The following is a 144,179-nucleotide window of genomic DNA, read 5'->3' as shown; positions in this document are numbered from 1 at the left end:
TACTTTGCCGCCTAATTAAAGCCATAAGGCAATAATTCGAGGCTTAACTATTTAGCAGAAGCAAAGATCAATAAAGCCAACAAAGGGCATAATGCTTAACCACCATAGGTCAGAATCCACGTAATTCTTAACCATCTATGACAGAAGCAGCATGCTTAACCATCCAAGACACACACAACATGCTTAACCATCATAGACAGAAGCTCACCACAAAACCAATAAGGCTAATAAAACCTGCATCAAACAGGGTAACAAATAACAAAAAAATCAACAGCCCAATGGAGGAGCATATCCATTTAAATGTGTCCTCAAACCATAAGATAAACATATGTATCAGATATGTGAAATCTTATTTAACTACCTCAAAATTCAATTCAAATGCAAATTCAGAATTCATGCATATGATAAAATACAATCCCTAATCCACAACTACACAATTTCTGGATAATTCAATTCCATTTCAGAATTCATTAATTACATAAATACAAATCTAATCCACAATCACATAGAATTGGAAAATATACATATTGGATCGATATGAACCTGTCAAAGGAGGCTACAACATGGAATCATTGTGCTTTGTACCATAGATGATCTGCTGAAAAAAGAACCAGATCTGAATTACACGCAAATTTACTCTGAAAGCTCAACATCAAACATGAACACGGTTAAAAAATGGGTGGGAGTGTCCCATCCTTCACCTTGAGCAGCTTCATCTTTCGTCCATATTTATCGATCTCATTGTCTTCACCAACCTTGAGAATATGATTTCGTTGGCGCCGAAGAGGTCGAAGTCATGTTCATCTGTTCGCAGGTTCGCAGAGAGAGTAAACAAAAATCGAAAGTGGAAGAAGATAGAAGAACATATGATTTGAAGAATTACGGAGTATGTCCAATTTGGGAGAAGGTTGCAGAAGAAGAACATATGGATGGAATTTAGGGATTTAGGGTTTTGAAGGAAAGTTGGGAGAAGGGTGAAGGATGAAGAAGAAGAACGATAATATGAGTTTAAAAAAAATTGTAATCTAATAAAAGTTAATTTTAATTTGTAAGATATTATTAAATGAATGGGGACTTATATGCAATAATCAAAAGTTTTTTTTAAAAATGGGTCCCACAGTAAAGTTATTTTTACCATAGAGCTGATGTGGCTTAAATTAACTTAGAATTAATTAGGGTTGATTAGGGCTTTAATTCTATTGGTCAATTGCAGTGACTTCACCACTGAAGTCAAATGGGCGAATGCACCGTAGAATCTCACGTCAATAAAATATATAAAAGGATTGAACTCACTGATAATGAGGTGATGAGGTGTTCTTGACTTTATGATTTTTACAACAAGTAATTTGTTGGACAAAAATAAAAGAAATCATTGTTGACTTGTTACCGAGTTAAGTTAAAGTAAAGAATTACATTAAAGAAATGCAAATTAAGTTGAGGCAAAACGTATAAATTAACTTAATGAAAATATCTACTCGAATGTATTATAGGATACTTAATTATCATATAGCATTATGGTTTATGGGCTATTTGGTCTAGAGTTTTTCAACACTGTTGTTATATGATTTACAGGATTAGGAGTGTGTTCAAAACAGAATTGGTCCAATAAAAATTATAAATTAAATTAAATTAAAAATCGTAAAAACTGCATTTGATTCAAGTATATCCGGATCATTTTCTAACAAAACTGCATATTTTGGTTCGGTTTATAATTTATGTTTTGTCAACCAAACCAAACTATTATAAATCTTTCAAACCATTATATATACTTTTTATTCTTTTAAGAAATCAATAAGCATTATATTATCACATTCTATAATATTTATATTAATTTAAGTATTAATAAAAAACAAAATATTATGTAATTATATATATTTATTTTTTTCCCTTTTTAATTTATTAACATTGATAAGAAATCAATATATATATATACATTCACTTGATGACTACCACATCAGTGAACTTGATGACATAGATCGATATAGATGAGTGGCAAAGAGATTTCATGTAATGTGATCTTTGAGTCATGTCTATTTTTAACTGGTCCAACTGAAGTCTTTATTGAGATCAAACTAAAGTTTGCAAATTCAATATTTGCGTAAATGATACGGAATTGGTTATAACAATAATAACCTCGTAAAATTTATTTCTCAAGTAATCTTAACATAATTTCTGTATCGATATAAAAAAATGTGACTCCCACTAATATAAAAACTCCTTAGTGAGAACAATCATATGAAAGGCCTTATATATCAAGTGTTTAATTAGTGAGCCTTTTGACATAAATTTCATATGTATATATTTTAGTTTCAACAAAAATAACTTATAAGTCAATGGATATTTTAAAATATATTGTTGAAACATTATATAAATGTCTTACAGCACAATATAACATGAGTGGTCTTTCAAAATCTTATATTGAATTGTAATTGAGTAACATAAATACTTAACTTCATTTTTCCGTATTAAGATGCATATTCAAAATCTAAAATATCAGAGTCGAACATACTAATGATCTCCGATTTGTGAGCACAAACTCCTTGTTCTTTATAACAAACCTAATGGTTGCCCTTTTTTCTTAACAATTCAATTTTTAATTGTTTGACTGTCTACTTAATGATTTTATGTATGCCTTTTCATATAAGTATAAATAAAATCATATATAAGATCCCCACATCCAAAGCATATGAAAATACTTAATTTTTCAATTGTCCAGATTTTTTTTGTGGTAATTATAATTGAGACCTAATAGTCTTTTTAGTAATTGAAATATCTAAAAGTTTCTTGTATGTCGAATTTACTTTCAACCTTATTGATAAAACTCTTTTGTGATATTTGAAGAGTACCTTGAGAATAATCTCTAAATATCAAAATAAATTAATACAAAAGAGATTTTTCAAAGATCTCTTATAACTAATTCAATAAAATTGGCAGGTTATATAAGAAATATAAACTTACATCTACTGACTGTGTAATACCCACAATTTCCCTTGGATTCATCTCTGTTAAACGACGAGACTTTATCTATAGGGGGTGAATAGACCCCCTAACTTAAAAATACAAGTTTTAAAGTTTTAAAGAGTTTAAACTTTTGTCGACGGAAGTTTCACGTTTAAATCGAAAGTCGTCTAAACCGAACAAGTTATTGGAACTTGGATATGCACTATCATAGATGGTATGGCAATGAGACATCAAAGTTAACAATTGAATTCTATAATTAACAGTTCATGTATCCAGAAGATAATCAATTTCTAATCAATTTAAAACACAAAACAATCAAGTGTCAAATTATCGACCACTTGGTGTGCGATTGATTTTTAAGAAATTTCTTTCAAGTTTGTTGATACTCAGATCCTCTTACAATCAAAGTGATTGCAAGAATATCAAGAACTCAAAGATTATCAAAACAATTTCCAAAACTTTACTACGAATCAATCGCTCAATCAATATGTTTAACAATTTGATAATGGAAATTTAAATGCAAGAGAAATAAAGAGATAGAGAGATAGGACACAAGGAGTTTTTTAAGCAGTTCACTGATCGTCCTCGCTACGACTACGTCTGTCCCCAATTTCAATTTGGAATTAAGATATCAATCTTACTATGCAAAGAATTATTTATAAGAGATGTCAAGCAATCCAACCCTACAAACTATGTGTTTGATGTTGATCCTTGCACATTTATTCCCTTAATATTACTTTCATCAAGTCACCTAACAAACACCAATTAATTCAATGTCTTACACTACTCCTTTGCAAAAAAAAACCATCATTCTTAAAAGCCTCCACTCGGTCGAATCCAAATTGCGAGTTGTTGTTGTCCCAAGATCACTAATTGATTCACCGTCTCACGCTACTCCTTTGCAAGAACCACCCATTCTTCAAAGCTCTTCACTCGATCGAATCCAATTACGTCAATCTTGTCAAAATCCCCCAAATCTTCTCTTTGATCTTGGAGTAAAAACCTTCACAATTTTTCCAATGAAACCCCCTATGATTCTCAATCCAATCTTAGCTTACAAACAACCTAAATTGAACGTTATCAACCAAGTATAAATGGCACCCAAAGAATGAATGATTATGTATACTTTGTTTGTGTGTCTGCTTAAAGGTTGAAGATGATGAGCAATCTTTGTACGTGTTTATAGTTTCATCAAATTTAAAAAGATGCATGTATGGGATATGTATAGGTGTGAGACTTGGAGGCAAAGGAAAGACCTCGAAACTCAATAGAAAAATTGATTTTTGGAATTTTCTTCAATATGTGTCGACACTATCAAGTTATGTGTCGACACATTATGGTAAACATTGATGCATGTGTCGACCTGGAGCATGTCATCAGTCGACACCAATAAACAGAAAGTTATTTGCGTTAAGATGATGGCACATGAGTCAACCTAAAACACGTATCTGTCGACACATAGCTTGATTTATGCAGCATGTGTCAACACATGAAGTAGGATGAGTTGACACAGGAAAACATAAACTTTTTGTTTTAAAACATCAGTACATGTGCTGACATGAAACACATATTGGTCGACACATGTAGGTAATTTTTGTGCAAAGAGTGATTTTTCATGCATTGTACCAAATGTCACGCATTCCAAACTCATTCTTGATGCTTTCTAATATTCCTAATGACATCTAATTCAAGGGTGCACCCATATACTCAGAGACACCATTCAATATACAGAAAAGATAAATTAATCCTAGTTTTGACATCATTCAAAACATCTAAAAAGGCAAATTTATTCACAATATCAAAACTGAATGAGACAACTAACTTTAGAATATTCATCTTAAAACTAAATAAGGCAATTAACATCACAATATTCATCTCCAAAGCAAATGAACAATTAACATCATAATGTTTATCTCAAAACCAAATAAGATAATTAACTTATGGGACTATTTAATATCGTTAAAATGATATATTTATTAACTCATAAATAGATTTTTGTTAATTTGCCAATCATCTTCTTTATACTTATTGACACAGATTTTCTCATGGTTGTACCATATTATTTCTTTAATATTTCCATTAAGAAATACTAATATTAACATTCATCTCATGTAGGTCCAAAATTTTATAATGAGTAAAGAGAGTCATGACAATCTAAATAGAGAATTTCAAATTAAGAAAATCAAATTGACTCCTCTTTATAGTCATCCTTTTTTACACAGGGTGTCCTAGTTAGAGGGAGCAAAACGGGCCGCCCGCCCCGGCTTAAGCTCGTCAAAAAAAGAGTGGGGGTGGCAAGCCTGCCCAGCCAAGGTGGCGGGATGATGGGCGGCGGGCTTGCCCGTCTATTTTTTTATTGATTTATTTTCATATGTTTAATAGATTAATATGTATTTTTACCTTTCATTCACATATTTTTTTTAAAAAACATTATAAAACACCTTCTTAACAAATTTTAATTGAAAAAAATGTTGCATATATTCACAAATAAATGAATAAAATAAAACCATCAAAAATTGAAATTACTAGAATTAACTAAAAAATGGGCTTAAGGTGGGACGAGCTGAACGAATAGGCAAAGCAGGCTTTGACGGGCGATGGGTTTTGGCAAGGCGAACATTGGAGGACGGCGTACCCAAAATCCAAACCCAACTAGCCATTTTATGGGGGTGCGCGGATCGGTCCGGCGGATCACAACCTGTTTTGCCACCCTTAGTCCTAGTTCTTAAGGGTGTTGAGTTTGATCTTAACAAATCAATTTATCAACTTGTTTGAGAGAAAGAACCATAATGTTGTCGTGAAGATCAAAATTTATTATATTAATAGTAAATTTATGAATTGGTTTAGAATCAATTCTTCCTCATTCAATTTTGTTTTTTAACCATATCTCTCCCCCAAATTTAATATCCTCAAAGAACTTTGAAGATTCCCCTTCGAATACTCTTTAACATATGAAATCAAAATATTATATTTCTCAAACATTTCAACAATTATATATTTTCACAAGTCCTAACTGAAAGACTATAGTAATATTTGAATTTAAAAGTTAAATCGAATCATTATTTTAAAATAATATAAAAATTGTATTGTTTAAGAATAAAAAATATGGTTAATAGTCATTTATCCCCCTGCCATATAGGCGATTTTCGATTTACCCCCCTTTAAAAAAAAGTTTTGGATTACCCCACTATAATTTTAAAATTCTAAGTCTTTTGCCCCCTAAGAAAAAAAATTACCCTCTTGTAAAATATATATTTTTTATTTACCCCCCTGGTTTTTACACGCTTAGGGGTGTGCCCAAAAATTATAGGGGGATAATCCAAAACTTTTTTTTTAAAGGGAGGTAAATCAAAACTCGCCTAAATGACAGGGAGTAAACGGCTATTAACCTTAAAAAATAATAACAAAAATTGATCATGATTCACCAAATTATCTTTCAAATAAAAATATATAAGCAAGTGGCAAAAAATTATCAAATATTTAAAATATATAAATATTTATTAAGTTTGTTCACTCCATATTAATGTGTATTTCAACATCATTGAACATTTATCAGTTCATATAATAATTTCATAATTTCTTTTAATTTTCTAAAATATTATTTTATTTTCTTGTGCTTTAACCTTATTTATGACTTTAATATAAATGTGCAAAAAGAATAATAAATCTTAAATTTTGAACTTGATTAGGGGTGGCAAAATGGATGGATTGGATGGATTTGGATTGGATTGTTAATGGATGGATCAAAACGATCCATTAATCCATTAACAATCCACTAAACTTTCTTTTGAAAAATCCAATCCAATCCATCCACCAAGGGATATAATCCATCCAATCCATCTATTAAGTATTTCTAATGGATGGATATCCATCCATCCGTAAAATTAACATAGATATTTTTTTAAAAAAATTTCAATTAATTTTACAAAAAACAATTTTTTTATGAAACTTATTTTAAAATTTTAAAATTATAAATATTTATATCTGTATCTAATTCTAATCAACCAACGTCTTAATTAACTTTACTTTTTAATTAACTTTCTAATTTTAACCAACTAACTTCTCCATAAACTATTCTATTGAAAAGAAAATTAAAATTCAATGCATATACCAGTTTGTTACTTCTCCATAAACTATTCTATTGAAAAGAAAATTAAAATTCAATGCATATACCAGTTAAACAAATTTAACGTGAATGTTTAATTAAATAAATTCAATGCGTAACAGTTAAGCAATTTTAATGTTAATACTAATATAGACAAAGTCATTTAAGTATATCAGCATCATTAATTTTGTTTAGGAGAAAACAAACCACCCTATGCATATTAAATTAAATCTACATGGTACCGTAGTATACTATAGTATGTAAATAAAAAAAAACAAATTGTTGAATATTTATGTCCTGATCCGTTCATTTTTTTAACATTATCATGCAGGAAAGAAAAAAAAATGGCTGTGAATATTGTGAGAAACAAAAATGTTAAGGAATTGTTTAATTTTAGATTTTTCATGTTTTTTTAGTAAAAAGTTAATTTAATAAATAATAAACTAAAATCCAATGGATTTATAAAATGAGATGGATGGATTGAATCCATCCATGTAGTTTTATGGATGGATTGGACTAATCCATTAAATTTGCTTTTTGTTTAATGGATGGATTGGATGGATAAATTATTGGATGGATTGGATGGATATTCTCTTAATGGATTTTATTGCCACCCCTAAACTTGATAGTACAAAAAATTATAACATTTTAGAAAGAGTAAAATTTAAAAAAAAAATAATAAAAATAATCTCTTTGCTTATTAAATCTTAATGAGATCCTAGCTCTTCAATTAAAGTTTATCTGTCTCTCTATTGCCTTAAAAGCAATTTAGATTAAAATAAGAAAATATGACAAAATTTGTGTCATGTTAAATAATAAATGTCATACCTTATGATATCATGAGACCTTTTTAATTGAAGAATCCTCACTTACTATAATTCATTCCATCTCCTTTATATCACCTCAGACCAAACGATGTATCACTTCTAACTATTTATTTCTTAATAATTTATTTTTAATATTCACTTTTAGTAAACTAACAATTTTTTTCAACAGTTTATTTGGATAGTGTATCAGGGCCTATAAGATCATCATGCAAGAAATAAAGACGATGCAGCCGCCTGGACTACAACAACACCAATTTTCATGTTCACTACTGTGGAGATGAACCATTATAATTGTGTGAAACTATAGTTTGACATGCATTAAGACATCCCAAGTCTCCCAGGTGCTTCAAAAAATACCACAGTAGTAAAATCTCGACCAATGGAACTACCCCAGTTGGAAAGACTACGCCAAAGTAGAGTATCATCAATGGAGGCAACGTCGTAACTTTATCCTAGTAGCCTCTATAATGCCATCCAGATTTAAACTAAGTTCTCAATAAATGTTTTGATATAGATTGGTTACAATTGAGTTTCTATCTGAACTTAGATATTTAGTCGACCAACATCAACAAACATCATTATTAAACACCCAACAAAACCAACAACAAACAAACATTCATCTCCCAGTACGACAAAATTACCAGACCACAAAAACCAAACTCAAAACCAATAATGTCTTGCACACAATCACCAAACCAAGAGCATATATCATACTACCAAGAACAACCACAAAATTTTTACCAATCTCTCCACCAATAAACACCATTCAGAAACTCATCATACACATATCAAAACACGCAACAAACACCTCAAACAAACATAAGATTTCAAACACCACAACAACAATTCATTTTTACTCCAATGAAACATTCTCACCAAAGTCATCACTCAACCGACCTTGCTATATCACCTAACCATAAACACATTAACCCAAACAACATAGTCACACCACGAGAATATTAGCATCGTACTAAATTACAACAACGCCGACATTGACGCTCAAAGCTTTCACGATTTAGGAGAATGATTTATAAATGATCTAAATACGGGAACTTCTTATCAAACGCCTAAGGACAATCAAACGAGACTTATAGAACATTTAAAAGTTTGATCGCGCGAAACCATTGATCTCTTCAATCAATTGTGTCGTAATAATAAATAATAAAGTAAAAAAAACATTCTCATAATCTATCTTTAACTATATTACATTAGTATTTTATTTTTTATTTTTGTTAATTAATAATTTGTTAAATATATTAAATTAATTTAATATTAAAAACCCTTTATAAATAATTAAATAAGAAACATAATATATACAGGCATTATTAGTATTGGGATGCTCAAACATGTCCTTCTCATAAGTTTCTATACAAAACTATTATTAAATTTGTCTTATTTACTTTCTTCTGCTCTGTCATTTTCTGCACTAAAAATAAAGCATCAATAGTTGCACTCAATCAATGTGCAACGAAAACCTGCTCCAAAAATTTCAGTGAATCTTCACCGTGGATTATTAGTTATTTTCATCAATATTCAGAACTAGTGATTCCAATTTTTGATTCCCTTGATTTACAATCATTTTTTCTTCTTATTTTTGGCCTTTTCCTATCAATACATTATTCACATGAGTCTAGATGCAAAGATATATTTATTGACAAGTTGCATTGCATAATGATTATTTTGAATAGTTAAATAGCAATACTGAAACCTGACTGGGATTTGAGACATATGAATAATATATAGTGAGAAAAAATAATTGTCCTGTGCTCCTATAGAAGGAAATAAACAACATTTTTATATAATGAATGCAATTAAATAAAGTTTTCTGTATTGGACAAGCTAGCTAGAGATACCTAAAAGAACATTCAATTCCTGGATTCACCTAATGAAAAGTGGTAGAAAAATAGTATTTGTAACAATTGTACAAGAATAAAATGGTCTCGGACCACAAAGTGACCGGTTATTAGTCCTTCAAATTGAAGTATAGTACCCTATTTTATGTACAAAATAAACCAGAAGTATACATAAGAACATAGAGAAAAATGGAAATTTTTGATGCACATTATAGATCAAACATAGCTAGCTAACAATGTTTGGCTTAAGGGCCATGGGGACCAGCATTGTCTTGTGATCAATAGGGTGGCAAAGTTTTATTCCACACCTTTTAATATATGCTATGGTCCGTTCCGTTCTGTTTCTTATGGATTTTTACAAAATATTAACAAGAATTTTTGTAATTTTGTCTTTAAAGTTCAAACTCGCATCCTCATTTTGCCCTCATTTGTTCGCAGGTAGACCAAAATTTTAGTCTATATTTTCAATTATGTTTGTCCCGTTCTATTTTATTTGAGTTTTTTCTTTAAATTTTTGTAAAGATTTAAACAGAGTACGTATGAATGTTTTCCATAATGATCGGTGATCACCTACATCACTCTCCATACTAAACTTAATGAAAAAAAAAAAACATATTAATGATTAATTATTAATCACAGTAACACTGGATATGAGTAAGATACATAAAACTCTATCAACATGTGTTTAATTAAACACATTAATTTATGACTATATGGTTAAGAATTTATAAGTACTACTAATAATTAATCAAATTAAGTGAGACATTGGTTATCTGTCACACGTTACATTATCAAGTTACACATGCACATGCATCTTCTTATTACTTAAAAATTATATCTAAATTGAAAATTTTACAATTAACTAACAACCACCGCCACGGCCACGACCATTGTTGGGAATCTGCGACGGCGGCGGTGGATATGAACAAGAAGAATTTGAAGAAGAGAATGACATGAGAGTAACGATGAGATCAGAGAAAGCACCGAGAATGAATTTGTGTGTGCTCTTGGGGTTAAGCGCAAGATAGCTGAGAAGAAGCTCGTGTAATGTATCCCAATTTGATTTCACGTCGTTCATCAACTCCGGTCGCGCTTCAACCATCTCTTGCATTGACCGTCGGAAATCGTGGTAAGGATCCGGCGAGTATGTTGGCACGGCGACGCTTCCGGTAAAAATTGGTTTCTTTTTGTCGGACGGAGCGGTGGTGATTAATGAAGAGGAGGAGGAGGAGGAGCATGAGGAGGTGGATTCGACGATGGAGTTGGAGCGGCCGGGGGAGGAGAAGAAGAAGCGGTTGGAGGCGAAGGCGGTGGCGAAGTCGGCGGGTTGAGGTTCTGGTTCGGAGTTAGGTTCGGGGGAGGTGGTGTAGTGGTGGTTGTGGTAGAGAGTGTTGAAGTTTTTAATCATGATTGATGACGTGGCGGTGGAGGTGGAGGTATCTGTGGAGAGTGATGGACGGTTAGGATCAGTTTGGTGTTGTTTTTGTTGGAGAAGAGATTTTGTAGGAGGAGATTGAGGTTGTATGAAAGTTGAGAAACATAGGTAATTGAGGCGTTTGAGGTTGTTTCTTCTACTTGTTCTTAGTGTTGTTGGCATGGTTTTTGGAGGTTAGAGGGTGTGAAAATGAATTAGGAGGGTGATGAATTGGAAAGAAGGGGAGGAAGAGTTTGGTTTATGGTTATATATAGGAGTTGTTGTGATTTGGCACCATCGATGTGGGAAAGTGGATTGATGTTATATCTAAAAGTTGTGGCATGGATAAGCACTTTTTTTAATTGATAAGTGAATAATTGGAAATAGAAGAAAATTGATTAGGTGGCTTTTGGGTTTGTAAGAAGGGTCGATGATGTATGGTGCTAGTGTTATTTATAGGTGACGTGCGGGTAAATGTTAGGAATTAAGGTTTCATTTGAATGGTAGTATTTATAAATTTTATAAAATTATTTGTTAAAAGAACTTTAAAAAAAATACAATTTAAGCTATTATGGATAAGTTTTTCAAAATAGTTAAATTTTATTTTAGTATTAAAGTTGATATTCTATTGAGTATTAATTACATAAAATATCATATTTTATAATATCAATATATTAAATATGTGAAAAAATTATAAAAAAAGTTATTATTTTTATAATATAAATTAAAATATTAAATATAAAAACAACGGTAATAAAAAATATTATTTATATTTATTTATATGGATTGGTCTAATAAATTTAGAGGTTTTTATGATATGTGGCCTAATGTTTTCTCATTAAATAGCTTTATTAAAATTTTAATCTTTAAAACTTAAAAAATATTCTAACTCCTAATATAATATAAAGACTAAATGTGCTACTAATAAATATGGAAATCTAGATCTTCTACCTAAAACTTTTTTTTTTGTCCAACACAATTTCAGGGAAAACATTCTCTAGTTATTTCATACTAAGTCATAATTTTGCATAACACCTCAAAATCTCTACAAGCATGTTCCATGGTCGTTGCTAATAGACGAGTTAGATGAAAAGTTAATCATGACTTAACGTACGAAATCACATTTTAGTTATCATGTTAATTTCACTTTGGAGTAGCCCAACAAACAACCTACTAACAAGAAATCTTCATCAAGTCTATATGAAAAGGCTATTATAGTCAAACCCTTTTGGTTGCAAGAATATTTTAATTGAGATGAAAGCAAGAAGCACATGGGGATAAACAGTTACAACAAGCATCAAAGAACAAACATTGCAATCAACCTTCAACTGTCTACTATGAATCTGAATCATGAAAACAAAACTTGAAAAAATATAAAGGATTCCAAATAGTACATATGACAGTTTTTTTTGGATGAAATGGCACACTCAAAGTTGGTCCACTTCATTGTGAAATCATAGCACAAGAAAGTGATGTATCATTTCATTATTCATGCAAGATATCACAATGAGGACATGTCCTAAAACAGGTCCCCCTCTCTTCTAATACTAGTTCCATTTTCCTCTACAAGCCAGATAAAAACTCACAACAAGTACATTATATATATATATATATATATATATATATATATATATATATATATATATATATATATATATATATATATATATATATATATATATATATATATATATATATATATATATATATATATATATAAATAAGTCCAAGAACTTGTTGTATATTTTAAGATCATAGGCTCGACATTAAAAAAAAATCAACTAAATGAACAAAATTGGAGGCTAATAAATAACCACAAGTCACAACTATGTCTTTGTAAGGTTTTAAATTGTGGTTATGAATATGGTCTCCCTTGTCAAGGTGCAGACATCTAAAGAAATTTATAATTATTATTATGATATATAAAAAATATTATTGAGTAAATATTTTTATTTTATTTTTATTCTTATAATTTTAATCTTTTTAAAATTGATTTATATTGAAATTGATTATTTAATTTGTAAAATATTTATTTTTACACCTATGTGAAATTTGGTTCTTATCAAGGTTTCTAGCATAAACATTATCAACCAAGAGCGTTACAGTGTCACCATCATCTCTTCTCAGCTCCTTGAATAGATTCATCAACCAAACAGCTTGATATGAACACGACAAAGCAACAATGTACTCGACATCACAAGACGAGAGTGCTACTACCAATTCCTTCTTCGAACACCATGAGATTGGTGTTCCACTAAACTTAAAGATGTATCCAGTTGTAGACTTTCAATCATATTTATCTCGGCACCAATTGGAATTGGTAAAACTCCACAAATTGCATTTTTTGCCCGTGTTTGCTGCAGGAAAGAGAATTCTGCAGGCAATAGATCCTTTGATGTATATTAGAATCCTCTTGACTTCTGCCAAGTGAGACAACTTTGGCATCTCCATGAATCCACTCACAATATTGACATTAAACACCAAATTTGGCCACGTATTGCAAAAGTAACGTAAGGATCCAATTAGCCTCCTATACTGAGTTGGGTTCACCGATTTCTCATCCTCATTCTTCAACAACAATAGTCTTGGTTCACCTGGAGTAATGGCAGAATTACAATGCTCCATTTCAAACTTCTTCAAAATCTCAAGCGCGTACCTTTTTTGGAGCATGAGTAGTCCCTTCTTGGACTTGTGGAACTCAATAACAAGGAAGTATGTCATTAGGCCAAGGTTGGTCATCTCAAACTCTTTCATAAGCTCACTCTTGAACTTAGAAATGCTTGTTTCGTTGCTTCCTGTGATCAACAAATCTCCTATGTATAGACAACGGATTATCACACATTCATTTGTATCCTTTTTCACATGCACACTATGTTAAGATACACACTTCTTGAAGCCAATCTCCTTTAAGAAACTAACCATCCTATTGTTCTAAGCTCTTATAGATTATTTTAAACTACACACTTTCTTCAACTTGTAGAACTTCGACTCTTGGTTTTTTACAATAAAACCAAGGGGTTACTTTACATATACCTCATCTTTAAGCGGTCCGTTCAAAAATGCATATTTGATATATACTTGATAGATGGACCAATTGTCGTTATTTGCAATACCAACGAGTCTAATGTTTTCATTTCTAAAAACCAGTGCATATACCTCTTCAAAGTATAAGCATTCTCTTTGCAAAAATCCATTTTCAACCAAATAAGGCTTATGCTTGATTATTTCACCCTTGGTATTTGCGTTAACTTTGAACACCCATATTACCCCAATTAGCTTCTTTTCTTTCGGTAAATCAATTAACTCCCAAGTATTGTTCTTCTCAACCGATTCTAGCTCCTCCTTCAAGCACAGATCCATTTAAGATCACTCAAGGCCTCTTCAGTCTTAACGGGTTCGATCCATAAGTGCAAAATAGACAAAATCACCATCATCGTTGTCTTTGTTGTCTTAGAATAGCTCACAATCTTGGAGTCTTGGAGGCGAACATCTTTGGATTGTTGGTCTTCTCGCATTCTCTTCAATTTGGGCTTCGACGGGGGTTGGTTCTACGCTCTTAAACTTTGCAGAAACTGAATTTTCAATGTTGTAATCGGTTACAACTTTCATGTAACAAGCTACACGCTGCTTTTGCTCCTTGATGTCATCAACAATGATAACTCGACTGATCATAATCCTCATGTTTTCTCCATCATACAACTTGTAACCTACGATGGATTGATACCTTACAAGTATCACCAATTCTCCCTTATCATCGACTTTCTCACCATGTTCATAATAAATCAATTAATTCTTTCAAAAACACAGTTTTGTTATGGTGTGTAGGGTGGTGCTACCTCTTGTACAATACCCTTTTGATCACTAAACTTCCCAAAGTCATTTGAGACATATTCTCCTTCGCCATCCATTTTGATAACTTTGACCTCTTGATCGCTTTGCCTCTCAACCATGGACTTGAACTTCTTAAACACTTCAAATACATCATCCTTTCTCTTGATTAGGTACGTCTATAGATTTCTACTATAATCATCAATGAATGTGGAAAAATATCTATGTTCACCATTCAAGTCAACTTGCATCGGTCCACACACAACATAATACACCACCTCAAGGTGATGTATGCTTCTACAATCTGCATCCTTGCTGGATTTACCCTTGTGTTACTTTTCTTGCACACACTCTTCATAAATTTCAGTCGGCATGTTGATTAATGGCAGCGCCGTTACCATTTCGTTCTTTTGCAATGTATTAAGATCTCTAAAATTGAGATGCTCAAGACGATAGTGCCATATCCACTCTTCTCGACTAGACGTTGTAGAAGACACCTATGCTCCATAACCTTTAACTCAACCTTTAAAGTTATATTGGCAATCATAGGTGCTTTAAGGATCAAAACTCTGTTTACATCCATAACATGTAACGTCTTGATCTTAATACGAATCTTGTAACCCTTCTCAAGTAATTGGTCAATACTTAGAAGGTTTTAATTGATTTCAGGAATATATAAAACATTATTTATCAAAGAATGTATATCATCCCTTCTCTCTATTGATACATCATCAATCCCTTCTGCTGCTAGAGTGGTGTCATCTAAGAACTTCACTTTGTTCGTCATGGCACGATTGATTTTGACAAACCAATCCTTCCTCCCTATCATAATAGTAGAACATCTAGAATCCAAGTATCATTCCTCATTGCACTGGACTCCCTCTTTTGTACTCATCGTAATATTTTCTTCCGACTATAACCGGTTACAACTTTTATGTAACTGGATAGAACATGTTTTTGCAGCGTTTCCAAAATTTTTGTTGTTGTTGTTGCTATTTTGCTTCCTATTGTTGTTGCATTCCTCCTCTTTGATCATGACCAAGAATGTGTTATCGTCATCAAACTCATATTTTGCAACCTTGGCTTCATCCCTTTGAGGTTCTTTCTTGTTCGCGTTGCACTCTCTTGCAAAATGGTCGAACTTTTGACAAGCAAAGCATTGTGTCTTGCTCTTATCAATCATTTTCCTTTCACCTCTAGAGTTACCTTGACCATCATTTTGGTTGCCCCTGCTCTCACCCTTTTGACAAGCCGGATTTTTAGAATTTTAGGATTCTCTTCCACCAAATTTATAAAAATTTCATTTAATCTTCATGAGCCATTTTCCTTTCGACTTCTTGTCTTTCTCATTGAAACGATCTTGCAAAGCGATCACTGTCTTTTCCTTTTCACTGTTTATATTCTCCATCCTTAGCTCATTAGTCTCAAGAGAGCTTTGTAGCTCCTCTTCACGACAACATACTGCTACATAAATAGTTTCTCCACATGCTTTTACTTGGTTCACAAACTGAATAATTCTCATTGCTTAATTGTTAATTGTCTCCTTTTTCTCCATTTGAATTAATTCAAGTTGACATTTGTGAGTTTGTAACCTCATCACCTTCAACTTTTCATCCCCTGCATATGTCCTTTCCAAGATTTTTCACGCTTGCTTTGACGATTCATAATCACTAACTTTCTTAAAGTTGTCACCATCCCCACATTCATGGATCAAAAATAGCATCTTGAAATCTATCTTCTTCTCTTCCTTATGTGTTACTCGTTATGCATCTGTTGCACCATCGAGAAGAGGATTTACCCCGTTCTTGATCACTTCAGGAACACGTCGGTAGGCAAACAACATTTTCATTTCCTTGCACCATTTGTCGTAATTCTTCGAATCAATGATGAGTCGGTTTGTATGAATTCTTTCATTGGAGACATAATTTATGTTGCACACCATGTGTTTAGTGGATCGAACTAGGCTCTTGATGCCAAATGTTAGAACTTGGAACCATTTGGTTAGTGAAATTGAGGCTTTGAATATGTAGAGTGAGAGAGAGAGAGAGAGAGAGAGAGAGAGAGAGAGAGAGATATATATAGTGAATTAGATAGGGTAATTGAGGGTGAGAATTATTATTATTTTTATTCGTAATACCTCAAAGGTATATACACAATTTTAAGTGGATTGAAACATAATTAACAACATTAAATAACTAGAAAACTAAAATTTACGTACCTGTAACCAGTTAAACTAAACCTCTAACCGGTTACATCTGCTAAAAACTAGAAAAATATTAATAGTGGTAACACGTTACTCCAAATGCATAACTGGTGGCACCAACAACAAAATCACTCATTTTTCAGCTTATTTGACTATTTCACATACTTGTAGCCGATTACACCCTCGTTGTAACTGGTTACAGCAATTGAATTATCAATTTTCACTTAACAACAGTAGTATCATGAGCTTGGTTCGAGTGAAGGGACCGACTCACTTGTATCCAAATTCTCTATCCATAGGGTGGTGGTATAAGGTGAAGCTTTGAAAAAAGTATCAATGGTGGTACACGTATATGTGGATGAAAGAGCTTCCAATTGAGTGAGGCATCGCGGATAGACTCACACTTGAGGGAGGGGGATGGGTGTTGAGAATAACAAGTGTGCGTTGTGTGGGAAAGTCCCACATTGATTAGAAAAGTGAAAACTTGAACATTTATAAGTGGGAGAACTCACACACCTATCACCTTAAAATTCTAGGTAAATATGTAGTATATCTCTCACAATATGTGTTGTTCATAAAAAAGATTTCAATATATAAATATTCTCTCGTGTTGACCACTGAATTGACTTGAAGAGAAAATGAACCCCTTTAAATTAGAGAATATCTTACCTCACTCCACGGGGTTCTCACACACCATGTGTGTTGCCAAATTTACCCTTCTGCTTCCTGAGGTGTATCTCCATAAGCACTTTTTTTTATTTTATGTTGATTTGTTCCGTAGATGCATCTACGAAACCTTTTCTTAACTGAATTATTTGAGAGTTTTCCTAAATGTTTCCCAATTTAAAATACTTCCGTAGATGCATCTCTAGAAAAACCAAAATTTTAGGAAAAAAATGTGATTCTGAAGGTGTACTACGAAAACATTGGCTATAAATAAAATTGTGTCGAGTGCCCAAGAATATTATGAGGTGGATTGAGATATTCTTTTAAATTAAAGGTGACTTACTAGTTGGTGCAGTTATGATTGTTGTGATAGGGTAGTCATTCTTTTTGTTTAGTTAGAAATGAGATTTTAGTTTTTTTAATTGAAACTCGTTGGAATTATGTGTTTTAAATTTTTAATTTTTCTTTAACAAATTTTGAACAATTCAAATCGAAATGTTCTAATATCATTATTGATGTCATTTCGAAAACTCTTACAAATGATTAAAAAATCACACTACAATTATAATTATAATGTGAATCGTACCAGCTACTCTTACAATACTAACATTGGAGTCACATTTGCATATAGGACTACAAGTTGAATCCATGCCATCAAATAGACCATTCCATTTGAATTGAGGATAGACACAAATGCATTACCATCTTGTGATGCTTGTCCAAGAAATTCCTATTACTATCATAACGACCCCTACTCCAAAACTCCCATATATATAATGTCCCTATACTAAACACCCAACAAATGTATGTACCTATGCTATGCTCTCTGAATTCTAAACAGTGAGAATTTTAAACTACGTGTTGTAATTGTATTGTGATGATAATGATGACTGCATCCATCAATTATATTTTTCTGTAACATCAAGAATTAATTTGGAAGGTTGTAACTGTCACTAAAATATAAAACTTTGAAAACATCAATAACCCACCGAAAGAAGACAGGTTGCTTAATCAGACGGAAGGAAAATGCCACGAGCTAACTCTAGTTTTGTTTGTTTTGAGTGTGGATCCATAGTTTTGTCATGAATAAATTTCAACTTCAGTATACCGACATGCTCTTATATAGAAGAGAGTGAGGATCCAAAAGTAATAATTGATCATTGTATTGATATATGGTTGGCAATGGTTAAAAAGATTATAGGAATGTGATTTCTAGTTTCTAATTTTTATTTTAAAATCTCATAAAAGGCACCTAATTAACATTTTATATGTGTAAGCGTGTTTATTTGGTTACATAACTGTGAACTTTGAAGAAAATAAAAATTTTCTTTTTAAAAATTAAATAAATTGGATCATAAAATTCATAAGGGTAAGACGGAGAGATATATCTAAAATATGTGGTCAGTGGAGAGAATGTCTTCTTTCGATTGAGTCTGATTTGAAATGTAAATCTTTGCTATTCTTCTCTCGTCTAGAGTTTTTGGGCCTGTGTTCAGAGTGGGGACATTTCCACTCTATTTGTTTTGCTATTAATATGTATTTCAAATGTTCTCTATCTGATAAGAGTTATGTGGGATGACTTGATCTCAAAAAAATTAGTTTTAGAGGTGATGTTTGGTGTGTTCTGGATGATTTCAACTTTATTTTCCCTTTTGTTGAGAGGGCTGGTGTGGGAGTCTCATCTAATGAATCAGGTATATTGGATTGCTTGAATTTTTCAAATTTCATCTCTTAGATGGAAATTTTAGATTTGCATCTCCTCGGGAGAAAATTCACTTGGTTTTAGCCCAATGAAGGGTTGCGGGCAGGATTGATTGTATCCTAATTTCTAACGAGTGGTGGGACCATTAGGGTGACGTATCCCAATGGACCATTATGAGGGATGTCTCTGATCATTGTCCTATTATTAAGTATGCAAATCAATTGTCCCCCCTCCTCAAGCCTTTAAGATTTAATAATCGTTGGCTTTCTCATAGTAACCTTCTTAAGTTAGTGACATCTTTCTCGAGTGGTACTAAGATTCATGGTTGGAAAGCTTTGTCATGATAAAGAAGTTAAAAATTCTCAAAGTGGTCCTTAAATCTTGGAATAAAAAGGTATTTGAAAATCTAGACTCCTAGATAGATAGATTCAAAGAAGAGGTGAGCGCGGCGGATTCTTTGGCTGACCTTAGACCCTTATATGTCAATGAGATCAAGTCTAGATCAAGATCGATTATGGACTTGTGGTCCTTTCTTAGGATTAAAGACTCCCAATTGTTCTAAAGATCTATACCTAAATGGCTTAAGGAGTGTGATTCTAAATTCTGACTACTTTCATGCTTCTGTTAAGAGTAGAAGGAATGCAATCTTAGCTCTCAAGGTTTTAAAGAACCGAATATTACAGACCTCATCTTAATTGTGGAGTTTTGCGATTCCTTTCAGATAGGGGTGTACACGAGTTGGGTTGGGTTAGCCTAACTCGTTATCCAACCCGTTCAAATTTTAATAGGTTGGATTCATCCTAAACCTGCAATTTTACAATCAAAATTGACCCGAACTGACCTGGCCATTTACGAGTTGGCTTGAGTTTGCGGGTTGTTTGAAAAATTAAATTTTAATAGTATTAAAATTTCATAAATTTATTGGTCTAGTAGAAGTATTGGTGGTGAGTGCAAAATTAGGACAAAAATTAGCATAGTCAGATACTTATTTTATTTTATTTTATTTAGAATAATAATATAAAATATTAATAAATCACTAATTTCACATAAACGGGTTGGGTAAACGTACTGATTGAGAAACTCAAACCCAATACATGAACCAAAGTTGTATGGGTTGGGTTGGGTATACCCATACATGAGCGGGTTTAGGTAATTAGTGTGTTGGTTTGGTCTAGATAGGTGGTTTTGCGGGTCGAACTGCACCCATGAACACCCCTACTTTTGGATGATAAAAACCTATCTTTATCGGCCCCCTTTAGTCTCCAGGAACTAGACTATGTGGTGTCCTAGTGTGATGGTAACAAAAGTTCCTAGTTTTAATGGATTTAATTTATCTTTCCTAAAAAGATTCTAGGGTATATTTAGAGGCGACATGGGGTTCATGTTTGACCAATTTCATTATTTTATATCTCTACCTCGGAATTTTGCATCATAATTTGTGACCTTGATACCTAAAGTTAGCTCCCTCTCTCTTTTGAGAGGTTTCAAGCATATTTCATTGGTGAGATCCTTGTATAAACTGTTTGGTAAAGTATTAGTTACTAGATTAGGGCCGGTGATGGACAAACTTATATCCCATAATCAACCGACTTTTCTTAAAGGCGAAATTTTGATTGATGGAGTGGTGGGAGTTAATGATAAGGTCGATTTGGCCACGAGAACTAAAAGATCTGGCCTCGTTTTTAAGGTGGATTTTGAAGAAGCGTGTGATTCCGTTAGTTGGAACTTCCTGGAGAACTTCTGGAGCACTGTGGTTATCCTTAAAGGTTTTGAGATGAAATTAGGTCTTCGAGTGAATTTCTTTAAAAGTAGTCTTATATAGATTAATGTAGATTATGTATTTCTTTCCTCTGCATGAGATTTCATCCATTGCAAGATTGGGTATCTCCCTTTTAAGTATCTAGGTTTGTCAGTGAGGGCAAATCCTCAGCTTGAAACTAATTGAGATCCTTTAGGTAACTTGCTATAAAAGAGGATCAATTCTTGGAAGCACATATATATATATATATATATATATATATATATATATATATATATATATATATATATATATATATATATATATATATATATATGTCACATTGAGTGATTTTACTTAATTATGTGTTTAATGCAACCCCTATCTTCTTTGTGTCATTTTTGAATATGCCGATTTTGGTTTGGAAGAAGCTTGTTAAGCTTCAAAGAAGGTTTCTCTAGGGTTGAAAGAAGCATATAAGATATACTAATTTACGTGGGAAGATGTTTGTAAGCTTGAGAACAAATAGAAGTTAGGTGTGAGGGACCTCCAGGTAATTAGTCTTACCCTTTTGGGGAGTGGAGATGTAGACATCTTACATGGGATACTGGTCTTTGGAGGGATATACTTATAGCCATATATGGTGTTACAATTGTTTCTTCTCTTGATGGTGGAGAACTGAGTGTCTCTAATCTTCTTCTTCCTGGTAAAAAAAGGGTTCTCTTCTTGGAACTAAAGAAGAGGATAACTCATATTAGTTTGCCAAATGTGTCATTAGGAAAGAAGGGTCTGGAACCATACTTCTTTTTGGAAAGATCCTTGGTTAAGGATCATCCCCTTAAAGACAAATTCCTTGGTTTGTTCTCCAACTTTCTTCAGTCTGATGAATTTTGGAAGGGATTGGCTTGGTAGTTAATGAGGTCTTGACTCAGAATTTTAAGTGGCGGAGACCCTTCTTTCTTAGAGAACTACCCATTTTGACGAGATTCACTCTCTCTTAGAGATGTCACTCTGTCTCATGAAAGAGATAAGCGAATTTGGAAGCATGATAGATAAGGTATTTTTTATAGCATCTGCCCATATCATCTAGAGGGTTAGTACGATCTCTTCTTCAGCCCCTATTTTGGCATAGAGCCAAATTAAGTCTCCCCCTTATTTGGATTTGTTGGACTTCTTCTAAGATCCTAGTTTCTCTTGCTAACTTAATTTTACAAGATTGACTCCGGAGTAGTGTTAATTTATTAAAGATAGGGGTCATCCTTGATCCTTGTAGGATTTCTTATCCCTTGTGTGGGTTGTTGGTTTAGACGGGTACTCATCTCTTTGTTACTTTTGAGTTAGTCTTTCTTGTGTAGTACATTATCTTTAAGTGGTTATGGTAGAATACAGTTATTTCTAATGACCATATGACACTTTTTTAGTCTTTTCTTTCTTTATAATGCAAAAATAAGTATCGGGTCGGTTGTCTTTTGATTTGATATGATGTAGTCTGGTCCATTTAAAAAGTCCACAATGATGATATCATTCAGCAAGTCACAAAATCTGCGAAAGAGGTGGATGAAAAGAGTATTTTCTTGAGTTGAAAATGATTACTGGATAGATTAGACCTTGCACATTCACTGAATAATTTTAGAACACTATCATTTACCTCCACCTATAACGGATCAAATTTATACTAACTCTCATTTAGGTTTCGGTATTTGTTTTATTGGTGTCCTATATTTGATTTAAGCTTTAACCGGCTACTAGTAATGTGGATTTTAGTTATTCAAATTTTTATCAGTAAGGACTCATGCGCCTGTTTAGTTGGTTGGGTTGTCTTTATTGTATGTTGTGCTTCTGTTGTTCATTTGATCTTAGTTGTATTATAACACGTCTTGTGCAGGCCCGGCCCTAGGGGTAGGCAAACTAGGCTACCGCCTAGGGCCTCACTTTTTGAAAACATACTAGTAATACTGAGTACTACTTTTGTTTGCATATTGCATATAAGATCAACTGTTGGTAATATCATATCTACACGGCTGTTTTGCAATATAAAGGTTCTACAATTTGGCTTCTTATGTGTTTAAATCATTAGATTAATCAATACTATAATATAAAAAAATAAAACAAAGGCCTATTACAAACAAATAATGAGAAAGATTTGACAGTAAAGTGAAAACAAGTGAGTACAAAATTTCTTTTATCTATAAATTATAATTGAGCACAACAAATAATAAAAAAATAAAAAATGTTTTTTACTATAAGTTAATAGATTTATACAATTATAAAAATTTAATAAATAATTTTACATATAAAAATATGAATAAATTGTGGACTTTTAATATTCTTAGTTTTTATATAATATCTCATCTTCTTTTTATTATTATAAAGAAAAATTTATCTTCAAATAAATGAGATCTATCTAATTTAGACTATTTTTAATAAATTCATATTAGATAAATCTAAAAAATAATTTTATCAAACTAATGTTAATTTTTATTTAATTTGTCTTGGGCCTCCAAATATGTTGGGCCGGCTCTGGTCTTGTGTATTGATCTTAGTTATATTTTTGTGATTCTTCACCTCGTCTTTTTTTATGTATAATATTATTTTAAAAAATAAATAAATAAACTACTCTCTCTCTCTGCTTATTATTATAAGAACAAGTTTATATTTTAAATGTATTAAACAATTAATATATCTAGGATTGATCATGGAACTGCTGGACGTACGTGTGGAGAGGCAGAAGATAATATATAGATTGGCCCAACTACTCTTATAACTTATCAGAAGCTTCACAGCAAACACGTGCACTGCATTTATGGACGAAATATCTTTTGCGTCTAAAGATCTAACTTCATTCATTCTGGTAACAATCAATTCATAACATTTAGTAAAAAACAATTTAGTTTTGAGTTTAATTAACCACAGAGGAAACTCTTATAATTATACACCATATAATACCTTCTTAACTTGTAATCATATTTATCTCATTTCGTGTAGATATCAAGTTTCATTTCTCTTATCAAACTTATTTATATTTTTATACAATGATTTGGCTGGCTGTTGGCATACTTGTTTTCAAGAAATTAAGAGTGGAGAACAGACATAACAGTGTCTTTGGTTGGATTGGGTAGAAAACAAAGGTTAATATTACTCATATATGACTCAAAATCAATGAATTTAGTGATTATAGTCTCAATGTAATTTTAAGAAAAATGATATTTCTATACCAGATTTTACACTACACCGTAGGCACAGTTCACAAGTGTTTTCATTTTATTTTAATTTTTAATATATTTTTTTAAAAAAATTATTTTGATTAATGAAATGTTAAAAGTTGGTAAATACAGTTCAAAGTTTTGTTAATACTATATGAGATTTTAGGTTAATATAGAGATTTTTTAATAAAATAGAGAGAGATAGATAAAATTAATTAAAAATTAAGAGATTTAGTGAAAATAAATAAATAGAATAAAAAAGGGTTATATATATATATATATATATATATATATATATATATATATATATATATATATATATATATATATATATATATATATATATATATATATATATAAAGTATAGAGGGATTTAAACAACAGTGAGTTTTGGGGAAAAGTAGAACAATAGAAGGTAAACCCTAGTATAGAGAATTGCAAGAGTAGGATATGGAATCATAAAGAACTCAAGTTTTTCAGCTTAATCGAGGTAAGGCAGGAGATTATTTCATGATGGGTGTGTTAAACTTAAGGGGTGGTGGGGATCAATTGGCCTCTTTTCTCTTTTATGATATTATTGATTGAATTACGAGAGGTTTGTGCAAAACCTCCATGATCCATTATCGAATAAGTTGAATAATTCACAATATGTCAAAATAAGTCAAATAAATTGCAGAAAACACAGGAGAGTATTGGTCGTCTTGTTTTACACTTAACTTGAGTTTCGTAAGTTCATTTGAGGTGCGGTCAGTTGCGTTGGAAAGATCTTTCATGGGGTTTAAATGTATATACAAGGTCGTGATATGGCAATGCCTCATGATGTTTATGCGTGTGAATAATGTTGTGAATAAGGTATATTCTTATGATGTTTATATGAATAACATTGTGGAAAGTAGTAATTGTGTACATGACGTGAGTTAAATGTTAAAATTGAACATATGTGTACTTAATTTGAGAAATTAGATGTCGAGCCAATGGTATAGGATAATTAGCCATGATAATATATGTTTAAGTACTATTGTTACGATACGCCGATTAATTTCTACAACTTGCGGTTAGTATACTCTGTTAGTCATTTGCTTATAACTTTAGTTACATAGAGCTTTTAAGAATGAAATTGAGACTGTTAGAAACTAGACAAGATTTAGTACGAGATAGACTTCGATCTAGATCAATTATGTTGTGGCAAAAGCTAGACAACTAAATTGCAAGTTCAAATAATATTTTGAAAACACTCTTGTATAACTATTTGACATGTTGTTGGTAATTTGGACACATCTAACTATACGCAAGTCCTTTAAGATTAAACCTTATATCATATGAAAATAATCAAAATTTTCTACAATTAAAATTAATAATAATCTTACTACACTAAGTTCAGTAGGAGGAATACTAGTTATAAGTTCGATGAAACACTCTGCTTGGTGCCTGTACCAGTTCTTATTGGCATTAGCGTGGAAAACAAGATACAAAGACTCAAACCCTAGCACAAAGTTACTAAACCTTGTGCACAAAATCCATGTCTGAACCTTGAGACTAAGCATTATTTTATAGCAATTCCTTCTGGGCTTTTCTCATTTGTGTATTTAATTTAATTTAGTCCAGAAAATAGTTGATTCAGTTGGATATGATCTTCTCCATAATTGTCTCCAACAAAAAGATATGATTTGTTATATTTCAAACTCAAATATAAATCTCTTTTAAATCTGATTTGAATGTCTCCAACTCTCAAGCAAATCAACCAAACATTGCTAAAATGATTGCAACAAATCTGATGAAATCCCAATTAGAAATTGCGCACCAAGCAACATCCATATGGCATGCTGTCAAGACCAGATGTTGCACTACACACATGTTAAAGCATCATGTTCAACATGTTGCATCAGTACATCTAAATTAACTCTTCGTCTTGAATCTATAGATCTTGTTTGTAGAGTGAATTTTGGATATAATAACTTAGAACCTTAACTGTAATAACATCTGTCTGTTATAAGAGACCAAATGTTGCAGCAAGCAGCTTGGGACATCGGATTCTATATGTGTCCCTTCTGCACCAGAGCTAGCTTGAACAAACTCCATGTTGTTTTGCATAATAAAATCGATCCAAAAGGAACTTCACATTCCAAAGAGATGATTCAAAATCTCTATATAAGGAGAGGAACGCAGGAGGAAAATGAGACTCACAATTTCACTTAAAGAATTAACTATGACTCTTACTAGCTCTACGCTGGTGGTCTTATCAATAATGTACTCTACATGTACACCGATACTCCCATATATGGTGCACATGGGAGTCTATTTGAGATTGGAGATATATATATATATATATATATATATATATATATATATATATATATATATATATATATATGCCTCCAATTTCCTATCTTCCTTTCTCTATGTTGGGAGAGTTGTCATTGTGATTAGTAACCAGATTGTCTTGGAGTCTCTGGCTTTGGATGTGAAGACATTTTGATATTTATCCCTCTTAAAATTGTTCATTCTAGAGTTTCACAACTACCTATTGCCTGTTTATTTCCAAAAGTAAATTCCTCAAGTGCATGTTTGTTTTTTATCAACTAATTGTCCTTTTAGGAGTTGTTTATGAACCATGTTGTTGCCTCCCCTAGGGGATCCACCTGGGAAACCTCGAGGAGGGGGGCAAACCTCTTCTTCTCTCGTAGGGATTTTATTAGCACTCGTTCTTTAGTTTCCTCCAAACTATTTATACTTCCGAGTGGAAAGATATAATGTGTCATGTCATCTGATGAGTCTTATTCCCCACCTTTTCTCAAATCATGTGCTTTCTTTAAGGAAGTCTCTTATATGCTCTTATGGTCTTAGAGTCTTTTATTTGTTGAGTGGTATTTTTGTCTATTGACGTCATTATTTTGAAATAACTTTGGCCACAAACATCTTCACCTTAGGCCTTTATGACTTTGTGGATCATTTCTCCATCAGGTCATTAATTAGGGAAGAGACCAAATAAAATTATTCTCTAACGGGCTAACTACAAGGATCAGACTGGGTAGGAACAACTTTAAAAGAATTATACATATAAACAAATCCTATTTGGCACTTGTCTCTTTAACATTACTATTTTTACTAATACCATGGAATGTCATATCTCACTCCTTATCTGGCCAATCTAGTGAACCTAAAGAGAAATCATCTTCCTCCCTAGCCTAAAAAAATCCATCAAAGAGGTTACCTTCACTCTTAGGCCATTGAAAGACGAAATTCACTAAAGAAGAAGGTTGCACCATCATAAGTTCCTTGAGGAGTCAAATGAATAAGAAATCATTGTTAGAACAAGATTGAGAATCTATGTTCAGAATCTAGTTTTGATGATAACAAGCATATATTTTGTGAGTAACAATTTTATTACTAATGGTTTCATTTAGTGAGCAGATACTATGGTATACAGGATTCATTAGAAAAAGAATACAACAATTACATCCAAAAGATTGACAAAGCTAAACATCATTCATCAAATGTTCTGACTAAGAACTCGTCAATGTCAAACCTGAAGAAAAGAAGCGATAATGGGGAACAAGACCATTCAGAAGAACAAGCAATATCAAGGCCTACATACAACAGTCTCAATCAGAAAGTACATCAGAAGTTGCAAGGAAATAAACAAGCAAGATGGAAAACAAGCTTATTCAAAAAGATAACGCAAGAAGAAAGATCAGAAGTTCTAAAGTTAGAAGTTCTGAAGACACAAGGCAGCGGCACTCAAAATGTAAACAACAAAAGAAGTCACTTGTGAACCAATGAAGAATCTACAGCTCAGCATACATTTTGAGTCAAACACAAATAGCTTAGAAGCTAAGGGAGAGCCGTTAGAAATATCATCACATGCAAAACAGTTGCAACATTTAAAAGGAACAACTTCCAAGGTGAAAAGAAGAAGCAACCCACATGCAGCGAATTGGAAAGACACGCTTAACCAAAAGAAACACGCCATCCACTATAATCATCAAGTTAAAGATAAGGTTCTGTCGAGAACAACACTTTTCACAAAAGGCTCAATCTAGACGAAGCATTAAAAGCAATATCCAAACAAATCTCAACGGCTAGATTCCAACGGTAACATACCAAGCTCTATAAATAGATCAAATCTCAAAATGCGAAAGTATGCATTCGGGTATGCATATGAGGTATGCATCAAGAATAAGCATCAAAATATGTATCCATAATACATTTACTGAGTGAAGATCGGGTAATATTTCATAAGAAAATCTGTAGTCAGAAACTGATCATGAAAATATGAAAGAAGAAACATTGAAGACATGTATCAGAAGTTACACAAGAGGCAACATACATGAAGTGTATGATGGAACAAGAACTTTATTAACATCAACCTCCCAGAAGAGCTCAAGAGAAGACAGACTATTGCTGCTATATGAGCAGTATGCCTCATAGGAAAGTTGGGTAGTACTCTTGCTGAAGATGCATCAAAAGTTGATGATGAAGACAAAATCAAATGTTATAAGAGTTGCTGCTCCTTATGTGATTCTGGGAAAAGAAGATGAGGATATTTCTGAAGAAGCGATCATTTCTCCGAGCTGTTACTCAACGTATGCTTAATCAAAATTAAAGGAGACGGTGTTACAAGAAGGAGTGATTACTCCAAAACTTCAACCTCCATATTCAAGAATCAAATCAGAAGAAATCAACAAAAGAGTTGTTGCTCTAAATCAGCTTAAGAAGATTTGAAGAAGAAGATCAAGATAGAAGCATCCAACATAAGAGCTGCTGCTCTTCATCTGCTTTCAAAAGAAGAAGATCCCACACAAAAGTTGAAGACAAGAAAACTACAAGACATTTTATTCTTGTATTTAAATGCAGAACACATAGATTTGTTGTTAGCAATGTGTTATATCTTAGAAACTTCTGAAAGATTGTTTAGGCACCAGAAGTGACTGCTAGTCAGAGGGTGGAAAACATACGTATTGAGACTAGGAGATTATCTGCTTATATAAGAAGCACTTTTGTAATCTCCAGAAGATAAATGAGCGTTATATCCTGATGGGATCCCTGAACGATTCATTATCAGAAGTTAGTCACAGTGGTTTGTTGTGCAGGGTTAGTCACAGTGGATAGACTGTGCAGGGTGTCTGAGTCAATGGACGTTATATCTCGCGGAGATCACTGAACGGGTCATTGTCCAGATGGTTAGTCACAGCAGTTGGTTGTGCAGGTTGTTAGTCACGACGGAGGATCGTACAGTTGTAATCATGATTTTGTTATAATGGATTAAGACCTCTGTTGAGAGGCAAATCACCTGAAGAAGGTGGATTGGAGGTAGCCTTAGTTAAAAGGTGAACCAGGATAAAAATGAATGTGTCTTTTACTTTTTGCGTGTATCATTTTAACATAGAACTTCCAAGCCTTAATCTACAGAACTGTACTGAACAGATCAGAAGTTCTGATATCCTTTAGAAGTTAAAATGAATATCTTATTGGTTATGTATTCTTCATGCTTCCACAACATTAAAGCATAATCTAATAGATGATTAAGCGAAAGAAAAGATGTTAAAGAAAAGGAAAGGGAATTTTAATTGATAAAGAACACAATTCAACCCCCACTCTTTCTTGTGTTTTTCTCCACCTTCAATCATCTCCTCAAAAACTTTATTCGCTTTTATAAACTGATCCAACCCATACATTTTGACTTTAATCCTTCCAAAATTCAATTTCAGAACATTTATGGTTTCTTTATCTACCTCCAAAATACTCCCTACCAAGTGTCTTTTGCTAAGAAAGATATCACTACTCAACAAATGAATCGAAACCCCATATCATTTTAATCAGATCGATTTTTAATTGGCTACTTAAGACTTATACCAATGTGTCACTTGCAAAAAGATGGATTACCACCATTCTATAACAACATCCAAAAATTATTATAACAGGCCGGCTACTAAAGGGCTACGTAAAACTAGATCAACTACCACAGTTAGAAGTTTTATTTTGGGAGGATAGCTAAAAATAGTGATATTGTATTGGACCTTAGCAAAGCATACATCTTTTACAAGAACACCTACAAAATAAGTATGTGTATCTATGTACTTACATGTATGGAACTAATGATCTTGATGTTGTTAACTATCTTGGTGTTTTGATGATGACAACGATGTTGCATGTTAAAGTCGGAGGTGATAACATTCCAAATCTCACATGAAGGTGATTAACTTGAAGATATCTCAAGCCTCCTCGAGTAAAAGATTCAAGGTTTCAGTAATGTGCTTATATGATCAATGTACTTGGCAAAGGAACTTGAAAACTTCAAAGTTGTGAAACAGATAACATGTGAAAACTCGACTAGTCATATTGATATGAGTGATTAGAGTCTTGTGAAAGTATGAGAGTAACTCCTAAGATACTAAGACAACTCTCTATCACATACACACGCCTAAAATGATTTTAAAGCCTCTATTTGTTTAATAAAATCACCTAAAAACTTTTTAAGGTCTAACTATCTTGATTAGGTGAGGGTCTGGTTGATTAGAATGTTTTTCCAACTAAATAATTGATTGTACCTTGTCACCTAATCGATTATTTTCTCTTAGTTGAGTGTAAAATTTATTGGGAAAGTCTCTTAATGATTTATAACGACTAAATATAAAAACCTTCAATTTTGTGGTTTGAACAATCAATTATTGGGGGTCAATAATCGATTGTACTAATTGGTTATTCAATTAATTCGGCCCATAGATTATTTTATTTTTTAGCCACATATTTATCCTATATAAATGAGGATTCTCGTCTTTCAAAATCTCACAGAAATTCAGTTTTTTATTTCTTCCTGTGTTATTACTCTCCTCCTTTCTCTTTGATATTTTTTCTACACCAAAGTTGCCCTAGTGACTTGATATTTAAAACCAATTGTGATAAAAGTATTGTGCTGGTGGTGTGCCATTATTTATTTCAAGAATGCGATTCTCTTGAAGGTTTGTTGTTAGTTCTTGAGATAAACCAGTGAAAATCTCCATTTGGTTCTAGAACTCGGTTGATAAAAGTTTTGTTTGATTATTAAGATCAACTGGTAAAATATCTACTTGATTTGTAAGCTCAACCTATGTAAGAGCTCGTGTTTGGTTGTGGGAGTAAGCCAAATTTAAAATCTCTCAATTCATTTATAACGAAGGTCTATGGGCATAACTTGAAAAAGCTCAAAATTATTATTTAAAAACTCTTAAGAAGATCTCTGAGGGAGAAGATTATACCAACATTCCACTAACCTTTATAAATTTCAGTGTCATCTCTCTAACCATATTTCTTTAATCTATTGTTTTATTTTCCGCTGCTTTTCTCTCCGCTTCTTCACTTCTAACACAATTTTTTGTTTTAAGTAATAAAATTGTCCAACAAAGCTGAGATGGACAAGACTTCATATGGATTTGTGTTCGCTGCAAACTACATGCTAACTAACTCTAACAAATATATGAGTAATTCCTACTAGAATTCATATTTTATTACTGTAACAAAAGTTTGTTTTATTAAAAAACGTTAATGGATGATTTTGCTAACAAAAGTAATTTACTTTTAGAACTAAATGGACACAAAAATATCCAAAATGAATAGAAAGTTGGATTAACAAATTGATTAGAATTTTTTTCTATAAGGATAAAGAGAATTGACATCACAATATATAAACCATTTATGCGAAAATGCTAGAAAAAATAGAAGAAAAAAAAACTAACTCGTAACTTAAATAATAACATATTAAAGTAATTCTTATCTTAACTAATACACAATACTCTCCTTAATAAACATTTTATACTTCGAATAAAGCTTCACTACTATTCCTCTTTCTAACAATCTTATGAGCTTTAGTCCCAACATGTAACTTCGTTAGAACTTTTCTTTTACTTTCAATAAAATTCAGATTTTTAGCAGAAAGATCATGTTTTGCTTATCTTTTTCTGCACTGGTCCACATAATTTCACCATATTTTTGCTCTTTATTATATTTTTTGTGGTCATGTAAGTGGCTCAAATCCAAAACAAGAAGTCCAAGTGTGTAATACTTCTTGGGTGGATGGAATGATTAACATCTCAATGTTTAAGTATATTAGTATCTGAGTCAAAAACAAAAAGTTATTTTCTAATATATACTTACCTGCTGGTAATATAATATGGAAAAAATTAAAAATTGAAACTGAATAAAATAAACAAAATATTCCACTAGACAGAAATATAAACAAATAAATCAAATATATTTTGTATAAATTTGAAACAAATACATTGACTTTTTATTTATATTTAAGATGTGATAAACACATGCATATGTGAAGAAAATAATAACTTTAATTTAACTAAGAATTCAGTGATTCGATGGCATTCATGAGTCGACGACACATTCCTCTTTTTCTATACCTAAAGCGTGTTCCAATAAATGGCATATCTGCATATTGATTTTCATGTATCCTATTTCACCAAATAATAAATTTCATAATCAGCACAAATATTTCACTTTCTTCCATTATTTTTTTAAATTTTTCTATAAGTTACATGAGTATTTATAAAAAAATTATTATTTTTTTACCTGATAGTAGCAACACTAATCGCCTAGCCACCTTTCTCCAAAATTATAGTAAAAAATCCAGCATAATTAATTGCATGAGAATTTAACCTAACCAATATAGTAAGAATATTAATATCGAACAAATATCTATAATATGATAATTAGATTTTTATTTTCACTAACAAAGAAATAGGTTTTGGTTCTTACAACCCTAACTTTTCGATGGATTTTACTTTCTCATTCATAGCTTTCACCCACTTCAAATTCTTTAATGCCTCAGCTGTATTGACTGGTTCGACATCTGCGTAGAAAGCGTAATTTACTAGCTCGCCTTCATCATTGACCACATTATCTGATGTAATCACACATTCTTGCAACCTTGCATGCATGTGTCTTGTTCTATGAGGTCTGCTTGTACTTGGTTGATCTCTAACCTCCTCTTGTTGAACTTCTCTTTCGACTTGAGTTTCTGGTTCTTCGAGTAGGATTCCCACTGAATATTTCTTGACATTTTCAGTCCAATCCCATTCTTTAAGCTCATATATGATCACGTCCCTGTTGATCACTACTTGCTTATTCACTGGATCAAACAACTTATAACCTCCAGTCGAATGATATCCTATTAGGATCATCTGACTCGACTTGTCATCAAGTTTTCTTCTCAACTGATCTGACACATGTCTATGGGCTACAGATCCAAATACTTTCAAATGACTCAAGTTAGGCTTCACACCAGACCAATATTCTTCTAGAGTAATTCCTTCTAGCTTCTTTGTTGGACATCTGTTCAGAATATATGTTGCGGTCGACACAACTTCACCCCAAAACTCTTTAGGTAAATTCTTGCCTTTCAACATACTTCTCGCCATATTCATGATGGTTTGAATGTTTCTTTCTGCAGTTCCATTCTATTGTGGAGTGTAGGGTGGCACCACCTCATGCACAATCCCTTCTTTCTCACATAATATGTCGAAGTCTTTCGACACATATTCTCCACCACCATCAGTTCTCAGAACCTTGAGCTTTCATCCACTTTGTCTTTCGACCAACAATTTAAACTTGACAAATACCTCGATCACTTCACTTTTCTTCTTGATCAGGTAAGTCCATAATTTTTCGACTAAAATCATCTATGAATGTAACAAAGTATTTGTTACCTCCATTCGAATCCACCTAGATAGGACCATATACATTGGAGTATATGATTTTGAGAATGGCCTTCGACTTACTTCCTGCATCCTTGTTGAAGCTATTCTTGTGCTGCTTCGCCTGCACACATTCCTCACATACCTCGTTTAGAATGTCGATTTGCGGCCGTCCTGAAACCATATTCTTTCTTTTCAAGTCTCTGATATCTTTGAAGTTGAGATGACCTAGTCGATAGTGCCACATCCATTCATCTCTGCTAGCTGCAGTCGAAAGGCACTTGTGCTCCATCACATCGAGTTCGATCTTGAAGGTTCTATTTTCAGACATAGGAGCCTTCAAGATTAACCTTCCACCTACGTCGATGACTTTCATCGTATTGTCTTTGATTGATACTTTGTAGTTCTTTTCGACCAACTGCCTTATAATGAGCAATTTTCTCTTAATGCCTGGTATGTACAACACATTGGAAATTACTGACCTTTTTCCATCTTTCCTCATAACTAGAACGTCTCCAATACCTTTAGTTGCTAGAGTATTGTCACTTGTGAATTTCACCATGTTCTTCATTAAGGGCTTTATATATTGACAAACCAATCTTTCCTTCCAGACATGTGTGATGAGCATCCTGAATCCTAGTACCATTGGTCCTTGAATTTATCTTCATCTTTTGTTATGACCATCAACATCATCTCTTCTTCTTCTTCTTCTTCTTCTTGTTGTTGTTTTGCAAACTTTGCATCACTTTTTTTATCCTTATTCTTTTCTGGACACTTTGTAGAATAGTGACCATACTTCTGACAATTGAAACATTGAATGTGACTCTTGTCAGGCTTTCGACCACCACCTCTTCCTCTACCTGCAACACCACCTCTTTGATTGCTTTGGTATGAGGGTTTTCTCTGATTCGACCAGCTTCCTTCTTGCTGATTTTGACCAGTCGAATTTTTGTAGCCAGCTCTAACTTTATTTCCATTCCAAATTCCTTTTCCTTTCTTTTCGTTTGCTGACTGAGCCTATAAAGACACATTACTCTTCGACTTGTCTGCAGCTCTTTCAGCCATTCGTTGTTCATGAGATTCAAGCATCCCTTGAAGCTCTTCTTTTGTCAACTTCGACAAATCCTTCGACTCTTCTATGGCTACCACCACGTGGTCGAACTTAGGGGTCAAAGACCTTAAGATCTTCGAAACAACAGCTCTTGTTGTTAGCGCTTCTCCACATATCTTGATTTGATTCACTAGTTTCGTAACCCTGGTGAAGAAATCAGTTATGTTTTCTCTATCTTCCATCTGAAGCAATTCATTCATTCTTTTGTGAGTTTGCAACCTCACCTCTTTCACCTTTTCTGCACCTCCAAAAGACTTTTCAAGAATCTCCCAAGCTTCTTTTGCAGATTCGGAATCACTAATTATAAAGAGTGCTTTATAACTCTTCTTCTCTGATTTTTCATGTTCTTTCTTCTCTTCTTCTGAAGCGCCTTCTTCAAGCTTTTCTACTCCATCCTTTACAATATCTCATTCCCAAAGACGTTAACACCTTAATAGAACCTTCATATGTTTGCACCAATTCTCATAGTTATCTACTTTCAGAATTGATAGACTTGTTGGATAATCTCCATTCCCATAATTCACCACCATCGTGATTTTCTTCTTCTTCCCTTGACCGATAAACCAGAGCTCTTGATACCAGATATTAGAAATCCACCAAAACCTATGATGAATTTCTACCAATCTTGATGAACAAGATTGTTATCACCACACAATAACAATGAAAAGAGAAAAGAAATTTAAAGAAGAAAAGAGATTAGGGTTTCTGCATAGTAACTCTCTGCCAACAAACTATGGAAAACTTTACTATTCACTTGCAACTGCAAATTCTGTGAATACAACCTTTTGACTTGATTACAAAATAATGAGGGTTACTCCCTATTTATAGATTTAGGTTAGTTTGCTCCCTAAGCCAAAGCCCGAAACTATAAAAACCCAAAATAATTATTTTGAAACTAAATCAAATTTAATCTATTTTAAATCTAAATTAAATCTATCCAGATCTAAAACAAATCTGTGTGTAACAAACTGTTTCCACACTTCTAAACAAAACAAATCTTTTCTACACAAAGAATTACAATTTAACACGGCTATCCAACAGAAGTCCAGTTTTAATTTTTTGTGTGTGATGAAAGAAAAATAAAAAAATCAAAATCATTGCAAAGAGATGAGAGTGATATAAATGATGAGAGAGATAGACACATGAAAGAGCGTGAGAAAGAGTTGTGGAGGTTAGTGCAGCAGAGAATTTGTATCCCTTACTTTTATATCTAAACAACTTTGATGAAAAATTGAAAGACAACTAACTATCACAACAAATTAAATCTCCTTCATCTCTACAAAGAGCGCATGTTTCATCATTTTGATATTTATAGCTCTCTACAATACAAATAATGGATTTTTAAATAGAGAAAATGAAAAAACAATGACATAAGTATAACAACTGATGGAAAAGAAAAAGACTTACACAAGTCACAAAGATGTACTTTATTTTATGTAGAATAGTTGAAATTTTGATTTTGTTTTTAATTATATCTAAGTTTTGCATAAAATTATTGCGGGAGAGAGATAATGAAATGGGTTAAATTATATTACATTAATCTCACTTGTTGTTTATAAGCTGATATCCCTTGATTTTTCACTTTATTTTATTTATCTATTCTATCATCTCAAAATAACAAAAACAAAGAATATTTAAATACAAGGACAAAATTCAAAATAAAATATAATAAAAAATAAAGACAATAATCTTTACTATTTTCAATTTATTTTAATAATTAAAATCCGATAATAGAATGTATGAATAAATGTTGACTAGGATTTATTCAATCTTAATACAAAGAATAAAAACAATTAAAATAATATTTTTTGTTATAGATTTTTTATATTACACTCTTGAGTCTTGACTACTTATTTTTATTTTTAAACTTTTTTAATTTATTCTTTTGGTTTCATTAAAAATATAATTTTATAAATTTATTCATAATCTTTATTTTCTATCTAAAATTAATTATATAATTAAATACATGTAAAAGTGTCAAAAATATAATATAATAAAAATAAACACAATAATTTTTATTGTTTTCAATTTTTTTAGTCTATAAAATCCAATAATTTAAATACATGTAAAAGTGTTAAAATAAAATATATAAAAAGACAATAATATTTACCATTTTCAAAATTTGTGATCATTAAATTCAATAATTTGTGTGAATAAATGTTGACCAGAATTTATTCAATCTTAATAAAAATAAACAAAGTATAAAAACAAAGAATGTAATATTTTTTATTGTAGTTTTTTTTATCAAAGAGTGTAATATTTTTTATTATTTTTATTGACTATTTATTTTCTCTTTAATTTTTTTAATTTATAAAATCATTCATAAGCTTTATTTTTTTATATAAGATTAGTTATATATTTAAATACATGTAAAAGTGTCAAAATAAAGTATAATAAAAATAAAGACAATAATCTTTACCATTTTTAATTTTTTAATAATTAAAATCCAATAACTTCTTTTGATTCAAAACAAAAAATCCAATAACTTAAATACTTGTAAAAGTGACAAAATAAAATGTAATAATATAAAGAAAATAATCTTTCCTATTTCAGTTTTTTTAATCATTAAAATTCAATAATGGCTTGTTGAAAAAATGTTGACCAAAGATGTGTAAAAGATTCTTGGCTTAAATGCACTTTTGGTCCCTGTAAGTTAGCGAGTTTTTGATTTTCGTCCCTGTAAGTTATTTTCTTTGGTTTGAGTCTCTATATCTTACTTTTTGCTTGAGGTTTAGTCCCTAAAGCCAAAATCTGCAGGTTTCCTGCGGATTTTTCTGCGAAATTTCCTGCAGATTTTAATTTTAGGGACTAAAGCGAACGCGAAAGTGAAATATAAGGACTCAAACCAAGAAAAATAAATTACAGGGACAAAAATCAAAAACTCGTTAACTTACAGGGACCAAAAGTGCATTTAAACCAAGATTCTTTTAGACATCGAGAAGAGGATAAAAGACTAATTAATTCGAAAGTATCAAATCTGAGTGTTATTCGAGCACTAATCTATCTTGTTAATTATACAGACCACGATATATCAATTTCTATTACTTTATTAGCAAAATATAGTTCTTCACCTACACAAAAAAATTGGAACGAGGACTCATCTTTGGGATAAATGGACATAAGTTTGTTTTATTTAAAAGTATCCAAATTAGAATTAACAAGTTATGCATATGGATGTTACTTGTTAGACCCTCGTAATGGTAGATCACAAACAAATCATTTGTTTACTTATGGTGGTACAACTACTTCATGGATTCATGGAGACATGTGACAAACCTAGCAGCAACTTCATCTAATCATGAAGAAATTTCTAACACTACATGGGACAAGTCGAGAATGTATTTGGCTGAGATTCCTAATTCAACACACACAGAAAACTTGTGGTTTGGCTTTCGAAAAAATATATACAACAACCATATACGAAGATAATAATGCATGCATCACTCAATTAAAAGATGGTTACATTAAAAGAGACCAAGCAAATCATATTTCTCCAAAGTTTCATTTAACTCATGATCTTCAGAAAAGTGGTGATATAAGCGTTTTACAAATTCGTTCAGGTGATAATATTCTAGACATTTTCTTAAAGTTACTCCCAAATAGAACTTTTAAGTTACGATTTCAAGGAAAAACAACCTTGTTGTTTCCAATCTTTTGCACTGAAGGCCATGCAGACGACGGTAAATAGGGGTGTTCAAAACCAAACCAACCCAATAGAAAACCGCAAACCAAACCAAACCGAAACCGCAAAAAACCGCATTTGGTTCGGATTAGTTTGGGTCATTTTTTAACAAAACTGCACGGTTCGGTTCGGTTTGCGGTTTGTAGTTTGTAAACCGAACCAAACCGAATCAAACCGCATTATGTTACAACCTAAATTTTACTTAGCTCATATCCAACCCAAAATTAAACCTATTATACATTAGCCTTATGACTACGAACAATTTTCTCATCCTTACACATATAATTTCAGTCTTGATCTTCTCAAATCTCTAATAACATTATTTCACCTTCTTTGCCACATACATCTTCCCTCTTCTTCTATAATCTTTACTCTCCTATATTCTTTCTTTTTCACCTTCTCATTTTTATGTAAATGTTCCGTATTTCAGTTTCATTTTTATCGCACATCTTCTTCTCTAATCTCTCAACACTTTTTCTTTTTCTTTTTCACCTTCACTAATCTTTCGTCTCTTCTATTTCTTTGTTTCATTATAATAATTTTTATTGTTTTATGCTATTATTTTATGTTTAATATTCCACTTTTGTCTAATTTAATTTTTACATATTACATGGAAAATTGTTGTCAAAATATGACGAGTTTTGTTGTTATTTGTTAGTGTATGAATGTCTAAATATAAAATTATGTTGTCATATATATGTGTATGTATGACTCAATAAAATATTTGTAAAAAACCGAACCAACCGAATCGAACCAAACCGCATTAGTTTGGTTTGGTTTGGTTCGGATTTTTTTTTAAAGTCAACCAAACCAAACCAAACCAAACCGCACTATTTTTTCTCTTGCGGTTCGGATGATTTTTTTCGTCAAAACCGCCCAAACCGCACCGCGAGCACCCCTAACGGTAAAACAACTTTCACTGGAAAAACAGTTTCACTATTCGTTCCTCTTGTTGTTTCAAAGGGAGAGAGAGAGAGAGAGAGAGAGAGAGAGAGAGAGAGAGAGAGAGAGAGAGAGAGAGAGAGAGAGGAATATTTGAGATACACTAAATTGCTTTAAGGGGATAGAGGGATATTTAAGTCCAATAACATCACACTATCTGGCGGAGAAGGGCATTAAGTGGAAACAAATTTTTGCCTAATATGTTAATTAAATTTATGGATTTTCCTTAGTGTAAATGTGAAAAATTGGTAAGAATAAAAAATGGAGTTTTTTTTAAACAAGGACTGGATTATAATGAGTACTAAGGATACTAACCCCAAATATAAAAGCCGAAAGAGAACTCGAAAAAAGGAGATATTATTGCCTAAATGAAACTTAAGCTAAGTAATACAAAGGTGTTTTTTGCAAAACTCATAAAAATTACAATTGGTATAAGTAATATCACCTATAAAAGACCACTTCCATGCCAACACTTTACTATTCCAAACGACATCCAAAATGTTGCACTTCTCATCCTTAAACAAAACTCTATTCCTTGATATCCAAATGCTCCAACAAACCGCCATCCAAATGCTACCTTCATTACCAAGTTTGACCTTTTTCTTCTTAGAGAAACAAAACCAATTCAAAAATCTCACCCAAATGTTCTCCTTATTACGGATACCTTTCCCAATCCAAACTAATATCTCACACCAAACCGACCTGGAAAATTCACACAACCACAGAAGATGGAATTAAGTTTCCACTTCCAATGCACATAAAATACAATTAAGGTCAGTATTGGGGTCCAAAATACCTCTACGTAATAGTTGATCCTTCAAAGCAAACACCTCCCCCCAAAAACCTTGATTATGAACGAAGCATTGACTTTCCACAACTTACTAAGAGCCTTTTATCTAATAGTCTCTGTCCCACGACAGCCGGAAAATTAACAAGCAAGTTGTAGCCAGTTCTAACCGAGTAACCATCCTCCAAATCTGGGATCCAAAACACGGTTTCCGCTACCTCCCTTGCCAGTGACACTTCATTCAACAAATCCCGTAGATGTCGCTCTTCGCAGGTTCTTTCCACCAAATTCTAGGAACCAGAGGCTTGCAAACCGAAGTTTTCGCACTACCAAGAATCTGAGTTATGAGTGCCCATGTTTTCCATTGACTTATTTTTGAGAGAAATCTATTCGAATAATGCTGGAAACATTTATTTAAGAGGTCCACAACTGACTCAATTGGCGTGCTAAAAAGGAATGTTAATTCCTTTGCCAAAAGTGAATCAATAGCTACCAGTAAAAACAACCACTTGTTGACTCTTATCCAAGGAAGAAATATCTTTCCACCAAGATGAATCAAGCACCCATACCTTTCCCTCAGAATGTTATTCCACAAAGAATCTCACCGTTCAAAATTCTCCATTTCTATTTCATCAACAAGGCTCTGTTGAATTTGTTTATCCTTTTCAAACCTAAACCCCTCTTTCTATCGGGTGACTGTTAGCTGAAGATTTCGTTGAACAAATATATGTGCTTCGAAGGAGTGTATGATCGAAGGCAAGGTGGTTACTGATGACCATCTCTGAGAAATATAAAATGGCTACTGATGGCCATGTTTCGATAGCAAGAAACGTCTAAGTTTTTTATGAAGGTGATGGCTACTGAAAGCTATTGGAAGGACATATCCTCGAAGACTTAGACAAAATTTATAAATTGCTTAAGTATTATTATTTAGCGTGTTTGTTAGTAAGTGTTTATTAACATACTGCCACGCGTCGAAGATGGACTCAGGCGGGAAGATTTGAAATTCGAAGATAGTTGCGTAACTGCTTATTCACAGATGTCATCGCTGGAAGTTCTTATGAGAAACGTGGCAGCGGATTAGCGTAGGGCCGTTATGGTCGAAACTAGTATAAATAGGAGTTTTTTATGATAGAATTCCGTGTGTTCATTTTGTACAAATCACTCACATATTTACTCAAGTATCAAGCGTTAACGAGAACGAGTTCGCTGAGAAAATGTACGTATGACACCACCACCTTAATACATGAGTATTATCTTTTATTGCTTTTCGTTTTCGAATATCTTTAAATTCTTGCATTCTATTTACTTCTTGTCATTTACATTACTGTATCTTTACTTTCATGTTATTTACTTTCATGTTATTTACTTTCATGTTATTTACTTTCATGTTATTTACTTTCATGTTATTTACTTTCATGTTATTTACTTTCATGTTATTTACTTTCAAGATCTTTAACAGTTTTATGTTTTAAGATTCTTTACATTTAAACAGAATTGCATGTTACGTTATCTGCGTTGTTTACATTTTAAAGTCATAATCACATATAATCAAGTCATCACTAAAAGTGTATGTTTTCAATCGAATAACATTTGTCGAAGACAACGAATCATGAACATGGTTCTAAAGAATATTGATAACAATCTAATTGACTATGTGTCCTAGGATCAATCTAGTCGATCCTGCGAGTAACCAAATCATATTTATTATAGTTTGGAGGACTAGCGGTTGTTTACCGGAAATCACCGTAAACAGTGACACACATTATTCCATCCCAACCAATGAATCTTCCTTCTAACTTTCATTCCGCCCCAAAGAAAGTTGTTTTGAATCTTAGCAATTTCATTACAAATCACAGTCGAAGCTCTATAAAAGGAAAGCCGGAAAATAGATAAACTACACAGACCGGACTTCAACAATGTTATTTTACCTCCTAAATTGATAAACCTCCCTGTCCAATAAGATAAATGTGCTTTCATATTTGAAATTATCGGATGCCACGAAGAGATACACCTCGAGTTATACCCTACCGAAATACCAAGAAAGGAGAACATTTTATTTTCAATTTTGCAACATAAAAAGTTGGTAGCAACTTGAAGAAAATGAGGGCTCAGATTAATTCCAATGAGCTTGCTCTTGCGGAAATTTACCCCTAAGATCTTTTTCAACCCTGCTGCCAACAGTTTCTCTAGAGCCTTATACAAACAGCCTACTAAACAAATTGGTCTGTAATCGTCCAACCCCAAAGGAATGCTTTTCTTTGGAACAAGAGTAAAAAAGAATAGGTAATAGCGTTAGACAGAGTAGCGTTGCAGTGAAAGTCGTTGAAGAACCTGGAAAAACCCTCCTTAAGAATAGGCCATCATTTTCTTATGAAAAAGAATTTATACCCGTTTGGCCCCAGGCTTTTCGATCCGCCACAAGCCCAAACCGCCTCCTTGATTTATAATTTAGAAAACGAACCTTTTAATGAGAATCTCTCCTCATCGTTCAGCCTGCTAAAAGAAATGCCTTCAGGAATCGACCAGTTAGAATTCAGTTCCACAAATTTCTCAGAAAAGTGCCTCCACACTTCTTCCTTGACCTACCCCACAATCTCCCTCATGTCGTCTCCCATTGTAATAAAACCAATGAAATTCTTACACCTCCTTTCCTTCACGATGTTGTGAAAAATATGGTGTTGGAATCCCCCACATTATCCCATTTCAACCTAGAATTTCGAAGGAGCATGTTTTCCTTTATCTTAATATTCAACCAATCACGGCTAATTGCAACGCTTCTACTAGCAACCACATCTTCCACAATAATCTCCCTACAATTCCCCAATAATTCATTCGCTACATTGATATCCATAACACCTATCTCAATCTCCAAATCCATCTTCCCGCAAACTTCTATGTTCTATATCCGAATACTAACCTTGAGTAACCTCAACTTATCCTTCAGGACAAAATCACTTATACCAAAAACCCCCAGACTCCACTCGTTCTCCACAAACGGTAAGAACTCTTTGTTATCAAACCAACCGTTGTTGACCTTAAACGGTTTCGGGCCTTAATATGATTTGTTGACGATGATCCAAATCAGACAGTGGTCCCGAAATATCCCTCGTACCAATCAATTGACCCACAACGCCCCATCTCCAAATAATAGAATTCGAAAGAAGAATCCTGTTAATTCTGTTCATGGATCTCCCGTCTCCACTAAACCAGCTGAACCTTTTCCCTTTACATGACACATCAACAGGAAGGCTATCCTCGATAAAGCCTAAAAACTCATTCATGTCTGTAACGCCCCGAATTTAATTAGTTATTTAATTAAATTAGTTAAGGAATTATTTTATTGGAATGGTCAAAGTTGGGATTCATCAGTATTATTCTAAGAGGCGTATTGGATTGATTCGTCGTTTGGAGTTTTGAGGTTAAGTTGGATTAATTAGTCAGTTAACCGGAGAATAAATATTAGAAATAATACTAGTTATATTTTTATTCTTAATTATTTTGTGGTGTGTTTGTGTATTATTTGGCGTGATGCGATATTATTATTAGTTTAGTAATTAGCTATAATATATTAATATGGCTAATTAGTTAATTGGGCCAAGTATGTGATTAGTAATTAGGAGGGTGTGTAGTAAGCCCATTAGCAATATTAAAGATTAGTATGAGATTAATAAAATAAAGAAAATAGAAGGAATATGAAAGTTTTTGGCTAATTTGTGAAGAACGTAGAAACAGAGAAAGAGGCTAGGGCAAGAGAAAAGGAAGACTTCCACCATTGTTGAAGGATCAAAGCTCAAAATTAAGGTAAGGGGGGAGAATGGGTTCTTTAAATGGTGATTAAAACATGAAAGGGTAGTGAGGGTTCCTTCCCCTCTATAGGAATGAATTGGAATTGATTTGTGTATAATCTTTTCTTGGTTTGATGTTTGATTAATGAATGTTAATTGATTTTGTGTGTGATTGATGTCATCTCTGATTGAATCTGTGTGAAATTCTGATTTGATTGATGAATGTGATATGAGTATTGTGTCAGTTGATGTGTTGTTGTGTTCTTCTCTTAAAAAAACCCAAATCTGAAAATATAGGTTTAATTGATGAGGAGAAAGTGAGTTGTTATCATGTAAAATGAATGTAGAGGAATAGGTTAATGAATCTAGATGAAAGGTATGAGATAATAGGTGAAAAAGTGTTGTTTTAGACTTAAAATCATAGCCTGTTATGAGTGAAAACGAGTGGAAAACGTATTGGTGCTAAATTGCATATTTTTGGAGAAATACTGGCGTTTTGCGTATGGAATTCTGGCATACGCGTATGGGATGAGGCCATACGCGTATGGGTCTGTTGATACGCGTATGGGAATTTTCAGTGTAAATTTAGTTCTGTTGATTCGCGTATGGGATGACTGATACGCGTATGAGTTTGGGTGATACGCGTATGAGAGGTGCCATACGCGTATGGCTTCTGTGTGTAAAAATTTTGTTTTGTGATTTTCTTCGAAAGTTCAATGATGCGTAACTTTTGATCCGTAACTCCGTTTTTAGTGCCGTTTCAAGCATGATGAACCTTACGAGATAACCTATATGTAAATGATGAAATGAGATGTAAATTTAAATTAATTTTAAATCATGATTTTATTGCTTGATGAATGATGTACTGTACATATATGTTATAATGATGAACTAGTAAGCCGTTAAATAATGTTTCGGTAATCGAATTATGTTGTTGTTGGCTAATGGTATTGTTGTGATATGTTGTTGATTTTTGATGTCGTTGATTTGTTGATATGAGTTGTAGGCCGATGGCCAGAGTTGATTGTTTTGAGTTGATTCGTCCTGATATGTGGACATTTTGAGTTGTAGGTCGTATGACCAATGTCGATGTTGTTGAAGGATTATGCCTTGTATGGTACGATTGTTGTTGATTGTGCGTCCATGTTGCATACATAAATTGATGAGGGCTTATGCTCTGTTGCTGAAGGCTTACGCCTTGTTGTTGAGGGCTTATGCTCTGATGCTGAAGGCTTATGCCTTGTTGTTGCCCTTTTAACTGGCATTATGATGGGGGCTTATGCTCCGTTGGTACCACATGCATATAGATGTCGTTGGTTGCATCACATTTCATATAATTGAATGTCGATTTTGTGAATAGTATTGTTGATGTTGTGAATGGTGTTGTTGATGATGTTGTGTGTGAGAATTGATGTGTGATCTATAATTGTATATATGTGTAGATACTACTCCTTAGCATGTGATAATTCACCGTGTATTTATTTAATGTAATTCTCACCCCTTTCTGTCGTTGTGTCTGTGCTTCTTCGGGAGTACAGATATTCAGGTACCTGAGTAGTGCTTGGATGTAGAGTTGTTGCTCGATCGAGTCTTAGGAGTCGCTCTGATACGTAACACGGGATTGGGAATTTGTTATGTTTTACTTTGTTTAATTTGTTACGTATCTTACCTTCATATTTTGTTGGACCACGAATTTGTGGAGGATATTTCTATTTTAAGCCGTAGTGCTATGAAACTGAATAATTGATATTTCCGCTGTGTAAGAAATTCTTTTATGAATGAATGGAGTAATAAAATGAACTTAAATGTTATGAGTTTTTGGAAGATGTGACATCCTACTAGTATACTCTGATATAAACTGTGTGTTTTTATTATAAATATCTAAGTTGGGAAAGTGGGGTGTTACAATGTCCGTGTTCCTTCACACTGTAGACATGCACTTCCTCTCCTTTAGGCAAGGCAAACGATGAAATTAAAGTAGCCTCCTAAACACTATTCCCTATCCAAAAAATTTGATTTGAAATTCAAAAGCGACTTCCCAAAGACTCTTTAACTCCAACAAAAAAAGGAGAATATATGTTAACCACATAATATAACAACCCCACTCGCACCTCATTTTCTCTCCAAGAAACCTATGTTCCAGTAATGGATAAATAATTTTGAGTTTTAAATTTATGTCAAACTTATTTAAAAGACTCATATTCATAAGTAACTTTTTTTTTTTCACCAAAGGTATAGTCCGATTCGGGGGTTAGTTCTAGCATTAAGTAGTTTCAGCCCCCTTCCGATTGCAGTTGCGGAGGGTCGAACTGTGATTCTCCCTATCAAATTCAACGCCAATCACCACTGAATTAACTAACGATTGATTAAATAACTTTTCATATACTTTATTTTTTATTTTGGTGATTAAAATTTACGAGATTCGAGAAAAATGTTAGTATACTTTAATTTTTTTACGACCGTGTTTAATGATAAACCAAAATAGAATCAAGAGTCTTCAAATCCAACCTAACATAATTCAAACAATTATTTAAAATTGATTAAAGTAACATTTCATTTACTTCATTTTGGTGATCAAAATTTATTAGATTGGAAAGAAGAAATACTAGAATACTTTAATTAGTTTATTAGTTATTTAAAATTGATTGTACTGGCTGATAAATAAACGCGGATAAAGAAACGTAAAATTAAGAATTATTAAATAAATATGTTAAAATATACCTTAAAATTTCAAGTGATAAAAGAAAGTTTTTTTTTTTTTTTAATTTTTTGATATTCATGAGTTTAAGTTAGGTATCAGGATCTTTAGTGTAAATTATATTTTAATTTTAATTTATTTTAAAATAAAATAAAATAAAAGTGATGTGGCATTAAATTTTACTATTTAAATGGACGAAGATATCGATACCCAACTAAACTCAATAATATCGAACTGTTCATCATTTTTTTGAGATTGACAATAATCAAAAGGTCAAAATTCAACAACAATGTCCGACTCGAGCGAGTCGTAGATACCGAATTAGATCAGTTCAATTTGCGAACCTGTTCTTTAATTTTAGAATATTTAATATTTAATGTATATTTTTATATTAATTTAGCGATACTATAAATTAATATAAAAATATATAATAAAATATTTTCAAAATTTTAAGAAATATTTATAATATTTATAATATTTTAAAAGATATTATAAATATTAAAATATTTTCTATTCTAACAATTAATTAGATATGTTTTGAGATTCGTTTTGAATTTGAATTTTATAATTATAAATATTTCTTTTTTGTTATTTTAAGTCTAATAATTTTAGACATATCTTTTGGATTTGTGTGGTTAGTTTTAATGTATATTTTTATATTAATTTAGAGATACTATAAATTAATATAAAAAATATAATAAAATATTTTTTATATTTTAAGAAATATTATAAAATATTTATAATATTTTAAAAGATATTATAAATATTAAAATGTTTCTATTCTAACAATTAATTAGATATGCTTTGAGATTTGTTATAAATTTGAGTTTTATTAATTATAAATATGTATTTTTTGTTTTTTTAAGTCTAATAATTCTAGACCTATCTTTTGAATTTGTGTGATTAATTTTACTATTGAAGAGATTGAGAAACACTTGGGTAGAAAATAAAATTTGTTCTTATAACTTTTTTTATTAACTTTTAGAATGTAGTGAATTGAAGAGCTACTATCTCTTTCTCTTTTAAACGTAGATCATTTGATTGAATTAGACAAACAAATTATTTGTGTTTTTCGTCTTCTTTTATATTCGATTGCCAATAAATTTTTTTTTACATAAATTGTTATAATTACTTAAAACCATTTATTTTGGTCGCCTTACTTATAATAAAATTATGGAAAATTGCTAACTAGTGTCCTTGAAGCGTGCTTTAAGTGATTAAAATAGTAAGTTTTTATTAAAATGCGTGTATTTAATGCATTAAAAATATATTGGAAATTAAAATATTAACTTTTATAAAAATATTTTATTTATTTAATATGTTTAAAGAGTACCATGAGGGTACTGGTTAACCAGACTCTAAAATTATATATTATAATAAAACTTATAATTTAAAATGTTTACAATAGTGGAAAAAGTAGAAATACTTAATCAACATCCGCGTATTCAACTTTGTACATATTTAAAAAATTTATTTTTAGGAAGTTATTTATTTTCTCAATTTCAATGTATTCAACTTTGGAGGTCTATTATCATATAACATGAATATTTATTTTATTTATTTATATATCCTCTCCACTTGCAATCGATATTACCTTTACGTCTATATTCATTCATTTAAAAAAGAAAGATATTTATACTTATCTCACTATGCGACCAACCTAACCCAGGGGTAAAACAGTAACACTCATAGTTATCCATCACGCGTCTGTTACTCGGTGAGTGGACGAAGAACACACAATGTCACGTTCGTAAATATCCTCAAAACAAGACCCATTTTCCAAACACACGTTCTTCAATTCCAATACATTTTTATTTCACTCTCTCACTCTTTCGTTTCTCAGATCCCTTCTTCTAACCCTTTCTTCTTCTTCTCTTCTCTTTTTCTGTAACCGTTTACACAAACCCTAAAAAACCACCACGAAGAACCACCATAACCGCTCTCACATACTCTCTTCTTCACTATTCGGTAATTTCTCACTCTTAACTTTCTCGCCGTAAAAATCTCCATGCCTAGTACTTTACTTTCGATTCATGGTTTTTCAAACCTTCCTATGTTTTTGTTTTGTTTTGTTTCATGTTTTAATAATATTAATCGTCTGAATATGTTCTTGTTCGTGTTGTTTTTGTTTTTTCAGTGTCGGAGATTTTGTTCTCGTCGCAGGTTTCGAGAAATTAGATCTGCTGGTTGATCTTAACCGTTTGTTTTTGATAAGCTACGTGGGTTAGTTACACTGTTACGACGTACTTTAGGGTTTTGCTTTGTTTGTGGTTTGTGGTTTGTGATATTTGATACGTTGTACTTGGTCTTGGTCTGGTCTGAGAAGTGAGATCTGTAATTTGATTCTGTGAAGTTAAGGTTTTTGTTTGAAAAATGGAGACACTTGTTGTTGTAGCTCAGCATAGGAACCAATACTATGGTGGATCTAAATCGCCACGATTTGGTTCTTCTTCGCCTTCGAGTCACTTTAGGGGTATTAATTGTAGAACATTTCAAACTGGGTCTGGTATTCTACCAACACCGTTTAACTCTACTACTTCGGCTTCGCCGGATAATAAACTGAAAACACCTTTAAGTACTCCGGTTTCGAAGTCTGATGGTAAAAGTTTGTTCAAAGATGCACCTAGTAGTGCCCCGGTTCCTATCAGAGACAATGGTTGTAGAAAGGATGTAGCTTTTGTTGATGCTAATGGTAGTTTTTTGCTTTCAGAACTTTGGGCTGGACCTACTTATTCAAATTCTCCACCGCCTAGTTCTTTGCCGATTCCGAAATTCTCTGTTAGGCCTAAGAGGACTGTGTCTCTTGAGCTTCCTGTTTCTGCTTTACCTGAGATTGAAATGCGTCAGTTTGCTTACTCTGCTCCGTGTTCCCCTCGTCAGGAGGATTCCCCTTTCGCAAAAGATTTCTTTGTTAATGATGATTCTGCGACTAAGACACTCTGTCGCATTCTCAATCTTAACTTGGATGATGATGAATGATGCTCGAAGGAGCAAATGGTTATTGTAAATAAGTCTGTCTTTTTTTTTTCCTATGAAGTTCAGTTAGTGTTAGTTTTGCTGTGTATATAGAGTGGCCAAATAAAAGTATGAGTTTGGTTGGTTGAGTTTGTGTAGCTTTCAGCAGCGGTGTATGTAGTGCCCTTGATAACAATGATTAATGGCTGTCGTTGGTTGACATTCTCCAGATTTTGGAAATTTGATCAGGTTTGACATTGAGGGTAATGTCGAAAAAAGGGTAAGTGGGTGTATATTGTAAAGCTTTCTTGGGAGCAGGTTTTGGTGGTTTTGGTTCGTGACTTACTTGACATTGATGGAAGCCGCAGAGAAAATGGTATGGAGGTAGAGATGACGGTAATAGGTGGGAGTGGCATGATGGAATATAGTTTGGCCTGAAGAAAGTTACTTGTTATATCGATGAAATATATAGTTCACAGCATCATTTCTTCTCAGAATGATTAACTTAATTTAATCTGATTAAGGATTTAGACCTCTTGCTTTAGTACATACTTTAGGTTGTATCTAATCTTGATCTTACCGAAACTCTTTAGACCTCAGTCCTCTGGTTTTTAATCCTCTCTTGAAATTTCTTTTCTTTTCTTATCATATATATACTTCACTAGCCTTGTAGGTGACCTACTGTTTACAAGTTAGTAGATAGTTACGACCTTTCTTTCCAATCCTCATCCTCTTCTCTCCTAGCTATCTTTTGTTTCTCCCTCTCAGAGGGTAAAGTTTGCCCCTTCACCATCTTTTCTGTTTTTTACAAAGAAAAGCTGGAAGGGTTTGGTTTATATAGTCTTTTGTAGCTGAATGCTTTAGCTTCTTTAGGTTAAATCCTTGTCATACTGTATGTTACTTACCATTCCCTTAAACCCGTATATGTCCCATTTCTGCCTTTTGGTTATTGCTTCTTTCTATTGTCTTCACCTGTCTTATCCTCCATGGAGATTGTCGACTATACTACGCCGAAATTAAGGTATGATCTTGCTTGATAATACTAATGCTTTTGTACTACTTTCATGTGTTAACTGCTGTTTCTGAGAATTGTTTTTGCTGTGAATCAGGGAGGAGTTACCGCACTGATGCTGTTATATTCTACATGGCATGTTCAACTACAAGTTCGTATCTGTTCGTGAAGTCCGTTTTGTTCGTAAACTTTGCAGTGTTTTGTTATTTTGTGCTCTTGTAACTTGTGGAACTTGCTTGATCTGTTGAGATAATTGCTTAACTGCTATGATCTACATTTCATGTTTTGTATCTGAGTTAAGGACCAAGTACTTTGTATTCTCTTGTCTAGTTGTGGGGTTGCTTTGAAAGCTCTGATACTATTTAATGTTTTTAATCTTATGTGGACGCATTTGTTTTGTTCTTAAACTGAAATTTGTTTGTCTCATATGATATCTGCTTGTTAATCTTTGGTCTATTATTTGCTCTGATTTGAATTCTTGGGAAGTATTAGGTATCTTTGGTCTATTCAGAAAATATAGTTATTCTTGTATAAGAATGAGAATTTTTTGTAAAAAAAAAGCATGAGAATTTATAATTACTTTTACAAAAGTATTTATTTAACTGTATATGAAAAATGTATTAAAAACATTTGAGAATAATAAGGGAGTAAGGAATTACTATTTAAGGGCATGGAAGGAAGAGTATAAATTTATTGATGTTTTTTTTCAAAATTATGTTCATTTTTGATAATTTGAATTTTAAAATTAGATTGTTATATTTCAAAGTTGAAGGATGCTAAATAATACTCTCCATCTCATAAAAAATATCTTATTTGAATTATATAGTCTTTTAAAAAATAATTAAATATGCTTTTTTTAATATAAAATTAATTTTATTTAATAGAATTTTCTTATTAATTATAGTTAGTGAATAGTTTAATAAATAAGAATATAATAATAGTGAAAACTAATAATAAATTAGTTTTGAATGAGATAGAAAGAGTAACATTTGTGGCCGTCTTTATTTAAAATGTGAGAAACCACACAAACTACACAAATGATTAGTCCAATTTGTGGTCGTCCTTCTTATATTTATTTTAAGCCTTGAAAATTTAATGTTTTTGAGTGATAATAACAGTTAGAATTTCAGGGTGGAATTAGGTGACAATGGATTTTGTATTTCTGATACATGCATATCAAACATGGGGTTAACATTTGATTGCCCTGACCTATCTGGCTATCTTCCTATATCCAACCAGAAACAGTTGTATTGTATTCTCTCTTCTTTTCAATCATTTTTATACAGCTTGTTTTTAATAATAATAATAATAATAATAATAATAATAATAATAATAATAATAATAATAATAATAATAATAATAATAATAATAATAATAATAATAATAATAATAATAATAATAATAATAATAATAATAATAATAATAATAATAATAATAATAATAATAATAATAATAATAATAATAATAATAATAATAATAATAATAATAATAATAATAATAATAATAATAATAATAATAATAATAATAATAATAATAATAATAATAATAATAATAATAATAATAATAATAATAATAATAATAATAATAATAATAATAATAATAATAATAATAATAATAATAATAATAATAATAATAATAATAATAATAATAATAATAATAATAATAATAATAATAATAATAATAATAATAATAATAATAATAATAATAATAATAATAATAATAATAATAATAATAATAATAATAATAATAATAATAATAATAATAATAATAATAATAATAATAATAATAATAATAATAATAATAATAATAATAATAATAATAATAATAATAATAATAATAATAATAATAATAATAATAATAATAATAATAATAATAATAATAATAATAATAATAATAATAATAATAATAATAATAATAATAATAATAATAATAATAATAATAATAATAATAATAATAATAATAATAATAATAATAATAATAATAATAATAATAATAATAATAATAATAATAATAATAATAATAATAATAATAATAATAATAATAATAATAATAATAATAATAATAATAATAATAATAATAATAATAATAATAATAATAATAATAATAATAATAATAATAATAATAATAATAATAATAATAATAATAATAATAATAATAATAATAATAATAATAATAATAATAATAATAATAATAATAATAATAATAATAATAATAATAATAATAATAATAATAATAATAATAATAATAATAATAATAATAATAATAATAATAATAATAATAATAATAATAATAATAATAATAATAATAATAATAATAATAATAATAATAATAATAATAATAATAATAATAATAATAATAATAATAATAATAATAATAATAATAATAATAATAATAATAATAATAATAATAATAATAATAATAATAATAATATAATAATAATAATAATAATAATAATAATAATAATAATAATAATAATAATAATAATAATAATAATAATAATAATAATAATAATAATAATAATAATAATAATAATAATAATAATAATAATAATAATAATAATAATAATAATAATAAAATAATAATAATAATAATAATAATAATAATAATAATAATAATAATAATAATAATAATAATAATAATAATAATAATAATAATAATAATAATAATAATAATAATAATAATAATAATAATAATAATAATAATAATAATAATAATAATAATAATAATAATAATAATAATAATAATAATAATAATAATAATAATAATAATAATAATAATAATAATAATAATAATAATAATAATAATAATAATAATAATAATAATAATAATAATAATAATAATAATAATAATAATAATAATAATAATAATAATAATAATAATAATAATAATAATAATAATAATAATAATAATAATAATAATAATAATAATAATAATAATAATAATAATAATAATAATAATAATAATAATAATAATAATAATAATAATAATAATAATAATAATAATAATAATAATAATAATAATAATAATAATAATAATAATAATAATAATAATAATAATAATAATAATAATAATAATAATAATAATATAATAATAATAATAATAATAATAATAATAATAATAATAATAATAATAATAATAATAATAATAATAATAATAATAATAATAATAATAATAATAATAATAATAATAATAATAATAATAATAATAATAATAATAATAATAATAATAATAATAATAATAATAATAATAATAATAATAATAATAATAATAATAATAATAATAATAATAATAATAATAATAATAATAATAATAATAATATAATAATAATAATAATAATAATAATAATAATAATAATAATAATAATAATAATAATAATAATAATAATAATAATAATAATAATAATAATAATAATAATAATAATAATAATAATAATAATAATAATAATAATAATAATAATAATAATAATAATAATAATAATAATAATAATAATAATAATAATAATAATAATAATAATAATAATAATAATAATAATAATAATAATAATAATAATAATAATAATAATAATAATAATAATAATAATAATAATAATAATAATAATAATAATAATAATAATAATAATAATAATAATAATAATAATAATAATAGGACCATGAGCGGCAAAGGGAGGGGACGACCGAAGAAGGTGGTGCCTCCGACGACTTCTCAAGGCAAACAATCATCCTACAGTAGTGTGGTGACGGTGAACAACAATAATGGAGGCTCAATTTCAACAGGAGACAGTGCAAGTGACGGAAAAACCCTAGTGAATGAAATGGAAGAAAACCCTAAAATTGATAAAGAAGATTCGCCGGTGATTATTCTGAAGGAGGCAGAAGCGGTGGGGAATCCTCCAAAACTGTGGGTGGATGTCATTAGTAACAATCGGAATCCTTCCAATGGAATGCAAATTGAATTTGTAGCACCACAACTTGTCAATGGTGAGGTTGAGGTTGCTATCGAGGAAGAAGATATAATGAGCGAACTGAGGTACTGGGAATCTGCTCTTATCATGTATGTGATAGGGAGTGACTTGAGTATGAATATGGTGAAGCAGTACATGCTGAAGAATTGGAATTTCGTCAAGATGCCAGATATGTTCTACAATGACGAGGGATATTTCATCTTACGTTTTCATTCAGTAGATGACAAGGATCAAGTGCTTATGAAAGGGCCTTATACTATTTGCAACATGGCTATGCTTCTGAGAGACTGGAAACCAGATTTCAATCTGCAGAGAGATATGTTACGTACGATTCCAGTCTGGGTGAAACTCCCTCTTTTGCCTTTGTATCTGTGGGGAAAAAGAAGCTTAAGCAAGATAGGTAGCGCATTGGGTACTCCCCTAGTCACTGATGAGTGCACAGCAAATCGCCTGAGAATCTCCTATGCTCGAATACTTGTAGAGATTGACATCACCCAGACCCCAGTTGCGGAGATAACTATCAGAGATACGGAGGGGAACAAGATGAAACAACCCGTGGAATACGAGTGGAGGCCTAAATATTGCCATAGATGTCTGAAGGTTGGACATGATTGTGAAGGGAAGCAACCACAGATGACAAAACAATGGAAGCCTAAGGCACCAAAGCAAATGGAGCAAAAGGAAACAGAGGTACAGAAGAAGCTAGACACTGTTATTGAAAAAGAACCGGCATGGACAATGGTTGAAAGAAGCAGGAAGGGAAAGGAAACTATCAAAGAGGGCACATCTGAGATCCTGAGCCAAAACACGTTTGAGTCACTCAACCTTTTGAATGAGGTGGGGGTGATCCATGACATCACATGATGCTATCATGGAACACAAGGGGGCTGAATAAAGCGGGCAAGATCCTTGAGGTAAGCTCCTGCCTGTATGATCTTAAGCCTGACATTGTCCTTTTGCTTGAAACTAGGGTTAAACAGAATAAAGCTAGCAATGTTAGAAATAAATTGAAATTTAGGGGAAAATGCCTTGACAATTATGATAAGCATGAAAATGGTCGCATTTGGGTTATGTGGGATGAATCCAAGTATGACATTAGACATGAGAAGAGTACTAGCCAACTAATTCATGGTGGGGTCTATGATGTTTCTGGCTGTTTTCTATTCTGGCTGACTGCGATTTATGCAAAGAACCAACCCGATCAACGAAGAATTTTGTGGAAGGACATTGAGAGAATTCACAATCAGCAACAGGGTGCTTGGGTTCTGTTGGGGGACTTCAACAATGTTCTTAGTGTCAAAGATAGAGTTGGGGGCAGGCCTGTGAGTGAGGCAGAATATTCAGATTTGGCCAACATGATGGAAACTGTGGGCTTGGCAGAGATGGACAACACAGGGGACTATTACACTTGGTCTAACAAGCAAAGCATGAATACTATCTACTCTAGAATAGATAGGGTCCTTGGCAACATTGAATGGCTAACCAAATATATGGATGTTATTCTGAATGTGAGGCCCCCTAGCATCTCGGATCACAGCATTCTTTTGTTGAAGAAGTTGAATCCCACCATACAGCCTCAAAGACATTTCCGATTCAGAAATTGTACTACTAAGATAGATAATTTTCTTGATATAGTTAGCCAAAACTGGAATACTATTTGTACTGGCTCTCCTATGCAGGTTTTGTGGCTCAAGCTTAAGAGATTGATTCCTGTCTTGAGGAAGCTTAGTAGGCCTGTTAAGGATGTTCAGTTGAAGCTAACAGAGGCTAGGCAGAATTTGCAGGATGTCCAGCTGAAGATTGTTGAGGACAGAATGAATTCCACACTTATTGAACAAGCTAAACATTGGACAGACCAGGTAATCCAATGGAGAGATATAGAGGACATGGACCTGAGGCAGAGAGCAAAGGTGGATTGGTTGAGGTATAGTGATGGGAACAATGCCTTTTTTCATGCTGCTATTAAAACTAGGCATAAGCAGAACCACATTGGGTCTCTTATAAAAGAAGATGGCACCATTCTATCCTCTCCAGAAGACATTGAGCAGGAAGTGTTAAGGTTTTATGGTGAATTGCAAGGTACCTCAGAAGAATGTATTGAAGGTATTAATGTGGAGGTTATGAGAAAAGGAAAGCAGGTGAACATTGAGCAAAGAGATTTTCTTATTAAACAGGTTACTACTAAGGAAATTGAGGATGCCCTTAAAGGGATTGATGATAATAAAACCCCAGGTATGGATGGCTATGGAGCAAAATTCTTCAAGTCAGCATGGAGTATTGTTAAACAGAATGTGTGTGCTGCTGTCCAGGAGTTTTTCACCAAAGGAAAACTTCATAGAGGCTTCAATAGCTCAGTTGTGGCTCTGATCCCTAAGAAGCAAGGTGCTAATATGATCAAAGACTTTAGACCAATATCATGTTGCACTACTTTTTATAAGATCATCTCAAGGATCTTAACTGCTAGATTAGGAGTGGTTCTACAAGATCTTGTGGATAGTAATCAAGCTGCCTTTGTAAAGGGTCACCATATACATGATCATGTGCTATTGGCTTATGAATTACTAAGAGGGTATGATAAGAAGGCTGCTGCTCCAAAATGTATGATGCAAATAGATCTCCAAAAAGCCTATGATATGGTGGATTGGAGGTCTCTTGAGCACATACTAAAGGAATTTGGTTTCCCTAGAAATTTTGTGGAGTGGATTATGAAGACTGTCAGTACTGTTAGTTATTGTTTCAACATCAATGGCAAATATACTAAGTCCATGGAGGCCAAGAGAGGCATTAGGCAGGGAGACCCCATCTCTCCCTTGCTTTTTGTACTAGTAATGGAATACCTCACAAGAATTATGCAAATGCTTCAACGTGACCCAGCCTTTAAATTTCATACGAGATGTAAGAAGCTGAATATCACCAACCTATCCTTTGCGGATGATTTACTCTTATTCTCTAGAGGAGACCAAAGTTCAGTTAAAGCTATGCTAGCCAAGTTTAATTTGTTCTCAAAATCTACAGGACTCAGGATGAACCCTAGCAAATGTTTCATCTATTTTGGTGCAGTAGACAATGATAACAAAGAGAGTATTAAGAGAAGCACTGGTTTTATGGAGGGAGCCCTCCCCTTCAAATATCTAGGGATTCCTCTCACTAGCAAACGTTTGGCAGTAAAACATTACCTTCCATTAATTGACAAGATTATGCAAAGAGTGAACCATTGGAGTGCCAAGTTGCTCACTTATGCTGGCAGGCTCCAGCTTATTCAAAGTGTCCTGTTTGCTGTGATAAATTACTGGATGGTATGTCTTCCTTTCCCCAAGTCGGTTCTGCAGAAAATTGATGGTATATGCCGTAGTTTTCTTTGGACAGGTGCCAACACTATCTCTAGAAAGTCTCCTATTTCGTGGAAGAAAGTGTGCACTCCGAAAATGTACGGTGGTCTTAATGTTGTTGACATAGAAGTGTGGAATAAAGTCTGCCTACTAAAACTTCTTTGGAACCTGAGTAACAAAACTGACAGCTTGTGGATTAAATGGATCCACATTTATTATCTGAAGGGCGGAAATGTTATGCAGGGAGAAAACAAGGCTAGATACTCATGGATCATGAACCAGCTACTTGATATGAGGCCTCTTTATGCACAGATTCAACAGTATGTGATGGATGATTTCAAAATGAAGAAAGTGTATAAGAGCTTGCAAAAACACCATAGCCGTGTTCGATGGAGCAGCATCATATATCACACCATTGCTCGACCGCGTGCCATGTTTATTCTGTGGTTAGCTTGCAATGGTAGATTGGCTACCAAAGTTAGGCTTAGGAAGTTTGGATTTTTAAATGAGGATGTGTGTTGTTTCTGCCCAAGCCAAGAAACCATACAGCATCTGTTTTTTGAATGTTGCAGGACAAAAGCTATTTGGCAAGAAGTCTTGGATTGGATGCATATTCGACATGTCCCCAGTTCGTGGGATGCTGAGCTCGAATGGATCATCCAAAATTGCAAAAGAAAGAACTGGAGATCGCATATTCTTAGCTGTGCTGCTGCCGAAACTATATACGCCATTTGGAAAATGAGGAATGACACTATTTTTGGGCATACTGTGAATAATAGGATTGGAAAGAGTATTATTGATACTATAGTGTATAGGTGTTGGGAGCATGATAAGCTTAGGCCACACTTAGCATCGTTGATGGTAGAGGATCGTTTTTGTTTTCCTAGAGTTTGACTTTATGAGGTGCTTTGATGTTTAAGGGCTGGATCGGTTGAGATCGCCTTGTATTAACTGTTTTTGAATTAATCAAATCATTTATTGATTCAAAAAAAAAAAAAAAAAAAAAAAAAAAAAAAAAATAATAATAATAATAATAATAATAATAATAATAATAATAATAATAATAATAATAATAATAATAATAATAATAATAATAATAATTGTTTATGGTTCAGAAGGAGACGGGGTGTTCACTCTTGTATTCATGTATCATTTTAAAGGTTAAATATTGCATATTTAGGTATGGATTTGTTCTTTTCGAATGTTTGATTGGTCTATTAATTTATTTAAAAAGTCTATTTTATTTGAGTATATGTAAATAGACAATTGATCTCATGTTTAAATAGACCAACAAATTAAAAGATGAATGAGATTAAATATTTGTTTGTACTAATTTATTCAAGTTTAACTAGTTACCAGGGCCGACACAAACCAGCTAGAGGCCCTTTTCTATTTTAACAATAAGGCCTATAATAAAATAAAATGTAAAAAATTTGAAAAAAAAATTAAAAAATATTGTTTAAAAATATTTCCACAAATGAAACTATAATTTTCATATCTTTTTAGTCAACAAATTTTTTTTATCTTTTAAAATTATTGCTAACTCATACAACCATAAAATATAAAATATTTTTGTCTTAATATCCTTTTTGGCTAGGTTAATCTCAAAGTTTATTTTAGTTTCTTAACTTAAAAAAATTCATAATCCCTTAATTCTTCAAAGTATACCTTGTAAGTTTTTTTCGTCTAATTAGCGACGAAAAAAAAAAATCAGAAATCGATCGCTGAATTTATCACTAGTTGGACGAAAAATGACTAATATGTTACATTTTAAATAGTTAAAGCACCAAATGTATATTTTTTAAGTTAAAGAACCAACATGAATCATCGAATCAACATACGAGACCAAAAAAATATTAAACCAATTACATATTAAACTATTGAAAAAATTATAAAATTTTATATATAAAATATTTTTATTTTAATAATTTATTATTTAATTAATCTTAATAACTTAATAAAAAATAAAGATTTAATAGAAATATACCAATAGTGTAAAACAATTTTACACTGTCAATGAAATGATGAAATCAGTAACTTTTAAACATATTAAAAAATAAAATGAAACAAATTATATCATCAAATATATAACATATTTCTATCAGAAAAAAGAAGAAAAAGATTGAGAAACCATAATATATAATATTTCAACATAAAATATTTATAAAATTTAATAGCTAAAGTATTAATTTACAGTTTACATGAAACTATATTAAAAGCACGTGTTTATATTTTTTAAGTTTAGATGTATATGTATAAACCTCAATAACTACGCTTTGATACACTTTTGGGGAATACAACAATTTAATTAAAAAATAAAATTAAAAGGATTGAATCCTCCTCATTTTACACCAATCAAGCGCTATTTGTTGTTACTGTCTCAAGTTTCTAAAACTAATAGTACTAGTATATTACTTAACATGAAGCTAAATATTTGGGGGAGCCCAATATATGAGGCCCTGTGTTGTGGAGCTGTGGAGCTGGTTGTCCTTGCACAAGCATATGGCCTAACATGCTAGTTACATAAGTTTGTGAAAATATTTTTTTTTTTTAAATTTATAAAAATAATTTATAACATTATTTATAAAGTTTATTTAATTTATTTTTATTAGTACAAAATATAATATTTATTTAAATAGATCGGACTTATAACTTTGAAAGTTTTTTTCATAGCCCGTAATCTGACAATTTTAACTAAATAGATTTTAAGAAAAAACTAGGCCTTTTTTGTTTGAAAAAAAATTCAACCTAACATGTGTCTTTGTAAGTTAGGTCTTAGGCCATTATTAATTGATCTGGCCTATTCTCATTCATACACATAGCTTTTATAAACAACTCATTATAATTTTTTTTTCATTAAAAAATAAAAATAATTTTTTTCTCTCTCCTTCGTTATCACTACATTCCATAAATTTTAAATGTTACTTTGCCAAACAGAATCACACTCTTTTTTAAAATGGTACATAAAAAAGGTGCATGAACACAATAGAGAACACTGAGACCCTAGAAGGATTCCTCATACTAAACAAACATTGACGTTGTCTTTCTAAAAAAAATACTGATGCTACTGGTATGTGTTGAGAGGTGAAAATGATGGTATTTTATTTTGGAAGTTGTTATGGACTAGCCCAATCGACCTAGATTGGCCCAATCCACTTATTAGTGTAAAGAGGTCCAATAAACGCTAGCCTACTCCTTGGAGCAAGGAGAGGACGAACATCCCATTTAACTGAGCAAGACTCACCAATGGATCTCCCACAACACATGACTATCCGAGCACGCTGGGCCTCTATCCCCGCCAACGGCTAGTTTCCCTTGCTCAGCTAATTACGACCCGTTCTACTGGTTCCTACATTCTGGGCCCGTCAATCACGCCCAAGCCCACAAAAATAGGACGACCTAGTCCACCTCAATGAGAACATTATAAATAGCCCTCTACTCCTAGAGGGCAAGGTAATCCAATTTTGCCCAAAGAACTTTATACCTTTCGTTGTACCTTTATTCTCTCTATTACTTTGACGTCGGAGTATCTTGCAGGTACAACCCCATTTTTCTCCTCAATCACCACCGAAGATCAAGTTGTTTGTTGCTGGCCACCTGTTCTGCTCTCTCCGAACAAAAGTCCAAAAAGACCCCATGTCCTAATTTGGAGTCAAAGAAAGGGATGCCATATAATTGCTTAGGTCTCATTGCTGCTTGAAGATGAGACTTACTTGAATTTTGATAAGTATGGGCTTAACCTGCACACAACATAACTAATATTAAGGCATGAATAAGTTAAATACAAAAGCTTACCAATTGTGCTCCTGAATATTATTGGATCATGATGAATTTTAACAAATTCATAAAACTAAAATGATTATTTTAAACGGCTTTTTAAATTTTAGAAAATCAATTGTAAATTATAAATAAAAAGCTATAAAAATAAGTTTTTAATTTAATTTTAATTCAATGGTCCAATCCGCCTAAACCACACAATACCCTGTTAATTTAGTGGGTTAAACATATATAACACACAACTAATAGTGGCTCAAACAAATCTCAACTCGTCTCGAAAAAAAACAGACAAAATGGGCCGACCAAATGAGCTCAAACCCGTCTTTTCATTCCTGATAAAGTGAGATTGAGGAAGAATCTACCTAGCACCCGCTAACTTGTACATAACACCCTCACATATTTTGATAATGTCAAAAATACCATTCTTTTCATTTTTTCAGTAACCAATCTTTGAAATTTTTTTCTCTCAAGCGTAAAAAATATGGTAGTGGCTACAAAATATCCGGTATATTTTTTTACAGGATTATTTGAAATATCCGATGCGTAGCAAAATATTTACTTGAAGTTTCAAAAAATATAGTATACCAAATATTTTTCCCACCCCTTAAAAATTCGGTATTGTTATTTTATACGGTTGTGATTGTGTTGATACCTTTGTAGGGTTGAGATTGCACTGACACTTTTATGTGTTTCATATTGATATAAAACTTATATAAATGTGGCCCATATGTTGTTAACAAAAATACCCCGCAATATCTCAATTTTGGTATCTCGTATTTGTGCAGTTCAATGATGTGAGTCCTCAATCCTCATATTGATTTTAGGCTCATAAAGGAGACCCCTCATAATGTATTAAAATCCAAACTAGATAATCTCTTGCGTTACCCTGATAAGAGAATGGTGGTTAAAATCGAGTATCATTCACTACCAAATGATAATGAAGGAAAGATGAAGTTCAAGAACTTTGAGTTGAAGATTGATGAATATGTAAGAGCCACGTGGAACACATTTCACCAATATGAAATAAAGGATCAAATCGAGGTGGATGTGACAATTGCGAGATCTATTGAAAATATTATGAAGATGTTGAAACGTCTAACACTTTTTAAGTTATGTTCATTTTACTCTCATGTTAAGTTATGCTAAGAAATGTTCATGTTAAGTGATGTTCATCCTACAACAATGTAATGCTAATTTTCATCTTATGCAATGTTAAGATAAAGTGTCAACAATATACAAATAATTCAGTACAAGCACAAAATAATTTCAACAAATTTAAATAACGAGCAAACAAATAAAATCTACATTGTTCTACCACAAGTAATGTGTGTTATCTGTGATAACCAGACATATACCTCACGATATGAATTTACCAAATTCATAAGGTTACAGAAAAGTGCTATCATCTAATGTCGCAATTGGGCGGTCATACTAGATGGAGGTAGTGGAGGCGGTGACAAGTCATTTGAATGTCCTCCATCATGTCAAGGTCCAATATCATCTACAGGCTAGACAAGTGGAATGATGCGAGGGTGTGATACTCTAAAGTACCACTCTACATAACCATGTAGACACTGTCCAGGAAAAGGCACATCCACTGCATTTCTCTATTAGCAATGACACTATTTACAATATTAGACATTAATTATCTATCAATGCCCCTAGATGGTACAACAAGAACTGTTCTAGAATCCCACAAGCATAGCCAAACTGCCACAGACACATCTCAGATAAATATATAGCCACATAACTCTCCCATCTCACTTAACTTCGAAAAAAAGACAATGTCATTGAACTCTTAATGCACTCTAGGGTATGCAAAGGGTGTCCATATGACATGGTCGATGGTTTGAGCGTTAATCCTCCTTGTGTACTCCAAAAGATCATCTGAACGAGAATGCCTGGACCTCTATATGGTAGCCTGTGGGGAGCCATCAAAAAAACATATATTTTTGGAGTGTTTATTCTCTCGTTGTTCAGTAGATAACTTTTAATGTTAAAATTGCTCAATTCTCGCAAATGCCCCTACTCAGCGGCATAATCTCACCCTAGAGAGAAGCAATTTATGCGCAAAAACATACTTCCTCCGGTCACAATTACAAATAAAAATAACTATTTTTATATTGATTAAGTTATTTAAGTGTAATTAACTTTTTTTAATTTTATGTGTAATTAAAATAAAATTTACTATAATATTCTTAATTATATTTAATGAATTAACTATCAATAATAAATATTTTTTAAATTAAATTAAAGATAAAATAGTAATACAAACATTAATTAATGTAAAAATTATTGACTTCAACTAAAATGTAACAATTTATTTTTGTTTGTAACAGTCACCGAAGGAGTACTATAAAATAAACACTTTCTGAAAGTTTCTAGGTGAAATAAAGTCATAAATGAACTTGATTAAAATCTCTTAAATTAAACCATTATTTATAATTAAAAATGTATGGAAAAAGAGTCAGCACGTACATTTATGGTTGACCTCCAATTTTCATTCTCCATGACAGTTACACAGCACCATATTCAACAAACGAACTATTCCTCAATCACTCCAAAAATTCAAGTCAAGAAAATCAATATAGTTGGGACGTTGCTATGATATTTCACCAGCAACCAATATCATCCACCATATGAGTTGTAAATTCCATAATGTAACATTACTTTTCCTTTCATCAAATATGTATCTTTACAGTAATCATAACTAAAGCCAAAGTTAGCCTAACAATAAAAGTGTAATGTCTATATATTTAATTTCGACAAGCCATGTGGGTTGGTATGTTCCAACATACAAAGAAAAAAAGAAAAGAAAAGTTGGATGAAATAAGGTTTAAGTTTAACCATAAATAAGTGAAAATAAATGTTAATGGATTGCAGCTCCAATAATTTTGGAGAGATTTATTTCTCTACAATTTTTATGGATATATTTTATACATATTTTTTTGGGTGCATACATATTGGTATGAATTTTCTAAATGTATTTTCAATTTATTATACAAAGACTGTCTATTTAGTTTTAAAAAATGATTTTTATAATTGTTTTAAAATACTAATTCAAATGTTTTTTTTACAGAAAAATATATCTAAAAAGTAATTTTTACAAAAGATGATTTGAAATAATTTTAAATTTAAGTATTTTTTTTTGAAATTTTAATATATTTTTTAGTAAAATAATAAAATATTTAAAATAAATTTTTATGAGAAATTATTCAAATTAAATTTTTATTTTAAAAAAATGTTCTTTATAAATTTTTATTAAAAAAAAATATATAACACTATTAAATTATTAAAAAAAATGAAACAAACAATTCAGAGCCACACCTTTACATATTTAAAAGCACAATTATACTATATATTGGAAATTTTTCTTTCCATCTTTTGCGATTCTTCCGCACCATGTAAAAAGATTAAAATGTCTCTAGCGTCCAAAAATGCATTATCATACGCACCTTTTTGACACACAATTAAAACAAAAATTGTGAGAAATTCTTATTCAGTAAAAATTTGATAAGGCGATGCATCTCCGTATGCATGAAAGGTTGATCCAAAGATGTAGCTCTGTAATTCCCCTTAGTTCATTAGTCAGTAAGATTTCTGGAAATGCATCTCCGAAATTGGATCTGTTAGATCAAAGCAGAACAGACGAAAACAACAATGACATAATGGAACCAACATAAATTAACTCCAAAATAAACATTACATAGATAAACATTACATAAATTTAACATTACATGTTATTAAAAACAAGTGGTTCAGGACGTTGCAATATTCTTATAACATCTTCGACTAATCTTTAATTTGAATCGTCACATCCACTTTAATCAGATCCTTTGTCGAGTAAAGTTAAAAGGTATTCCACATCCCCTTCAAATCATCATCCGTCATACGATATCTACGCAATTTAAATGGACACTCACGTTTTACTTGATCCCGTGTCTTCTCGTTTCAACTTCCTAATCTTTCGTTGGTATGGGTCACTTATTTCGCATATCATTGTTACAAATGCTTGTCTTCTATCTCATCCATTGTCGAACCTTCCAATTACAACACTAAACCCCATTTTCCGACCTTCATCAGGATCCATTGTAGCATATGTTCACGATAAAAAACCACTTCTTTATTTATAAATTGTGCATGAACATCCACCTCTATAACGGTTGGTCGAGCACCCGGTTTAACATCATTATTCGCATCATCCAGTTGAACATCATCATTCACTTTACCGAGTTTAACACCATGCTTCACTTCCAACGGTTTAACATCCAAATTCACAATAGCTTAGAGAAACATATTTGGGTGCACCATATCTATTACCACCAATAACAAAAAAAAAATGTTAAAATTCAAAATAACAGGACATTCCGTATATGCACATCCGGACTACACCAAACTTCTTTCTGAGATGCATCTCCAGACTCAGCGTTAATTTTTCAGCTATAAATTTTGATTAATGCAAGGAATGATGGATGAAATGAATGATACTTACTGACAATTCTATCTTGTTTTGCTCCCTTTGAAGGAATGAAATACAAAAATGATATTTTGGTGTTGAAAGGTTGATTGAAAATGAGAGAAAGTTTTTCAAGGATTTTGCAATGGAGTTTCTTTTTTAGCACGAAGAAGAAGCTCATTCAAGGTGGTATTTTATCATTTCCTCGCTGGGCATTTTCAGAGATGTGTCTCTGGAAATATCACTTAGTTGTTATTTAAATCAGTTGCGCGAATAACAAAACCCCATAAATAAGTGCAGGAGATATTTCAGAGATGCATCTCTAGAAATGTCTAAACATTATACAGAAATGTATCTCCGAACTATATTTTTTAATACTACGATGAAACTCAAAAAAGAAAAAATTGATATAATTTTAAAAGCCTCCAGAGATATATACATTCTAGACATTTGAATGATAGTTTCAAATTTTCAAAAATATAATATGTTCATAATAACATTTCTCTTAGTTTTTCTAATTTCATATTTAATTTATACATGTCTTGTTTCAAAGTTTTTTCATCATTTCACACATACCAATTATATGTATATACCTAATATGATTAGTTTTTGGATGAAATAATTTTCAATAAATTTTTCCGTCTTAAATAAACTTAAATATAAAATGGTTTATATTCAAATAAGTTGTGTAAAAGTAAGTTTAAAATTAATTCAAAACTAATAGCTTAACCATATTCATTCATTAACAACTTTAAAACTAAAAGAATTACGCTAAAAATAAAAAGGATTAAACTCACATCATACAAGTTAATAGCATAAAATGATAAATCACATACATACACACTAATGGCTATAAATATGAGAAAATTGAACTTAAATTTATTTCACGTTAATATATATATATATATATATATATATATATATATATATATATATATATATATATATATATATATATATATATATATATATATATATATATATATATATATATATATATATATATATATATATATATATATATATATATATATATATATATATATATATATATATATATATATTATTTCACATTCAATTAATTTTTCACAAACATCAAAAGCAAGTCGTGTTTTATTCTCTAGGTCTAATTCATACTTTGAGTAAAGGATGATTGATTTGAGAGTTTTTGTAGTGTAGCTAGCAATGATTTATCTATACCTGTTTGGTGAAATGGGTAGCTTTTGAGATAATCTTGTTGATTAGCTAGCTAGGTTGATATATATCCATCTATCTATCTAAATGAAACTTATGTGAAACAACGGTGTAGAATACATTTCCCATCGCAAGACATTGAAAGATTCCAAAGGAGTCACCATCTTTTGTTTGTTCCTCATTATCATTCACTCAGCATCTTAGCACGCTCACCTTTTGAGTTTTTCTGGGTCCCAATTTTTGTTTTCTTATTGCGTTTTTGAGTTTTCACTCGGCTTTGCCATGTATCTCTAGGTATCAAATTCTTTTAGTTATGGTTCACTAAGGTAGAACACAATGAGGTCACCAGTTTAAGAATGTTGGCTTTTTATTACATTAACATATGTTCTTGTTTGGTTTCTTCAAGAGGAGTATACTTAAACTCAACAATGACCGGATTAAAGGGATTTGTATTGCATGCATGCAAATATATTCCTTCGATACATTAGTGGTCTTTTAATTAAGATAATATATATATATATATATATATATATATATATATATATATATATATATATATATATATATATATATATATATATATATATATTACCGGTTGATCAAAATCAGAAGGTGGATCAGAGACGTCTTGCACAATGATGGTGATGAGGAGAAAAAGGCTGTACCTGCAAGACACTCCGACCATCAAGTAAGTAGGAGCACATATACGTTTGAATGTTTTAGGGTTTGAAAAATGTGTTATCTAGCCCTCTCAAATGAGAAGGTTTTTATATTGTCCCTAGTGCTTGGCCATTGGTCCACGTTTTGAGCTGGATCGTGGATCTAGGTCCAAAACGCGTGGCTGCCAGGATCCTGGGAGTATGTTTTGGAATTCTGGGAGGCTGTCCAAAACTAGTCGTTGACCGGATAAGAGGTACTTCTGGATGGCAGAGACGCCCAACGAGCAGGGGGAGCAGATCAGATGTCTTGCTACTGGCGTAAATGTAGGTCTGGCCGAGGGTAATGATGGTACGTTGTCCTCAGGCCAGGTGGAGTTATATCCTCGACAAAGGGGCAGGAGGAAAGGAGTTTCCTTTACTTTCAATTGACTGGGTCAAGGCTATTGGGTCGTCTTGGGTGCAGAAGTGGATAGGGTCATGCCTAGCAATTGGGCCAGCCCGAAACGGAGCCCCCCGAGTCGTTGCTCCGAGCATGGGAGTGATGACTTAAGAGTGGATCTCGTTCCGGGAGGAAGATTTCGTACAGGAGATGTCTGTTTCTCGAGGAGGTGGCATCTTTTGGGCTATCTGAGGAGGAAACGTTCGCGAGGTGAATTATCATTGTCGTGGAGGTTCGGCTTGCGGGGAGCTACACAGTTTGATTGGAACCGAAGGTGTAACGTTGTATACGTACGTCGAGCCATGCGTCGTAATTAATGCGCAATTATGGCTAGTTAGGCTAGGCTAGGCACGTGCTCGGACACGTGCTACATGCGTTCTCTATAAATAAGAGGGAACTCAGTCCATTTTCACTTTCGCTTCTCTTTCTTCTCTGTGTTTTCTACTCGTAGCCGGCTCATTCAGTACCTTCCGCCGCTTTCCACCATATAATTCATCCAATCACCGCACCGTTTTTACCGACCACATAAGTTATTCAATTTCTCTTGTTTTGTTTGTCCCAATATTTATTTTTGCTTAGAATGCATGTTATTAGGATAGGAAGAGGATAGATTTTGGGTGTTTTCCAGTGGATGTTGGTGTTTGACGGTGGCCGTGCCACTTTTAGACGTCGGCACCGCCGAGGACGGGCAAGGTACTTTTATGAAATTGTTATTTCTCGGCCAATTAGGCGTTGTCGGCTAATCGGATTCTGGGTTTGAGAGGCAGGTCGCGTGAGTCCTGTGGTGATCTTTATGCGAATGCCAATCGTAGCTTAAATACTAGGAGCTCGACGATCCAAAGTACTTCCAAACATGTATCCTCTGCTTGGGATATGTCTGGCCAGGAGGAAGACCTTGATACTTCCGGGTATGAATGGATAGTCGTGGGTCCTCGAGAGACTCCTTCCACGTTTGCTACGACCCATGAGCATGCCTTTACGATTGTGGGGACAAAGACTGGCCCGCCTAGTGTTGAGGAAGAGTGGGGAGTTTCTTTTCCTGAGGAGGAAGAAAGGATTTCTTCAGTTTACCCGCCCAAGTACGAGATCTGCTTCTGGGAGTTGGGACTTTGACTGCCCTTCAACTAGGCCAATTGCTCTGAATCTGTGAGTATTGAATTACCCTCAAAAGTTTTTTCCTAACTCTTTTTTCATTTATCTTAAGTCTTATTATTTTTGCATAGGTCAAGACTTCAAAACAAATAGCAAGTTGCTGCTATGGGTGTTCCAAAATTACTAAGTGACCGACTTAGGACCCTTAAAACAAAGGAAATTGGTGTCCCTGGAAGGAAGCCTGATGATCCTTTAGTCATTAATGAAGAGGATAACACATCAAACCAGACTAGTGGTGGAAAGCTGTCGAAAAATTGGGAAGACATTTGCAAAGAGATGACTCAGTGATGAAGACATATTGATTTTTTGTGTGTTTTATGAACAACATGTTGTTTGTTATGAACTATTTTGTGTGTTTTCTAAACAAAGATGAAATGTAATTTTACAGTGGCTTGTTCCACTAACTATTTTAATGTATTGACCAACTTAATCTAATGTCCTAATGCATGAATGACATTTTAGAGTTTATTCACATTGTGTGCAAATTATAAGCCAGTTGATGCCAATTTTATAGGTAATACCAACTGATGTTAAAATTATGTCAAAATTATAGTGTTAATACCAACTGATGTGCAAATTATAGGGTATTCCCAATCCAAATTTTAGTTCATGATTTATAGGTCACTTTATGCGCAATTTATAGGTCACATGTATGTTAAACTTTATTGGCCACCTTTGTGTGCAAATTACAGATTATGATAATACCAATTCAAAGAACATCAAATAAGTCATATTATCTCAATTTTAACCACAAATAGGATCAATTTTAACAAAATACCACTTCATTTCATAATTCACACTTACATAATCGAACAACTCTAAAAAAGCCAATAACATTACAACCAAAATATAAATACCATACATTAATTCAACAATTAAATTTCCATATAAAATACATGTTGACCATTACAGAAACAACAAGACACCATGACTTCAACTTTCCATACATAGCATCTAACTTCATCTTCAACTGTAATTTCTTGTTCTTCTTTAGTGAAATTTCATACAACTCTCTCATAGTTTCAACAGCTTGGACCTCCCTCACCTTGCTCTCATTTTTACTCTATTCTTCATCTAACCTTTCATAAACATCAGTTCCTTGTGCAATATCATCATCCCATATAAACAAGTTACAAATTTCCTTATCTTGCCAAAATGAACATCTCCAAAAGAGGTGAACTTTGTTATGTTTGTTCTTACAGTGATACGAAATAATTCGAGCATCACACTCACACCTTCTCCCTGGACGGTTACTCTCACTTGTGGATTGATACGATGTTGACTTGGTTCTCCTTGATGAAGATAACATCATATATTGCGGAAAACTTGAGCCTAGTGAAAGGTTGATATAGTTTGTTGAAGATTAGGGTTGAAGAAGATGAATGATAAGGTAACGATTGAAGATTAAGTGTGATGAAGAAGACGAACGCAAATTCTGTGGAAAGGAAAAGGGCTGAAGAAGAGTGGATTTAGGGTTGCAAAACGTACCACTTCTCATTTTATTAACCACAAATCCTACGTGTCAAAGAAATTAACACAATTGGCATAATACGCTAGCCACTGTTAGTGGATTCTAACGAGAGGGACCAAAAATAGGGACAGAAAATATTGCAAAGACCAATGTTCGAAGAAATTTTTTGTAGGGACTAAAATTGAAGGCTGTCATATTTATAGAAGCCCCTACAAAAAATTTCTAATGATTTTAGTCCCTACAAAATATATGAGGACTAAAATATGACAACCTTCAATTTTAGTCCTCATATATATTTATGACAACCTTCAATATATATATATATATATATATATATATATATATATATATATATATATATATATATATATATATATATATATATATATATATATATATATAGCATTACTAAAAAGTTAAATTTGAAACTAGTTATTACAACCAAAATAGTATTAACATTATTCTTGAAATTAATAGATTACAATGAAAAATAATACTAGTTGTGTTATTGAAACTAAAATATTACAACTAAAAGTATGTTCTCAAAACAATCTTATATTGTATTTCATGTTAGGCATAAAAAGAATTGAATCCGAATATATAGGTTGATGATTTATAGAAAAACTTTTCATAAATAAGAATATTTGACCACTAAACAAATGTGAGTCTTCATGCGATACATAAATCAACTTTTTGTGAATTTTTCTGTAATGCACAAATCAACTTCTCATGAGTCTTCCAAAGCAAACTTACTAAGCAATCAAACATTAAATATTGCTAAAAGTTTAAAGCATCAAATAATAGCATGCCCCATTTATTAATAACATAAGAAAAACAAAGAATCACTTGTTGACACATTTTAACACTAGCTAGTTTACTTTGTTTGGGGTACTATCTTCATCATTATATAATATAAAAGTAAAAGAATAGTATACTTTATTGTACTATCAGACATAGCAAGACTGAAAATATAGTTTATTTGATTGAGAATGCGCAAGAAAATGTAAATTATGATATACTAGTATTATTAAGAGTAGTATGTTAAGGAACCTACTCTCCTTTGAATGTAGATATAATATTTCCTGTAACAAACCAAAAATACCGTTTCACCCAATTGAATGTAGCCTAGTCAATTGGGTGTTCAAAATCAAATCGGCTCAATAAAAAACTGCAAAATTGAACTAAACCGAAATTATAAAAAATCATATTTGGTTCGGATATGTGACCATTTTTTAACAAAATTTCGCGGTTCAGTTCGGTTTGCTATTTGTAATTTACAAATCGAACCAAACTGTATTAAGTTACAACCAACATTCATTTAACCGACATCCAACCCAAAATTAAATCTATTGTGTTAGCCTTACGATTATGAATGATTTTCTCTTCTTCACATTTAAGGTTTCAGTTAAAGTCTTCTCAAATCTCGCCTAGCGGTATCGCGTCTTCTTCTCATTTTCTTCCCCAAGTACATATAACATATTTTTCTCTAGTCTCTCATCTCTTAAATTCTTTATTTTTCATCTTATTATTTTTATTTCACTATTCTCTCTTCCAATTACGTTTGTAATGTTCCTCTTATTCTCTTATCTCTCATCTCTTTTACTCTTTCTTTTTCATCTTCTTTAATATTTCACTTTTCTTTTTTTCTATTTCATTATAATGTTTTTGATATTGTTTTATGCTACTATTTTATGTTTTTTATTTCACTTTTATTTAATTTTATTTCTGTATATTAAGTTGTTGTCCAAATATGATGAGTATTGTTGTTATTTGATAACACACAAATGACTAAATACAAATTTATGTTGTCGCCTGTATGTCTATGTATGACTCAATAATTATTTTTTAAAAACCGAACCAATCGAACCAACCCAAACCGTATTAGTTTGATTTGATTTGGTTCAGTTGTATTTATAAAAGTCAACCAAACCAAATCGAACCGCGGACTTTTTTCATTTACGGTTCAGATAATTTTTTTTTTCAAAACCGCTCAAACTGTATTCGTGAAATTATGCCATAAAACAATTTCCCACTTGTTGATCTTATCCAATAATGTTTTAAATTTCTTTTCATGTGCTATCATTAAATTTAAAACATGGACACTATATATCTACTTTAGAATTTAAAAGCATTTGGCGTAAAAGAATAAAAAGGTATAGAAATTCAAAACCTAAGTAGATCATCACATGGTTTGTAGAAAAAATATGACGTAAAAAAGTTTATAACCTTTAAGTAGTTCGAGCTTACCTTCAAAACAAGTTGTTTGACCGGCTGAAGGTTAGATATATTATTTTTGTGTATTAGAAATATATACTTTCATTTAATTAAAGAATAAAATATAGTATTTTAAAAATGTAAATATAATTATTTCTTCAATAAAAAGTTAATTTTTCATAAACAAATTAAAATTTTGTTTGTGATGGAATAACTACCTCACAAACTCATAATTCACATTAGTGATGAATTTTGTAACGGAATAGTTGGAATAGTTAGAGCTGAATAAATTTTGTCACAAAGTTTCTAATAAAATTAAGGGTTATTACCATTTTTGCCCCCTGCCATATAGGCGACTTTTGGTTTACCCCCCTGTAAAATTTTTTTTTGTAAAACTAACCTTGCCAAATGAAGATTCTGTCATTTTAGACCTCGCCAGCAAATGGCACATGCCATTTGCATATGTGGCATGCTGATTGTGTAATTCTTTTATTTTTTTAATTTTTTAAAATTCAAATATGCTGACATGTAATTATATTTTTTATTTTTTATTATTTTTAATTCCACGTCATATTTATTTTTTTAATTTTTTTTAAAAAAAAAATTTAATTTTTTTTTATTTTTATTTAACATAATATTTTATTTTTTATTTATTTATTTTAACGTAATATATATATATATATATATATATATATATATATATATATATATTATTTTCAGATTATTCAAATTCAAAACACATGAATATTGAAAAAAATACCTGCGGATTTACCTACGGATTTTAAAATACCTGCAGATTTACCTGCGGATTTTAAAATACCTGCGGATTTACCTACGGATTTTAAAATACCTGCGGATTTACCTACGGATTTTAAAATACCTGCGGATTTACCTACAGATTTTAAAATACCTGCAGATTTACCTGCGGATTTACCTAAAGTTTACCTGCGGATTTACCTACGGATTTTAAAATACCTGCGGATTTACCTACGGATTTTAAAATACCTGCGGATTTACCTACGGATTTTAAAATACCTGCGGATTTACCTACGGATTTTAAAATACCTGCAGATTTACCTACGGATTTTAAAATACCTGCGGATTTACCTACGGATTTTAAAATACCTGCGGATTTACCTACGGATTTTAAAAAACCTGCAGATTTACCTACGGATTTTAAAATACCTGCAGATTTACCTACGGATTTTAAAATACCTGCGGATTTACCTACGGATTTTAAAAAAAATTTTACAGGGGGGTAAACCAAAAGTCGCCTATATGGCAGGGGGCAAAAATGGTAATAACCCTAAAATTAAAAATCATTTTTTGTGATGAATTTTGAGAGAAAAATTTCGTGACGAATATTCTGTTACAAATTTCGTCACTAAAATTTGTCAATTTGATTTTAATGAATGACATGACGTTTCGTATTCAATTTTGTTGCAATTAGTGAAGAGTTTTATTTTCTCCCTAAATTCTATCATTAATACATTGTTTACAACAAATTCAGAGTTTGACAAATATTTGCTCTTATTCTAGATTAAGTTGTATAGCCTTTGTTCTCCACAAACACTCCATAACTTATCCAATTATGATCAGTTATCTGTTTTAAATATGAGAATTTTTTTCTGCACTTGCAATTCATCCTAGAAATTTGTTCCCCAAGTTCTTGAGTGTTTCTAGAGCAAATGTTTTCACAAGAAAGAGAACAAGATATATAGTGTTGACAATATCTTAAACAGATTTGTCAAATATAGGCGCCTTTTGGTTCTAAATAAAACTTAAAATTGCAGGAGTTAGAAATTGAAACTCAAATCTTGAGCAACATTTTATGTCGGTTTGGATAAAATCGAGGTATACGATATCTTTTTTTTAATAATAATGAATAATGGTGCATTCTAGGTCATTTAACCTCAGATTTTCAGTGGCTGGGGTGAAAGATTTGTCATGAAATGCATTTTTTGTAGTAGTGTTACTAGGTTTCAATTCAAGGTGGATATTATTGAAAAATGACTTAAAGTTATAAGTGATGAAGAGCAAGCTAGAAAACATATTTCAAGATTTCATAAACCAAAAAGTCGTAAAAACAACCAAGAGGTCTTTAGAAGGTGTCAGAGCCACAGGTAGATGGTCCGACAAAGGTGGCCAGTGGAAATAGGTTTCCAGAAATAAAAAATCGGAGGCGGCGAAGAGGCGGCGCAAGGTCATCGAGGCGGAGAACGACGACCTAGAAATGTCAGGTGGCAGCGACGCTGGAACTACACGACAACGGTAGAAAAATAGAGATCGGCGGTGGATGAACAAGCAAATGAGCTATGGTTTGCACCGATTTAGCCAAGCGACTGTTCGGGTCGATCGTAGTGGTTCCGCTTTTTAATCGTCATGTCTGATATTCTCAATTTGTGTTTTGGGGTTCTCACTTTAAGTCCATGAATTTGTTCGTTAATGGCTATGTTTTGGATTTTTTATAGATTCATTGGGTTTCAATAGTTATAAATATGTATATATGTCATTCTTGTAATCACATCCTTCAAAATGTAGTCTGAAAGACAAAGAGAGAAAGTGAATATCCTATGAAAAACTTAGAGAGCCAAGGGTAGAAATCTCTATGATTTTGTTCTTGATATTTAGAAAACCTTTGACGGTATCTAAGAGAATTAGAAAATACTTTTATTTAAACACCTTGAGCTGGTGTGATTCAAATATAAAGAGTTGAAGAGATTGAAAAACAATTAAGTAAAAAATAAAGTTTGTTCTTGGAAACTTACGTGACTATTTTTTTAACTCATTTGTAATATTTAGTAACAACTTTTGAAAGTATAGTGAATCAAATAACTACTTTTTTCTCATGAGTAGATTGTTTTATCGAACTGGTTATTAAATGTCGGTGTAATTGATGTCAATAAATTTTTTTTGTTATATTTTAGTTTATTGCGAATTTTTGTGTGGAAATTTATTCTCGTGAATTTTATTTTCAGATTTTAACAAAATTCATAGTCTTCAAAATCATATATTCTCGTGAATTGTTATTACTACTATTCTATGTTAGAGAATAGTAGTGAGTCAGCACTTTGTAGACTTAACTCAACTCGGAGATAAATCACTTAAAAACAACATATATTTTCAAAAGCAACCATCATAAATTTAAAAATGGAAACATGGGACCTCTAATTCCATCTTCCCCAAAACTATAGTTTACTATAATTGTATAAAGCCAATGATTCAATCTTTTATCATCATAACCATAACCATATGTAGGCAACTCCAAGAAACAAAAGGGGCACATTAAGACATATAATCATATATCATAGTATATAGACAACTTTATTTCAAGCTTTTTTCTTTTCATTTCTTTTTGGTACATATAAATATTTTGGCTTTTCAACTCCATTTGCTTCTGCTTATTCCTTTAATCATGACTCCAGTTATTTTATACCTTTTTATTGCCACGTAATAATATGTTGGCATTACAATAAGGAAATGGATGAGGACAAATTAATATGTCTGTCAGAATGTGTTTAAGGAGGAATCATAATTTTGGTTTAAATTAATGGGAAACGTCTTATAAAGTTTAATCCAAAGTTTGAAATTTGGGTAATCTCTAATCTCTATTATTCATGCGTATCAAAGTTTCTAACCGTAACCTAATATTCAAATAATTGGATAATGAAGTAATGGGTAAGGAAAATGACATTTAACAAATCTATAATTTTTGTGTCATTGTCATTTTTTTTGTCTTTTATAATTCTTTTGCTTAATATTTTCTCAATCAAATAATGAAAGTATTAATAAAATTTAATTTATATGTATTAATACTAATTGTAATATTGTATGTACTAAATATTCAAGATGATGCATAAAAACTTCTGTTGTAATATTCTATCAAATTGATTCGGTTGATAATGAGTTGATTTATATTTGTGTGATATAAGTTATATTTCTATTGCGGATGGAAAACTTTTTTATATACAATTTAAAAAATTTGCTAGCATGTTGAACTTTCTAACTTTGTCATAAGTTTTGAAGTTCAACCCATATGAATTTTTCTTAATTCACATTTAAATTTTTGTTGATCTATTATGTAGTAGTTGAAATTTCACTCACTTTTAACGTAAAATAAGTGAGATGTTAAATATTCGAACATACATCTATACAGTCGGATGTTCGTTCGAAAGTATCAACTGAACTCAAGACTGAGTTTTTAAATATCAACAATTTATGTGTTTTATTGATCTATAAATAACTCAAGTTCAAAAATGTTAAAAAGCCTAAATATCTATATAATCACTAAAATTCACTTTGACATTATTCATTTCATATATTATAATAGTATCACTTTGTTTTTATTGATATATGTGTCTAAAATTGTTTTATACTCTTGATGCATATCCATTATTGTTAGTTAGAGTACATGCAAAGAGGGGAATCTTTGTGAGAAATAATGAAAATCGGTCCCCATCCATTATAATAGGCAGCACCATCATTATCATAAGAGAAAAAGAAAAGACAAAATAACAATGTTTTCAATCACACATCATCTTCTGCTTCATCCGAAAACAATGGTGGCAAAAACCAAAAGCAATCAAATTAGTAGTCATCACTTTGAATTAACTCAACACCCTCTCTTATCTCTATTATTTCCATTGGAGAGCTCAAAAACAAACACACACAACAAAACAAATAAATACCCTTCAAAATGGACAAAAATAAAACTTACTTTTATTACAAAGAAATATACTATTACTATTACTATTACTATCAACCTAGTCATGATATCATAATGAGGAATAATAGAAAATTTGTTTCTTCACTTTCTCCTTCCTTGTTAATTATCATCCTCAAAATTAAGCATTAATTAGTACTTTCATATTCTTCTGAACTTTCTACACCGTCTATCACCATTTCTCTGTGCCTGCATTCTTTACTGCAAAATGCTTTCTCTCCTCTGAAAATTAAAACACAATTATAGTTAGAATATTTGTAATACCGGCACCTCAGGATAAAACTGTGTCATGTGTCTGACACGACACATGTAATTATCGTTTTTTAAAATTATTATCGATGTCAACACATCAGTGTCAATATCGTGTCTAGTGTTTGTACTAGTGATTTGTCTGGTGTTTGTGCCCGTGATTCATAAGTAGTACTAATGCAAAATGCAAAGATAGGAAAACTTGGAAATGAAATTTACCTATAGATAAAGATGTCCTTTGTATGCTCAAGATGTTTCTTGCAAGTGTAACAAACTCCAAGGAAATTACCATAAGACGAGTCAGATTTTTGTGGCAAACAACAATAACTCTCTTCAACAACATAATTATTGAAAATATGAGTGGTTCTTGGATTAGGTCCATGAGATTTCACACAAGTATATTCTTCAGAAAGCTCCATCTCACTCAAAGACATTGAACTTGGTGACTCTTTAGTTTTGGTTTGAGACTGAGACTCAATTGAAGAAAATATAGGAGAGGGCAAAGATGGAATTTTAACTCTAAGCTGTGTTCCAAACAAAACACTTCCTTTGTTTGGTTCAACAGAATCATTGTCATCAACTGAGTCATCATTACCTATAAGAGCAAGACCAATGCTTCTTGATGAGAAGGTTTTGTTGGAAGCTGTTTGGATTTTCTTTTCATGAAAAAACGATTTTCCAAATCCATAAGTTGATAATAATAATATTCTAGTGTCAAGAATTGAAGTTGGACTTTTCAAAGCTTCTGAGAGAGTTGTATTATTGTTGTTGGTGGTGAAATCTCTGAATAATTTTGGTGAATTAAATAGAGAAGGGATTGATTTTTTAGCACAGTTTTGATTATTGGAAGATTGTTGAGAAGTGTGATCAGCCATTATATTTGGCTTAGTCACTGCTCTTGATCTATTTCTTAGCAGCATAATAATAAGTACTCTCCAAAAATAAAAAATTTCACTGCAAAAAAAATAATAATTAGATTCATAACAATAATAATAAATAAAAACTATATATTATATGAGTGATTAATTGCAAACTCACCTTAGGAAAAGAAAAAAAAATAGAGGGTGTTTTTCTTTTTGTCAATTCTCTTGAGTAATAAGAAAAAGTAGTGAAAGACATGTGAATAATAGAAGCTCTGCCATGTTATGTACTGAATTGTTGTTGATCAAGGAACAGTTTTGATACTTCACATGACAAAGAACAAAGTGCAACTTTAGAATCTTTTCAGCAATCTCTATGAATACTAGCTAGCTGTTTTTTTTTCTGCTTTTTTTGATCTAGTTCTGCAAAGTTTGTAATTGTTTAAAAAGCATTGGAGGGTGAAGCTTTGAACTTAAGAGTTGGAAGAGAGAGAAAGAGAAAGAGAGACGTGTTTGGATTCATATGCCAGTTATGTGTTAAATGGAAGAGAAGCAAAAGGTGTCGTGTGCATGAAAATCAAACGGTATTATTACTTTATATATGCTAAAATATGTATTGCCATGTGTATAATAGATATTTATCCTTAATTTGACTTTATATTGTGAACTTTAATGTGTATAATTTTTTTATTTTCTTGTTTAATATAGATTGTTATAACGGTTAGAACTTAGAACTACACACATGCATAAAAGAAGAGAATGTAGAAGTAATTTGTGTGCTTTGTACTTTATAATCGCATTCAAGTTTTATTGTGTTACATTTGAACTAGATTGAAACCCGCGCGTTGCGCGGTTGTACGCCAAATGAATTTAGACATAGATGCATTGAAATTAACGTTGGGTTAGAATATGTTAATTATCATCTTAGCGAAATAGTGTGACATAAAAATGATTGACCAAAAGAAATAATTGACCAAAAGAAATAGGAGTTTTCTAAATTTATAATAATTAACTTTATGAATAATATTTAAGTAATTGCATTGACTGAACACAATCAGGTAAATAGTTCAAGTATTATGAATTATTACATAGAATTCACCTATAATATCATTTTTAATAATTGAATAAGGTATAAGACATTTCTAAAATAATTGTCTTTTAAATACACCTCATCGTCTGTTTTTAAGTTTATAATACTGTATAATATTGAAATAATTAAAGTTTTACTTTAATTGCAACAGGAAAAATAAAATAAGATATTTTATAAATCTCACACGCAATAGACAAAATATTTAAAATATATGTTTCTTAATCATTTACATGACTTTTTTATTTAATTTATGTAAGTGGAGAAAATGATTTTCTGATTGTGGTAAAACTTTTCTTAGTGATTGTAATGAATGTTTTTAATTTTGATGGAGAATATGAAAAATCAATATAGATAATTATATATCATGTGTTAACTGTATATCAAACTTATTTCAGTAAAGAAAGTTGTTAAATATACATTAATATAGCAAATCAATATCTACAGAGCAAAAAGAACAAAGAATAAAATGATATACTAAATGATATATAAACTCCATTTTAAAATTATAATACTCATCAATGTATATTGTTTGGCCAAATTATTTTTAAATTATTTTTAGATATTTGTTTTGTTATTTTGTTTAGACATTCATGTATTATAGAAGATGTTCTAAATCTTTAACAGCTCAATGAAATTGATTGTGGTTCTAATTTTTAAGGCAAATGTAAATATTTGGATTTATAATAAGTGAAAATATAAAATTATATATTTGTACAAAGCTATGATTGTGTGTGTGGAAAAATAATCACACACCAGAGATCTTAGTAAAAGCTATTAACACCAATCATCGCAAAAAGTGGTCACACTTGACGGTGGAATGCCTATCTCCCATTACATGTAGAAGAGAAATTGAAAAGGAGGGTAAAACTATTTTTGTTTGTATTTGCTTAAAGTGCATAGTAGTATCCTTTAGATTTAGATTGATGGAAGAAGGTGATTGGAGTTGTAGCAATTTGAAGAGAAAATTGTTGAAAAATAATGACTTCCAATATATAAGGAAGTCTAGGTGTCAACGGTGAGAAATTTGTAGCCAACAATAGAACATCTAGGTGACTATAACATAGTCAATTAGAAATTATTTGGATGATGGTTGAAGTATATATAAAAGCTAATGGTTTGATTGAAGAATAATGAGCCAGGAAATAAAATATAAAATCTAAAAACTATGTGCAGAATAAAATTTGGGGAAAGATCACAAAAAGTTGGTGGATGCAGACCCATAATTATATATGAATTATGTTTAGTTTATAACGGATGTAATAATATGAGAATACAAAACCGTCTAACAATTAAATTGAAAATATAATAATGAAATAAAAACCGTGTACCATTAAATTAAAAATGTAATAATGAAAATAAAAAACGGTCAAACGTTAAAATTGAAACTGATTATGAAGAGAAAGAGAATAGATATTGGTGGAATAAAAAAGGGTGATGTTATGGATTTAATGGTATGAATGAATAAAATTTCAAATAGATGTGTTTTGCTGCTGCTACATCATATATTATATGACTTTGAATATTTTTTATGAAATCTTGTATAGAATGTTATTATTATTAATTATTATTATTATTATTATTATTATTATTATTATTATTATTATTATTATTATTATTATTATTATAAATAGTAGTATAAAATATTGCTATTGTTATTATTAGTATTATTAGTGGTATAAGTTATTGTTTTTGTTATTATTATTTTTAATATTAATATTATCATTATTATTATTATTTTATTTTTTAAAAAAGAGACAGTAGAATATTATATTATTATTATTACTACTAATTTATAAAATTGAAAATATAATAATGAAAACAAAAGGACTATAGAACACTAAAATTGAAACTTATTGAGAAAGAAAATAGATATGGATAGCATAAAGAGTGATGTTATTCAATGGTATGAATGAACAAAATTTCAAATAGATGTGTTTTAAAAAATCAAGAAAAATAAACTTTTTACAAATTTTTTTACAACAAAAAATCATTAAAGAATTAGGTATTATTAAAATTTATATTTATATTCTTATTAGTAATTGAATAATATTTTACTATGTTTTATAATTCTATGGTTAGAATTTTTTTTAGCTATTTATCGGATTCTATGTGTTTTAGATATTTAGTATAAATAGTAAAATGATGCATGGTTAATGTCTTAGTGACTTTAATATATTATTTTATTAATAATATAAAAATATTTAATTATTTTTATTAAATTAACAGTGACAATTGTTTTTAATTTAACAGTTACAAATTTTTATTAATTTAATCGTTACACATTTAATTTGACTGTTACAAATATTTTCAAATAATTATAGTTAAAAAATAGATAAAATAATAGTTAAATATTATTGATATAAAAAAGGAAATATCAGAAACATCTAATATTAAAGTAATAGACAAAATGATCAAAATTAATAATGTTAATAAATAAAAAATATAAAAATTATTGTAATAAGTGAAATAAAATTAAATTTAAAGTGAATGACCATGAATTAGAGTACCCAAAATAATGAGTAAATAAATTTCATTAAATATAATATAAACAATAAAATAAATAGAGAATTATTATATAGATTGATGGTCATGAATAACGGTTACCAAAATAATGAGTAAATAAATGGCTAAGAATGTCAATATAAGCAATGATTTCCTTATAGAAAAGGTTTTATATATATATATATATATATATATATATATATATATATATATATATATATATATATATATATATATATATATATATATTTTATAATTGAATAATATTTTACTATGTTTTATAATTCTATAGTTAAAATTAAAGTCTTTGATCAAATCTCCTATATGATATCATTAAAAAAAGTTGAAGTTAAAAAAATGCACTTGAAATTTCAAATATTTTTATACTTTCAATTAATAATAGCAAATTAAAAGAGAACTCAAATAATATATTAGCATAATTCTCCATTAATCTTTGTCAATCCAAGATTCAATCTTATAATAAAATATGATTTAACAACTCACTTTTTTCTCGATAAAAATGTGATTCAATCTAAAAAATTCAAAAAATAGTGAAATCATAACTATTTAAATCACATACACGAGAAAATAAAATTGAAGTATTATAAGTAAGAAGAAAAATAAAAGCCTTAAAAATTACATAAATTTCTTAGTTTTTCTTTAACTATATGAAGGAGAAAGTAAATTCAAATAATATATTACACCAATTTACAAATAGCATTGTAAATTCAAAAATATGAAGGAGAAAGTTTTAAAAGGAGAAATGAAAAAAGATATGAAGGAGAAAGTTTTAAAAGGAGAAATGAAAAAAGAGAATGAGATTGATGATCATTTCTTTAGGTATTTATAATGAATGCATAGATCTTAAATTAAATAAATATTGATGGGATAGTTAAAATTGCACATTAAAGTATATCTTTTTATATTCTCAACTGAAAAATTAAAGTTGTTATTTTTGTAAAGCAAATAAGTGGACACAAATTTTTATATTAATGCATTTATATATTTTAAAAATTGTAACTGATAAATAATAAATATTGCACAAAGGACCTATTAAAATAGTACTTAATGGTATCTTTAATGGATATAAAAAACTAAAAAAAACTAATAATAATAGGAAGTTATGGAATAGAAAAAACTTACGTATTATATGTTTAGAATAATTCAAACCAAATAGATTATTACTCTTAAAATTATATTATATTGTCTTTATAATAAGGATATGTACATTTATATAAAAATACCTAATTTTTAATATCTTTGCTTAATAAAAATGTGACGGAAAATAAGACCAAAAGATATAGTATATGAAATATTATTATAATTTTATTTAGTATAAAAAAGACTATTATAATTTTGTATTATATTAGAATATTTTTTGACTAAAATATGTTTAAAATGTTGTTTTCAATATTTAAACTTAATTATGAATAACTTTATAAATTATTTTTATAATTTTATATATATATATATTTTTTTTTTTGGAGCAAATAGGATATATATATTCCAAAAAACAGTTGAGGTACAAAACTGATCCAAAGGATCCAAGTATCATAAAAACTAGGCATAAGCTACTAACTAAGGCTAATCAAGGGCATCAACAAATAAATTGAGTTTACTGTTATGAGCCACTCTCCCTTTTACCCTATACAAAATGTCCTGAACAAGTAAATTCTCCTCATTTGGGCCTGTAAACACCTTCCTATTCCTTTTAATCCAGATATAGTAAACAGCTTCAGCTATGCACATTTTAAGAATCTTGGCAGATTTGCTATTACCTTTAGTATGCTCACTGATCCACCGTAGTTCTCTACTCCACTCTTGTGGAATATGGTTCAGCTTCAACCAGTTTAGAACTTGTTGCCAAACAACTTTCGTGACAGCACAGTCGAAAAACAGGTGGTCACATGTCTCCATTGCATCACAGAAAACACACATACCATCAGTATGAACTCCTATCTTCTGTATGCGGTCTTTTGTGTTGAGCCGACAATTACATGCCATCCACAGACTGAAGACGGCACGAGGGCTTGCCAAATTCCCACGGATAATATTCTTCCATGGAACATCAGGCCGGATCCCACGCAATTCACTATAGATCATCCTCGTTCTATAGATTCTTGTACCTGCAAATTTGTTCCAAGCATCAAAATTGCATAAAACATCTCTATGTTTGAACATGGCTTTGATAATCCACGAGGCTGACGGTTTAGGCATGAAATTCATAACATCATGGTTCTTCATATAGAAATGGTGCACCCAATGTATCCACATCCTATCCTTCTTTGTATGGAGGTTCCAAAGCATCTTTCCAATCGAGGCACGGTTCCAAACACCTAGATCAGTAATATTCAAGCCACCTGCTGCGACTGGATCACAGATGTGGTCCCAAGAAATAGGTGCTCGATTGCTGACAGTTTCATGGCCAGTCCAGAGGAAGCTTCGACAAAGACTCTCTACATGCTTTAGAATCTTCTTTGGAAGAGGAAAAATCTGTAGCCAATAATTCGCTATAGATGTTATGACGCTCTTGATAAGTTGGAGTCTACCTGCATAAGACAACATACGAGTATTCCAATGTTTGAACTTGCATAGCATTTTCTCTATAAGAGGCTGACAGTTAAGGACAGTTAACTTCCTGCTATCAAGTGGAACCCCAAGATACTTAAATGGCATGACACCAATTTGAAAGCCAGTTTCTAGTTGAAGCTGTTCTTGGCAAGCCTTGTTTATTCCACCAAAATAAATTTTGCTTTTTGCAGCACTCATGTGAAGGCCGGTACTCTGCGAGAATTCCCTAATTTTCCCCATGATCAGCCTAATGGAATTTGCATATGCCCTGGAGAAAAGTAAGATATCATCAGCGAAACATACATTCAATATTGACATTTTAGCGCATTTTGGGTGATATTTGAATTCTGGCTCATCCTTCAGTCCTTGGAGTACTCTGTGCAAATATTCCATGATAAGAACAAAGAGCAAGGGGGATATGGGATCCCCTTGCCTCAGACCTCTCTAAGCATTAATGCTCACACTATGCTCACCATTAATAGCAAACTTGTAAGAAACTGTGGACACACATGCCATAATCCAGATTATAAATTTGTGAGGTATTCCTAATGCATACATGATCTGCTCCAAGGCCTTCCACTCAACGGTATCATACGCCTTTTGTATGTCCATTTGGATCATACAACGAGGAGACACAGATTTCCTACCATACCCTCTAACAAGTTCCTGCGCCAGCATAATATTGTCGTGTATTATTCTGCCAGGGATGAACGTCGATTGATTCTCATTAACGATGGTATGAATGACCTTACTAAGCCTTCTAGTCAGAATCTTTGACAGAATTTTGTAGAAGGTGTTGCAGCAGGCAATAGGGCGCCAATCTTTAATTGTTTGAGCATGGGCAGACTTAGGAATCAAGGTGATCAAAGAACAGTTAAGATTTTTGTGCATATGATTAGTAGTGAAGAATTCTTGTACTGCTGCAATGACATCATGCTTCACTATTTGCCACAAGCTCTTGAAAAAATGGGAGTTGAAGCCATCTAATCCCGGAGCTTTGGTGCTGCCAATACTATCCAGTGCATCCCAAATCTCCACCTCTGAGATGGGTTGAATCAGACTTAAAGCATCCTCTCTAGATAGGATAGGGCCCCTCATGATGCTTGGCAGGTGTATACCAGTCATCTGGTCAGATGCAGTACCCACCAAGGCTGTGTAGAAATCAAGCACTTCATTGGTAATTCCCTCTTTAGTGCTAAGAGTCATCCCTATCAAAGACGTAATGGTATGCATGATTTTTTGTTTGTTCTTTTCTTTAACAGTGGAGTGGAAGAATGTGTTGTTTCCATCTCCAAGCCTCAACCAATCTACTTTAGATTTCTGTCTCAGAATGTGCTCCTCTATTTGAGACAGTTCCAGCACTTTATCAGTCAAGCTTTTCACCTGCATAACTGCATGTTCATCAAACAAATTAGACTCCAGGTATTTGTGTGCTTCATTGAGATCTTGTCTGGCTTTAAGAATTTGAATCTGGATGTTAGAAAAGCTCTTTTGTAGGGACTTCAGTGGTTGTTGCAGTCTCTTCATCTTAAACCATAACCTCTGCATAGCATAACCTTGTGCTCTTTGATTCCAATTCTCTTTGACAATATCAAGATAGCCCTCTTTATTGGTAACACAATTCAAAAATTTGAACAAGCTTTTCCTCCGGGGAGCATTCACCAGCCATCTAGCTCTGATAGGGGAGTGGTCCGAGATATTGGGAGGGAGCACTTCAACAATAACATCTTGGTAGGCCTGGAACCATTGAGAATTCCCCAACAATCTGTCAATTCTCGAGTAAATGGGGTCAGCTGAGTGTTTATTAGACCATGTATAGTAGCACCCTCTAGTTGGTGCTTCAAACAAACCTTGGTTGTGCATCATGTTAGCAAGGTCAGAGTACTCTGCAGTATGTACATGATTACCACCGATTCTGTCTTGGCTTGTAAGGACATTGTTGAAATCGCCCAATAAAATCCATGGAACATTAGTAACACAGCCCAGTTGATCAATCTGATTCCACAGAACTTTCCTTCTATCAGGTTGGCTGAGTGCATACACTATGGTGGCATGGTAGAGGAGCTGATTATTGAGATTCTTGACTTCAATGTGAAGGAATTGTTCCTCACACTTTAACAAATTAACATTAATCTCCTGGTCCTTCCACAGTAACCAAATCCTTCCATTTTGATGGTGGGAATAGTTATCCAAATAGGACCAGCGACTACCAAAATTTCTACGAATTTTATTAGCATTATCTTTCTTAACACGGGTCTCAAGCAAGGCAATGATGGGAACCTGAAAAGTAGAGAAGTAGAAGCAAACTTCTCGATGTCGAGCTTCTTTATTAATACCCCTAACGTTCCAAGAAGAGATCATTTGATATTACTACTCTCCCCCACCAGAATAGTTCCAATTCCTAGTGGAGTGAAGTTGTTCTGTATTGGCATCTCAATAGAAGGTGTGAAGATGATTTTCTTTTTGGCTTTGTCTGTCTTGTTCGTTCCAACAACCGTCCATACTTCATCAGGTGTACCCTTAGGAGGTTCACTAGTCACAATAACTGGTTTCTCAGGGCCCGTCTCTGGTTTCTGTATGGCTGCTGCAGGTTTCTTGGCTGGCTGCCAGACTTTCTTCATCTGTTTATGTTCAGGTTCCTTCTTAGTTGAACAGTCATGACCAATCTTAAGGCATGTTTGGCAGTATTTTGGTCTCCATTCGTACTCAATCTTTTGCTCCCATTCTTTACCATTATGTCCCAGAATTGTGATAGTTTCTTTGATAGGTTTAGTAATATCAACCTCAACTAACACTCGCGCATATGAGATTCTGAGTTTTCTAGCTGTGCATTCATCCGTAGTAATGGGTCGTCCCACAGCACTAGTTATCTTAGAGATGCTCTTGCTTCCCCATAAATGCAGAGGTAAATTCGGCAATGTAATCCAGATAGGAAGAACACGCAACAAATCAGAAGTTATCTCAAAATCAATAGACCAATATTTCAAGAACAATGGTTTACCATAGATGAAGTAAGGCCCTTGTTCCATCACCTGGCTTTGTTCCTCATGTGTCTTGATCCAGATTATAAAGTAACCAGTGTCATTGAAGTAGAGCTCCGGTAGGGATACAAAATTCCACGACTTCTCCATGAAATTCTTAACGGCGTGCATAGAGAGGGTTTCACCCCGCACGAAGAGAATGATTGCATTATCCCAATAGTTCACCTCCTCTGTGACATCGCACTCTTCAATTACAATCTTTTCTGCTCCATTGATGATTTCAGGTGCGACAAACTCAACAGCCATACCTCGATTTAGATTCCTATTTCCTTGCAAGATTTCCACCCAAGGTTTAGTAGCAATCTGTTCCTTTTCCGGCGATTTAGCCACCGCTGGGGTGGGTGTTTTCTTATTCTCCATCATCTTCTCAATGTTTTCCGTCTGATGTTCTGGTGGTACCTGTGGCACTGGCGTATCTGTAGTGCGTTCCGCTGTCCCTGGCTGCGCCACCACCGTGGATTTAGGGCGGCCGACGCGCCGCTTCGCTTTGGTCATCAACCCTAGCAGAGGAAGCAGAGCGAAAAATGTTGTTACTTATATCAAATTTTAATCGTTTTAAACTAAATTTTATATATTTTTTAATCTTAACAAAAATGCAAGGGAAGATAAGACAACAAATAAATTATATCAAAATTTATTATCATTTATATTATATTTTTACCAATGTCATTTATAATTTTCAGAATATTATATTTTCCGTATAAATTTGTGTGTATGTATTCATTTAAAAAATAATTAACTATTAAATAATTAAAAGAGAATTATTTATTAACATTGTAGCAAAATAATAAAATTATGTAACTTTCATGAATTAGAGGTTTTGAAGATTTTTTGAAATGAACTTATATTTAGTTAATGAGTAATCAAATTAATAGTACTTTATGGTATCTTTAATGAATATAAAAAAGCTAAAAAAAATTAATAGGAATATAATTTCTTTATTAATTTTTTAATAAGAATAAAAATGTTACATATTAAATTTTCAAGGAGTGGTGTATTTAATTATTGAGTTATAATACTATAAAAGTAAAAAATAATTTAACTATTTATTTCAAAATATTATAATACAAATAGTTAATTAATATTAGAAATTTTAAGTGATTGACACGTCAACATTAGTGTTATATTAGAGTGACACTTCATTGTTAGGTTTAGGGTTGTTGCAAAAGTTGTCATCATGACAACCTTGCATTTAGATTAAGTAGATTATACTCACTAATGAATTAATAATGGTCATTTATATATTAGTTGGGCTTACAAATAATGCAAGGTCCAATAACCAAACTAGATTAGTTAGTTTGTTACTTGTGTAACAAATAAGTTAACTAACTTAATCAATTAGATTTGAATTACACTTCAACACTATTTAAAAAAATTTGCAATATTGATTACATTGAACATGCTTCTCATTTTTTTGAATTTTTTAATATTGAGTGATTTGTTTAAAATATAAGCTACTTGATCATCAGTTTTGTAATATGTCAAAGTAATTTTGTTAATGTTTACTTGATCTCTAAACATTAGTTCTACTTATTTTGTTTTTCCTATATTCATCTCAACCAACATCAATTGAAGTCATATCCCTTGATAAACTGCATGAAATCGGAGAACTGCACAACTTGAACACATATCTTATTATGCTTCTTCTTTTCACTTTGTCTCCACATCAATCCGAGTCACAACAACCATTCAACTTATCCCTTTAGCATCCAAGTTTTGGAAATAAGATGCCATAATCTATTTGAACCGTAAGATATCTCATGATCCTCCTGATTGCGTGCATATGCGATAATTTAGGTTCCTACATAAATCTTTTCACCACACATGCACTGTGACATATATTTGGTATGGAATTGCAAGTATACCTCAAGCAACACGCCATTTGCTTATATACATTGTTATACATATTCTTTTCATCTTCATCTTTGCTTAATTTTTAATTTGCTTCCGTAGAAGTACTTGATGCATGTGTTGTACTTCATCTTATTAAATCTCTTTAGGATATCACTGATGTACTTCTTTTGATGAACCATAAGACCTTTCATAATTGTTGAAAATTCAATGTCAAAGAAGTAACTGGGACTTCATAAGTCACTTATATAAAATTCAATGTCCATGCTAAATATGAGATTCTCAATCTCATCACGATTACTTCCATGAGTAAATGAGGACACCTATCACACTACTTTTTATCAACATTTTACTTAGTACTCTTATTATATTTGAAAATTTCTTTATCCACCTCCCTATGGGGGTCACCCCAGTGAAAAACCCAATTTACCCCTGCTTCGGAAATGCATTTCCGAATTATTTTTTTCCTAAATTTTTCCAGACTTCGGAAGTGCATTTCCGAAAAAATCCTAAAAATTGGGATTTTGATTAATTCGGAGATGCATCTCCGAAAAAACAAAAAAAAAAATCTAAAAATCCCAAAAATTAATTTTAGGATATTAATTAATTCATATATCATAAATTTGATATAATTTATGAGTAATGAATAATAATAATTATATATTTTGATATAATTTATGAGTTATGAATAATAATTATTATATATTTCTATTTTGATTCATATTTTAAAATTTAAAATAATTTTAATTAAAAAAACTAAAATAATTCCACTTACAAAATGAGTTATAATTTTTATTTATATATTTATATATTTATAATAATTATTATGTATTTACAAAAAAATTTAAAAAAATGAGTGTTTTAATTTATATATTTATATATTTATATATTAATTATAATAATTATTATATATTTATATATTTATATAATAATTATGATATATTAATTATAAATATATTTATATAATAATTATAAAAATTAAAAAAATGAGTCTTTTAATTTATAATAATTATTATATATTTATATATTTATATATTAATTATTATATATTTATATATTATATATTTATATATTTCACTTACAAAATTAATAATTATTATTATGTATTTATATATTTCTATCCTGATTCATAATTAAAAATGAGATATAATTTTTTATTTAGTTTAAAAAAATTAAAAAAAGATTTTGTCTTAATTTTATTTAATGAATAAATTTGATATTTAATTCTATATAATTCAAAATTTACTTATGGAATTAAAATGTTTTTGATTTATATAAGTTAATAAAATAATTTTTAACTTTAAAATTGTTTAAGAAATTTTGATTCACCTTGATTTTATTGATTCACCTTCATTTTATTGATTCACCTTGATTTTATACCTATTAATTGTATTGATTCACCTTGATTATAATTTTTTTAATAATTATTGAATTCTTTCGGAAGTGTATATCTGAAACATTTCAAGACCAATTTGGTCTTGGATTATTTCGGATATGCATCTCCGAACACACCCCCCTCCCAAAATAAAAGGTGTTTTCGGAAGTGCATCTCCGAAAACTCAAAAAGGGGGTGTTTTCAGAAATGCATCTCCGAAAACACCTTTTTTTCGTGTTTTCGGAAGTGCATTTCCGAAGTAAGACAAATTTTAAAAAAAAAAGTGTTTCGGAAGTGCATTTCCGAATTGAGGGTATTTTGGGTTTTTCACCAGAGGTGACCAAGAAGATAGGGAGGTGGGTAAAGAAAAACTCATTATATTTATGGCTAACATTACATAGATTAGAACAATGTATAACAAGATTCAAGATATTGGGGAAATTTTCAATTCACCTAAAAAATCACTTTGACTAGAAAGTTCTACGATATATTGTTGGAAAAGTGACTATAAAGATAAGAGAGGATGAATTGTGGAGGTCTAGAAGACAACGTCCAAGTAAACATTCTTTGATAAATATAATTGTTTAAAACAATTTTGTAAATCAAACAAAAAATAGGTAGTGAAAAAAGTAAATAAAAAGACATTAGAGTAGAGGAATAATGAAAACACAACAAAAATAAATAAATATTGAAAATAAAAAAGACAATGGTTAAGAGAATCAAATCAGAGATTTATAAAGGTTCAGCCTAACCACTTGGCATATTTCTCTTCATAAGAATTTCTTCTTGAGAGTTCCCACTAAATATATGAGTTGTTCACATGTTATGCCCACAAACCTACCTACTTACAACAAAACATGAGTTTTACATTGGCTATCCTTCAAACTAAATACGAGATTTTGTGTCAGGCTAATCTTGAAACGGGGCAGGAGCTTTTATACCAGGTTAAGCTCACAAACCAAACAAAAATTTTGACGGACATTCTCACGAATCAAATGAGACATTTTACACATGGATAATCTCATGAACCCAATTAGAGCTTTTATTGGCTTATCTTACAAAACAAATAACAACTTATCACAAGAGATATTATACAAGAGACAAGTCTTCTTGTGTAAATTATAATAATACCCTAATACCAAAACACACACACAAAATTTCACTGATATTTTTAACTCTTAAACCATTAAGAAAATTTAGTGAAAAGGAAAGAAAAGAGAGAGGAGAGAGTATAGAGTGAGAAAGTATATAGAAATATAGTTTCTAGAGTGTTTTGAAAGTGAGTAGACAACTTTTACTTATAGATAAAAAATTTGGCGCAAAATATAAAAAGATCCATGAACCTTTAAAAGTCATAATCGATTAAGCCATGTGTTAATTGATTATGAGCTTCAAAAATACGAAAATCCTAATTCTCAAAAAGGAAAACCTACAGCGGATAATGTCTTAATCGATTAGGGGTGTCCTTATTCGATTGAGAGTCTTTATTCGACTAAGAATCAATGATGTTTTTAAACATTTAAGAAGCTTATATACAATATTTAATCGATTAGAATCCTTACCCAATCGAATGGTTAAGGACTTTAGTCGATTAGATAGTGTATATAAGCTTCTTAAATATTTAGGAACATCTTTGATCAATATCACAAGCAACTTGATGGTTCCTCTATAGGCCTTAAGGTGTTTTAGTAGAACTAAAAATTTAAAACTCTTTTACGGGGGTATGTGTGCATTGCTATAATAATTAAATAATTACTCTGATCACTCAGACACATACTAGAAGAGCTTTCACATTTTCTCTATTTTACATTTGAGCACTTAGTGTCTGAAGCTGCCATCCGGTGCAGGGAGTTTCCTGGTAATTAAAAGGAAGAAGAAAAGTCACTTTCAGAACTAATAGTGCTCTCATAGCTCCCCAAAACACCTAAATTTAAGTTTTTGTAGTTAACAAAATTATTTGTTCGTTCATCATTTCCTTTTCATACAAGTACATCGTAAACAACTCTCATGTTAAAGGCCTCTACCTTCCTACTATTCTCGTTTAAATACCTAATTATCACCAAAACGGGAAAAGGGGGATAAAATGTAACATACTTGTACTTAAAATGGGGGGTTAAGGGCTTGAGCCTTAGAAAACTGGAAAATTAGTATTCTACGCGCTTGAGGAATTCTTAGGTAAATTCATAAATCTTGATAGAAAAAGATAAGAGAAAGTTGTAATGGCGGGAACTAAACTCCTTTTTATAGGGATCGAAAATCCAGCCTTATGGATAATCAACAACCTCTTACTAGGCACCCCAACAGATGAAAAAGATTCCCTAAGTCTTTGACACGTGTAAGAGATTAACATATTTAATATTGTATGTGCACCTCAATTGACGTTTGGGGTTTTACCTCAACAAAAATTTGGGATTCAACTTATTGGCATGTGGAGGTTTATCTATACCACAATTAAGGGACTTGTCCATAAGTACACTTGGGGGACTCTTCCCAAGTACACATGAGGTACTCGTCCCAAGAATGCTTAAGTGACTCATCTTAATGAGAGGAGAAGATTAAACTAAATCATTTACAGACCCTCATGCTTGAGGGTCTGTGTATTGGTATATTTGTAAAGAGCTCACAATAGGTGGTGCAAAGGTTTCCTAAGGAAATGAGACATAATATGTCACCCAACAAGCTTCATAGTCGCTCGTTTATAGAAATGTACGCCCATTTCCTAATTATATTGCATGTTGCTTGAATTACTCGCTCATTTATGGAAACATAGGGAATAACGTGTCTCTATCCGTAACAGTATGGAAGAGGAAGACAAAAGAGGGAAGCCACATTCTCTTGAATAACAAGGGAAGTAGCTATCCATACTCCACGCTCCTGAGAGAAAGAAATATTGTTAGGCTTTGTTTGGATTGATGGAATCGGATGGAGCGGAGCGGAATGGAATGGAATAAAATGATATTCCGTTGTTTGGATAATTTAAAAACGGATGGAGCGGAGCGGAAAGGAGTGGTATGGATTCCATTCCATTCCATCACTTACCACCATATTCCTTCCCCTCCGATTTGGGCGGAATGAATAATTTGTCTTATTCCGTTATAAAATTTCCAAACAATGGAATGGTATATTTGTTTCGCTCCGTTCCACTCCGCTCCATCCCATTCCGCTCCATTCCATTCCGCTCCGTTCATTTCATGATATCCAAACATACCCTAAGATTCGGACCCAAGAGATTCCTATAAATACATCAGCTGTGAGGTTGAAAGGGACATTCAACTCTCTCACAAGAGATTCGGACCCAAGAGATTCCTGCGTGAGTTTGTTCTAACACCCCAAAAATCAACTAACAACCCTATACAATAAAGGGTTATCACTCGTTGTACTTTTAGCAAATACAAAAACTAGTGTTGATTTAGTTTTTTTACTTAATTTCAAAAAATACTAAAACTTAATACCAAAAAAATTGTTATTGAAATTATTGTTTTTGTTTTAAAGCTATTACACCACAAACAATGAACATTGGCCTTATTCTTAAAACTACTATGACCACCACCTACAACCACTACGTCTACCTCCGACCACCGGATACCACCACTCACCACTGATCATCCCCAACCACCACTCTGACCACATATAATCATTATTTTGACCACCACCGAACACCAATACAACCCTGCTTTTACTATCGCCAACTACCATCAACTACTTTCAAACACCACCTATGATCACTAGTTTATCCATTTATAATCTCTAATATAATCATCACTATCGCCTACAATTCTAATCATTAGTCAACAAATTCAATTATCACCAATTTGACAATTAACAGTCACAACTCATAAACAAATAAATAAATAAATTGGATGAAAAAGTTGGAGCATTGAATGCTCTCTTTAAATTTTGGTGCACTTTTAGTTTATGATATTTACTTATTTTAAGACTCATTTATTTCTAAAATTTTAGCTCATAAATTTTAGAGATCTTTAAATTTATACTTCAATTTTAAAAATCACCTAAATTGACTGCTCTAATAAAAGGTGGTTTTCAAAATGAATTCCTCTTCTATATATTTTTTTTCTTTCAGAATAAGTCTATTAATCAATGGTTACATACATAAGTAAAACACCGCACGCCTTTCAAACCAAAACTTAGGTCAACTACCTCGACATGAACACGTTAAGTAATGCATGGTTGATTTGTAGATGCTTGTACTAACCAATGATAATAATAGAAAAAAACAATTATACAGCATTGAAGCTTAAACCATTTTTTTTTTATTTTTGGCATTAATACAATGATTTTCTAGCGAAATAGATTATCATAATTTGGAATCAACATAATATGTTGCTTTAATAGTAGAGGTAAGGGAAGAATGGTGGAAAGGTTTAAAATCAGAGTTAATTTTTCAGACGTTTTATGGACAAAAAAGAGAGATTACTTTTTTAGTTTATTTTATTTCATCTTTTCTTTATAAAAAACTGTCAATTGAATCAAATCAAATTGAAAGTTGCAACTCGGGTTATTGTTAACGTAAAAAATAAAAACCACTCAAATTGAACATATCTTTCTATATATGGACAAATAGTGAGATTCTCTCAATTTTAACTAAGTTAAAAGTTTTTTATTTTCACTGTAATTGATGATGAGTTTCTGATTTTTTTTTTTTTTAAAAAAACAATCACGTTTTCTAATAAAATTCCTCAAATAATCACTTTTAGTTCATACAACTAGTTAGATACTCGTGCTTCCGCACGGTTAAATTTATTTAATATTGTATAAAATTTAATTAAATACGTATAAATTAAAAATGAATGGTTTAATTATAAATGAAAAATGATCATATAAATTCAATTATATTAAATAATCATATAAAAAATACTATAAGATGGAGATAATAAAAATGAAATATTAACATTTAAAAATAAAAATTATCTCTCAATTAATAGTAATTGTTGAGTAAAATAAAATAGCTACTATGTTGATAATGACCCGTGAAATAAAAAAATTATTTGATGCGATATAAAATATATTTAAAAATAAATGTAACATAAACAATAATCATGGAAATTTAATTGTATTAAATAATAATAAGAAATCGTGAGATGGAGAAAAATTAAAAATAAAGATATTGTCTCTCAAATAAAGACAATGATGATTAAAATAAAATAGACATTATGTTGATAGTGACCCGTGAGATAATAAATAAATAGAGAAAAAAATTAAAATAAAAGTAAGAAAGTGTGAAAAAAAAGTGAGAGAATTTGAAATTTTAATTAAGATAGAGAAAATGTGTAATGATCGATTAAAAAATTAAATATTGAGTTGATAGTGACCCGTGAAATAATTAAATATTTTTGCGGATAATAATTAAATGATCGGTTATTAATATTTTTTGTGATAATAGATAAATGTAGAAAACTTAAAATGAAAGTAAGAAAGTATGGAAAAATGAAATGTGAAAAAAATTGAAATTTTAAGATTAAAATTTAAAAATAGATTATTAATATTTTTTGTGATAATAAATAAATTAAGAAAAATTAAAATGAAAGTAAGAAAGTGTGGGAAAATGAAATGTAAAAGAAATTTGAAATTTTAAGTAAGAGAGAGAAGATGTGTGTTTGGGAGAAAAAATTGAATCATAAACATGCAATTGACACTTGGCAAAAAAATTGATTTTCATTGGACAATAGAAAAGTGGTTGGGTGATTTTGTTAGTTACTATTTTATCCAATTTGTAGTGTAATGTTTTTTAGTGGAAAGGGTAATTTTGACAGTTTGGTCAATTTCTTAGTAATAAATAGATAGTAGACTAATCATTCAAAATTTGATCTCTGGTCGCAAATCAAACTATTCTAGTTCATATTATAAGCTTCAACTTTTTTTTTTATCACATTATAAGCTTCAACTTAAAAACTAGTATTGAGGTTTTTTTTTATCGTAACTTATTCAGTTATTTTAATTATACAAAAAAATCTTATCATTGATCATGTCGATTGGATTCAATCAAACCAACCTAATCTTCATTAATATGATTTGGATTTCATAAAAATAAATTGTAAAATCAATCCAAATCAAAATTATTATTTTAAATTAGCTCAAATTTATATTGTAGGGTCATGTTAATAGTGCCCCTAGTCACTGATTATACATTCCAAAATTGTAAAATCAATCCAAATCAAAATTATTATTTTAAATTAGCTCAAATTTATATTGTAGGGTCATGCTAATAGTGCCCCTAGTCACTGATTATACATTCTAAATAAAAAAAATATTTTAGATTCAATGCATAATACATGAATACACACAATATTTTTTTAAAAATTTAATTATTTATGTTTTCAATGCATTGAATACATATATTTTAGATAAAAAAAACTTATTTTTTTAATCTATTAAATAATGTTCAAGTTACCTTTTTAATCTATTAACAAGTGTCCGGGGGCGGATTAGTATTACCTATTTTTTATGATCATAAACCTAAAACTACCAAAATACATGCCGTGAGCATTTCATGTTTAGATTAGATTCCTAATTGAAAACCAGTTTTTCAATATTTGAATGCATTCATTACATATCTGGATTTTTTTATAAGCACTATTGAACGTGGAAGTTAAGTTTAGCCAAATACTATCCTCCAATCTCCTGACAGATCCACCAGAAAGGGGTCCAACTTTTACATTCTACAGAGATAAATGCAGGCAGTAGAAAGGTGGGTGAACCTGGTAACATAACCCCAAATGTTAACAAGTAATAGCGTCCAGAAAACTCAATATTGCATAGAACTTATCGGCTCACGGTGCAGTGCATGTGTGTTACCAGTGCATTTGGCTTGGGATTCAAACTCGACTAAGGAAGTCGACTTGCCTTACCTAAGTTACGAATGATAAAAACTTGCTATAAAAATGACGGCAATATATATGATTTTAACATTTGGAGATACTCATTCATCAGAAAATAAATAACAGGGGACACAAGAAAGTCTATAATATAGTCTTTGAGAACTTCTAATCAAGAAAACTGAGCTAAGCAGCTACATAAATTAATAAAAACAAAATTTGATTGCATATAGTTATTCCTTGAGTTTTTTATCATTTCTGGTTTTCTTTCTATATTCTCTATTCTCGAACGGATAATGCTTCTTTATTAATAGGTTACACATTGCTGCTTTGACAGCTTCAGCTGCTGCCAAAAAAGCATTACCGTCAACAGATGTGGTTCCTTGTAATGTTTCTAGCAGCTTTTCTCCCCCAGGAATCTTATCGTCTTCCAGAACAACTGGCTCTTGCTCAACATCAATACCAGAAATTACTACGACACGAGCCAAAGACGGATAATCATAACCAGGTAAACTAGAGACACCTGTAACCATCCACAATTCCTTCGTAGGAGGGCTGTTTGCCAAGCAGGTAGGGATAAAGGTTTCTCCTGCAATAGAAACAACCTGCAGTATTGCCACTCACATAAATTTCTGCCTTTAGAAACAAATGTTTTTCAAACCAATAGACTCTTCAGAATGAATTATAAGCAAAATTTGATCATATTGCATTTATTAAGAGATATTATCATTAAAAAGGAGAAAAGTTGTAGACATTTGCTAATATTTCATTCCAAAAAAATGAGTTATTATTGCTCATATTTCATTCGGGGAGGAGTATTTTCATTCCAAAGGATTTGCAACAGCAAACAGCAGCCAAGAATAATAGACACCTAGAGATAAATGAGACTAACTAAATTGGAATTAACGATAAAAAAGTCCAAGATCATTTCAATCAAGTGTTTTCAGAGACAATACCTTGGCAAAAGAAAGTGTTTGGGCAGAAACTTTGTAACTCAACAATACAACTCCACGCAAGCTACAGTGATATAAAATAAACTAGTTAATAAACCATACTAAGTTCTCCTGAAGAGAAATATGACAGAATACGATAGCGAGAGACTTGCCTCTGAATTGCCACCGCAACAAGCAAACCATCCAGGGTGGTACATAAATCAGTAACAGCATTGTCATGCTCCTCAGCATTACCATTAGACTCTAGAAGCCCTGCCTTTGGAAACAGAAGATGAAGAATGCTAAAGTGAATATCAAGTGTGACAGAAAGAGGTATTACTCGAATTTATTTTATAGTAACAATTAACTAGTCCAGTAATAATTTCCAAAAAGCATTAACAATAAAGTGAAAAAAGAAGATATACAAACTATTTGAGCAGCTAAGAAATATAAATATACCTTAATTGCAACCTCACAAGTATCCAAGAGTGCTCCAGAGGAGATATCCCACAATCGTACCTGCAGAAGGAAATAAATGTTACTCTCACTTTAAAACAGAATTATAGGAAAAGAAAACAGGATGCACGAGTCATCAAGAAATGTTTAAGGAATCACTAACTGTGGAATCGCCACTGCCAGATAGAAGAAGACTACCAGGGCTTTCCTGAGCTGGAACAAAGGCAAGGCAGGAAACAAACCTGCAAATAAATATTGGCTACGTATAAAAACACCAAATTGAAAGACAAATTTCACTTATCTTAATAAAAAAGTGTGAGATTCACTTATTAGAAACAAATTGCAATCAAATGCCAAACAACAACAATCAAACCTTATCCCACTAAGTATAGTCAGCTACATGGATCAAATTCCGGCATAATGTTCTATCTAATACCATGCTTCTATCCTATTCGCTAATCTCGAGATCTTTCTCAATAGTTTTTCGTATAGTTTTTTTGGTCCCTCTCTACCTCTAATTGTTTGACTCCTCTCCATCTGAACTGCTCTCTTTGCAAGCAAATGTCAAAATAAAATTATAATTGAGAATTCAAGTTGAATTGAAGAAGTATCTTAATATCTAAGTATTGGCATCCGACACTCATACAAAAACCACACGTCAGACACTCCATTCCGGTGTGACGGTGCCATAATATAAAAATACTTTTTTCCTAGCTCCTACACGTTCAAGACACAGCTTGGACATGACTCCAATACAGAGTAAACACTTCATTTAGGTAAACATGAAAAGTGACAGGTTTGGTCCCAACATTTTCACTAAACAAAAGGGTTCAAATAGTACAAAATCTCTTTGTAATTTTTTGCGAGACTCATTGCCATATGGAAAATGTAATACTTAACAAGTTCTTTTGATATAATGATGAATATATAAATCATGGTTCTCAATTTATATCATTTATTAATTACTACATATAGATGCATGCATATATAAGATTAATAAAAGCAACTCTTACTCTGTATGACCAAGACAAAAACTCTGAATCTCGTGAGCTCCATTTAAGAGATTCTTGGGGAAATTAGTAACCTGTAATACGAAATGAACATAATTACAAACACAAACAAAAGAAAAAACAGAATCAAATCACAAACGACTACTCATTATATCAATCAAAATCGTAGCTTACACGAATTTTGAAATCCCTATCAGCACTAATAATAAACCGATTATCTGGCGAAAACTCCTGCAAAAACCGCAAATTTAAAACAAAATAACAAGTTAAACAAAACATGAACAAACATAAGTAGCTACTAACCAAGCTAGTGATTATGCTACAATAATGCGACAGAAGCGCCGTTGGTGTTGGTTTCTTATCCTGCGAAGTTTGGTTAAGATCCACAACCCAAACGAGACCGAATTTATCAGCAAAACACACGTGCAATCCGTCATTGCTTATAGCAACAGCAGTAACTCTCTTCTCCGACGACACGGTGGAAACGCACTGCCACGATTGCGTCGACCAAATTTTTAGGGTTTTATCATCACCGGCGGATACGAACAGTTTTCCTTTCGCTCCGAATCGAATGGCTCTGATATTGTCTTTATGAGAGGTTTGTTCACCGGAGACGGAGTCGTCGAGTAGAGAAACTGCAGAATTGCCACTGTAGGCATGGTGAGAATGACTGAATGGATGACAATATGGAGATGGGAAAAGGTAAGCTTACAGGAGGTTGAAGACGCGGAGCTCCGGTCCGACTGCTACGGCGACGGAGTGGCCGTCTGGGTGGACGGCGATGAGTGCCGGTGCTACTTCGGTGTCTTTTCTGGTGTCTGCGGCAACTTCTTCGTCCATTGTGATTTCAAATTCAGTTTTAGGGTTTGCCGCTTCACTTCGATGCTCCGAGTATTAGGCTTCTCCGTGCTCTCGTTTGTTAAAGTATTACCTTAGTCAGTCACTGTAAAAAAATTGTTACCATGGAAAACAAAAAAATTCAAAATAAATGTCATTTTATATTAGGTCAAGTATTTTTCATCTTTTTCAAAAGAGAAACTCATACGGCACCTCTTATATCACTTAAGCATGGTGTATGTTTCCAATAATGTTTTTGGTGTTTTCGTATATGTACTTTCAGAAGATTTTTTTTATATTTGCGTGAAAATATTCCGTAGATGCAGATACGGAACACGCCGTAGGTATATCTTCGGAATAAACCCGTAACTATTAAACCAGAAAAACAACATTTGTAATGAGAAAAACAACTTTCATTGATTAAAATCGGCATTACATTGATAATTCTAACAGAAAATTGAATATTACATCTAAGAAATTACAACAGTCAAAACAATTTCATCTGATTCATGCATCATTTGAATGACATCAATTTTGTTTTCCACTTCATCCCACCAACATTCCATTTTTTCGATCTCAAGTGAGATCTTTGTTCTAAGCCTCTGAATCCTTCTGATGACTTCGTCAGGTTTGTACTCCCCCACTAACCAAGACATCATAGACCTTTTTAGTTGGTCCAAGAAATAGATGTGCCAAAATTTCATCTGCATCGGGGGTTTGAGAAGAGAGAAAACAACATGGTCATCCCTTTTGAAAATAATTTGTCCAAAAACAAGTCGTTGGATGATGACCGCATCTAGGAGTGGCAAAACAAGCCGCCTGTCCCGCCCGCCGTCCGCCCCGCCATAAGCCCGCCAAAAAACGAGCGCGGCGGGCATGCCCGCCAAGTGAAATGGGCACAAAAATCATGTCCGCCAAGTGAAATGGGCACAAAAATCATGCCTGCCCCGCCAAGATGGCGGGCTTGCCCGCCTATTTTTATTTATATATTTCTATTCATTTTTTTAATAGATTAATAGGTTTTTTACCTTTTAATTAAATTTTTCACTTATTTTTTAAAACAATTTTTTATAAAAGTAACTTTTTAACAAATTTTACTTAAAAAAATATTACATATATTTACAAATAGATATATAAAATAAACCATCAAGAATTAAAATTACTAGAATTAACTAAAAAATAGGGAATTTTAAAGGAGGGGCGGGCTTTGGCGGGTGGCGGGCATTGGCAGGGCGGGCGGCGGGTTTTGACGGGGCGGGCTTTGGCGAGCGGCGGGCCTAAAATCCTAACCTACCCGCCATTTTTGGCGGGTGCGCGGGCCGGCCCGGCGGGCCACGGCCCATTTTTCCACCCCTAACCGCATCCATGATGATGGCCTAGGGGATGCCATGAACACGAATATATACTGAAATTTTTGTGTTTGTGTGTAACAAAACACACTAGAAACCCCAACTTTATAGAAAACCTTAATGAATATGGATCACACATTCTCTGTCACAGAATGTTCCATAGGTATATCCACGAAAGGATCTTAGATATTTTGCTTATATAGATGTACCTACGAAAAATCCCATAATTTTCAAAATTAGAGCCTTCCGTAAATACATAAACTAATACTTGACAACAATTGATTATATTAAAATGTTATAGAGTGCATACATTACACTTTGAAACTAGAAAATACATAAAAAGAACTGTCGCCACCTAAATCTATTGGTGGTTCCAATTTTGACTTTTCCTTATTCGCTTCCTTCTTGATGTTATTCAATCTTTCAAATTCGTGCATCCTATTAACAAAAAGATCTGCCCACGTCTCGGCATCTTTGGTAAGATGAAGCTCCAATTTTGGTGACGTAGGTGGTATGGGGCATCCCGATTTCAAGTAAACTTGCACAAAGTGATTCGCTTTTGAAAGCCATACTATACACACATGCAAGCATTTGAATTTCTAGGCGGTGGAGTGCGGAGTGGGAAAAAGGATTCCGAAAAACTATAACGTGTCAAGTCAATGCATACCATATCATAGATGCAGGTAATAAGATGTCCAATTTCCAGTAATTTCATCCATTTTGACACTGGTGCGTAAAGGCCCATCCAAGGCACAAGAGCTTCGCTAACCGCTTCAAATTTAGCTTCCTCTCCATATAATCGTGTGTACGCTTCTTTATGCGTCTTCAACTCTTGGATGAGTTGATGACAGACAACCGTATGGCTACCCTCTCCATTACCAAGCAACGTCGAGACGTCTCGGTAACCGCAATTACCGTCCCCACAACATCTACAATCTGCTATATGTAAGGGTGCATAAAAACCGGCATCTCTTCGATGAATGGAATTTTCGGTGGAATAGGCACATATTCGAAGATTGTAATTTTTAGTGGAATAGGTGTCGGAGGTGGTTTGCTTATGCGATCTCCTTTGTTTGAACTTTTTTGATATTTTTGAGATTTAGGAGTCGGTGAGTCGGGAAAATTTTTATCGACATGCTCACAATAAGAAGGAGACCATGTAGTTGAGTTGTCATTCAGTGTAGGCTTCAATTTCTTCGGAGCACCCTTTTTCTTAACCGGATGAGATGGCGATTTCATGTCGGTTGTTTCGGAATATCCAATCTTCCCCAATTGTTCTTTGATGTGGAGTTTCATGTTGTCATCGGCCTTCGAAAACCTCTCTTGTATCGCTTCCAATTCAGAAGTAATAGAGATATTCGATTTTTCTCCTTCGACGCAACCATCGTCATCAAAACTAAGTCTTTTCCAATGAGGGATAACTTCGTTCGTTCTTATTAGTTCACCTAGTCTCGCATTTTTAGCAATAACACATGCACACGGGAGACCACACGGGAGACCAATTTACTGTTGCCTAACTTACAATTAATAGAACACGAAATCTAATTTATATAAGCCAAAGAACATGGACTTCTCCACCATATCGAATCCTTCTTAGATTTTATAATGGTAGACAGATACAAAATAATAGATTTCAAATCATCATACCTAAATGATAGGAAATCATACCATAACAAATTTGTCTTTGTCAACATTCTCCAATGCCACATACTCAACAAAGCCCCATTGAACCTTCCGCAATGCTTCACCCTTAACTCTCCCTCTTACTTCAACCTACAAATGTTTTCCCATGCAACCTAATTGATCTTGTTTTTCTAGTCTATCCCGCCCAAAAGAAAAATTCTTTGAATAGATATAATTTCATTTACGACCACTTTCGGCGCGTTGTAAATAAAGAAGAAATAATTAGGAATATTACTCAACACAAAATTTGGAAAAGTAATCCTACAACCCAGGGAAACCTCATGACTATGCCACCTAGATAATCCCTCCTTCGAAGCTTTGTAATTATTGGACTCCAAGCTTCCTTTCTTCTAGGATTAGCGCCCACCATAATGGCAAGACAAGATAACAAAATTGCCCCAACATCACAAATAAGAAACGCAGAAGCAGCCAACGTAAAATCATCTTTGATGTTTATCTCAATAATCTTTGTTTTGATTCACACATAAGCCTGACACTATTTTATATACATATTCTTCCATGACCCATCACAAAGCACTATTGTATCATCTACAAACTGAAGCATTTCGAAATGAATGTCCTCTTTCACCTGAAATCCGAAAAATTCCCTCAAAGTTGAAGCTTTAAAAACCATCTGATCAAGAACTTCCGCTGCTAAGAGGAAAAGGTAGGGGATATATGATCTTGTTGCCTCAAACCCCTACTCACTTCGAAATCTATAGTTGGACTCCCGTTCACTAAAACCAACATTGAGTTAGTAAAAAATATAGCTTTCATCCATTTCATCTGAAGTGATCCAAAGCCCATTATGTTCATGATGAACTTCAAATAATTCCGCAAAACACAATCGTAAGCTTTTTGAAAATCAATGTTAACCAACCAGTACTCCTTTTTATATCTTTTGCAAATTCAATAACTTTATTCAAAACTACTACTCCATCGAGCATTTACCTTTAACGTAAGAAAGTTGATTGACTATTGGATATAAATCTACCCATCACCTTTTTAAGTCTAGACGCTAGCAACTTTGCAAGAACTTGATAACTGCCAAAATATCGTTATTTTGAGTATATATTTGTGCCACTTATCGATTCTATTATTTTGTTTTTGTAATAAAATCCCAACTTTTGTGTAAATATTTGTATACTTGCATTTTGATTTGTTTTATGTACCGTTTGATAGTTTTTTATTCATTCTGTAGGTATTCATTCATAGTTGGAGCATCGAGTAATAAAAACCAAAGGCTAAGCTTCAAGAATGTAATATTTAACAATTCATCAAAGAATAAGGATCAAAATAAGAATGATAAAAATCATCAATTTGGTTGTCATTGAGTCATTGTTAGATACAACATTGAATAAGCTTTCCAACGCTTCAAACCGAACGCAAATCGGAGTTACGATTTTCAAGTTATGACCGAAATAATTTTTCAAGTTGCAGCAGAGTTCGCTTAGTGAGCTTCTACTACCGCTAAGCGAGATTTGTTGGGCAGAATTGTATATTTAGGGAAAAATATTTTTTTAGGATGGTTTTGGGGTATTTGTTCTCAACTCTATCAACCTTCATTTTTTGGTTAGATTAGCCTAGAAAACAACTATGGAGCTTGCATTTGGATGATTAGAGGTGGATTGATCATCGATCGAAGATGAAAAACCGGAAGATTTTTGGTTCATTTCTCCTCCTCTTTGTGTGTCCTCTTTTAATTGGGTTTTTATATGTATTTACTTTGAACTCATGTATATTTGTCGCCCATGGAGTTATATTTAATCTGCTTTACAAATATTTGTCGATTGTTATCTTAGATTTTTGCTCTATCCGTGAGATTTGAGTTGCTATAGAGATATACTTCTTGAGTACTTATCTAGGATGATTATCTGCTAGTTTCTGGACTCTAGAGATAGATTTAGAGTTGACAATCACATGTGTATCCGTCCTTAATGTAACGCCCCGAATTTAATTAATTATTTAATTAAATTGATCGAGGATTTATTCATTGGAATTAGTTGAAGTCGAGGTTTATCGGTATTATTCTAAAGGCGTAATTTGGATTAATATGTTAATTTGAGCAGTTAAGTTTATGGTCGGATTAATTAGTCAGAGAAATACAATTGCGAGTTAGTATTGTTAAAGTTATGGATCGATGGTAAATGTGGAATATTATTGGAAATAATATTCGGTTATGTTGTGTGATTATTCAATTATGTGTGTTATTTGGCTTAATTGAGTAATTAGAGTAATATTATGACTTGGGCCTAAGTGAAACAAATATGACATAAGAGACTGGGTTATGGGTTAAGCCCATTAGTAAGAATGGATAGTAAGAGTTAGGGTTTTAGAGATTAAACCTCATAACTCATTTTGTGGAAAGAAGAGAAAGAAGAGAAAGAAGAGAAAGAAGAGAAAGAAGAGAGGAAGAGAAGAAAGCTATGACATGAAGAGGAAGATCTCCATTGAAGGAAGTGAAGCTTTTGCTAAGGTAAGGGTGGGGTTCTTACTCTCTAAGGGTTGGCATGATGATGTATATGGTGGGTTAGATTGTATGTTATTCTCCATGGAAGTTGTGTGTAGAGATGTTAGGGTTTATGAACATATGTGTTAATTTATGACTTGAAATATGTTTTAATTGACGTTTGATGTTAGAAGATCCATAATATGTGTTGTATTTGTGCTTATAACATGTATTCTATTGTTGTTCATGATGGTTGGTGTTTTCAGCTTGATTTGGGTTGAGTTTAGGGGTTTTGGGATGGGTTTCGTATGCTGTTTTCTGAGATTTGGGATTTTCTGAAATTGCCAGTTCGCGCCGCGAACTACTGTTCGAGCCGCGAACTGCTTGGCAGAAAGTTAGGAATTTTTCAATTCGCTTAGTTCGCGCCGCGAACCCTGTTCGCGCCGCGAACCCTGTTTTGCAGAATTTTTTCTAAACTTTGAAATGATGTAACTTTTGATCCGTAACTCCGTTTTAGGCGCCGTTTGAAGCGTCGGAAAACTAATGCAATGAACTATACCATGATGCAATAAAATGATCCATATGATATAGTTTCCTATTATGTTTATTAGGATTAAGTGATGAACTATGTTGTGTTAACATGTGAAGTATGTTCTTTGCTATGAATCAATGTAACCATGTTGCGGTATAACTTGATGTATGTTTTCCTTATGAAGATACCATGTTATTGAAATGATAATATGTGCCTTCCTTATAATGAGATAATGAGGTATGTGATGATATGCATAATTGATAAAGATGTTGTATGCTATATGTGATTAATTGTGCGTATTTGATATGTATGAGTCGACGACGATGCCATGTGATGAATTAAGAATATATATGTCTTTATTAGGAAGTTAAATATAACGTGTTACGATGATTACTTGAATTAGGGAATATGACGAATTTGTTGATGTTGTTGGTGATATGATGAATTGTTGATGTTTGTTGTTAACATGATAAATTGTTGTTGTTGTAACATGTTGATGTTTGTTGTTGTTGTGCAATATAATGAATTGTTGTTGTTGTAACATGATGAATTGTTGTTGTTGTTGTAACATGTTGATGTTTGTTGTTGTTGTGCAATATAATGAATTGTTATTGTTGTAACATGATGAATTGTTGTTGTTGTTGTAACATGTTGATGTTTGTTGTTGTTGTGCAATATGTTGAATTGTTATTGTTGCTATAACATGATGAATTTGTCGTTGTTGTTGTAGACCCTATGGTCACTATTGATAAGTTGTATTATGTTGATAAGAATTAAGTTGAATAGATGTTGTATGTCGATATGATGTGATGATGTGATTGAGACGTGGTAAATTACTATGATACGGTTATTGCCATAGAACCTTGGCATTGAGTTGATGTTGTTTAGTTGATGTGGTTATGTTGTTTAAGTTGATTATGTCGTTTAAGTTGATTATGTCGTTCAAGTTGATTATGTCATTTAAGTTGATTAAGTGGTTTAAGTTGTGTTTGTGGATGTGCATCATTTGAGTCGCATCCATTGCATTGTTTGAGACGGCCCTTGTGGCAAATGTTTGAGACGGCCCTTGTGGCAAATGTTTGAGACGGCCCAATGGCAAACTGTTTGAGATGGGAGTTTTACTCCAATGGTACCACATGCATATGCATAAGTTTGAGTCACATTCGAGTCGCATTTGAATTGCATTTGAATTGTGTTTGGATTGTTGAGATGACGAGGTGTTTGTTATGACGTGATAATGATATATTTTTGTGACGTATTTGATATCATACTTGTATATTTGAATATGTGATTAATGACATCGTTGCCGTTTTGAAAGTTGTATTGTAATGATAAGTTGTTTTGCGGTGAAACTTGTTGTAAGATGTTATGTGGTGCGAAGTGGTGAAATTATGTATGATCTATATCTCCTATATTACTTATCATGCATTCTTTTATATTGTAAGATATCTCACCCCTTTGCTGATATTTCCCCTACCATGGGAAATGGGCAGGTACTCAAGATTAATCGTGGATGTTCGAGGTTATTGATGTGAAGTCTTGATGTTGCTTTATGGCAAATCGAGTCGGTGTCCATTGCTCTGATACGTAGCACTCGAGGGGGATTAGTCGATTATTACTTGATTGTTGTATTCTATGATGACATTTGTGTTAAGTTGAAATTGGAAGATGTTTATAAGTTTAAGCTGTAAGTGGTGAAAGAAGTTTTGTTCCGAATGCTATGTATCTTTATTAAATGCAATATAAGTATGTTTGTTTGATTAAGTCGAATTGTGACATCCCATCTTTGATGAATATTTTTAAATGCACTCTGATTTTCGCTTATAATTGCGGGGTAGATTTGGGGTGTTACACTTAATGTTTCGGTGTTTGAGTTGTGCGAGAGATCACCGACACGAGAATATGGATGTTCTCGCAACTTTGCGTTAGAGATAACCTTGATTGTGAGTTGTCTCGTAGGTGCTTCAGAAATGAGCACTGAAGTGAGCGATACTAGATGGCATTGACGAGTATTATAGGTGTAGTATAACTGGTCAATAAGTTTAAGTTTGTGAGAAGTAGATTATATGCATGCCTGATAAGCTAATTCTTTTCGAAGAATGTATTTATTTTCTGTTCATATGTTTTATTTTATTTTTTGTTTTTACTTTCAATACATTTTAACCCAAGCTCGAAAACATTGAAACCGTTGAATGACATTCTAACGACCATTCCCTGTGGAGACGATAAATTTCCGAAATAATATTTCCAAACCTTTGTTGCTTGCCCTCTACCGCTTCAACAGAACCCTATATAGATCTATAATATAAGAAAATTAATGGGTGTGGAAAAGTCCAAAATACCCTTATTTGAGTTTTAGCCACCATATTAAAATTGTGGTTTTTTGGTCTTTGTACCATAAAGTTCTTAATTTTATTATTAAAATAATATAACTCTTATATTTTATCAAACTTATCAAATCTCTCTCTATTCTCTATTTTTTTCTCTTTCATCACTTTCTCACTTCTTTCTTCCCAAAAAAAAAACACTATCAATATATAATATAAGAAAATTAATGGTTGTGGAAAAGTTCAAAATACCCTTATTTGATTTTTTGCCACCACATTAAATTTGTGGTTTTTTGGTCTTTGTACCATAAAGTTCTTAATTTTATTATTACGAAAAACGTTATTTTTTATCCAAATATTTTTTATTCAAAAATGGAATAGGCCAAAAAATCTATTATTGATCTAAATATTTTTATAGACAAAAATTTGATATTGATCCAAATATTTTTGTAAATGACACATAAACAAAAATAATATTTGTATATGGAAAAAAATCTATTATTTACGAAAAATTGTATTTATGATCCAAATATTTTTATTCCAAGATGGTATACGGGAAAATAATCTACTATTGAACTAAATATTTTTATATACAAAATTTACTGTTGATTCAAATATTTTTGTAAATGATACCTAAACAAAAATGATGTCTGTATATGGGAAAAAAACTATTATTAATCTAAATATTTTTATATACCAGAAATGGTATTTATGTTCAAATATTTTTTATCCAAAAATGGTATACGGGAAAAAATCTATTATTGATCTAAATATTTTTTTATACAAAAATTTAATATTGATCAAAATATTTTTGTAAATTATACCTAAATAGAAATAATATTTGTATTAATATTTACGAAAAATATTATTTATGATCCAAATATTTTTTATTCAAAAATTGTATACGGGAAAAAATCTACTATTGATGTAAATATTTTTATATACGAAATTTACTATTGATCCAAATATTTTTGTAATGATATTAAACAAAAATGAAGTCTTTATACGGGAAAAAATCTATTATTAACCTAAATATTTTTGTATGGAGAAATGGTATTTATGATCAAATATTTTTTATCCAAAAATGATATACGGGAAAAAATATATTATTAATCTAAATATTTTGATATACGAAAATTTAATATTGATCCAAATATTTTTGTAAATGATACCTAAACAAAAATAATATTTCTATACGGAAAAAATATATTATTTACGAAAAATGGTATTTATGACCCAAATATTTTTTATTTAAAAATGGTATACGGGAAAAAATTTATTATTCATCTAAATATTTTTATATACGAAATTTACTATTGATCCAAATATTTTTGTAAATGATACCTAAACAAAAATGAAGTCTGTATACGGGAAAAAAATCTATTATTGATTTAAATATTTTTATATACGAGAAATGATATTTATGATTAAATATTTTTAATCCAAAAATGGTATACGGGAAAAAATCTATTATTGATCCAAATATTTTTATATATAAAATAATTAATTATTTATCAATTTTTTTTTCTTTTTTAACATTTTTATTTAAAATAAATGATGTATCCAAATTCGCGTAACCGAACAGAACCCGTGCGTATGCACGAGTTTGTTACTAGTTGTTAACAAGACAAATGAGACGATACTCATTAAAGCCTTGAGTATTGTTTGTCTTCGGGATTAATGCCAAAAAAGTTGTGGTAATAGCTTTAGGAATTTTGGCATTAATATGGAATTCAGACACAAACTTGGCTAAATCTCCTTTGATAATTTCCTAGCAGTCCTTGTAGAAGCATAAGCTGAACCCGTCTGGTCCGTGGCTTTTATCCTTAGCCCCCGACCACACCACTTCTTTCAAGAAAATAGCCTCTAAAAAGTGATATCTTCAACCCTTCACTACTTAAAGAAACACTCCCTCCAAAATCGACCTTCTTGAGTTTTGCTCTTGAAAGAAACTTTCAAAATGCTGCTTTACTACCCCTTTCACTTAATCCACATCTTCAACTGTCCATGTGTTTGAAGCCAATCTATAATTTTTATCCACTTATTTCTAAATTTTTGTTTCAAAGCTTTCTTTGATATGCATAACCTCCCACACTTTTTTGGATGCCTACTACCTATGGATACTAATAAAATCTGGGATCTCCATATTATCTTCAGCCACTAATTTATCAAGATTATTAAGATTCTTGATAGCCTCGCCCACCCTTAGCTGAACCGATCCAAGCACATCCATGTTCCAAACTCTCAAACCTTGACGCAATTTTTTTACTTTTCTTTGAAAACGAAAGCAACCATGTCGTTAAATAGAACTAGAATTCCCAAACCTTTGCTACAAAGGTGAAAAACTGATGATTTTAAATTCAACAATTAAAAATTTTAAACGGTTTTGGCCCCCCAATTTACCACCTTGCGTCTGATCCTGATAAGATAATGATAGGATAAGTCCCTTCTGCCTAACTCTTGACAATCAATCTTTCAAATAGCCAATAAATCTTCAGAAATTAAGAATGTGTTGATCCTATTCATTGCACTACCAACTTGATTGATCCAAGCGAATTTCCTACCAAACAAAGGAATTTCCACTAAGTTCATGAAGTCAATGAAATCCTAAAATCTACCATTTCAAACCTATTCACTACTGCGCTAATACCTTTTCTTTCAGACTTCTTTTTAATTGCGTTAGAGTCCCTAACCACTCACCTACCCTCTTTCGCAAATTTACACTTACAATCTAGCAAGTCACTCCGAAGCTGCTTTTTCTTATGAGAAATACACGACAAATAGATACTGACCAAATAAATTGATCTACCTTTTCAACTAACAATCATACCTTTTTCAACTAACAATCATACCCACAAATCCTTCTCCCTTAAAATTGAAATTGAGAGAAATACTTGGTTTCCACTTATTAACAGCCCCTCTGATCATCCCTAAGCCGCTTCAAATTGAGAGAAATCCTTCTTTGCATCCTTCAAACTTCTGCCATGCTAGTCTCTAGCCTCTAAATTATTCACCATTTCAACACAGATCCTCTCGTCCTCCACATCACAAGCAACCGCCTTCTCCCAAATTTTTGATGAAACTTTGAATTTCTTTGATTAAAAAAATCTCCTATTTCCTTGTTCCAAATTCGAATCAGTTCTCCCAAATTTCCGATGAAATTCGAATTTCTTTTATGCCTAAAATCTCCTATTTCCTTATTCCAAATCCAAATCAGTTGTTGAGTCACAACACAAACCTACCCCACCAAAGAAACGCTTTGAGTCTGATTAGTAGCATTTTTGGAAGAGATCGAAATTGAAGTTGAAGCATGTGATGAGATCAATTTGTTTGTTTGTTTAATCTTGGAGGTCGGTGTGGTTCAAAGTACGAGGATTTAGAAACTTTAATTGAATTCTTCTAGTAACCAAAAAAAATTACTCCATCCGTCCCACAATGAGTGACCCATTTGAAATAAAATGATATTCCAAAATGAATGATCAATTTCAATTTCCAATACACCTTTTCTAATTTTACCCTCTAATTAACTAAATAGTTCATCATTTCCAATACATGATAAGGGTACTATAGTAAAAATAATATTATCTTACTTTTTACATTTTTTTTAATCTGTGTAAATTGTGTGCTGGGTCACTCATCGTGGGCGGGAGAGTACCAATTAATCAATCATTTCTTAAATAAATGTTTTTTTTCTGTTTATGTATGCTCATCTTTCACAAGTTACCTGTTAATAAATCATAAAGTAACACTTTTTGTTTTAAATTTTGTAGCTTACATAAACTATTCTAAGTCTTACTATAACACAAATTAGAATGATAATTGATGGAAGAAAGAATGAAATCCATCTCATAACCAAATTTAATTTCCATGTATTAACAAAATTATGAGATTATGATGTTTTGGAACATAATCCCTCTAAGATACCTCCAGAAAAGAGTTAAAGAAAAGAACTAAATGAAATTGTTGATTTGTGCAGCGAAGCAATCTTCAATAAAATTTGCATAGCACCAAATGACAAATAGCAAAGTGAGGTTGCTTAGTGATGGACCTAGCTGCGGTTATGCTTCAAACAGAACAGGCACAGAAAAAACTCACCTTGTTACCGCATGTTATCAACACAAATACCCTCGAGTACAAAGTACATGGAATCCTAACTAGAGAGGGTCTAAATTCTCATGATTGTACAACCAACAATGGTACCACGGCACCGTGTCATTGGAGCTGTTTGGCGCCAAATTGGTCTCTCACTCCCAAGTGTCAGAACATCAACATTCGATAAAGGTTTAATGTCCCAATTCCATCTGTCAGGTCCAATGACGCCCCCAATCATGTATAAATCATCGCCTAGTCCAATCATTGCAAACCCAATTCTCTGTTTAAAATCTGTTGCTGAACTTATAATCTTTTTCCCTTCTCTGTCTTGCTTCATGATAAATCCATTGCTCATAACACAAAGTGCATCCTGGACTACTGCCATTGGACCTTGAAGCCAATCACAGTCCTCCACAATCCATCTAGCCCCTGCATTGTCTAAAACTTGCACCGTTGACATATCCTTGTGCAGTACATGCATCTTTCCACCAATCACTATTCCAGAACAGGCTGAATTATGTGTGCGGTGAAGATCAGGGATTGGAGTCCAAAAATCCTTCTCGGGGTCATATATTTCTGCTTGAGATATTGTTTTTCTACAGCTAGTGAATCCCCCGGCGACAACAATTTTTCCATTTAAAACACAGCATGCAAACATAGAACGGGGAACAAGCATTGAAGCCCGCGGAGCCCACTGTTGGATTATGGGGTCATATGACCAGACTTCATCGGTTGCAAAGCATCCATCGTGATCACCAGTCGATGGATCAACAGCATCACTTCCACCGCCAATGACAAACAATTTTCCAGCTACAGATACGACACCAAAGTGAGCAAGGTGCCTGATCTTTGAGGGAAGAACAGGAAGGGTAATCCAGATATCTCTTAGAGGGTCATACAGTTGCCATACATTCTCTGGATCAAAAGCACAGACACACAAGAGATCCTCAGATGAAGCAATCTCCTGTCGGATTCTTGATATTTCTGGACTACGAATGGCTGCTTTCCAAGAACGAGAGACAACCTCTAACTTTGGGTGGAGGTAAAAGGGAACACGTGCAAGACACCTTATTGCAACAGCATCAGGAAGTCCTTCAATCAGTGCAGACATTATAAATTTATAACCACTGCTACATCTATGTTTATTATGTCTCCACCACTGATGTCACGCTACTACGGAAGGTCCACCTGAAATCACAATATCTAGTAAATAATTTGAAATGAGAAATCAAAATTCAACAGGCCAGAAGAAGAAATAAATTGAAAAACATGGTCACTAGATCAGCATGTACACAGTTTGAATGAAAATTTGTTGTTTGCATTGAACGAATAAGACAATAGGCACATGCAAAGACTCGAAGGATTTCAAATAGTAGATTTCCTTCATTTTAATATAAGATACAAACTCTACAGTATATTTTGCATTGAACGAATCAAGCAGCAGCAGGGATAACAACAAAAGGTGAGAAATTGCATACAATCTATGAATACTGAATATTAACTAATAAGACAATAGGCACATGCAAAGACTTGAAGGATTTCAAACCAGTGGTCCATCCCTCTATCTAATGGTGGAAGCAATATTTCAGAAGCTATTATGTAGACATTACATAATAGCTTATGGCCTACCGGTCAATTAAAGAGAACTGATAGTTTATGATAAAGCCAAAAATGCTTTGTAGAGTGTCTCATACTTTCAACCCAGCAACAGGCTCACGTTTTCTATCATTATTCACAGCATACCTATCTTCTGCAACCCCGCAGATGATTGAGGAAGCATACTTAAAGAGATATTGTTTCTTAATCTCACGCCTTAAAGAAAATGAAACTAATAATTGCTTGAATATTTGAATGAAACTATAACTACTCAGGTTAACTAGTCTGGCCTTTAAAGTTTAATATGCTCTAACTTATGGAAATTGAAGGGAAAAAAAATCTCAACTCAAAATGTGAGTAACGGAGCTAATTATTTGAATCATATGTCATATAAAATCATAAGATTCAAAAGCACAAAAAATATGCCCTTTCCCCAAAGGAAAATGTTAGTTAATGGTTGTTATTTTGTTAATTAGGGGGGAGTTGAACTCATGACTCTTTAACTCCAACCCCATATGCCCTTTCCCCAAACCCCTAAGTCATGTTATCACTCCAAGTGCTGCCGTAATAGTTTTTTATCAGAAATTCACAAAACAACTTACTTCACAATAAATCTCAGAAACCAAAAGCTAAGTTATACGTCACTAGTAAAAAGGAAACATAAAACAGAGGTAAAACCATATGAGGTGAGAGAGTAAGTAAGCAACTGCATGATTGGCTGTGTGAAACCCCTATTTCCATATGATAAAAACATGGAAATGAAAAACGCATTCATTAGTGCTCCTTTAGTTTCATTTCATTCAACAATTTAAGCATATCTGACATGTTAATTGATTTGATTAGAAATGGTGAAAGAATAGTAAGAAACTGGATTAACATCATTGAATTGTGCAATTCAAATAGATGATATGAATAGCACATAATAATACATGTATCCCACAATTTAAAATCATGTATGATCCATCACATGATGGAAATCATCAGCTTGCTGAAATGCACCAAACCGTGTGATTCAAATCTCATCATGCCATTCTAACAACTATATCGAACTCCTATGTTTCAAACACAACAGAGCAACAAATTGCTTTCCCATTTCATAAACCAAAAATGACTTCAGAAGAACATTATGATGCAGCCACTCTCCAGCAAAAGCAAATTTAAAAGAAATATTGATTTGTAAAATCATCAATAAATTCCATATTGAACTAAGAACCGCTCATACCCACGCCAACACAACCACCGAATATAACCGAAAGTAAACCAAGTGCAACGAAAACACAATACATTCATAACAAGCCTAGCATAAACTCAAATAGAAAATCAACAGAAGAACAAAAACAACACCAATTATCAGTATCATCACTACATATTCCAAAAACCAAAGCACACAAATATACTAAAAACCAACAAAAAAATCAAACTCACTTCAAGCAATAATAAAGCAAAGAACATGAACAAACAGGCATAACAAAACCAAACAAAAAAAACCCACAACGTGCGAACTTGTTTTTGGATTCATGAACCACTCCATAAACAACCCTTGGAATCAAAATTGGGGTTCATTGAAGCCCTAACATTCAAAGTAAACAAAGAATCGGGTATTCAATTATATCCTAAATAACCCAAATTGAAGACGAACAACGAAATTTAACAATAATTGAAAACAATAAAGAAAGGGGAAGAAAGATTGTTTACCTGGAAACGAAGAAGAAAAGGAATCGGCGAAGAAACAAAGACAGTTTTGTTTGTTGCAACAAACACAGAGTCAAATGTGAATACGAACGGGCGTTGTGTTGCGTTGTTACTTCCCTTTCGTTTCTCTACGAGATGAGATTTTGTTTGTAATTGAGAAAAGAAATGCTTATTATTATTATTGATTAGATTAGAAGAGGATAATATATATAAATAAATAAATAAATAAATAAATAAATAAATAAATAATATAAATATGAAGATAAATAATAAATCTTGTTGAGTAAGAAAATTAGGGTTATCTTTTTTCTTGCGTGTTCTCTGGAGTCACAGATCAAGAATAATTTTTTGGCATATTCTTAAATTCTTTTTCTCTTTTTTTTCAGTTCTCCTTCATTACACTACACTACACGTTATCGAATCTCGAATTTTCTCAACGTTTTTGTTGTTTTTTCTTGGTCCAAGGGGTTGGTTATTTTCAATTTTATTATTATGAATTTATGATAGCAATTGCGCGTGCAAAACGAATTGGGAGTGTATAACAATCTATAGCTGGAAATGTTGAGATGGATATTGACACTTTAGTTGGTTAGGATCCATTCATTTGTTTAGTCAAACGTGTCGGTAGTTTTTCATATTCACACTTATATATTATGGTGACTACTTATAAGTTATAACCTCGAATAATATTTGGTAAGTTGTTTGTTAAATAAATTAAACTTCATGAATATATTTAGCTTTAATGATTATTTTTAGTGGAATTATTCATGATACAGTGTGCGAAAAATTGAACTGAATTGAATTGAATTATAGTTAAAAATTCACTTGAATTGAATAAAATCGTTTTAATTTATTAAGAACTAAACTAAAATTATTAATTTGGTATGCCGTTTTAAAATTTTCAACCGTACCAAACTGTTAGAAGATGTTTTTTTCCAAACCAAATTATTTATCAAAGAACCGAACTGTTAAGTTATTTTATATTTTTTTAAAAAAAATTTAAAGTTATTTTAAGCATTTTCCATTTTCAATTTAAGTTCCGTTCAATTTTAGTTTCGGTTAGATTCTAGAAGTGTTTGTGGATTATGGTTTGATTCACTAACCAAACATAACAGTTCCTTTAATTCTTTGATTTTTTTTTAACAATCCTAATTTTTAGGCTTAAATGTATTTTTTATTTCTCCATTGGATTTTTCACATTTAGTCATTCTATTTTCTTTTAATAAAAAAAGGGTCTAAGCCCAAAATAAAAAAGGCTAAAGAGGAATCAACCTAGGAATGACAATTCCTATAGTATCATTTAGTCATTCCATTTTAAAAATTAATTTTTTGTTTCTTCGACCTCATTTGAAATTTTGTTATCTCCCTTCAATTTTGATTAAGTGTCAGTGTAATTAAAATAAAATAAAATTATTTTGATGACATGTGAATAATATGAATATTGATTAGAGCTATTTCTTTTATTGTATAATTATTAGTTATTTATTTTAATTCAGTGTTGCTTAAATATTTATTTACAGAATTAATTATTAATTTTAATTCATTGGGCTTTTTTTTTTGAAAGAGCAAAAACTATATTAAATATAATACATCAGAAATGCCTAAACCTTAGTACAAAATTTGTCCTTCTTAATACGGATTTGGATCCTCTCATACTCTTTCTCGCATGTTTCCATCATGCACTACGCCAAATTTAAGCTGTAGCAGCGCAGCTACTAAAGCGCTTTTAGCAAAAGCGCTCTCGTAGGGCTCGCTAAAAAAAAAAATTAATAAACAAGGAAAAATGATGCAAAAAAAGCGCTCTGGTAGGGGGAGTTATGAGAGCGCTTTTAAAAAGCGCTCTGGTAGGGGGGTTATGAAAGCGCTTTTAAAAGCGCTCTTATAGGGTGGGTGCTACGAAAGCGCTTTTGGGATAAAAGCGCTCTGGTAGGGGGTGTTATTAAAGCGCTTTTCAAAAGCGCTCTGGTAGCCCATTTAAAAAATTATATATTTTACTAACACACGCGTTTTGTTTCAGATCTTTCTTCTTCCTTCGTTGCTCCGCCGTCCTCTCTCCGAAACCCTAGCAACCTCCGCCGTTCTTCTTCCTTTCAGATCCAAAACACACGAGTTTATGGTGAGTTGAGGTTCGTGTTGTTGCTGAGTTCGGTTTCGATTCTGAATCTACAAACCAAAACCGGGTGAGACCTTTCTGAGTTTATTTCTTATTCTCTCTTCCTCTCTCAAATTTCTGAAGGGTTTGTTTGATTAGGAAAGTGATGAACAAATGTTTGGGTTTGATGAATGTTTGTCTGGTTATGTTTGATGATGATTTGTGAATGGTTTTGTTTCTGATGAATGGTTTGCGTGTATGAGAAAGATGAACAATTAGGGTTTTGGTTAGTGTTTGCGGCTGTGTATTGTGATTGTTGTTGGATGAATATGAACAATGTATTTACAGTTTCTGGAGAGGTTTTTCGAAGATGATGAACAGAATTTTTTTTAGGGTTTTTGGTTAATGGCTCTACGGCTCTACGGCTGATTTTTTTTAGGGTTTTTGGTTGTTGGCTCAATTGACTTGTTCTTTTATCAAAAACTATTTTTATGTGCATGTGGTTGTTAATTGATTTCTTATAAATTGGTTTCTGTTCTGGTATAGCACTATTTTTATTAACTATTTTGTCTTTTGTTCGGAGATGAGGAAATTTTTGGTTGATAGAGAAAATATTGAGAATGTGAATGTTGTGTAAATAATCACGTTTTTCTATTGTAGGTTGAGCTTCAAACAGTGGATGGACTGGTAAAGGATAGAACACAATGTGCCCCTGCCGATTATGTTCCACAGAATATGAATCAAGTAATGTACCCCGAAGTCTTCTGTGGCAGGATCGTTCGGGGTACAGTTATTTGATTCATATTCTGTGACACAATACAACATAGCTCAGGTGACTACTGGTTCTCCACTAAAGCATCAATACAACATAGCTCCAGATAATACAGGAAGCGTACATTGGTTGCATAAGAACTCGGAAGTTGTTTCCCATTTAGTTGTTTTGGTTTAGAAATATGTGAATTGGTTTAGTTGTTTTGGTTTAGAAATATGTATATATGTATTTTGATTTACATTAATGGTATATAATATAATACTTTTTTTGTATATAATCGATATCGATTATAATGGTATATATCGATTTGAAATGATAAATTATAGGTTCATGAAAAAATACTGCCAAAAAATAGTAAATTACAGGTTCTAAAATATTGCTGCCAAAAGTGCAGGTTTAGAAATAATAAAAAGCATAAAAAAAAAAAACGCAACATACGAAAGCGCTTTTGAAAAAAGCGCTCTTATAGGGGTGCCTACCAGAGCGCTTTTTCCTGATAAGCGCTCTTAAAGGGGGGCCTACAAGAGCGCTTTTTCCAGAAAAGCGCTCTTATAGGGGGGGCCTACCAGAGCGCTTTTAAAAGCGCTTTCGTAGCCTATGCCAGCGCTGGCTTTGGCAGCGCTTTAAAGGGCTGTTAAAGGCCAAAAAAAGCGCTTTTAAAAGCCTTGCGCGTTGTAGTGATGCTTCAATCTCAACCATTGATTCAAGTTTCTCTCTTTGGTTTGCAATATTGTTTTTACTTGGTGTGACATTTAACCATTAGATTATGAAAAAGGGAGAAAACATGAGAGTATCAAGTATGGTCTCTAAACAATTTCCTTGCCAAAATCAGTACAACAACCAACGTTTTTGTCCTTCATTGTTGAAAGGTATGAGAAATGAACAAAAAAAATACAATATATGACATAAATGATATTTACCTGGTTTACCAGAACGAAGATCTTTCTCAAGTTGGATGCTCCATTCCATGGCGCAAGCTGAACAAAAAAGTTGGTTCCATGGAAGATTCTTATCCTCTACTGTTATCTATGTTAGCAATTTGTTTTACACCATATTTAACAATTTCATATTTAACTAAATCTAACTCATATATATATCAAAACAACAATATTATTAAAAGAAAAGAAAAATATCGATAAAATCCAAAAAAAAAAAAAAATTAAATGCGAAAATTAGTTAGGCAAGAGGAAAGTATTAACACCCTTCATATCTGTAGTACTTCACATAAATCTTATTGAAAATATGTGTTTTTAAACTAAAGGTTTAAAGTTTATAAAAGATTGGTGGGATGAGAAAAAAAATAGTTTTATTTTTGTGTGCTCGACAAGACATCGCATGTTGTGCCTACTGTCATACCCAAAAATTCACCCGATCATATCTATGCCGGTCTGAAATTTATGCATTAAGAATGTACCAAAATAGGAGTCATGGGGTTTAACATTTCTATTGTTAAACCCAATCTCTTATAAAAAAACCATTTTTATAAAAATTGGGTTGTGATTAGCATGTATCTAGATCCAATTGAAGTTTAGGCCCATTAGAGGTATATTATGTTATATCTTTTAAATTTATTAAAAGTCTAAATATTTAAGTTTTATATATATATTTTCGAAAAATAATAGTAAACATCTTGTGAATTATATCTTACCCTTATTAACCATTTTGAACGAATGCTATTAGCTTTTATTACTTATATCAATAATCTTTTTAGTATTATTATTATTATTATTATAGAAAAGTAGAATTTAGATGTTTCAATTTATTTTAATAGCCATGATATTTCGATTTAAAATTTTTTTTTCCTCTTTCAATGATAGCTTTTAATAGTTTTTAGGTGCTTTGAATTTATTAGAACATTTAAGGAAAAATAAAAGTGTCCAAGGAGGATTTTCTTTCACGTATTTGTTCTCATACAAGTTCCTATCCCAAACCAGAAAGAATCACACACCAATTAAAGAAAAAAAACAGTATCAAATCTTCATAGAAAAGGAGTGGGTTAAACCAGAAAGAATCAAATCCAAATGGGAAACGGATTTGTGTAATCAAAATGTCTCCAAACGGCTAGTTTTTAACCATTAACGGCTCTTTTGTGGTGGTTCCCAACCTTTCTCCTCCGCTCCTCCTCCCCTCAATCTCTTCTCCCTCTTAATCTCCCTTCAATCTCTTAGTATGGACTTTGCTGATCTTTTCCCAGAAGCTCTGATTCAAGAACAACCTACGATCATTAAGCCTGCTCAAAATCAGGTGAAATCTTTCGCTTCAGTAGTCAACAACAATGTTTGTGATATACCTTCTAGTCAGTTCCCAGTTCCCTGTCTCAAAGGGGATAGGTTGGCCATTGTCATCCCGGAAGAGGAATACAAACTAGGTGTTGAGGCTTGCAAGCATCATCTCCATGGAAGAATAATCTGGGCAAAAGGGGCTACTCCTCTGACGGTCACTTCTTTAAGGGCAAAGCTTGTCGAACTGTGGCCTTCCATAGGCAAATGGGGTATCACATCTCTGGGGAAGGGATTCTTTGAATTTGCCTTCTCCTCTCTTGAAGACATTCAAAGGCTTCGCACAGTCAGTGCTTGGAGTATTCCTAATGGAGTTTTGAAACTATTCCCTTGGACTAAGGACTTTGTCCCATCAACATTGAAGCAAACATCTGCTCAGGTATGGATCCGTATTCATGGCTTATCTCAAGAGTATTGGAGACCCAAAATATTATTTGCTATTGCTAGTAGTATTGGTACTCCAATATGCATTGATTCAGCAACAAACAAATCTGCATTTGAAAGGCCCTTTGGGCATTTTGTGAGGGTTTTAGTGGACTTGGATTTAACTAAGGAACTGGTTGATAAAATCCTAGTGGAAAGGGTGGGCTTTGCTTTTTTTGTGGACATTGAGTATGAGAAAATACCAGAGTTCTGCTCTTACTGCTCCAGCATTGGACATAGTATAACATCTTGTAAGAGGAAGGAATCGAATTTCAAAAGGCAGGAAGGGGAAAAAAAGTTTAAAAAGGTTGACAACAGCACCTTAGGTAAAAAGACTACTGAAGAGGGTGGAGAAGAGTCAACACAAAAGGAAACATCAAATGATTCTATACCGGTATTGGCACAAATGCTCATACCTGGAGAAACATCAGCTCAAAATCAACCTATTACTGCTATTGTGAATACAAATGCTCCTGAAAACTTTATCCCAAGACCCGTGTCTGAAGAGGAAGGCAACTCTGAGGAGGAGTATATTGATGCTACACAGCTGGAAGAAATAGTACCAGAGACACAAATTGCTGAGGCTCATAAGAAGCAAATTACAGATTTCCTGAAGGAATCTTGGGATAACATGGCTGAGGCTGATAAACTGGATGATAATGGAGTAGACCTGCTTCAGGAAAAAGATTTCCAATTGGTAACTTCAAAAAGGAGGAAAGGCAAGAAGAGCCTAACATCAGAGTATACTAGGAGGGTTCCTAGTCTTCCAAATATGTCTCAATGAATTGTCTCTTCTGGAATATTAGAGGCATAGCCAACAATGCTTCTAGAGTGGCCCTCAAGAAGCTGATCAAGTAGAATTCACCTGACTTTGTCTTCATTGCTGAGCCATGGATGAATTTTGATCTCTTCCCCAAAACTTGGCTATCCAGGTTGAATCTTAAATTATTTGCTTTAAATTGCAGAACTAACCTTTTGCCTAACATCTGGTGCCTTTGTAATATTAATTTAAACCTTATTGTTATTGATGCTGATGAACAACAGGTTTCTTTCAAATCTGTTTGTGATGGCATTGAGTATGGTTTTTCTGTTATATATGCATCTACTAATTACATAACTAGGAGAACCTTGTGGCACAAACTTAGCAATATGGTTTCCAATACCCCTTGGTCCTTTATAGGTGATTTCAATGCTGTTATCAGTGTTGATGAATATAAAGGTCATCACATCCCCTCTAAAATTCCCATTGCTGATTTCTTTAATTGGTCGGATGCCAACAATCTTATTCACCTCCCTACTCTTGGAAACCCCTTCACCTGGTGCAATGGTAGAAGGGGAAGGCATAGGACTGAGAAAAGACTAGATAGAGTGGTTTGCAATATGACCCTTTTAGATAAGTGTAGGTCTGCCATATGCCATACTCTCCCCAAAATAAAGTCAGACCACTATCCTCTCCTTTACTCCTTAAATTTGGATAAGGCTAATTTTAAATCTCAGTTCAAATTTCTTTCTATGTGGACCCTTAATGATGACATCCATAAAATCATAAAAGATGTTTGGCAAACTAAAATCTATGGTTGCCCTATGTTTGTGCTGGATCAAAAGCTTAAAATCCTCAAAAGTAAACTTAAAGATTGGAATAGAAACTCCTTTGGTGATGTTAGCAAAAAAGTGAAGATGGTTGATAATGTGCTGTCTGATATTCAAAAGGAGATTGCCACTAATGGCTACTCTGACATTCTCCAAGAGGAGGAAATTAAGGCCCAGTACAATCTTGAGTTAGCCTTAGGAATGGAAGAAGAGTTTTGGAGAGAAAAGTCCAGAGTTAAATGGCAAACTCATGGGGATCGTAACACTAAGTATTTTCATACCTATGCTAAGATTAGAAGGAAAACTGCCCTTATTAGTTCTCTTGTTATCAATGGCATGGTTGTGTCTGACCAAAGCACTTTAGAGGATCACATTGTTAATCATTTCTCCACTTTGTTTAACCAAAATTTTGTCATGCATGATAGTAATCTGATAAGAAATGTTATTCCTCAATTGGTGAATGATGATATAAACAATAAACTTACTATGTTGCCTAGTGAGGATGAGATTTACAATGCTGTCAAAAATCTTAAGGCTGATTCTGCCCCTGGGCCTGATGGTTTTGGGGGCATCTTTTTCCATAAATACTGGGATCTTATCAAGGTTGATGTTATAGCTGCTGTCCTTCAATTCTTCTCCCAAAGTTGGTTGCTGCCTAATTATAATGCTAACAACCTGGTCCTCATTCCTAAATGCAAGGAAGCAAACACCATAAGTCAATTTAGGCCTATTGCTTTGGCTAACTTTAAATTTAAAATCATTACTAAGGTCTTAGCTGATAGGTTATCTTCCATTCTTCCTTTTCTGATTTCCAATGAACAAAAGGGATTTGTGGCTGGTAGAAACATAAGAGATGGAATTTGTCTTACCTCTGAAGCTATTAACATTCTGAACAACAAAAGCTTTAGTGGTAACATTGCTCTTAAAATTGATATTGCTAAAGCCTTTGATACCCTTAATTGGAATTTTCTCTTACAAACTCTGTCTTGCTTTGGATTTGATAATAAATTCTGTAACTGGATTCATGTCATCCTGCAATCTTCTCATATTTCCATAGGTTTCAATGGTAAGTCTTTAGGCTACTTTCAATGCAATAATGGTGTGAGACAAGGTGATCCCTTGTCTCCTCTGCTGTTTTGCATTGCTGAAGATGTTTTAAGTCGTAGCATAACTAAACTTGTTAATACTAACTGCATAAACCTGATTAGAGCTAATAAAAGTTGTTTGATTCCTTCACACACTTTATTTGCAGATGATATCATGATCTTTTGCAGGGGTGACATAAAATCTCTAAACTCTATCTCTGATCTTCTTAATGATTATGGGAACTGCTCTGGTCAATTTTGTAACCTCTCTAAATCTTTGATTTATGCAGGGGGGATGAGCTCCTCTAGGCATGATACTTTGGCTGCAATCTTAGGATTCACCAAAGCCTTTCCTCCCTTCATTTATCTTGGAGTGCCTATTTTTGTTGGTAGACCTAAGGCTTGTTACTTTCTTGCTATTGCAGATAACATAAGGCTAAGACTTGCTGCTTGGAAGGCTAAGATATTATCCATGGCAGGTAGGGTGCAACTGGTGAAAGCTACAATTCTAAGCATGCTGGTCCACTGTCTGTCCATCTATAGCTGGCCTGGTAGCATTCTCAAGATGCTGGAAACCTGGATGAGGAACTTTATATGGTCGGGCAGCTTGGACAAAAGGAAAACAGTCACTGTAGCTTGGAAGGTCTGTTGTAAAAAGCAAAGTGAGGGTGGCCTTGGTATTCTGTCTTTGAAAACTTACAACCAAGCTACTAATCTTCAACTTGGATGGAACTTTATGAATGACAAGCAAAGCTGGACCAGCCTTCTGAAGGCCAGAGTTATGAGGAATGGTAAAACCATAAAATATGCTATTAAATCCTCCATTTGGCATGGCATAAAGGAAAATCTAAGTAAAGTTTTGGAGAACTGTATGTGGAGTATAGGAAATGGCAAGAAGGTTAATTTTTGGTTGGATAACTGGTTAGGTGAACCCCTTGCAAAAACTTTCAGCATTCCTGAAAAATACCATTCTGCTATCAAAACTCTGGTGAGTGACTGCTGGTGCAACAATGCCTGGAACTTAAAGAACAACATACAAATTGCTTATCCCAACATTCTGAAGTTGATTGAAGGAGTGTCTATCCCCAATGAAGACATTGAAGACTTATTTGTTTGGAAAAATACCAAGAATGGTCTGCTTACCTTAAAAGATGCGTATAACCATACTGTCAAACAAAGGCCTGAAGCTTTTTGGAACTCTTTTGTTTGGGACTCAGATACACCTCCTGCTCACTCCATGATTGTTTGGAGGCTTATTCATAATAAGCTTCCTACTGATGATAATCTCAAAGCTAGAGGATTCTCATTCCCTTCTCTTTGCACTCTTTGCAATTCTAGTAGTGAAACTTCTCTGCATCTATTTTTTGAATGCTCTTTTGCAGGTCGTATTTGGAGATGGTTTACTAATCAACTCCAATTGAACTTGGTAATAAGTAATTTGTCTGACTGCTGGGTTGTTTTGAATCACCCTTGGTCCCCTCAAGCTCGGGCAGTGATCCAGGCTTCCATAGCTTGTGTTATTCACCATATTTGGACTGCCAGGAATTCTAATAGATTTGAAAGCAAGGTGACCTGTTGGAAATCCCTTTTGTCGACTCTGGCTGCTCATGCAAAATTAGTTGGAAACAATACTAAAAGAGCCTCTAATTCTTCTATGCCTAGCTTCTCTCTGCTTAAGAAGTTTGATATTTTAATCAAGCCTAAGGTTCCCACTGCCACTGTGGAAATTCTTTGGTCCCCTCCCTCTTTTGGATGGGTAAAGTGTAATATTGATGGAGTAGTGGAGGGCAATCCTGGTTTGGCTGCTTGTGGTGGAGTGTTCAGGGACCACAATGCTATTCATATTGTTAGCTTCTGTGATTTTTTGGGCAGGGAGTCTCCTGAATTTGCAGAGCTTTATGCTGCAATCTTGGCTCTTGAAGAAGCCAAAAGAAGAAACTTTAGAAAACTGTGGCTCGAAACTGACTGTTTATTCGTGGTTAATGCATTCAGAAACCGTTCTCTGGTGCCTTGGAAGCTTCGTTCTCGTTGGCTTGTGTGTTGGAATTACACAATCAACATTGATTTCATGGTAACACACATATTTAGAGAAGCCAATTTTTGTGCTGATTCTTTGGCTAATGTTGGTTTAAAGTGCAAGACCTTTAGATTATTTTATTTTGTTCATGAGGATATCTCTAGAGATTACTTGTTAGACAAGTTGGGTACACCTAGAATTAGGATTTGTAATGTTGGGGTTTAGGCTTGGTCCCCCCCTTGTGTTCCTTTGTAATCTCTTTTTGTTTTAATGTTATCCTCTTTTTTTGCTTAAAAAAAAAAAATCCAAATGTTCATCAAAATACATGAATCATTCCCAAAATATCCAAATCAAAATCTCTCCAAAATTAAAATCAATTGCAAATTTTCCAAATACAGATCAATTAACCATAAATTCCAGACCTAGACTCCAACTATATAAACACCAGAAATCTCAGTCTTAAGGGAAAATATGGACACAAAAAAATATTATTTCTCACACACACCACAAAGGCCAATTCCACACGGTACGAAATTTCTCCACACACGTACACATTCATACACTAATCACAGGGGGAGATCGGAAAGCAAAGACGAACAGATCCGTCACCTCCGCCTCGAAGCCGTACGGATATCGTAAATACCCCTGCCGGAAACAACCGCACGACCGCGTCCCCAGACTCAACTCCCGATGCTTCCGCCTTTACCGTCCGGACGCTCTCCCCTTCAGCCGTCGGCTCTAAGAAGCCACTGCTCTTCCTCCACCTGTTCATAAGGAGCTATATATCTGGTAAGCATTCCTTTTCATCTTGAGCGTAGCTTTTCTTTTTTTTCCTGTTGCTGGTGAAATTATTCATGTTTGAAAGATTAGAATGTGAGATTGTTTGGTTTGCTGCAAGTCTAACAAAGAAGGAGTGATTTTTAAAAAGGGTTAAATAAGTTTTTCATCCCTCTAAATATTTGAAATTTCATTTTTAGTCCCTCAAAAAATTTCCTTCAACTTTTCATCCCTTAAAAATTTTCCGTCTCAATAATTAGTCTTTGACGTCAGATTCCACTAACGGTTGCTTATGTGGCAGCCCACGTGTAATTAATTTTTGTTTTTCTTTTTATTTCTGCAATGACACTGTGGCATGAGTAGGTTAGTTTATAAAGGGATTCCTAATTTGACCAGTTGCCCTAATTTCTTCACGTTATTCTTCTTCTTCTCTTGCCTCATCTCCTTTATACTAAAATCGTGAAACCCATCATCTCATTTGCTTGTTTTTGTCATCCTTTTGATCTCCTTCTTGTTATGCTCTCCATCATGTCAACTGCTTCGGTGAAATCTGGTGTTGGGAAGTTTTGTGTTTGTCATGTTCGTATGGTGTCGTATCTCTGTAAGAATGGACTAAACAAGGGTAGGTTGTTTTGGAGATGCCCTAATTGGAGGAGTGCAGAAACGTGTGATCTCTTCATATGGGATGAAGATTTTGCAGACCATGTTGGAACTGAAGGTGCAGATTCGATGAACAGTGAATCATCAGCCATGGCATCTTTGGGATATATGAAGTTCTTGTATGAAGAATCAAGCAAGAAGAGCAAGAACTTGAAGATGAAGTTGAAAATAGAGAAATTTCATGGAAGATTGAAGATGTTTTTTCTTGTTGTGTCCTTTATCCTAAATGTGTATCTTGTTATGAAAAGTAGTTGTTGAATTATATGTTATGTCATGAACTTTGTAATGTCATTTGTTATGGTGGTAGTGTTGTAATGTTAAGTTGATTTTCAATGAAATGAGATTGTTATGTTCTGCATAATTTACTCTTAAAAATCATTAGTGATCAAATTTGGCAAATTAGTAAATTGTTAGCAAGATACAAGGATAACATGAATGTAACATAAGGATAACATTACTTAAGTTGCAAAGTACACAAAAAGTGGAGCTCCATTATAGTAGTTGCAAAGTACAAAAAAGTAGAGCTCCATTACATTTCTTGCATAGTACATAATAATACAACAATGCCAAAACAAAGTACATGACTATATTGCACTGCCAAAACAAAGTAGTTCATAACTTATAAGTTTCAATCAAAATACATAATGATAATAGGTTCCAAAACAAAGTAGTTATAGGTCTTCATTGAGTCATGTTCCTTTGGATGTCTTCCCACTTTCTTGACCCTACAGCACTGCCAACACTTTCTTCTCCAAGAGTCTCTAGTTTCAGTCTCCACAACTCCAAAAGCAAGAGGAAGGTATTGGTCATTTGCATCCCTACTAACAGCAATCAGCAAGATCCCACCATATTTGTTTTTTAGGTGACATCCATCTAACCCTATGAATGGTCTGCATCCAACCTTCAATGCTTTCTTAGTTCCATCAAAACAAACGTAGCATCTTTCAAACTTTGGAGGTGTTCCAGAAATATTCATCTTAAATGTATTTCCTATTGATGCCCTCCTCAATTCAGCTCCATAAGACCAAAGCATACTGTATTGCTTGGCTGAGTCTCCTTCAACAACCTTTCTAGCTAGCTTCCTAGCCTTAAAAGCCCTACACCCAGTAATTTTAGTAGAATACCTAAGTCTTACATCAGCCACAACTTCATTCAATTTCATACCTGAGTTGTTCTTAATTTGTCAGCAATAACTCTAGAGACCCAATCAGCATTAGCATTCTTATTAAAGAACTTCCTACCACACTTGTGCTTTGCATATAGAGTTTTGATCGTAAATGTTGTTGTTCTCAGTACCCTACTGCATAGGACTGTGTAGTCACATTGTTTTTTGTCCTTACAAACAACCCTACACCTCGTTAAATCATTTTTGGCAAACCTCACCTCCCTACCATTCAACACATTGTGTTCAAGCACAATCTTCTTAAATTGCTTCAGAGAAGCAAACTCCATTCCCACCTTGAATTGGAACTCTTTTCTTAGTTTTTCACCTTCATTAAATCTGATCACTGGTGGCCTCTCATCAGCACTATCATCATCTGCCCCACTATCAATGTCATCAGTCATGTAACCATCATCAATTACATGTTCCCTATCCATCTCATCAGTAATCAAACCCTTCTTAATACCTTGACTGCTCCCAGCACCAACATGATCATTCACATTACTTGTCCCAACACCAACACCATCACCAACACCATCACCAACAACATCATTCACTTGACTTGTACCATCACCAACACCATTACCAGCAGCATCATCCCCAGCTCTTCCCCCCTTCTCCACATGACTTGGACCTTCACCAATGAGATCATCAAAATCATGCATTCTTTCCTCTTCATTGTCTTCAAAGTGTATGCCATTCAAAGAGTACTCAGATGATTCACTATTAACCTCATCAATTTCCTCATCAACAACATGGCCTTTTTCTTTCCCTATTAACCTCTCCATGTAAGTCTTCTCACTACCAGGTAATCTTGCCTCTGCATATATCTCAACATCACACTTATTCTCCTCAGCACACACAACTAACTTAGTTGCATCAACATCATTATCAAATGGTTTAAGATCATTTCCAAGACTTTCCTTTTCTGTCTTCCACCACATCTTAACATCTTCGATTTTAAATGAAGAATCCATGTCCTTAATCAAGTTACATGCTTCAAAATATGACCAATAATCTGGGTCTTGACCACTAACAGCATAAACGTCCCCCCTTCATATGTTAACCCTACATCCTTTACAAAAGAACCTTTCGTATAGAAAACCACCTTAAATAACCCCATTTCCTACACGTTTTAAGAAAAAACAAAGGTAGGTTCAGTTTTTAAGAAATCTCATAAACCTTAGCTTTCAGGTACGTAATATAGTTGGAATCGTTTTCACTCCTATCATTACTAAAGAGATACTATCAGTACTGCATAGAATAAACAAAATGAAGTGGGCCTTACCTTGTCGTTCTTGGGACCGCAACAAGCTGCGTAATCTTCGTCAATGGAGGGACCACAGAGGCGCGTTGAGAGAGTGAAGGGAACAAAGGGGACCACACCTTTCTATTAGGGATTCTGAAATGTTTTTTCAATTAGGGATTCTGAAATGTTTTTTCAATTAGGGATTCTGAATGTAGAATTAGGGATTCTGAATGTAGAAGGACCACTAAATACCACCTAAGCTATTTTAATACAAAAAATAAAAAGAAAAACAAAAATTAATTACACATAGGCTGCGACATAAGCAACCGTTAGTAGAATCTGACGTCAGGGACTAATTATTGAGACGGAAAATTTTTAAGGGATGAAAAGTTGAAGGAAATTTTTTGAGGGACTAAAAATAAATTTTCAAATATTTAGAGGGACGAAAAACTTATTTAATCCTTTTAAAAAAGGTGATTGACATTGTAAAGGGGTGGTTCACGTGTAACTTTATGCTTTATAACTTTTTTTTTCTCACTTGGTTTGCCACGTGTTGCGATTCGATTGGTTATTCTTGGTTATAAAAGTCAAAGTTTCTATTTATTTACTGTCATTTAATTTTATAGATATTTATTGGGTAGATTTTTTTAGCAAAATTAAATTGAAAAAAACATAATTCATATCATCTTGCATTCTGACGTTACTGTTGTTGCTCCTTTCTTATTATTTTTTTTGTTAATTTGGTTTGTTTTATTATTAGTATTATTAACTAAATAAAAAGAGAGATATGGTCAAAGTTTTGAAAAGGGCACCCTCATTATGTGGCCACGTTAGTTTTTATTATATGTAAATTAATAATTAGAATTAATAATTTATTAGATTTAAGTTATTATATTTTTATTTAACATAATTATAAAATACAAAAAAATATATGCCGTAGATTAAAATTCATTGTTAACTGCGAAACAGCGAACTACGAACTACGATTTACTAAATACACCCCACGAATAACAAAACAAATTAATTTATGATATTAATATAAATTCTTATTTAATTAACTTCTTAATTTTTTCTTCGATCCGATTATATCTAATAGTCGTGTTGGTGAGAAATAAAATAATAAAATAAAATAACAGAATAATAAAAGTATATTTATTTTGCTAAAGGGTTTTAACCAAATCTATTGGTTACGATGATTAGCATATTCAATTCGTTATCATGTAATAATCAAATCTATTGATTATGAGGGGTAACGATAAAATTAATAATTTAAATTATTTAAAACACACTCATTTGCTATTCGTGATAATCGAATCTATCGATCAGAATGATTAGCAATCTTTCATTCAATCCGTTAACTATGGTGATCAAACCTATTGATCATCGCAACTAACGGTAACATATTTAACCAGGGTTGTACGTCAAATTCAAACACACTTAAAACACTCAAAAACTCATCTCTTCAATACTGCAATTTTCAAAACTACGATAAGGTAATTCAAAATACCTTGCGAACTTTGCATTTCAAAACTACGATAAGGTAACTCAAAATACCGTACAACCCTGCCCCGAACTACGTAGACTCTGATCCTCCATAAGGAGGTACGTAGGCACTTGGTAACAAGGAGAGTCTCCTCCCCCATAAATCTCATTTTTTTTCTCTTTTCATTTCTTTAGCTATTAAACCTTAATAATTTTAGCCATAAAACCTTTACCTTAAACTCAAAACCTTAGGAAAGGGTTAAGGGTGTCTAACACCTTCCCTTGACCCGAATATAATATCCTACTCTAAATCTCTTAATTGCGTAGGGTTTTCTATTCGCCTTGGTAGAATAGGTGGCGACTTTAAATTTAATTTTTAGGGCAGATTGCTACACCTACATACCCCTTCTGTGTAATACGGAAGTCAGAACATTTGTAGTTCTGCTAAAATAGAAAACAATGGAGGTTTGTTTTGTTTGATTTTAAAGGAAAATGATATTTTGCCGTCTTCGAGTAGAAAACACTAATTGTCATCTACAGGTATGAAGGAGTGTGTATTTGCGTCATCTTGATATGAAGAGCTTTACCTGGATTTAATCAACAAACACGTCTCACATTCAAGTGGAAAATATCAACAAATGCAACCTCAATCTTATGGGCTTAGGGTTTGCGTCATTGAAATAATTGAACTAATGTTCTTTCTTTCTGAAAAAGATTTTAAAAGAAAAGTACACAAAAGGCACAAAAACAAAGTTTGATGATGTTTGTCTTTTTTATGTTTTGAAAGTGTTTGAATATGCTTAAGTGTTTTAGCATTTATTAAGAAAAAGGTTTGTGATCACTTGACAAAGTCAAGATTTATTATGAAAGGTTTTAAGTTTGAAAACAAGAAGGTTTTGAAAAAGAGAGAAGTTTTGAAAATTGAAGAATGAGAGAAGATGAAAAGACAATCCTAAAGCATAAAGTAAATGAGATGGAATAAAAGGTCTCATTGTAAGGTAGCCCAAGAGAAAGACTTTGTGTGTGCAAGTGAATTAACCAAAAGATGAGCATTCATTTCCTTTGGAATTTAACCACAATAAGCAACAAGAAAGCAAAGCAATATGACCAGATGAATCCCAAAGCCTCAGATGAAATCCAAGTTCAAAGGTTCAACTATGTATGAAGATTGGGGCCAAGTTCTCAAATGAAAGTCCAAGGTCCAGATGAATCAAAAGATCAGATGAATCTCTAAGAAAAGGGAAATCATCCTAAGTCTAAGTCCAAAGTCCAAACTCCATAAGTATGAGATAGTAACATCAAGTCCACACAAAATTATTAATTTTTTTTAGGTTTTCCCATATTTAAATGTTTTTGGTCTTTTGATAAGCAATAAGAAAGCAATTAAGACAAGAAACATAAACAAATAAATGACATGAATGTAAATAGAAAAATCATAAATGTCATAAAATAAATGACATTAAAAGACAAAGTGAAGTTAACACAATTAATGGTTAATGTTAGTGCTTTTAATGAATCAATCGAATCAGAACAATTTAGCGTTATGTTAAGCAATCGTAAGTGTACTTATATAAAACTAGCACCCATATGAGGCCGGTCAATAGAAATTTATATACCATACTTGTTAGAGAAATGATAGAAATCATTCTCCTAAAATAAGTACCACAAGTCAAAACAAAATAAAAAGAAAAAGTGAAGAAGAAGTGAAGAGAATTAAGAATTGATCAAGCACTAGGGAAAAGGAGATGAGATCATTACTTCAATCAACTTTCTTCAAGATACTATCAGACAAACTTATTATCAACCCAAAATACTAAAAATGATCAAACAATCATTTAATGATCAAATAAAGGGAAAATTTAAAGCATATATCAAATGATCAAATAAATGACCAAGAAAATTATGGAAAATCATAAAAAAAAACTATGATAAACAAGATCTCAAAAGTTGGATCTCAAAATATTTAAAAATGATGGAGAAATAAATTGTTTAAAATGAATTAAAAAGAAAACAAAGGAAAACATATAAGGTAGAAAATATTTTTAGAGAATTATAGAAAAAAATTGGAGTTAAAAAAGTTAAGGGATCTATTTTTAATAATTGTTTGAAATAAAAGAAAATAAAATGAATTAAAAAATAAAAATAAAATATGAATATAACAGATAGGAAAGCGTGTAATTATCTGATTGGGTGGGAGTTCAAATTTTCCACTCAAACGCGTGGATACCTTCATCTTCAACATTTGTTCACTTCAATTTGCAAGTTCATGAATTCATGTTTTCAAGCTCAAATATCATGTGTGTAAGCTTATAGTTCTAAGCACTTCATCATTCATGTCTATCTACATTGGAGCCATTGATTCACTCCAAGCAGAGAAATTTTTGCAGAAAACATGAAGAACCCTAGTTTTTCAAAGTAAAATTAAATGCTTAAAACAATTAATAAATTTCAATTAGGTTAGGGTTTTTAATTAGTGGAACAAAACGAAGAGAGTGGTAACTCGTTTGAGTGAAATAGAAACTCGTATCTACATTTCTCAAGTGAGCTCTAAGGTCTGACAATGGTGGAACCGAGTTAAGCTTTGCAAGAAGTTTCAAACTTATGTAATGCTTCAGTTAGCTTCAAATGAAGACGATGAAGCTTTATGGGCAGAGATTTGAGGTTAAAATTAAGAGAAAATAAGAATTTGAACTTTTGGTTTTTTGAAGGTTTTGGGCTTGATTGTTTCAGAGTTTCCTTGGATTTTAAAGCTTGAAAATAAAGGGGAAAGACTCCTCAATTTATAGGAAAAAGAGTGAGCTCTTCATAACTAAGTTGAAAAATTCTAGATCCAAAACCATGGGATAAATGGTGTGAAATACGTGACTTGTTGAGTGATTCAGGTCATTTTTCTTTGTACCAAACGCGTTTCATCATCACAATGAAGTTTGTACATGTGAAAAGTGGTCCCATGTGAGTTTTACGCCATTTTGCAAATTACAGGTCACGGTACAAACAGAGTTCAAGTCACCAACTTCAACTAAGGCCAAATAAAATCTACTTGTGCATTTCTTGATTTTCTTTTTGTCAAATGTTCCTTTCGTGGAGTATAACACAATTAAAAAATAACCACTTCAATTGGATGCTTGATGTGAAAATGGAAAGCATGAGAAGTTTGGGTTTCAATACTGAAAATCAGGTTGAACATTAGGTCGACCATGTGATGGACCTAGTTTTGTGCATAAGTGGCCTTCAACATTTGAGGTACTTAGAGCATGAATTGATGTTTGACCTATAAATGAAAGTTAAATAGAACATCAAAAGGGACATTTGGAAAAAAGAAGAGCCCATAAAAGTTCAAAATTGAGAGAGTTATGGTATTTGGACCAAAGGCATGCCACACTTAATTTTTAGGTCAATCTTGCACCAACTTGTCATTTTTTATGTTTCCTTACATTCCAAGGCACAATGATGATCATATGGACTCCAAATGAATTATCCTTGTCTGTTATTTGATTAAACATGATAATTGCTTAAGAAACTTGATGAAGAAGGCATGAAAATAAACACCTGAACCTATCTTGAGATGGCTTGAAAACCAAGCAACAAACTTGAACTTTTTTTGATCAAATGACGCTAAGTAAGGCTTGACATTAATGTGAATTAAGATTAGAGGCCACACCTTGAAGTTGAAGCTCTTGAAAACCAATAGTTGACCATTCTTTGACTTGAGAGATCAAAACCCTAATTTATAAACCACACTCGATCTTTGGGAAAAAACTCCAACCATGAGCCAAGTTACTTTGAGATTTTTGACATGAAATAGGATCCTCTTAAGTAGTGGAAACTCTCATGCCTTGATTTCCAATTCTACCTTGCACAATAAGAGAAAAGGAAAGAAACAAACAAACATATTTTTGAATTTTGAAATAATGGTTAGTGAAAGTTATATGATAACATAAGTAAATAAAGATGTTAAAAGAAACACAAGGGTGCTTGGTAATCTCTCACTAAAGGTCAACCCAAAGCCTAATGGGATAGGAGATAAGTATGCTTATGATCTTGTACAAATGTATAAGATAGATAAGTGGAATCTTAGGGGTAAAAATTAGGGTATGACAGATTGGTATCACATGCATGAGTAAACTCGTTGTCTGCATTGCAATTATCTAAAGATGTTTGTGAGTGAGTTGTTATTTTGTGAAACAAAGTGATTGTGATTGATGCAAATGAATTATGTTAAATTTATGTAAATGGATTGTATGAAGAATGATGTTTGTTTTAGACTACCATTGCATACTTTTATACCATTATATATCTTGAGCGTATTCTCACCCCTTTGTGTTTGTGTGGTTTTGTGCTCCTTTTAGGGTACATACGAGCCGATAAATGAGTATCTGCTTAAGAAATAAATGATGGTGTTGAAGATGTTCTTTTTTCTGTATTTATGTGATGTTTAGATTTTGTTGCTCTGATCTATAACATTATGCAGACGAACGTTATGAGTTGTTTTCTTTATGTTTATTTTGATGTTATTATTGTGAGATTTATTTGTTATAACTCTAGTTTATGTGTTTATTTTATGTTTGAAGGTACTTTGCCATAATTAAGTTTATGTTTAAAAAGAAGAGTTATTATGAGACTTAATCTATTTGTTGAGTTGTTTAATTGAGTTAATTCCATTGTGATGAGGCTATGTAAAGGAGAACATGTGATGACAGGATTTTATATTATATTATGTTTTATTTAACAAGTGTTACGAAGTAGATTTATGTTGTGTGAATGTGACACCCTTTGTGTATAGTTGTTTTACATTTTTATTATATGCGTTAGGGTATTAGGGCGTTACATAGTGGTACCAGAGAAGGTAGGTCCATTAGACCAAGTTTTTGTATGTTGTTTGTTCCCTGATAGTCGACTAGTATGTGAACATTATCATTCCTTGTTTCTTCTAATGTCTATTTGTTGGTGTGCGGAGATATGACTGGTGGAAGAAATGATGCAGCAATTGCTGAGGCTTTAGAAGCAATGGCACAAGTGCTTCAGGCTCAACAGAATCAGCCAATTTATGAGTTCTATGGATTTGGGAAGTTTCAGCAAAATAACCGACCGAATTTCAAGGGAATATATGATCCATAAGGTGCACATACATCGCTCATAGAGTTTTGGAAGACTGTTTGAGTGATCACTTGCATTGATGAATAGTATGTGCTATTTGGCACGCACATTCTGTCCAAATAAGCCAAAGATAGGCGAGACAACGTGTGTTAGAGAATAGAATGTGAAGGTACTGATGCTACTTGGACCGTGTTCAAAACTAGCTTTTTAGAGAAGTACTTTCTAGAGGACATGCACAGTAAGAAAGAGATCAAATTCTTGGGACTGAAGCAAGGGAATTCGACAATTGTTGAGTATGCTGCTAAGTTCAAAGAGCTGGTGACAATTTCTTCCACACTATTATAATGTGGCTGTTGAGAGATCGAAGTGCATTAAGTTTGAAAGCGACTCACTACCTGAGATAAAGTAATTTATCAGTTATTAGGAGATTATCCGATTTTATGTGTTGGTGAATAAGTGCATAATATATGATGAGGATAGTCGAGCTTGATCTGCTCACGATAAGAGTATAAATGGGAAGAAAAAGAAGGATCAAAATCGTGGGAAACCATACAGTGCTCCAGCTGAAAAAGGGAAGTAGAAGGCTTCAGGTGAGAAAACTTCAAGTGGAAGAGGGACTCCCGCTTCTATCATGTGTTACAATTATGGTGTTATGGGTCATTGTGCCAATAAATGTTCGAGTTCTGAGAAGAAATGCTGCAAATATGGAAAGGCAATACATCTCATTGTTGATTGTAAGAGTAATGTCATAAACTGTTATAATTATGGAAAGCAATGCCACATTAGTACTAATTATCAAAAACCAAAGAAAGCCCAATCTAGAGGGAAGGTTTTTGCTTTTTTGGGATCAGAACCTATTAGTTTTGACAGGTTGATTCGAGGTACGTATTTCATCAATAGTATTCCTTTGGTTTCTTTGATTGACACAGGTGCAACATATTCTTTTATTTCTCTTGAATGTGCTAAGAGACTGGATTTAAAGTTGTATGCTATGGTTGGGAGTATGGTTATTGATACCCTAGCTAATGGTTCAGTGACTACTTCATGGGTGTGTTTGAGTTGTCTACTGACTATTTATGGTAAGATTTTGCGATGGACTTAGTCTATCTACAGTTGAATCAACATGATGTTATCCTTAGGATAAACTAATTGAAGTCCAAACATGTTCATATCAACTATTTCGCGAAGACCGTGATGTTTCTAGAGATTAAAGGAGATGGAGAGTTGATGTTTATATCTACTAGAAAATGGAAGAATTCTTGAAGGATGAGGCTCAGGTGTTCATGATGTTTGTTTCTTTAGAAATCAACAGTAAAGCTACGATGGCGTAGTTGCTAGTTGTGTATGACTTTCAAAAGGTGTTTCTAGACGATATAAGTAACTTGTTTTCATAGCGCAAGGTAGAGTTTAATATAGACTTAGTATCTAGTACTAGTCTGATTTTAGTGGCTCCTTATAGAGTGACTGCTTCATAGCTGAGTGAGCTGAAGAAACAATTCCAAGAGTTGCTTGAGTAAAAGTTTGTTTGACTGAGTGTGTCTCAGTGGGGAGTGTCAGTGTTGTTAGTCAAGAAGAAAGATGGTAGCATGAGGTTATGCGCAGATTATCGATAGCTGGATAAAATTACCATCAAGAACAAGTTTCCACTTTCGAGGATTGATGATTTGATGGATCAGTTGGTTGGTACATGTGTATTTAGTAAGATTGACTTGCGGTCAGGTTATTATCAGATTCAAGTGAAACTAGAAGATATTCCAAAGATTGCATTCAGAATGACATATGTCACTATGGATGATATGTGATGTCGTTTGGTGTGTCTAATATGCTAGGTGAATTTAATAATATATGAATAAGATCTTCCATCCTATCTAAATTAGTTTGTGGTTGTGTTCATCGATAATATTCTGATATATTCTAAGTCTGGTGAAGAGCATGCAGAGCATTTGAAAATCGTGTTGAAGACCTTGAATGAAAAGAAGTTGTATGCAAAGTTATCCAAGTGTGAATTCTGGATGAAATAAGTGATTTTTCTTGCGTATGTAATTTCTAATGGTGGTATTATTGTTGATTCTTCAAAGATCGATGTTGTGTTGCAATGAGAGACTCCAAAATCGGTTACTGAGATAAGAAGTTTTTTAAGGTTGGTTGTTTATTACAAGAGGTTTATTGAAGGATTTTCGAAGTTGGCGATGCCTTTGACTCAATTGGCTCGAAAACATCAAGCTTATGTGTGGGATGCTTTGAGTGAAAAGGGTTTTATAGAGCTCAATAAGTTGATGACTGCTCCAGTTTTCATTTTACCAAGTATGAGTTAAGCTTTTGTTGTGTATTGCGATGCTTCAAAGATGGGTCTAGGTGGCAAGTTGTTGCAGAATGGCCAGGTTGTGGCTTATGCTTTCAAACAATTGAAAATTCATGAGAGGAATTATCCTACGCATGATATGGAATTAGGAATAGTGGTGTTTGTGTTAAATATTTGGAGGAATTATCTGTTTGGTTTCAAATTTGAAATATTCAGTGATCACAAGAGTTTGAAGTACTTGTTCGATCAGAAATAGTTGAATATGAGGCAGAGGAGGTGACTCAAATTCTAAAGGACTATGATTTTGGGTTGAATTACCATCCTGGTAAAAAAAATAACATAGTCGATGCTTTGAGCAGGAAGTTGCTGCATATGTTGATGCTTATGGTTCGAGAGTTGGAGTTAATCGAGCAACTCAGAGATATGAGTCTGTTGAATGGACTCCCATTAGTGTGAAGTTGGGTATTTTGAAGATGACTAGTGGTATTCTAGAAGAAATTAGAGAAGATTAGAAGATTAACTTGAGAATGATTGGGCGGTTGGTGTTGATCAATTAGGGTAAAGGTGGTGACTTCAGAATCGACGAGAATAATGTTATAAGATTTAGAGACATGTTTTGTGCACCTGATGTGACAAAACTTTAAAAGAGAATTTTTGAGAAAGGACATAGAAGTAGTCTGAGTATTCATCTCAGTGCTACTAAAATGTGTCAGGATTTGAAGAAAATGTTTTGGTGGCTTGGTATGAAGAAGGAGGTAGCTGAGTTTGTTTATGCTTATAAGGTAAATTTCCGGTTGAGATTACCGGTATATCTCATGTTAAAAATAGATGTTGGGAATTTCTTAGTATAGGGTGCCATTTAAGGCTATAGCCTATATGGTAAATTGTTTTTGATTTTTTTTTCAAGTTTATTTTGGCAGAATTAACTAGTTGATCCAATTCTGCAATGATTAACTACACTGTCAAACGAATTTTGGTGTACCCATAATAGATAGTATCAACTAACAAAATAAGTATGATATTAAGAGCTAAGAAAATAAGTTGCAACATTTAAGAGTTAAACTAGAATCACACTGAATGAATGTATTTCGATATACATGAACCAAAAAAATTGCAACCAATCAGTTAGAATTCAAAACTAAGTACATAATAGTTGCAACTAAGACTAAAAAAAACAACAATTTTAACACAATCCAATCCTTAAAGACTATCCATAAATTCGTCTTTCACCCTCTTTTTTTAGCCTCACATGTCCTGATCATTGCCTTAGCCGTTTCAAAATCTTGCAATCAAAGCGAGTGACTTGCGAGCGCAAGCCTCATTACTGTCAGGATTAGCTGCCATGATGTCTTTGCAAAAGAGGTAACAAATACAATTTAAATAATGGGCAATGCGTTACGATGATATTCTGCTTAATTTGCTTTAGACATGCATGATATTGCCTATCTAAAGTGGTTTTGAAATGTTCAACAAATTATTAAGTTGCAAATTAAAAGAGTAATATATTGATGTCTTTGCCTAAGAGAGATATATATTGGCTAGATTGAGAAAAACACATTTGATAAGCTTGATCTCATCAAGACTTTGATTTAAAAAAATTAACATTTGTTTTGGATGGTGATGCAAGAAATAACACTGTAACAGTCAACGGTGATATAAGAAATAAGTAACACGTACTTTTGTGAAAAAAACTGATTGATGAATGGGTTCTGATGAGACAAATAGTGAATATATAAGACTGTAACATAAAAAAGAATTATGTTAATTTATTTGATTCTCTAATTGATTTTCAGACTAAAAGATAAAAATAGAAATACTACGGAGGAATTAGAGAATGAAGGTGATTCACAGTTTTCGAGAATGCACTCTAGGTTCACTGTTTAATGAATATGACGAGTGATATTTATTTCCTTAATTAGTTGATTCTGAGACTAGAAGATAGAAATGTGGTGGAATTAGAAAGTCACCGTTTTCAAGAATGCACTTTAGTTTCACCATTAACAAGTGTTGTTACGTATGTAAAAAAAAGAAAAAGAAAGATAATATAGTATGCAGGATCAAGACTTCGATTAACGGTGGCTGATAGAAGAAATAAGTAGCATATAATGTATCTTTCTCTAAAAACTGTGATTGGAATATGAAAGGTTTCTCCCGAGACAAAGGAGAAAGAGAAATGAGTATTGTAAACAAAGAGAGAAAATATGAATGATAAACTTGATTTCATCAAGACCTTGATAAAAAAAGGAAAGAGTACAATTTTCATCAAGACCTTAATTAATGGTGGTGATACAAAATATACCTTTCTCTGAAAATTGTGATTGATGGGTTTCTCCTCTGACAAAGGAACGAGTACCGTAACGAGTACAAAGAATCAATAAATATGATGATAATGATACATTAGAATTATAGGAGGATGGTGGTGATTCATTGTTTTCAAGAACTCACGTAGAACTATGTTTCTTTGTGTATAGAAAGGAGCATGACCGGCCCAATCTCATTTTTGTTTTGGTGATCATAAAATAATTATGCATTGTAAAAAATAACTCATTTATCCCATGTTACATTTAAACATATTTATTTTTATACTACAAAAGAAGAGAAAAACTATGTTTGTTTAGTAAAAATTTAAAAAAGATGATAAATAACCGATATTTTTTTTTCTCTAGTCCAAGTTAAGTTTTTGTGTATTTTTTTTACATGATCTTGTAAGTTGTAACATGCAATTTTAATATATATATATATATATATATATATATATATATATATATATATATATATATATATATATATATATATATATATATATATATATATATATATATATATATATATATATATATATATATATATATATATATATATATATATATATATATATATATATATATATATAATGACAAATGAATGATCTAACTTATTTTATGTTTTTCAAAATGTATTGATACTTTACCGCAAAAATTATAATTTATAATATTTATAGAATTATTTAATGTTAATTATATTTTTTAAATAGAAGAAAATATTGTTGAAGTAATTGATTCAATTAATGATATTTAATATTATTTTTTTGATTATTTTTTCCATGATTAAAATATTTTTCTCCGTATATTGAGGATAGTTTTTCATAATGATACATTGGAATTAGAATAGGATGATGGTGATTCATAGTTTTTCAAGAACTCACCCAACATTGTTTCTTTGTGTATACAAAGGAGCGAATGAAGATGGAAGAGCAATATGAATGGTGAGTCTAAGATTGATTGTGTATGTTTGATACTTATAGCCGACAAAAGAAATATGTCTTTAGAATTTGTATGTTCAAAAAAACAAAACTA

The 144,179-nt window shown here is 32.1% G+C and overlaps 7 protein-coding genes across 8 annotated transcripts in view; 1 reads left to right on the top strand and 6 right to left on the bottom strand.

Moving 5' to 3' along the window:
* The window catches only part of LOC131612482 (uncharacterized), a 2,077-nt gene extending 1,080 nt beyond the window's left edge, over positions 1–997 (bottom strand). Inside the window, exons 1-2 of the mRNA XM_058884275.1 lie at positions 702–997; positions 544–595 (exon numbers count right to left, since the gene is read on the bottom strand). The gene's annotated coding sequence lies outside the window, so the exon portion shown is untranslated. The remainder of the gene's footprint in view (positions 1–543; positions 596–701) is intronic.
* Positions 998–10,396: 9,399 nt separating this feature from the next.
* On the bottom strand, positions 10,397–11,557 carry LOC131612481 (transcription repressor OFP16-like). Its single transcript, XM_058884274.1, has one exon. The coding sequence runs from the start codon at positions 11,341–11,343 to the stop codon at positions 10,609–10,611; it is 735 nt and encodes a 244-aa protein (XP_058740257.1). The 5' UTR covers positions 11,344–11,557; the 3' UTR covers positions 10,397–10,608.
* Positions 11,558–13,446: 1,889 nt separating this feature from the next.
* On the bottom strand, positions 13,447–14,520 carry LOC131614768 (uncharacterized mitochondrial protein AtMg00810-like). The gene is made up of 2 exons (XM_058886321.1): positions 14,274–14,520; positions 13,447–13,973 (listed from the first exon to the last, which is right to left on the bottom strand). Exons 1-2 carry the CDS (start codon positions 14,518–14,520, stop codon positions 13,447–13,449), a joined length of 774 nt encoding a protein of 257 aa, XP_058742304.1.
* A 34,458-nt stretch (positions 14,521–48,978) lies between these two features.
* LOC131610151 (uncharacterized) lies at positions 48,979–51,562 on the top strand. Its single transcript, XM_058882027.1, has 3 exons — positions 48,979–49,156; positions 49,326–51,164; positions 51,253–51,562. Exon 2 carries the CDS (start codon positions 49,562–49,564, stop codon positions 50,165–50,167), a length of 606 nt encoding a protein of 201 aa, XP_058738010.1. The 5' UTR covers positions 48,979–49,156; positions 49,326–49,561; the 3' UTR covers positions 50,168–51,164; positions 51,253–51,562.
* Positions 51,563–78,414: 26,852 nt separating this feature from the next.
* LOC131610150 (FCS-Like Zinc finger 8-like) lies at positions 78,415–80,214 on the bottom strand. The gene is made up of 3 exons (XM_058882026.1): positions 79,818–80,214; positions 78,999–79,733; positions 78,415–78,752 (listed from the first exon to the last, which is right to left on the bottom strand). Exons 2-3 carry the CDS (start codon positions 79,697–79,699, stop codon positions 78,659–78,661), a joined length of 795 nt encoding a protein of 264 aa, XP_058738009.1. The 5' UTR covers positions 79,700–79,733; positions 79,818–80,214; the 3' UTR covers positions 78,415–78,658.
* Positions 80,215–99,074: 18,860 nt separating this feature from the next.
* On the bottom strand, positions 99,075–102,247 carry LOC131612480 (uncharacterized). Its single transcript, XM_058884272.1, has 9 exons — positions 102,013–102,247; positions 101,604–101,949; positions 101,475–101,531; positions 101,304–101,374; positions 100,454–100,532; positions 100,294–100,353; positions 100,008–100,111; positions 99,859–99,919; positions 99,075–99,507 (listed from the first exon to the last, which is right to left on the bottom strand). Exons 1-9 carry the CDS (start codon positions 102,138–102,140, stop codon positions 99,136–99,138), a joined length of 1,278 nt encoding a protein of 425 aa, XP_058740255.1. The 5' UTR covers positions 102,141–102,247; the 3' UTR covers positions 99,075–99,135.
* A 12,294-nt stretch (positions 102,248–114,541) lies between these two features.
* On the bottom strand, positions 114,542–118,187 carry LOC131610148 (F-box/kelch-repeat protein SKIP30-like). Of its 2 annotated transcripts, none has more exons than XM_058882025.1 (2): positions 117,861–118,187; positions 114,542–115,772 (listed from the first exon to the last, which is right to left on the bottom strand). In XM_058882025.1, exon 2 carries the CDS (start codon positions 115,678–115,680, stop codon positions 114,643–114,645), a length of 1,038 nt encoding a protein of 345 aa, XP_058738008.1. In that variant the 5' UTR covers positions 115,681–115,772; positions 117,861–118,187; the 3' UTR covers positions 114,542–114,642. The 2 variants fall into 2 exon arrangements, with proteins under 2 accessions (XP_058738008.1, XP_058738007.1); XM_058882024.1 differs by having other exon boundaries at positions 114,542–115,757; positions 117,861–118,126.
* Positions 118,188–144,179: the final 25,992 nt, after the last annotated feature.

Source organism: Vicia villosa, linkage group LG6, assembly GCF_029867415.1.
Source record: "Vicia villosa cultivar HV-30 ecotype Madison, WI linkage group LG6, Vvil1.0, whole genome shotgun sequence".
In the NCBI taxonomy this organism is placed as follows: Eukaryota; Viridiplantae; Streptophyta; class Magnoliopsida; order Fabales; family Fabaceae; genus Vicia; species Vicia villosa.
Note: the sequence above shows the minus strand (reverse complement) of the source record. Positions and strands in the feature narration are given on the sequence as shown.

Bases quoted from the DNA above. Each gene is read 5' to 3' on its own strand.
- LOC131610151 (XM_058882027.1), top strand. From the start codon at position 49,562: ATGGAGACACTTGTTGTTGTAGCTCAGCATAGGAACCAATACTATGGT.
- LOC131614768 (XM_058886321.1), bottom strand. From the start codon at position 14,520: ATGGATCTGTGCTTGAAGGAGGAGCTAGAATCGGTTGAGAAGAACAAT. The intron at 13,974-14,273 runs GTATTGCAAATA...GTCTATACATAG, and splicing joins TGAAAACATTAGACTCGTTG to GAGATTTGTTGATCACAGGA.
- LOC131612480 (XM_058884272.1), bottom strand. From the start codon at position 102,140: ATGGACGAAGAAGTTGCCGCAGACACCAGAAAAGACACCGAAGTAGCA. The intron at 101,532-101,603 runs GTTAGTAGCTAC...CGGTTTTTGCAG, and splicing joins GTAGCATAATCACTAGCTTG to GAGTTTTCGCCAGATAATCG. The intron at 100,533-101,303 runs GTAAGAGTTGCT...ATTTATTTGCAG, and splicing joins TTTTGTCTTGGTCATACAGA to GTTTGTTTCCTGCCTTGCCT.
- LOC131612481 (XM_058884274.1), bottom strand. From the start codon at position 11,343: ATGCCAACAACACTAAGAACAAGTAGAAGAAACAACCTCAAACGCCTC.
- LOC131610150 (XM_058882026.1), bottom strand. From the start codon at position 79,699: ATGCTGCTAAGAAATAGATCAAGAGCAGTGACTAAGCCAAATATAATG. The intron at 78,753-78,998 runs GTAAATTTCATT...TTTAATTTTCAG, and splicing joins AAGGACATCTTTATCTATAG to AGGAGAGAAAGCATTTTGCA.
- LOC131610148 (XM_058882025.1), bottom strand. From the start codon at position 115,680: ATGTCTGCACTGATTGAAGGACTTCCTGATGCTGTTGCAATAAGGTGT.